At 50.1% G+C, this 121,896-nt stretch overlaps 2 protein-coding genes and 1 long non-coding RNA gene across 12 annotated transcripts; 2 read left to right on the top strand and 1 right to left on the bottom strand.

Annotated features, from left to right (window-relative positions):
- Positions 1-341: 341 nt before the first annotated feature.
- Positions 342-39,053, bottom strand: DNMT3B (DNA methyltransferase 3 beta). 10 transcript variants are annotated; one of them, XM_070588003.1, is made up of 22 exons: positions 38,776-39,053; positions 24,734-24,908; positions 23,723-23,784; positions 21,361-21,468; positions 20,347-20,472; positions 19,445-19,654; positions 18,395-18,553; positions 16,319-16,426; positions 15,328-15,472; positions 13,297-13,422; positions 13,103-13,147; positions 11,941-12,020; positions 11,504-11,616; positions 10,831-11,014; positions 10,164-10,248; positions 9,031-9,176; positions 8,594-8,684; positions 8,109-8,257; positions 7,176-7,261; positions 4,346-4,415; positions 3,463-3,581; positions 342-1,924 (listed from the first exon to the last, which is right to left on the bottom strand). In XM_070588003.1, exons 2-22 carry the CDS (start codon positions 24,900-24,902, stop codon positions 1,783-1,785), a joined length of 2,523 nt encoding a protein of 840 aa, XP_070444104.1. In that variant the 5' UTR covers positions 24,903-24,908; positions 38,776-39,053; the 3' UTR covers positions 342-1,782. The 10 variants fall into 10 exon arrangements, 7 of the variants coding, with proteins under 7 accessions (XP_070444104.1, XP_070444101.1, XP_070444102.1 ...); XR_011530763.1 differs by lacking the exon at positions 4,346-4,415 and having other exon boundaries at positions 38,776-38,907; XR_011530764.1 differs by lacking the exon at positions 4,346-4,415 and having other exon boundaries at positions 24,746-24,908; positions 38,776-38,907.
- On the top strand, positions 38,090-52,936 carry LOC139078048 (uncharacterized). The gene is made up of 3 exons (XR_011530766.1): positions 38,090-38,384; positions 40,609-40,806; positions 52,771-52,936. It is a non-coding gene; the product is annotated as an uncharacterized lncRNA (long non-coding RNA).
- Positions 52,937-56,335: 3,399 nt separating this feature from the next.
- Positions 56,336-77,417, top strand: COMMD7 (COMM domain containing 7). The gene is made up of 9 exons (XM_008525266.2): positions 56,336-56,710; positions 64,310-64,363; positions 64,462-64,564; positions 74,284-74,340; positions 74,420-74,457; positions 75,274-75,364; positions 75,680-75,729; positions 76,125-76,173; positions 76,667-77,417. The coding sequence occupies exons 1-9, from the start codon at positions 56,627-56,629 to the stop codon at positions 76,741-76,743; spliced, it is 603 nt and encodes a 200-aa protein (XP_008523488.2). The 5' UTR covers positions 56,336-56,626; the 3' UTR covers positions 76,744-77,417.
- Positions 77,418-121,896: the final 44,479 nt, after the last annotated feature.

The raw sequence follows: 121,896 nt of genomic DNA, 5'->3' as shown, positions 1-121,896 counted from the left end.
ACCAAGGTTTAGAAACCCATTCTCTAGGCCAGTGTGATCCCTGGAGCAGCAGCATGGAATTCACAAGCTCCACTCTAGACTTAATGAATCAGAAACTCTGGAGGCAGGGGCCAGAAATCTCTGCTTTCCCAAGCCTCCCAGAGGATGCTGATACACTGGAGTGTGGGGACCAGGGTGCTAGACCACAAGCTCCACATCTGCTTGGAGTCACCACGGGATTCCTGCACTGTGCTTGTTGTATGAATGACCTACTTAAACCACACATCGTTCCACCGTAACCAGGCCCTCCCATGACCCACCCATCTGACCTGCAAAAGAACAGAAGGGACGCCAGACTGTTATAGAGAAATACTGATTTTAATTCAACATAAGGTAAACTCTAGGCATTCATCATCTTTCAGCCTAAAAATTAGCAAAACTGTTGAAACAAGGCACAATTTTTCCCCATACTTGTTACGTGGCTCCAGTTACAAAAAAAAATTATGAAAATGTTAAAACATAAAAATAGAAGTCTGAGATTCTTTAAAAAAAAAAAAGTATATAAAAGAACTCCCACAAAATCTGTCAATGTCATTCCTTAGTCTACAAAATAGCACCAGTAAGAAGAGTAAAAGGTGTTAAAAACCATTACGACAGCATTTCTGAAATGCAGCTTGTCCGACCTCCCATTCCCCGTAAAAAATGACTTAGCATGGAATAAAAAAGGACTTAAAAACCTCTGGAGGGAGGGTCGAGCTTTTTTCATTGTAGTTTCCCCCTGCAATCTCTTAGATGAGGGGAAAGTGAGAGGAATGTGCTTCTGCCCCTGGCTGTCACTGCTTCTGAGTTTAGAAAAAGGATGAGGAATTAGGGTGTCGTGCTTCTCATCTGGGGACATGTGCCTGCCAAGTAGTCTGGAGGGTAAATTGGGGGGGTCGGGGAGGGGTCTTACCTAAACCTCCTCCTTCACTCCCCTCATATAGGGAATAGGAAGATAGTGAGAAGCTACACCTGTCTACATAATATGGCAGCTTATATAACCCAGCCCACCCCTTCCTGAGCTCCCCGGAGGGTTCCATTGCAGTCGCTGGGAGGGACTTAGCTAAGGGTGGCCCTGCCCCTGGGTTTGTGGGGAAAAAAGTAGCCCTGAATGTGATGATGATGTCATCCCTGCTGAAATCATCATCATTGTGGAAAATACTCTAAATGGGCCCCAACATCGCATCCCAGCCCTTTACACTGAGGCTGGGGGACGTGCCGGGGGAAATTCACGAAAGACATAAACATCATTTCCTCTTCTGCTAGCCCTAGAAAAAAACATCCTGGGCCCTTAAAATGTCCCGTAGCTACACGTCTACCACTGCATGCTCCTGGAAACAAGGAGCTGCAGACATTTAAAATATTAAAGTCTTGCAACAACTGGCTTGGGTGATTTTTCAGCATTGACCTGAGTATTGGAGAGCTGTCGGCACTGTGGTTTTGGTATCTTAGCCATCATTTCTCTGAGCCATGAACCCAGGAGGGAAAAAAAGCCATCTTACTACCTACTTCAAGTTTTAAAAGTTTTCAGAGAAGACAAAATGAGCACCGTTGTTCGGCCGCTCCCAGCGGCCAGGTCTGAATTGTGCATGAGGAGGTGGCACCTAGGGCTCCCCTGCCAGAAGGGGATCAGGCGGCTCTGCTCCCGCCGAGGTACGCAGTGTGACCCCACACAGCTGAGCTGAGGAGAGGCAGAGCTCGGGCTGCACCTCCTGGGTCCTGGCTCTGCCCCACAAGCCCCAGAGCCCCAGTGCGCCTGGGGAACTATTCACAAGCAAAGTAGTCCTTCAGGGGGGCGAAGAGGTGTCGGATGACAGGCACACTCCAGGACCTCCCCAGCAGCTTCTGGCGGGCACCACGGCCCATGTTGGACACATCCGTGTAGTGTACGGGAAAGCCGAAGATCCTGGGGAGGCACCAGAGTAAAAAGACAGGGAGTCAGAAATGCCCCCAGCAGCTTGCTTAGCACCTCCGGGAGATCCTCACCATGGCCAACAGGACGCCGCTCTCTCTGCCCTCTGTCCCATCCCTTCCATCAGGCCCACTGGGCCTTTACATGAGCCCTCTTGACCCCCAGAGGTCAGATCCACCTGTTCTTCATAACACAGATGATTGTCCTAAGGGCACGGTCCCTCAATGAGAGTGTCTGTTTAGTGCATCCCCAGCACTAGCACTGTGGTCCTAGCATATAGCTGGTGATCAGTGGACTTTCCTCAAATGAATGAATGAATGAACGAATGCTAAGACAGACAGCCAGCAGACAGATGTGTATCTGTCTTCAAACCACAAAATGAGAGAAGTTAGGCAATTTCCTTAATAAAGAATGAGGACACTTGCAAAAATGGACCTCATTTTCAATTATCAGGTGGTCAGGTAATTTACCGTGAACACACTCAAACATCCTGTGTTTTCCTTCCCTTTTCAAACCCAATTGCTGGATCAAGGGCCAAGCCTGACTTGATGGCAGATGGCAACCCAATACACCAAGCGTCTGCTCTATGGGATTCTACCAAGTCTGCTAAGAGGCTTCCCGACACACTGCATCTCCTTCTTCCCTGGGTTTACAACCTCATACTAAAAATCACACCAATGGGCCAATGGCCAAATGGGTGTTAAGAAACATGCCAACATTACAACACCTTTGGCCTGTCTTGCTTTGTCTACATAATGACAGCCATCTGCACCAACCCCTGTATCCCAGATCTAGCCCAGCAATGTTAGGCTTGAGTCTTAAAATACAGAATTAACCACAATGTGAATGGGCAAAGTTACCCACCAGTTTCTTTCTACTAACCATAACTTACTTTTATACCAAGAAAACTATTGTTAAGTCAGAGGAAATAAACCTGGTTGTAGAACTGAAACATCTGGAATGAAAATACTCTAACAAATCTTTCAGGACACAACAGTAAGAACAAAATAAACAAGAAAGAAAAAAAATTGAAACCAGAACAGGAAAATTAAAATCTGAGAGGTGGTTCTTTGAATCAAAATAAACTACCAACTTAGCCAAATAATGAAAGAGGGAGAAGACAGACTGTAGCTAAGGAGGAATCAGCTTTAGAATGAGCAACTTGGCAGAAGGAATCTTCTGAGAAAGAGCAATGGCATGCTGGTGGGGTTTGCTTTAGCTGGTTCTTCATACATCCCAGCGTCCCAACACGTTGGGGCAGGCAAACATCAGGGCAGTGCAGCCAGCACAGACAGATGGTGCTGATGACTTCATGTTTCAGATTGCTCACCTCCACCACCCTTTTGCCATTTCTGGAATGGCCAGGAAATAAGGACTGGCTCTGAAGAGGTGCCCCACTAACAGAGAAGTTCAGTGAGACCATGCAGAATGAGGACAAGCAGCTGCCCACTTGTGCGGCTGGCCTCCACCACATACTCTTCCCCTTTCTGTCTGTCTGCGGGGTTTCCCTCTCCACGTGCAGCCCTGCTCACCTTTCTAGCTCAGTGCACCACAAAACATCTTCTTTGCCATTCATGACAACAGGGAAAAGTTGGTTTTTCCCCTGTCTGATCGAGTTCGACTTGGTGGTTATTGTCTGTACTTTCTTTAACTGGAGAACAAAACGACATCATGGAGTGAGCACAGAAGGAAGGCTTCTGGGTCAGTAAAGGCTCAGAAGCATCTAGGGAAGGCGGAGGAGGGAGGGCAGGTGGGGGAGAGGGTGGCAGCCTGGGCTCACAGAGGGAATGAGAAAAAGAGTCCGAAGGACAAGAACATTATGTGCTTCCCACAAGCGCCAAGAAGTTAATGAACAGGAAGACCCAGCCTCAAAGAGAACAAGAGATAAACAAAACAGTGACCATGAATGAGATCACAGGGGGACGAAGAAAACACCAGAGTTCTTGAACAGCAAGATTAAGCAAAAGTAAAAATCACCCAGATTATAGAGGATGGTCAACCAGGGTTCAAATGAGTGGAGCTTAGTTTGATTGTGAACATTGAGAATTAAGTTTATAGAGTTCTTAATATTATTATCTATGACTTAATAGTAGAGAATTTTTTTTTTTTTGGCAAAAGTATAATTACTCACTTCTCACTAGGAGGACAAGCTGAAATTTTCTGTCTCTATGAAGGGGGCATTCACAATTAGAAAGTCTAGTTGCCTTTTCTCACTGATTATTTGTTTATCAAGAACCTCTCCTACTCTGTACTTGCAGATGGGACAGAACAATTATGTGGGGAAAGGCCCAGCACCAGGGAGCCACGTGGGGGGAGGGGCATGAACAAACTGTACATCAAGCCCCTGCTTGGAGGTCACCGAGTGCATTTCCCAGAAGGCCATGGCACAGACCGTCGTTTGTGAGCACATCTTACCTTTGCTGTCCTATTGAACTCCAAGCAGTCCTGCAGCTCGAGTTTATCATTCTTTGATGCTATCACAGGCCTGGGAACAGCCAAAACCCATTATTTTCTACCATCTGTAAAGGGGCCTCGGCTAGGCACCTCCCAAAGTGGGAGTGAGGGCCTAAGGCTGCAAAATGTGCTCTGGCAAAGAACTTAGCGACAAATATATGATGAAAATGATCCTGGCATGAGCACCAGCCTGTGCTGAGGCCAGGGACAGACTAGCCCCTTGAGGGGGCAGCCTGATGTCCAGGAATGAATGCTCCCCCTTCCCAAATTTTAATATTAGTCAAAGCCAGGCTCCCATTGAAGAGAGCAGGACAGGGGAAGCACACCAGAAGAGGAGTCTGGAGATGCCTACTGTCCGGGCCCCACCACTCACTGGTGGAGTGATAACCTTGAGTGGGTCATGGCCCCACTGCTCACTGGCTGAGTGATGACCTTGAGCAAGTCATGGCCCCACAGCTCACTAGCTTCATGTCTCAGGAGCTTGGATTAGATCTTTTGGGTCTACTTGCTAAACCTAGCACCCCAAAACCATGATTTGGTGGCTCACTGCTGGCGATGCTGCCTCAGGAGGCTTTAAGGACTCAATGAGTATAAATAGAGGGACAGGAAGTGGCTCCTTGAACACTAATTGCCCTTGTAACTTTCACCACTGAAACTTGCAAATGCAGAGAGGCAGACAGATGCCTGAGAAGGGGAAGAGATAGAACTTTAGAAACCAAAGTGCTTGAGCAGCTCCAGAGCAGAAACCAGCAAGAGCTCTGCATCAGAGCTGATAGACACCACAGCTACCCACTTCATGGCCCCCCGAAAAAAAAAAATCAGACATAAGAATGGAAATGATGTCCACAAGAGGGGCCATTGAATCACAAAATGTCTCCCTGGACTCTCTCAGATTTCCTTGACCTCACCTTCTAGGATTCAAATGACACCCTATCCCCATTCCCAATTCTTCGGTGAACCCAAGAGAGCTGAGGGACCTGGAGGAAAAGGACACAGCACAGCCCTAACTTGTGTTGATTCTAGGATTGAGATCTAAACACACACTCAGGTTTTTCGCCTAAAGGCTGGATTTGGCTCTATGAGCTCTGGTTCACTTGAGCCACCCATGCCAGATCCCGGCAGAGCCCAGTAATAGCACTACAGCTCAGTTCTTATCACAACTCAGGCAGAAAACTTTGTGGCATCTTTGCTGACTCTTATTTTCATCTCATACTCCACATTCAAGACGGTCTATCTGCACATTCTGCAAGTCCTATCCTCCCCTCACATTATCTAGAATCTTCTTCCTACTAAGTTCCACAGGACTCCCCAAGGTGCAAATGCCCTGGAGCCACCACTCACATTGTGTGTATGGATGGTATTTCCCAGGGCACAAAACAATAATTATAGTCTGCCCGCGTCCTCTGAACAACTGTCTCATTGCCCCTCATCCTGTTATAGTCTACTCTACCAGAAACTACCATGAATCTAAGATACACTCAATGGCTTCAACCTCCTGTGAACTCCCATGCCAATGCAAATTTAAGTGGCACCATGACCCACAGGCCCCACATAACTTGGCCCATACCTCTGAGTTCTCTGTCCTCCTCTCTTAGTCACTCCCCAAAAAGGAAAACAGTTCTCTGAACTGAGCTGTGAATGCCCTGTCACCCCTTACCCTCTTCCTTTGGCCTAGAGGGCTCTTCTCTCAAATAACTGCATGGCTCCTTTCCTTCATTTAGGGCTCTGCTAAAAGGAGAAGCTTTCCCATCAATGCTTCCAATGTCCTACTCCAGCCATGACCTTGAAATCATTGAATATCTTCTCTAATCACCCCCATTAGCATGTCAACTCCATGAGAGCCAAGACTGATGTCTGTTGTGTTCGCTACTACAATGGCACCACTTGTACCAGAGCCTGCCACAGTGTGAGAGTTCAAGTATTGAGTGAATGAGTCTATTCCATGCCAGACATGGACATTGCACCATTTGACTGGTTGATAAGCCAAATAAAAATGCAAGATACCCAAGAAAAATCCTCCAAGCTACTCTACTACCTTGTCACTTCTCTCTACATTTTGCTCAATGCTAGAGTTATTATGCTTCCAACAATTTCTTCCAAAGGAGAAATTTTTTAAGCTTAACTAATTTGCAAGTCTGGGATGTCACACTATCTCCAAATTTCTTAAATTAATTAGCAGGTTGTTCTCCCTGAAACATTAGATAATTAATCCTCAGCAATTTGCTTTCTGCCTTTCAATATGAAAGGACTGATGAAAATTCAGGAAAAGCTGTTGGTTAAGAAAATCCAAAGGAGAAAGGCCTTGGGCTACCAATTGTCATCTCAGCTTGTCCACCTGGTTGGTCACCACAGGCCCAGTCCAGGGGTCACTTCATCTCAGGGGCAGGGAGAAAGACATGTCTAACAATCTTATTCCGTTTGCCAAGATGACAGCAACTAGGAGAAGAGGTGGGGTATAGAGGCATCAGCATCCTGGGCTTGGAGAAGACTGTCAGTCTGGTGAAGCACATGGCCCTTTTGAGAAACAGGCCCAAGGGCCGAGCAGGAACAAGTCAGAGTAGACTGAGGAATCCTGGCCTGAGATTCCCAGGTTGTTGCTGTCATCCTAACACGTATCAACCCTTAACACCAGGGATTGATCTGAAGCCCAGGGTATGGCCATTTCTCAGCAGAACCAGCTTTTTCTAGAAGGCTCGAATATGACGGTCTCACAACAGTCGACAGCCAGGGATCACACCCTTAGCTGCCTTTAACTTGGCTGTTACCTGGCCTACTCAGAGCCCCCTGTTACCTGTTCATCCCAGGCAGGTTGCCCCAGAAGTATCGGGCCCTGTGAGCAGCAGACACTTTGATGGCATCGATCATCACTGGGTTACACTGTGGGGAGAGAGAAGGCAGCTGCTGGGAGCCTATGTCAGAGTTAAGGTGGGAGCCAGTGCAGGGCTTGACCTAGGGGGTGAAAGGACTGTGCCCCCCAGCTGTGGAGAAGACACAGCTCCTGCCAGCCAGGGGACAGACAAATTCCCATCAAGAATCTGACTGATGGACATAGCTAGTGTCCTTATATTAATGGTGGGGAAAGAGACCAGATATGACCTGCAGGTTCTGAGAGAGGGTATGCCCTGGGACACGCCAGATTACAGAATGTGCTCTGTAGAGGTGGCAAAAACAGCTCACAACTGAAATCTGGCAATCAAGGTCTTGGCTGTAGGAATGCAGTGTTGGCAATCCATGGCATGTGCCACCACCAGCCAGGTTGACACAGCATGAAGGAACTAGCCAGTCCTATAATCTCTTTAGCAGAACTGAAGCTGTAAAGTATTGGGGAAAATTAAAGGAGTTAAGCACATAAAAAGTATTTACTAAGATACTTGATGCCTATTAAGCATCATAAGGTAGATAATTAACTTGCCTGTGGCCCCTAAAACAGCAGTTCTCAGAACAAGGATGAGTAAAAATTTTAGTCAAATCTCATGGGGCCTCCAAAAGTAGATGGTTTCATCAGCTCTGACTTCAAAGGGTTCAGGGTAAGGTTAGAGATCACGTATTTTCCACGTACTCAAGAGAACCAACCCATCTGATTCCACTACCCTTGGATCTAGGCACAACTTCCTTCAAGAACCCAGAAATCATTCCCGACATTGGAAACACCCACCAAGCCCCAATGCCAGAAGGGCCTTCCACACCCATCTTGTCTTGAAAATCAGGACCCTAGGTCACCTACCTCCAGGAACCGAGAGATGTCCCTCTTGTCACCGACCTTCATGGCTACCACATTCTCAAACATCCAGAAGAATGGCCGGTCATCACCCTCCTTTGGTCGTGAGTAATTCAGCAGATGGTAGAACTCAAAGAAAAGTCGGCCTGTGCCCTCTGAGCCCACAAAAGAAGACAGCAGAGACAGAAAGTTCAGACTTTTCAGTCCACCCTTCCATACTCAGACCAATGGGCTCCCAACGCTCCCCAACTAAGGCTAATAATACACTACGGTTCTTCCACTTGCAGTCGTCTGGAATGACTAAGGACACAGCCATCAGCAGGGCAATATTTATTAGTATCTCTGGGGACTGAGGATACACAATGGGGCAGGGATAGAGGCAAGAGGTAAGGCTGGCCAAAAACAAACAGCTCCTTCTTAGGCCATTCCTCCGGGACCACACTCAGGTGACATAGGGTCCCTTGGGGCCACCAGAAAGAAGAGATGCTCACCATAGAGGCCTTTCCTGGCAGGGTTCACATTGGAGAGATCATTGCACGGGCTTCCACCAATCACCAAGTCAAAGGGGCCCCATTCTTCGATCTGTGAGAGAACAAGTCACTCTTAGGGGAGGGGTGGGCAGTGGAATGGAGGGCCGGACAGCCTAGGTTCCAGGTAACCTGTCAAGAACACCCATCTCTAGAATCCTGCTTAGTCACTTAAGTCTCTTAACTCCACTTCTGACCCAAGAAATCCTAATGCTCCAGATTCCCTAAGATCTGAATGATTTCCAAACTGTGGGTCTTGGTGTGACACAGCCTGGTGTGACCACAGGTTCTCTTCTCCCACAACTCTGGGCATACGAAAGGGGAGTGTGAGGATATCTGGGACTCAGGGGGTGAAGAGCAGGAGGTGCTGCAGAGCCCAGCAGGGCAGAGGCTGGCCTCACGTTTCTCTTCGTGATGTTCCTGACGTCATTCACATATTTGATATTGCCTTCATGCTTAACGGTTCCAACTGCGATAGACTCTTCACACACTTCTGAGGCGACATACTTCTCCACTTTAATGCCCAATTCTTTGAGGACCAAGTACCCTGTGTGGGGTTAGGGAGACAGAAAATGTACCCAGGGTCATCCTACCCACGGCCCCTCCCTCCAGTGATTCTAAGTCATCGCCAGAGCTCAGACCAGACCTAGCAAGGACATGGTAGTCCTCAAGTGAACGCTGGCAGATGTCACAGAAAATGCCTACTGGCCATACTAGGCTCTCTGGAGTGAGGAGTTTTGTGAAGAAAATATTTATCAGGTTCAGCACAGTGGCAGGATCTATTAAACCTGCCAGGTACATGACCAATTCCCAGCATGTACCACCCCAGCACAGTTAAACACAGACACACAGACAGGGACCTTCACCAAAACCATGTTTACAAAAGAAATTCATGGTCTGGGAGCAACGGCCAAGGCTCCATCCTAGTATGGGTTACCTGTGTCAACACAAATAGGTCTTTAGGACCGAACAAAGTGGTGAAAACAAGCAGCTGGCAATGACCTGGAGGGCCATTAAAAGCTGTCAATGTTTTTGGCAGGTGGACACCATGTACACACATAAGTACAAATGATGCTAAGTGCAGAACAGCTCATTTCCATTGCTTCCTGCTCTGGTAAAACAAACGTATTCCTAATAGCTGAGGGCAAGTTTGAGGATTCGCCGAGTTGCATCAGGCAAAGCCCCGGGGGCACCACACATGTTGGCTATGCTTATTCTACACCTGGGTGAATGGAAGGGATGATTGGAGATATTAGTAGGAAGAGTTGCCTAATCAATCTCCAATATATCTATGCTTATGGAATGAAAAATAATTTTCCAACAGACCTACACAGATAATAAAAAATGCAACAGCTAAGACATACATGGCTTTAAAAAGGACCAAACGACGGCCAAGTGGGTGAAATAGTGGAGAGGTTTAAGGAGAGAAACAAGGAGCCAGTGGTGTTCTCAGAACAGGTCCCACTGATGTTTCGTGGCACTGAAGACAGACCCCGGGACCAGGTGAGTCTCCCAAGGTGAACTCCAAACTCACCTGTGGCGATTCCATCAAACAGGGACAAGACTCGAATGGGTCGCCTTCGGGCTGCAGGAATCGCAGGGTATAACTTGGGGGCTTCCTGCCAGGTTAAAGAAGGAGGTCATGGAGGTCAAGGTGCAGGTGGAAGGCTCAACCTCTGGGGAGGTGAGGGCTGACCTTCCTCTGAAGGATTCAAACCCTGCGCTTCCCTATTTCTTAGCTGAGACCCCTTCAGGAGCTTTGGCACAGAATGGCCGTTCCACCCTTAGACATGAAACACAGGTGAGACTCTGATACAGATGCACAGACAAGAAGACACGTACAGGAGTGACCTGGGGCCTCCCTCACAGATCTGTAGAATGGAGCCCAGAAAAATCCACTCCCACTAAAACAGCAGTAAGTCACAGGCTGCCCTCCACTCTTCAGTTCTGCTAACTCAGAAGCCTTGGTTAGATCTACAACCATTTTTCATCAGGCCCCTGAAAGTTCACAACGAGAGGCCAAGAAGGAAGGGAGAAAGAGACACAGGACAAGCCTGAGAATTGTACAGAAGATGTGTCAACTAGCCGGGTCCCTTGAGTCTGAGGCTCGCAGATGCTCATTTATACAATGGATCTTTCCATGGACTCTGTCCAACCAGCTTCTGGGGTGTTGCAGACCCCTGAAGCCCTGGGATGCTTACGTATTCCAGCCCGGTGTCGCTGGTAAAGAAGGCCTGTAGGCGCACGTTCCAGTCCTTGCGGCGCCGCAGGACACCGTGGCAGCGCTGCGGGAGGCACATGTAGCAGCTCCAAGGCTCCTGCAGCTTGGCATGTGCCGCCGTGCCTGAGCCCACCAGCACCTCCAGACACTCCACGCAGAAGCACCTACGCCAGGTGGGGGCAGGGAAGGGACGCCTTCGTCATTGCGCAGCTCTCCTGCATATCCCCCTTCCCCAGGGAGAGGGCACCCACTGCCTAATGCCTCCTCGAAGCAGCAGCTGCTCTGCCCCATGGGCTGGAGAGCCCTACAGTGTAGTTTGGGGCACACGAACCTCTTCCTCAGATACCTGTGCATCCCCAGCTCAGTGGCTCTGCACAGAAGAGCTCCCCAAACCCCCAGAATTGCCAGTCTCCAGGGAGACTTCCCACCTCGTTCTCCACTCAGACATGCCTGTCTGAAGCCCATCCCTACACTCCTGTTCCACTTCGGACATGAGCATCGCAGCCCCTGCAGAATACCAACTCTGGGCCCTGTTAAGTCAATTTGGCTCCCTGTCCCTGTGTCAGAGACTCCTACGGGCTGCAGGAACCCCGAGGTCTGGCTTGGGAGCCCGGGGGCCCAGCTGCCATCTCACCCGGGGGCTCTAAGCTCACCGGCAGCAGCTCGTGTTGCTGCAGAGCAGCAGCTCTCGGCCCTCGCAGCACACGGTGCAGTAGGACTGATAGCCATCGTCGTCGTACATGTAGAACAGCTCGAGGAACCGGTCCTGGCAGCCAGAGAGAAACGCCCGTGAAATCGGAGAACAGGGACCGCCAGGCCCCTCTTGCTCGCTGGCTGAGGCCCTAGGATGCAGCCACAGAACAAGTCACTGGTGGCTTGCTGCCCTGTGCAGGGACAACTGAGCGGGGTCTGGGTGGCACTGCAGACAGCCTCCTCTGCTGCAGCACCACTGCCCCCTGTGAAGGGGGCAGCCCCAGGAGGGCCTCACTAGAGCCCTCCCTGATGCTCACACACCCGGGCTTTCTCCTGGGTAAGGACAGGGAAGCCGTGGAGGAAAGGAGCAGGGCATCTGGGGTGGGGCGGGACTTACCCGGCACGTCTGGCAGAGCCCACCCTCAAAGAGAGGGTGGAAGGACACGGGGTTTTTCCTACCACAGGACAAACAGCTATCTGTAAGAAAGGCAGAGAGGCAGCTTGTGGCCATCACGGCCCCAACACCAGCTGCTGAAGCCTTGGGTCTAACTATTCTTGAACATTTACTCCACGCTAATGCCAAGGATTCTTCATACTTTGTTCCTTTCAATAGGGCTTCAAAGTTGCACTGTCTCCATTCCAGAGGTCAGGAAAGGCCAGTACAACAGCCCTGAGCAGAAGGTACCACAAGACAGGCAAAAGCACGGCCCAGGTGGAAGACATGGGGCAGAACTCTGAGCAAGGGCTGCTCCAGCAGAGGGACATGCTTATCTTTAATTTGGGGACTCTGGGGAATTTGTGGGGAGGCCAATTTGCCAGTAATCTCATGATAGGACTTATCCATGACCAAATCTACCCACAGCCGTGGCTGTAATTTCAGAACCCAGGTCCTTTCCTATTAGGCTCTCCTGCCTTCCCATCACCTCAGCAGCAGGTCAGGACTAATGCACATCACGGATGGGCGGGCGGGGCCTTTATAATGCTGTGACGGAGCATGCCAGGGCAGGAGGCAGCCGGATGGGTGAAGCTGTCTTAGGGGCTGGGAGGGTTTTGAGTAAAGGCTCTCAGGACTGTCAGGGATGGCTCTAAACCAAAGCTTTCCCAAGGGTTCTCTGGTCATGAGCTGTGTTGTTTTCCTATCCAGCATTGAGTAATCACTCAGTAAATATTTGCTGACCGAGGACATCAGGCTGGGGAAGGAAGGGAGGGTCAAGCCTTGCTCGCACATTCTGAATTCTGTTAGATACATTCTGGGCAGTTTCCATTCCAGTGGCAATTCCCAGCCTGGGAGAAAGGACCAGAGTCAGCTTGACAGTGACAATAGGTGACATGTGTCTGCCTCAAAGACAGTTCCAGCTCGTTTGGGAAGGGTCAGGAGACCACAGAGATGGTCAGGCAACTCATTCTACAAAATGTAGCCAGTAAGATGTCTACATCTTGACCTGAGGTCCAGGCACAGAGCCCCGGAGTAAATGTCAGCAGGGCAGACAAGCCAGGATGCGGCAGGACTGAGTACTACCCAGGATGAGAAGGGAGGACTACACGGGAGAGAACAGTACCTTCCAGACTACTCTTGTTGTTGGTAACATCCAAGGCCATTTGCTCTGTGAGAAAAGAGAAGGTGTGAGATGGGGTCAAGGAGACCCTTGCTGATCAGCAGAGCCACACTCCCTCGCTGAGCAGTCCTTAAGACCTGCCCAGTCCTAACAATGGGTAATAAGAGTCTACTAGCTTCTTCGCCCACTGCCCTCACCTCTACTCTGGTCCTCTTCTCCGCGCTCTTTTCCGTTGTTATAACAATTGGTCTTGAGGCGCTTGGGTGGAGGGCAGTAGTCGGAGGCGGCCGAGTCATCAGCTGTGCGTCTTCGGGTCTTATTCTCTGTGAAAGGGAAGGAGATGGCAGCCGTGGCTGGGGAGGAGGAAGATGCAGGGGAAATGTGGGTCTGGGACAGGACTATGCTATGCCTGGTGTCAGCTGCATTAGGGCCATTACAGGGGTCCACACTTGGTGTTGTAGCGCCCTACTATGGGACATAATTCAAAACCCTCATGTATCTAACACATGTTCATAGGGTTTTAAACAGCTATAGATGCAAAAGAATGCATCCTTATAGATCCAGCAAAAAAGGACACTAGATGAAACCTAATCTGCAGCTGATCTCTGAAACCCGTCTACAGTCAGCACGCTAGCGAGCCACACTGAGCTACTGACCACTTGAAAGAAATGTGACTTGTGTGACTTGTGAACTGAACTTTACATTCAACTTCCATGTAAATTTAAAAACTGCCAATTGATTCCATTAGCTACTTCATTTGGAACATCTTGGACATTTATGAAAATACAGATCAAGTATCCCCAATGAAAACTTTGCATCCAAATTGAGATACATTGTAAGGTGTGCAAAACACATGAGATTTCAAAGTACTAAAAGGAAATATAATATCTGAATTTTTTTTTGTTCGGAGGAAGATTAGCCCTGAGCTAACATCTGCCACCAATCCTCCTCTTTTTACTGAGGAAGACTGGCCCTGAGCTAACATCCATGCCCATCTTCCTCTACTTTATACATGGGACGGCTACTACAGCATGGCTTGCCAAGCGGTGCCATGTCCACACCTGGGATCTGACCAGCAAACCCTGGGCCCCCGAAGCGGAACGTGTGTATTTAACCACTACGCCACCAGGCCGGGCCCAATATCTGAATTTTTTATTCTGATTGTTGGAAATGCTAAAATACTGGATATGGGTACAATTAAATGTATTAATATTAATTTTACCTGTTCCTTTTTACTCTTTTCAATGTGGCCACTAGAAAAACTTTACATTATGTGACTTCTGTTTATTGTTTCTATAAAAGCCAGTTATATTTTTATTCAATCTATAGTTTAATCTGTAAGGGACATGATTCAATTTGACTTTGTTCCTAGGAAAGGAAATTATGCAGCCATTAAATATCATAAAGACCCTTTAGTGACATAGTGACATTTGACAGTGCTTAAACCATTAATATTGAGAAATAAAAGGAAAGCAGGAATCCAACTAGTGTACAGAAAAAGCTGGAAGGATGTGCACACCCAACATGGTTAACCTGGAGGGCAGCTGTGAGGGTTGGGAGTGAAGGGTGGGTGAAGAGTTCAGGTTGACTTTTCCAGTGACCACTGTATGTGCAAAGAAATCAGAAAAAAAAGTGCAGAGGAAATAGTGTATAGTCAAAAGATGGGAAGGGAATACCGTATTTTCTTGATTCTAACTTCCCACTGCCTGCACGACGCACCTTCGACTTATTAACCACTTTTTTGGGAGAAGGGGGAACAAAACAAAACAGAAAAAACTACGTTAAATGGATTGTAAGACAAATCCTGGATTCAGACATCCTGGATTTCAGGAGAGTGACAATGTGAAAACCACACATATCTTATAACGGAGGAAATATGGTATTGGTCAAAATGTTAGGAGGTGGTTTATGGTTTGCGGGGTTTTATCACTTTCCAAGTTTTCTCAATAAGCATAGCTTAATTATTTTTGACCTCCTGATGACTAAGTTTTCAGAACAGACTCAATTCCAAATTATACGCACTTGACCCTTACCAGGAAAGTGACTAAGGAAGTGGGATGAGGCTGGGCTATTTTCCACTGCCTTGGAGGTTCACTGGGTGAAAAGGGGGAGGGGGATCCCAGGGCTGACTGGCTGCTGGAAAGTGGGGGTCAGGGGAGGGGCTTTCAGGGTGGCTGTATCTCCCAACAACAGTGGCAGTGGGGGCTGCCACAGGTACCCGTTCCCACCTGGTTGCTTGTTGTTGGGTTTGAGGCCCTCGACCCCAGTAGGCTTGAAGCCCCCGTGGGCCCACTCCAACATGGGCTTCAGCTGGTCCTCCAGTGAGTCTCCGGGGCTGCTGGGGAAAGTCTTGCCAGCTCGCACCCTGGCTTTCTGCCAAGATAAAGGCGAGTTTGTGATGACCCGGAAGGGTGGGTGCACGCCAGGCCACACCCAGGGATTCCCTAGCGGGGACCTGCATTCCACTCACACTGGGCCCTTTCACAGCCAGGCAGCTGTCCTGGGCTGTGGTATGTGACAGGCAGAAGGGGCCTGAGTTAAGAGACAGGAAGGAGGCCACGGGGGAGAGTGAAGTCTTTCCATTCAGGCACCAAACATGATGTCCTGCCTGGAGGGCATCTGAGTGGTTAGCTCCCTCTCAAAGGGCACAGGCCCGGAAGGAGCTCTGCCACTTTTAGCTCCAGGAAGCACCTGCCAGCCCTGTCTCATCACCTCTGAGAAAGCATTGAATCTGTGTCCTTCATGAAAATGGGGAGGTGTCAAGTCCTATCTCAGAAGCACCATGAGTATTCACGTGTCTATACAGCACAGAGGCTGGCTCATAACGGCTGGATAAAGCCCAGGGATCTTTTTAGCCCCAAGTCCAGGGGGAGGGAGGGGCACAGCCTGATGGATCTCACAGACAAGGGGTGGAGGCAGCTGGCCTCAGCTGCTGCCCAGTCTTGGCCTTGAACCACACCACTCCAAGGAAGGAGGCGTTACAGATTTGGAAAAGCTTATTCACTGGTATGAATACCATCTCCTACTTTCCAGTAGTCCTCCTTTCTCATTCAGTCGCATTACTGACAGGCAAGAGGTAGAAGCTGGGGGAGCATTGGGAAGGGTGGCCCTGTCCCCCTAAGCCATTCTGACCACACTGTGGGCTAAGCTGGCTTTCTACAGATCCCCTGCTTTAACCCTGCTCTCAGGGCCAGGCCCTCACCACCCACACTGTGTTACCTCCAGAGCATGGTACATGGCCTTCCTGTAAGAGACCAGCTTATTATAGGTTGCCAGGTTAAAGTGCTGACTGAACAGCCCCAAGGCCACCAGTTTATCTGCAGAGACCTAGAAGAGAAAGACATCATCAATATCTGCCTGTGTTTCTCCTAGGGTCATTCCTAGGGATCAAATTCACTGACCCAAAAGAAGGGGGGAAAAAAGCAGAAAATAGAAATAGTGCATAGACTCCTGATGTATGCTTAAGGTAGATGCATGGTGGACCTGACACTCCATGCGAGGAAGCACAACACTCTGAATGGATACAATTAGTGCACCTGTATTTGTGTATATTTAAGAGTAAATGACCCACATCTACCTAGTGTGGGCCCCTTGTGCTCACTCTTGACATTTGCCGTGGATGCTCCAACCTTGGGGGGTTTTGTACCTGTCCTTCCCTCCTTTGTGAGCACGACAAATGGGTGCTTACTATTTAGCATTTTATTAACTGAGCTAATCTAATGTACGTGTTTAGAGAACAGTGATTGGCACAGAGTAAGCACTTTTCAGTTATTGTGGTTTGTTGGTATCTGCCTTTAATAGGGGCTAAAGATTCATGTTCTACAAACCTCATGCCCCAAGTCCCCAGGCCATACAAGAACTAACCCGGCTGTCAGTGGAAAGATGAAACTGGGCATTCAGGGATGCTGATCAGAATGGAAAGACATGTGTGATGTTTCATTGTGCATAGTGTGCTTACACTCATGCTAACCTCCATTTTACACCTATACACCTGACCTCCCATGAGGGGATGGCATCACCATTGGTGAGAAGAAACTGGGCTCAATGTCGTTGTGCACTGAAATGCAGGTGTTCTTCCCCAAACTACTCCAATGCAACATGCGGCCTAAGCACCAGGCCACCTTGTACTCCCATACCATAATGCTAACAGCCCCATACTTCATCGTATGAGCATCAGACCCAGAATTGCAAAGTGCATTTTATGTTTCAGTGGGCCAAAGCAATTACAAACAGTCCATGTTTTTTCATTTCACAGAAGTCATTGCCCGCATGCCTGCAATTAGATGCCTCAGCCAGAGCTCAGGACCAGGACATTTATCCTTCTACTCCCTCTGCTGGCTAATGAGGGCATCTGCATGCAGACTCTCCACAGAACAGGGAGACTCTAGGTCATCTTACTCTTGCCCTTTGGGAACTTCAATATGTTTATGGGAAATGGCCCAGAGGAAACCCAAATCATGGAAAATTAGAATCCTGACTTGAGGCCAAATCCCACAAATGTACCAGATGGTCCTTGATTCACACATCTGCCTCCATCCCAGGCCAGCTTGCTCTGCTGTTTCTCACTCAACCTCTGGACATGCTGAGGATTGAACTAACATTTCAAAAAGAGACCATCGCAGAAAATGTCTTGTTTACATCATTCTAATCAAAACCTGGAGATCTCAGAATGTGCCTTCAACAGGGTATAAAAATCAAAACAGCCTACTTCATGCCCCACACAGCTCTTACACTGCATAAACTTAAAATGGCTAATATCGATGATCAATGATCAAGAGACCCTGAAATCATTACCCTGCTAAGAACTTTTTCATAAATGTCATGAGGTGACCCTTGACCCATCTCTTGGCTGGGTCAGACACTTTCCTCCACCCCACCCCACCCCAGGGCTAAATGAGGCTCAGAGGCAAGGCCCACCCTTCCTGTCTCTTCCAGACTTCTTCTCCATTCAACACTTTAGGGGGTATCTGCCCAGGTGGCTGCTCTTGAACCCTCAAGACCCCATCCTGGTGACTCTGCCCCAGAGACATAAAAACCAAAAGAGCAGAAGTGGCCATGGCTCCACAGGACCTTCCAGCTCTTTGTCTCTTATAAAGCAGACTCAGCCTCTGGGCCCACAAGACCCCATGCACAAGCCAGTTAGTTAGTTAACAAGGGAAGTTTCGTCCTTCCTCCTAGACACCCAGAGTCAACACAGCCTCATCCATCTGGAAAGAGCAGTCCCAGGCTGTTATCTTAAAAGACATCACACTGTGGTCGGCTTGCCCGTGAGACTGCCTTGTGCCCCGGACTCACCTCGGAGAACTTGCCGTCCCCGAACCACTGGACCCACCGCATTCCGGACATGGCCTGGCGCTTGGAGGTGGCCTTCCAGGACACCACCATGGCAGGCCACCAGGAGAAGCCCTTGATCTTTCCCCACACGAGGTCTCCTATTCCAAATTCCTTCCCATCCTGGAAGAAAAACCACATGAAGGAATCCCACTGAGACAGAGCATCTGGGCCAAGGAAAACTCCTGCCCACCCCACTGACCTGATGGCAAGCACCTGGCAGAGCTCCTCAGGAAATGACTATCACCACCTCCAATGTGTCATGGTAAAAACAATGAGTGAGAATGGCTTGAAAATAAGGGATAGTGGATGGGCAGGCATGGGTGTTTGACAGGAACATGGGGTTTATTACATTAGACTTAACCCAGTGTCTGGGAAGGAGAGATGTCAACTGAAAACTCACAGGAAATAAGATCAGAGTTAAAAATGGCCCCCGAAGCCATTAAAATGCAAAGAAAATCTTTGGCAATTTGCATATAAAAAGCTTGCCATAAAATGAGAGATGCCCATGAAAACAAGCAAGTTATTAAAATATATCTATAGCATGATCTACCTTTAACATACATAGAAAAAAGGATTTCTACACAATTCAGGTATGTACGTATGCAACAATGCTTGAGTGAAATAAACAGGCTCAATCGGCTCAATTATGAACAAAAGAGTAGATGGATTATACAATACAATGGATCTAGTTCTTATTAAGTGAAAAAAGCCAGTCTATGATTGTATGTACAATATGATGAACAGAATCATGTATTACATATATTAAGTGTATATATTTCTAGATACAAATATGCCACGTTCGAAAAATCAGTAATCAGTTGGTAAACTAATTCTGGTGCTTGAGTTACATCTGGGAGATAAGTAGGGAAAGGAAGGACTCTGTTGCATAGGGAAGATGTACTGGGAGAATGAATTCAAATATTAAAATAATGACAAAAATCATAGTAATAATAGTTACCTCCAGGTAGCTGTTTTCTATTCCCTATAGTATTCAGCCCTTCCTGGTAGTACCTGATACTCGCTGCTGTCTGCTTCTCTACCCTCTGCGTCCACCTGTGGGGACTCCAAGCTCTCCTGCTGGCTGTCCTGGGACAGGCGGGCATAGGGAGTACTGCTGCTCTGGGGGACCACGTCGTCATCTGTGAGGTCAATGGTGAGGTAGGGGCTGGCAGGGGATGGCCACGGCGTGCCTGCTGATGAAGTTGTCCGCCGCCTTAGGGACTGTGGACAGAAGGACACATAGGTTGGACTACAGCAAACCAGGTGGGTGACCAGAGACCCATGGTACTCCAATTGCCCCCAAAGTAAAAGAGTACAGATGTAAGTTAAGGAGAACACAGACCACCAAGGAAGGTTTTCCAGGAACAAGTATCCCTTAGGGGTTAAGAGAAAGCAACTTCCATCAGAACAGAGACAGAATCAAGGACAATGGCGTGATAATGAGTGATGCTGACAGGCTCCAAGAGCCAAGCTCAGAGAGAGCCACTGGTTTCCTCAAGTGCTTACTGTGTCCCCAACCCTACTGTGTGCCAAACCCTGCAACAGGAGTGGAGGGTTGCTGTAAACCCTGGGGTTGCCTCAAGACAGTCAGTGAAGGTACTAGAGAGACAAGACAACTCTGGAAGTCAGTGGCTTCAAGCTTATTTCTGAGGAGGGGTGAGAACCCAGTCAACAGGGAATTCTTGCATTCCCATCACAGTTCCATCCAGGATCAGGCAAGAAGAGAAGTCATCAGGCTTAAGAGAAGCTTACACAGCAGCCTGGAGAGAAAGGAAAGGCAAGACCCTGAAAAGGAGACACATGTGATGAACAGAAGCAGGTTGTACACTGCTCGCTGTCGGGGGGAGGGGTGAGAGAGGCAGAGCTTCTGAAAAGAGCCTGGGGGCAGGGGTCTGAGCAGCAGGGGAACCAACCCTGGTAGCTGAGAACTCCACGGGGGACTCGTCCACGTGACTGCGGCCCTGCCGGCCTCGGGTGGCACGTGGGGAGGGCCTGTGCCTCTCCCGGCTGGAAGCAATGCTGTTATTGCGGGTTCGGACCTAGAAGCAAGAAAGGATAAGCACAAGGCCTTTGGTGACCCAAGGCACAGGTCTCAGGCCGGGGGCCAAGAGGACTGGCCTTGTGAGGTAGCCTCAGGTCAACGGAAGTGAACAAGGTGGTTAGGTAGGTGGGGGCTCTAGCCTGGTAACTTCCCATCCAGAAAGCCCCCAGTTAATGGGATAAGGGGCAAGGGTGCCCGACAATCCACAGTAGATCCCACTCTGCCTGTCACAGTTGAAACTGCCACCTGCAAGTTGAATTGAAAAATAAAATCCAAGTTTACTCTAAACCAATCATTTTCTTTCCAGAAAGCATTAGAAAAACTGTTGCATTCTCAGGAAGGCACTGGATCATCAAGACGGATGAGAAGCCCTTAGGCTTCCTCAATGTGGCATGAACTTGAGTGTTGTAGACCTGTATTCAAATCCTGCACACAAGAGTTAATGTTTAGGCTTGGGTAAGTTATCAGAATCTTCTGTCACCTGTAAAAAGGGGATAAGACACATCATGTGCTGTGTGAGATGCACTGGTTACCAGTATCCACCTGGTCTCTGTAACGGGCTGGGTGACCATGAGCAATAGCTGCCTTCCCATTTCCAGTCAAACTTAAAGTCACATAATCCACCTAGAGGTGGCTCCCAAAGGGAATTGGCAACTGAGCCATCCACCTGCAACCCCAGCACCTTTGGTCACTTCCAAGAGTGTCCAGAACTGTCATGTGAAAGAAAACCTTCACAATGATCCTTCATGAGCCTTGCTGCTACTTTCCAATTTCATAACATCTTGTTCATCTCTTTCTTCGGAGCTCCCCCAGGGAGATCCAAGACATGTTTTTTTACGCAGGTCTGAGTGGTTGGAGGGGCCCTGGCTGGGTGGCGGGGACTCACAGCTGGGCTTTCAGACCGAGTCCTGGTTTCACGGAAGAGTTTCGGCATCACTGGTGTGTCGGAACCATCTCCGTCTTCCCCCTCGCCATCTCCATCACCCGTCAGATCCTTTATAAATGAAACATTATGAACTTTAGGATGTTAACTAAGAGTCCCATAACCAAAATAATTTAAAAGTGAAGAGTCAATCATATTGAAATCAATCATAATATAGGTCCAAGTGACCTAAAAAAATTTTTTTACATTTTTTTTGAGGAAGATTAGCCCTTAGCTAACTACTGCAATCCTCCTCTTTTTGCTGAGGAAGACTGGCCCTAAGCTAACATCCTTGCCCATCTTCCTCTATTTTCTACGTGGGATGCCTACCACAGCATGGCTTTTGCCAAGCAGTGCCATGCCCCACCCGGGATCCCAACCGGCGAACCCCGGGCCTCTGAGAAGCAGAACATGCGAACTTAATTGCTGTATCACCGGGCTGGCCCCTACCCTCTTTTCTTTTTTGAGGAAGATGTGCCCTGAGCCAACATCTGTGCCAGTCCTCCTGTATTTTATATATGGGATGCTGCCACAGCACGGCTGCTGACAAGTGATGTAGGCCTATGCCTGGGAAGCAAACCCACAAACCCAGGCCGCCGAAGCAGAGCGCACTGAACTTAACCACTATGCCACAGGGCCAGCCTCCAAAAATATTTTCAACAACCTCATTTCGTTCCAAAAAGATTTTACAACGGCTCATCTTGGGATCATGAATTCAAGACATGATTGAAAGATAAAACTCCAGTGGAATCAGAAAACCAAAGAAAGGGTGTAAATGCCATATGCATTGTGAAGGCTTCTGTGTCTATGCCTTAGTTAGACTGATTTGTTACGCCTAGCCAGGAGACCTGGTCATTTTCACAATCAGTAACGCCTGGGAGAAATCATAGGCCTGCTGCTCCAGGGAGATGCTTCTTGATACAACGCTTCTTAATGACGAGGAATAACTGCCAACAACTCTGCGTCAAATCATGACGACCTCCAAGTTCATGCCCATGCCACACACCACAACCCAACAAAAATAGCGCAAAAACTAGAGCAGAGGTGAGCGGCCCAAGGTCTAGCAGGAGTGTTAAGAACTTGACTTTTCACTTGCCAACTAACTGCGTGGCCTTGAGTGAGTCCACTCCTCTGCAAAATTGGAACATCAGTACTTCCCTCATAGCACAGCAGGGTTGTGGTGAGAATCAAATAATGCACACTTAGCCCAAGGCCGGGCACAGAAGAAGCAAACAGCTGTCGTGAGCCTCTGACCCAGCCCTGACTCTCCACGCAGCTCTCCTTTCCCATCACCTGGTTGCCCACTGGTTGCTCTCCACCAGAGAAGCTGTATGACACTGGGTTTTCATTTGTCCAAGACTTAATGTGCATGACTTTGCCTCCATCAGCTGACACTTGTTCTTTTGAAAAGAGTAGCCAAATGGACAAAACTCTAGTATGATTAATAACAAGATATAAGGTATAAATAAGCTCAGGAATAAAAAAAATTATAGAAAAACTGTAACTTGAAAGAATATTCATCATGTAGGAACCTTGATATTGCACCAAGTGTTAAAGTGATTATTAAAAATTCCATAAAATAAGTCGGGCAAGTTCTTTCCAATGTGCAAAACAAAATTCCTTGAGGCCACATAACCCTGATATCAAAACCAGACACAGATTACAAAAAATAAAATCATACATCCATTTTATTCATGAAAAGATGCTAACGTCAGTCAAATTCAAAACATACCATGGCCTAGTCGGACTCATTCTAGGAATAAGAGGACAGTTTGCTACAATAGAAATATATCAATGTAACTGATCATCCAGATTGAGAAAAAAATAATTTCAAAAAATGTGCAAGAGGGGCCAGCCCCGTGGCCAAGTGGTTAAGTTCGTGTGCTCTGCTTCGGCGGTCCAGGGTTTCGCCAGTTCGGATCCTAGGTGTGGACATGGCACCACTTGTCAAGCCATGCTGAGGCGGCATCCCACATGGCACAACTGGAGGGACCCACAACTAAAAGTACACAACTATGTACCGGGGGACTTTGGGGAGAAAAAAGAAAAATAAAATCTTTAAAAAAAAATGTGCAAGAAGCATCTAGTAAAAAACACCATAATTTAGTAAAATAAATGTTTATGATTAAAAATGCTTCACACATGATGACAGCAGATGCCATCCTAAGTGAGGTCGTCTGATGCCCCCTGTGTGCCCCGCAGTGTTCAAATTTGTCATCCAACAAGTATTTATTGGGTATCAGCCTAGTGTGCCTCAGGTTTGCCATTTAATGAAAGCTAAAGGGAATTCCCATGAACACTGAAAAAGGGAGAGTAGAGCCTGTACCTGAGTGTAACTTAGCAGGCTGGAGACCTCCCTCCTGGACAGTCGCGAGCTTGATCTTCGGCCTGTGGATGAAGAATCGGAGTCTGTTTTGAGGAAGGGGCAGCGCCAGGCTGGGCAGCAGCCATGTCTTCCCTGACTGATAGGGTGTCCTATGTGGCGTCACCCCAGAGCTGTGGCCTCGGGTCTCCCTATACCCACTGGCATACTCAGGGGTTAATTCCTAGCCCCTCAGGTCCTGTAGTCCCCTCAATATATCCATAAGGCAACAGGGCACAGGGCCAGACACATCATAGGACCCAAAACGGTACTGAAGGTACTCAGGAGGGAAGGCATCGAATTCCTTCCAGAACTATGCATCCCAACTCAGTGGCCACTGACTACACTTAAATGGACAGTCCAGTACCTGTCATCAGCCCCATTTCAAGCACTCATATGTGGCTGATGGCGGTAGTCGTGATTGATGCAGAAAGAGAACAGCTTCACTCACAGAAAGTTCTATTGGACGGCACAGCTCTAGGCGTTCTCAACAACGGGATAGGACAATATGAGTGGTTCCAAACCAGCTAGGTCAGAAAAATCTCAGTGGGGAGGAATTTCAGCTGCTCTGAACTGGGAACAGCCCAGGGAGGGAACAAGCCTCAGACCCTCCCCACCTGTCCCAACTGTGAGGGGAAAGGGGTGCGACTGCAGAAGGGCCATCAAAGACCCAAGCCTATGCTGTGACCACCCCCATCATGACTAGAAAAGGACAAGGATCATCACCTTGGGGTCACCTCCGCAAGAGCCCCAGCTGAGGTGAGAGAGTAGGGAGGCCAGGGGCTGTGGGCAGGGATGCGAGATGGGCTTGGCTCTGCCTACATCCTCTTCCCTTCCCCGGTGGATGTGGTGGAGGTTGTCAGACAGACCCTCTCCCCACAACCTGACTTGAGTCTGCTGGCCTGCTGGGAGGCACACGTCCCAGCTGTGGTCTGCTGTGCCTGCCCCACCCCTCCTCCCCAAAGGCCCGGCCACCTCTGAGGCCACCTCTGATCTCCGGGGTGCTGATAGCCTCCAGGATGGGGGGCGAGGGTGCGTCCTTGGAATCAGAAGACTGGTCGCTGCAGCCCCCATTGGTGATGATGGAGTCTTCCCTCCCGCTGGCGTCCTCCTCTCTGTTGAGCTGTCTGGTGTCTCCCTTCATTGTTTCCTGTGGGAGGGCCAGAATGGACAGGGCAGCAGGGAGACAAGGGCACGAGGGGGCAGCACATCCCCAAACCTCCCGCCAATGCCTCTATGCCTTCAGGCCAAAAGAGGCCCCATGACATATTCTCAAGGTGATCCTCCTGCCCAAGGACCCCACCCAGGCTGCCCCCCATAGCCTGCCCCCCTCACCAAACTCGGAGGCTCAGGACTTGGTTCCATGTGGCCAGGCGGCCCGAAGGCTCAGCCGCCAGCACCCAGGACAGAGGAGGGGGCTGGGCCAGGGTCTGAGGCTCAGGCTGCTCTGTGCAATTAGCCGGCCACTTCAAACAATGCCATTTAGGACCCGTCTGCCCCGGCCTGCCTGCCTCCAGCCTTGGTCCCCTCTGCCCCTGGCCCTCTCTCCCTGCCCAGCCTCCGCAGGGCCTCAGGAAGCCAGTGCATTATTTTCCCTCCTGACCCCTTTGTTTGCTCTCTCCCTTCCCCTCAATCTCCAGGTCCTCTTCCCACCCGCCCCCTCCTCCCCCACAGAACAGCTTCTCTCCTCTCCATGGCAGCACAAGCCCCGCCTCACCCCAACCTCCAGGGCCCATTGGTCTGCTGGCCTGTCATTCACTCCCCTCCTCCCTCACCAGCTGGGGCTCACAGTCCCAAGTTCCCAAGAAGGGAAGGGATGAAGGCGGCCTGGGGAAGGACTGGGGCAGTTAACAAGAGGCATGCTCCCATCTGCTCCAGCCTCACCCCACCTCTGGGCCTTTGTCTCCCCCCTGCTGCCCCTCCTGGTCACTGCATCATCCCTAGGCCACTGGGCTAAAAGCAGCTCAGGTCAGGGATGGGTTGAAGGGCTGCGGGACCTTGACCTGGCCCACTGCCTGCAACATTTGTTGGCTCTAAGAAGAACCTGCACCTTTTTCTCATTGTTTCGTAATGGGATGGTGGGCCCATTTTATAGAAAAGGAAAACTGACACAGACTGGGTTAGTCTCCAAAGTCAAAAATCACATCAAAGAGGTGGGGTCAAGGCCAAAATAGAGCCTAGCTACAAGGGAAGGCCCCCAGACTCCCATTCCTCAGTTTCCCCCAAACAGCTCCAGAGGTATTTGGAGTCACACCCTTGTCCTGGAACCCTGCTTGGAAAAAGCTTCCCCAGCAGACGGCTGTCTGAGGGCACTGAGCACTCCCTGCCCTGGTGCCCCAACTCACGGACCCACCACATGGTGCCTGAAGACCCACGCCAGCTTCCCAGAGTACCTTCTAGAAGCTGCACCTAAGCTAGCGGGCTGGGTGCTGCAGCGCAGACGGTGGCACCACACCCACCAGGGGGCGCTAAGGGGCTCAGTCTGAAGAGGACTGCAGCGCCCCCGGGCGGATTTGCAATGTCACGTGGGATCCCAAATCCATCCTCTGTACCTGTCCACATCCCACTCCTGAGAATGGGGCTGGGCAACTAGACTTCTGCTATTCCCCCTTTGGCCCAGGGACCAGCACCCTTGGAATCACCCGGAACTGGTCAGAACTGCAGAGAATCTCAGTCACCATCCTAGACCTATGAAATCAGGATGGACATTCTCACAAGATCCCTGGGTGATTAACAGGCACCTTAAAGAACCTCTGTTCTGGTTATAAATGTGTGCTCTCATCCATAGTACAGCGTGGCATCTAACTACTCCATGCAGACCAGGGTCTGCAGGTTCCCAGTTTCTGGTCTGTTTTGTCTCAACACATGTGAAAGAATCTCACCAGCCCCAGGGAGAGCGGGGAGTGCCTGACTCAGCCTGATCTGCTTCTCAGCCCCTTTCACCACCAAACCCTGACCCAAAAGAACAAGCTGGCTGCTGACCTATGGCCAGTTCCTGTGAGGCCAAGCAGCCAGAATCCCAGAAAAACTAGAGAGCGGTTCAAAGTAATCATTAATTTCCAGGTTTTTGCCTCAGGCCAAACCAGTGAACTAAGTAACCTGGGTGGCCTCGCATGGGGTGGGAGGCTGCGCCGCGGGGTTCAAGATACCAGGAGCCTCCATGGGGAGCTCTGCGGAAGAGGAGGGGGCAGACAAGTCTTCAGGCCAGGAGCTGGTAGCAGGTCAGCAACTCAAAAGGAAGAGGTGTGACTTCCCTCTGGTCCCGGGCTCAGAGTTCCCTCAGACAGCCCCTAAGTGGGTCACTTAGGAGCCTCCTTCCTAGACAGGCCCAGGTAGAGCCTGCAGCCCAGACAATCATTAACTTCCTTGGGCCTTCCCCCAGGGCGTCAGCAGTGCCAACTTGTCTGCCAGCCTGCCAGATGGACATGTCAGCAAAACACCTTCCCAAAGCCAGATCCCCATTCAGGAAAAACCTCCTGCCCCTAGAACGAGATCCAGCGGCCCTGGAGGAAGATTCCGGGAAGGAAACCTACCAGCTGTAAGCATCACCAGCTACCTGGGTGCGCCAGGGTGAGCCAGGCAGGCAAAATACTTCTCCTAGTTGCATCATTCAATGTGATTCCATAAAAAACTGCTCCTGTGGTTTTCATCACCCTGGGTCTGCGATGACCTTAACTCCCCTTGCCGCCTCACTGTGACAACACACTAGCAACCAGAACCTGCACTCGCAATTGAAAGATGCCCAGCTCAAGTCCCCCCTGCCATCCACATTCTACACACAGGCCAAACAAATCTAGCCTCAGGGCATGTGGTGCTGTTCCCGCCTCCTGGATGCACTCCCCATCTCCCTACCGCATGCCTCTTTATTACCCTGACTGCAAAAACCACAGCTGAAAAGCCAGGAAGGCTTTTCTGAGGCCTCTGCTCCAAAGAGTAATAATGCGGCCCTCCCCATGTAGATACACAAATCCTCTCACCTGAAAATAGTCATTTTTTCCAGTGTTTACTACTATATACCAGGACCTCTTCTGAGCTTTACCTGTATTAATTCATGTAATCCTTAAATATGGTATGGACTATTATCCCTGGGTTTTGTTTGGCTTTTTTTTTTTTTTTTTGAGGATGACTATCCCTGAGCTCACATCTGCCAATCCTCCTCTTTTTGCTGAGGAAGACTGGCCCCGAGCTAATATCCGTGCCCATCTTCCTCTATTTTATATGTGGGACGCCTACCACAGCATGGTGTGCCAAGCTGTGCCATGTCTGCACCCAGGATGCGAACCAGAGAACCCCGGGCCACCAAAGTGGAACGTGCAAACTTAACCGCTGCACCAAGGGCCAGCCTATTATCCCTGTTTTACAGACTAGCAAACCCAGGCAGAGACAGGTTAAGCACCATAATACATACTTGACCGATGTGACTTGAAGTGTTCACATCAAATCTGGAGGAAGTTAAATAAGAAACACAGATTTAACTAGATGCTCTCGGCACTGGGAAGAATTTCCCCCAGGGACCGGTGTGTTGTGGTAGATACAAGTCCCCCTCACCTCTTCCCACATATCTGTTTGGCTTCTCGTGATTCAAGATTGGCAGGTCCTGGATAACACAGCCTCCAACTCACGTCAACTGTTTTATCTAGTGTGATGGTTCCAGTGCTGGAGGATGAACTGGCTGCATTATCCCCGAAATAGGTGGCGCTTTCCTAAGGGATTGTTCCAGAGGGACTGACAGACTAGTTTTAGAATGGCGCCTTGCCATGCCGCTGCCCCTACTGTAAGCTCAAGACGGTGGGGACATCTCTTAACCCCCCCACCCCATCCCAAGGCAGGTCCTGTTGTCAACCTGCTCTCAACAGGCTCAGACGAATTGTCACCCAACCAAGTGGCAGAGTCAAGACTCATGCCCAGGCAGTTCAGGGCACGTGCTTGGAACTGCTGTGCCTGAGACAAGGCAGATGAGAATTATAAAGTTATAAACAATGCGTCATCCATCCCAGGGGCTATGGGAGCATTATGGCTGAGGGACATGATACTCCGGATAAGTATGTACCTTCACAGGAGATGGAGGTCCAACCTAGTGATGTGGGGCGAACTCTGACCCTTTCCCAGAGGCCGGGGTCCAACATGTGACTTGGGGGTGGGAAGCAGTGCGGGGTGGGCTCACCCGCAAGGTTCTCCCGGCAAGGCCCTGCCTCATTAGTGCAGGGTGCTTGTGTCCCGACTGAACCAGGTCAGACGTGTCCAAATGCAATGTGGCAGACAGAAGGGTGGGTGGCACCCCCAATTAGACTCAGGGAGTAGGCCCAGGGACACCCCCCCAATTCAGCTATAAAGCTGAGAAGTGATGTCATTTATTTCCTCCAGCCTGGCACCAGCAGAGCTATTTCACAGCACCTTGTAAATGTTAATTGCATTAATTAAACTCACAATGCAGGAAGGGGGGGACGTGGGCATGATGGGGAAGTGGGGGGGGGGGTCACTTGGGCATCCCTGCCTCACTGTCAGTCCCCCAGAGCTTAGAGATTTGTTGAAGTAAAAAGGGAGTGGTTGAAAGATATTCCTACCTCCCCTATTTAAAAAATTCCCTTCTGCACAGCCTGTGGAGGGGAAATCGAGACTCCTGAATCCTCCCCTTGAATTGCTCCAGTCTTTCTTAGCAGTTCCCATCGTCCAGCATTGCAAAAGAATAGCTGAAATGGAGCAAATATTATGTACTTCACAAAAAGAGGAACTCTTATGAACCCCCATTTTGCAGAGGAGTAAACAGAAGCTCAGAGGAAACAGATCAGCAGATCCCTTGCCCAGGCTCACACGGCAACTAAGTGATGGAGATTTAGGCCTAATCCAGGAGACAGATCTTAAAGACATCTGAAAAACGTGCTAAGTACAGCCACAGAGTTAAGTCTGAGGAGGGACACCTCACCCAGGTGAGTGGAGAGGAGGGGAGGCCCCCAGGCAGCAGAGTCGGCGGGGTCACAAAGGAAGGGGGCTGGGCTGGAACAGGCCACCACCTGGCTGGTGGCAGATCCCAAGGTCTGAGTTCCGTGCCTTTGCCTGAAAAGGAATCCTCACTACATTCCAGAGTAGATGAGATTCACAGGAAAGAGGAAAGAAAAAGCCCTCAAATGTTTTTCTCAAAAGCCCAGTTTTGTCATCTGTGAAATGAAGTGATCCCATCTAATTACCTGGCTGCTTTTAGTGCTAAGGAGCCCAAAGTAGATGACAAAACCCTGAGACCTGGACTCTCAGGTGCATGCTCGTGTGCCTTCTTGCTGGACTTCCCAGCTCTGTCTCACGTAGGGAAGCACCCCTCCATCCTTGATGATTCAGAAGGCGTTTAGAGAATTGCTCAATGCCTCCAGGTCATGGCTACATGCACCACTGTCATCGTATAGTAAAAGCTGAGGCTTGGTATATTTGCTAGAATTACCAAAAGCATTGATCTAACTAAGGGTCAAATGGGGTAAGAGCAAAAAGTTGGCTTCAGGGTGTTTCCGCAGCATTGCTCCTAATAGCAAAACACTAACACCTAGACGTTTATCAATGGACTGGAATAAAATTATAAACCACTACCTTTTGGATAAACCACAAAAAAAAAAACAACCTAGGAACATACAGAAAGATACAAAAAGCTATTGCAACTTAAACTGGAGCCTAGAGTGCAACTATTTACCCTATGTAAACAAAATGCAAGCACACACTCCCTTCCCCTACAATTTGAGAAACCCTTGGAAGCATGGGCAAATGTGGAGAGGGAAGCCAAGGGTAAGTCAAAGAATGATGGGTGGGGTACCATTAAGGATCAAGGGATTCTGGGAGCTGAGATGCCCACTCCTGTGGCCACGTGACCCTTGACAAAAATAGAGCCAAACAGCCCTCTGTTCTCTAGGGGGTATGGGAAGAAAAGAGACCAATATTCTCAAAAGCCATTGCTTCAGCTCTGCCCCTCACAGGAAGCTGCACCTGTTGCTACAGCCAATGCTTAAATCTCAACCCAGCCACATATACCGATGCAGTGAGGGTATCGCTCCAGCGTTTAAGTTGGCAATCTGACATGGTGATCTAACATGTCAAATGTCCCTATCCTGTTACAGGATTCTACTGCTATGAACAGACCCCACCCAAAGCTCTCACCAAGACCTGTGTGCAAGGATGGTCACTGCTGTCCTGCTCGTCACAGCAAAGCTGCAAATGACCATCAATAACAGACAGGCTAAATTACATGCAGCCATACTAGGGAATGCTACAGGAGAGGCAAAGAATGAGGTAACTATTGTTAGATGAAGCCATGGAAAATTGTAAAAGTCCGGGTAACAATACACCCCATTTGTTAATGTTAGCACATGCATGAAGCCATGTTCCTCCAGTTTTTTTTCTAACTGTAAAAATATTAGGCCTCATACTAAGGCAGCTTATGGGGGAAGTGACTATTATTTGCCCATGTTACTTTTTTTTATCAGAAAGCAGACCTTTAAAACACCACTGCCCAAGAAACATTTCTCCCTTTGAGAATAGCCATTCATGTTTAGTCATCTAAAGTTATCTGTACACAGCACGAGGCAGGGATCTCATTTTTCACTATAAGGAAAACCAGACACCTATCATAACAAGTATGTCCCACCCCACCTCTTTTATCAAGTTCTCCTGTATACGTGGGATGTTTCTGGGCTCACTTTTCTTTTTGGTATTTCTCTCTTGCCACCCCTTTTAACCATCATAGCTGTAGAGTAAGTGCTCACACCTGCCAGGGCCAGCCTGCCAATCTTATTAAAAAGTTTTGTCAGGGGCCGGCCTTGTGGCCGAGTGGTTAAGTTCGCGTGCTCTGCTTCGGTGGCCCAGGGTTTCACTGGTTTGGATCCTGGGCGTGGACATGGCACCGCTTGTCAGGCCATGCTGAGGCGGCGTCCCACATGCCACAACTAGAAGGATCCACAACTAAAATATGCAACTATGTACTTGGGGGATTTGGGAGAAAAAGGAAAAGATAAAGTCTTAAAAAAAAAAATTTGTCAATTTCTCTTCCAAAGTCTTGAACATCCCTTAGTTGCATTTTCTCATTTCTAGTTCTGTCTCCTGGCTGCTAGATTTCTTTTCTATGCATGCAAATAAATTTAGACAGTATTCCTAGTCGTTTCAACGTGGGAGGACCTCCAGATCATCTCCACCATAAGCAGAAAATAAGACCTTGTGTATCACTTATTTTAAAAAAACAAAATCTTTACAATATTAAGAAAAACTAGGTGGTAGGTGGTGGGGGAAGTGGCTAAAGGTGGTCAAAAGATACAAACTTCGAGTTATAAGATAAGTAAGTCCTGGGAATGTAATATACAGCCTGGTGACTATAGTTAACAATACTGTATTGTATATTTGAAAGTTGCTAAGAGAGTAGATCTTAAAAGTTCTTGTTACAAGAAAAAAATCTTTAACTACGTGAGGTTAAAACAAAAGGAACTGCACACTGAAATTGCCTTTAAAAAGCCCATGAGATCTCACGTAAACCACTTTCTAAGAAACCAGCCGGTTACCTGGTAGGGGTTGGGGTCTGCCTCTGAACACAGTGGTGAAACAGGCCCACAGAGGCCCGTAAGCCAACGCATCTGCACCTCCCGCCAGTTCTGTGGGGCCAAGTCAGGTAGAGGGAAAGGTCTCAGAGAGGTGTCACAGCATTTCAGTCCAGACTCCACTCCCTGAAAGCTGTGTGGAGTTAGCTAACGGGGACAATCACACTTAATATTGAGCATTTACTCTGCACTGTGCTCACAGCTCAACACAGAATATCCTAGGACAGATCAGGATACTGGCAAAGGCTACTCTTGTCCACTCAGACAGGAGTTCCTGCTATGCTTCAGGACATGCTCAACACTGAGAATCAAAGGCGGATAAAGGCAGAACAGCCCTGTCCTCATGGAGCTGCCAGCCGGAGAAAGGAGGGTGGCAGGGAAAGTTAGGGGACAGCTGAGTTAATAACAAGGCTGGGTCACCCTGAAACCTGCACTGCTCTTACACTACAGATAGCCTTTGAACAAGAGCTCAAGGGGACAAGACTGGCCCACACATCTATGCACGCTTGCTCAGAATTACCCAAATCCTATCATCTAGTTGCACACCGCCTCTTATGGAACCCAGACAACCCAGAAAATCTCTGCCAACAGCACCTGCCTGTTCAGGCATCTAGCCTAGTTACACCCCATTTCCCACGTGTCCCAGGGGAGCCAGCTTCCTGCTGCTCAACCTCAGCGTCTCCTCCAGGTTCTAGGGCTGCAGCTGCGTGACACTCGGGCAGAGCAATGCCCGCTTTTGCTGCCAGGAGGCTAGGGGGGCCCAGCACTGTGCTGGCTGCTGGGAACACGGACCAAGACAGCATCAGCCCTTCTCCAGGAGCTGGAGTCCAGTGAAGTCTGGGTTGCAGCCCCAGCTGTGGCCCAAGCATGTCCACTGGCAACAGGAAACAAATGTAACTGGAAAATAAATGCAGGTTAGGAAGAGGCCCAGTTAACCTCAGAAGGTGGGGCTGCAGGGAAAAGAAAGTTCGGGATCCCCCAGGACCCCTTCCTCAGCCCGTTCAAGAGGCAACCACTCCTCCTCCACCTCGGCTGCCACACGAGACACCTGAGGGAGGGCAGGGACTGATGGCAGCCTGAGAATGCCCTGTGCCCTGTGCCTACACCCTGTCCCTGTGCCAGGCCTGTGCCTCCCAGCAGGGCACTGGATGATTCCTTTGCTCTGAGGAGTAAGACACACCCAACAGCAGCGAGAGTCCTTCAGACTGGGGGAGACCCAAAAACAATTTCAAATCACCGTCCCACAAAGAAACCCTTCATTTTTCAAGTCCCACAGACAATTTTGGTCCCTCTCAAATATAGAGATAAAGCTCCAAACTTAAATATTAAAATGAAAACAGTAGGGGCCGGCCCCCTAGCCGAGTGGTTAACTTCGAGCGCTCTGCTTCGGCGGGCCGGGGTTTCACTGGTTCGGATCCTGGTCGCGGACATGGCACCGCTCATCAGGCCATCTGAGGCAGCATCCCACACGCCACAACTAGAAGGGCCCACAACTAAAAATACACAACTATGTACTGGTGGGCTTTGGGGAGAAAAAGGAAAAGATCTTAAACAAAAAAGGAGAATTACTGTTTAAATAAAAAAATGAAAACACTAAAAAAAAAACACCCTGAGAAACAAATATCAGAGGGAGCACTAAACATTAGAATTAATATTCTCAGAGATGTAAAAGACGTATGGAAAACCAAGCTGAGGACACCACTATAAATGGAATTTGTAGGACAAGAACTCTTCAAAATATGAAAGACAAACGTTCAAATGTAGGGGTTGGAAGCTGAGAACATTGCTGGGAAAGCAGAACATAAGGACAAGTGGTCAAAGACAACTCCAGCAGCCAGGAGACTCAACGTCCGATTTATTAATAAGAGCTGTAGAACGAAGGCAGAAAAAAACAAGGGAGGTGATGATCCAAGGAAATTTGTTCCCTCAACCTTAGGATAGGAGCCCCCAACCACGGTGGGCCCTCCTCCCCCTGCACCACCTCCACACACCTGGTCAGCATCAACCCGTCCCAAAAAGGAAATTTACTGGTTAAGAACCTTTCCCCACTGACAATGTTTCTCTCCCATCCATCAGCTCTCAGTCATTTTTGGAAATGCACTTCTAATTTCCTGCTCAGAACCTTTCAATAGCTACTGCTCTACCACAAATTTCAAAGACTATAAAAGACCATTTTCTGGAAAATAAGTTTGATCCTCAAGTCACAAAACTGAAAAAGCAGAGAGGAAGGTAGAGATGAGGCCAGGCAGAAGTTTGCACTGGGGCAGAGGCCACGGACCGCACTGTTGGAATGAATGGAAATCTCTGCCGGGGAAGAGATTTCGGCAGCTTGGTCAGGAGGGCTGGTGAGAGGACAAGAGCAGAAGACACAATGTCTGCAGATCCCAAAGACTCTCTTCCCACTGCTCCCCAAAACGGTCCTGCCCCTGCTTGGAAAGCCAGCCCGAGTGGGGACCGCAGTGCCCTCAGAAGACCTCGCCAATTGAGCTCTATCTGCCTTGGGTCCTCGTCCCTTCATTTAGGAAGGGCTCCTGACACTATCTACATTTTTCTCCAACTCTAGAGGAAACTGAGAGGCCCCAAAAAGAAAGTGAAACATTGATTACCTTGGCACTGTGAGATTACAGGTGATGACTAGTTTCTTCCTGGCATCGAAAGATGGTAAAGTTGATTTTCATTTGTACCAAACACAGTGAATGTCATTTCTTTGAAATTTTTCAATTCCCTACACAGAACAGGTCTTCCTCATTCTTGGCTTATTCCCTGGAAAACTCAGGAATGCTCACTGGGATTGCACTTCTCTCAGGAAGTAAATAACCACTTGCCAGTAGTTGAGTGTTTACTACGTAACACGCAATAGTATGGAATCCTCAGTATGAGTGTTTTCCAATCTAGCGACTCAACTGATTTAAACTTCAACATCCTTTAAAAGTGGCCATCAGAGCATCCCTGTTTTACAGAGGGAGCAACTGAGGCCCAGGCCACCAGCTTATAAATGGAGTGAACAGGAATACAAATCCAGATCTGATTCCAAGCCCCAGGCCCCTTTAGTCTATTACCTCAGACAAGTAACATGACCCAACAGAGAACAGGCTTTTTACAATATTTAAGGCCCCCACCTACCTTGTTTTCTGAATGAGCAACTAAGCCTTGCTAGGCTAAAAGGCCCCCGTGGATTCCATTCGGCCCTCCTAGCAACTCTCCTGGGTAGGTGTGCTATTTGTATCCACTTCACAGATGGGAACAAGAATCCCAAGAAAGGTAACCCACCACAGCTGCCCTATGCACAGCTCCCTCTGTGTTTAACAGGCCACTTCCTACGGCCACAGACACATACATCAGGAACACTTGCACTGGGCTTTCTCCCTTCTGGAGGGACAAACTGTGTCCTGGGACAGTGGCAGGTGGGAAAATGCTCTGAAAGCGCTAACCACTGAGGTGCACAAGTGATTGGATCTCCCAGAGCCTCAGTACCATCAGCTGTAAAAGGGGCCCAGGGAGAAACTCAGCCCCCCATAAGAAGAGACAAGTCTGCCCATCACTCTACAAAGAGGGTGGTCTGCAAAGGAAAGGAGGAATTCTGCACTCCAGCCCTCGTCCACCAAGAAACTGAAAATCACCTTGAATTCATGGTTTTTAAAAAGCTCACTCAACCAATGTCCTGTACCAATCAAGGCTGGGGAGTGGAGGCACATGCCATGGTGGAGGACCCAAGAGTTGTTTCAGATTTATCAAGGACCATCTCAGATGAACTTGGAAAAGGTGTCTGAGGGGCTAGCCCGGTGGCGCAGCGGTTAAGTTCGTATGTTCTGCTTCAGTGGCCCGGGGTTCGTTGGTTCGAATCCCGGGTGTGGACCTATGCACCGCTTGTTAAGCCATGCTGTGGCAGGTGTCCCACATGTAAAGTAGAGGAAGATGGGCATGGAGCTCAGAGCCAGTCTTCCTCAGCAAAAAGAGGAGGATTGGCGGCAGATGTTAGCCAATCAGATACCAACAAGGTGTCTGAGTCTGGAGGCGGGACAGCTGGCATGAGAGCTGGTCTGAGGACAAAGGAATCAATCCCCTGGTGAGTTTTCCAGGATGAAAAATTTGCCCAAACCCCCCAGCCCCATCGAAAACGGATCCCTGGGGCTGCAATAATGAGGTGCTACAGGCCCCTCTGAGTCACAGGCCCCACGTGGCTGGAGGACAGGAAGGAGAAGCGGCCTCCCCCACCCTATCTCCCTGGCTCCTCCCCTTAGCCCCCTGCAGCTCCCCATCCTCTCCTCCCCTCCTTCCAACCTTTGCAAGGGGTAGGGGTTATGCCTATGGCTTTAAGGGGCAGGATGCAGCCAGCCCAGCCCTGGCCCCTTTGTCCCAGGCCCCTCCACCCAAAGATGAAAGGTAAAGGATCTCACTTCGCTCTGCAATTACGCCTTCAAGGTAGACCCAAGCTTGGGTGGGGGGGGGGTGCAAAAATGGCCCCAACCCATAAAACAAAACCATGGCTCCTTTAAAAGAGGAACAAAGGCACTCCTTCCTGCCAACTCCCAAATCGAGGACAATGATTTGGAAAAGCTTTCATAGCCAGAGGAGCAGAGTACCTTGGTGGAGGAAGGCAGGAAAGGAGGGGCCAGCAGAGGTGCCTCCCTTCATCCCCAAGTCTCATCAATGGCCACCCTAAAAATGGGGCTATTGGTTCATTAATACAGATGTCAACAGTCACCACCCGCTATGCCAAGCACCATCGCACCGAGTCCTCACCGGAGCCCGATGTGGCAACGGCTATTACATCCAGGCATCCCAGAGCATCGAAGGTAAGAGGTTCAATCAAGAGTAAAACTGCCTTCATTCTTACACAACCTGGGGCTGTTAGTAGGATTGTTCCTATTTCACAGCTGTAATGAAGGCCCAGGACTTGCTGGGACAGACTTAAACACACCCCAAAGACCTATGTGTCCCCCTAAGGAGGGTAGCCTACTTAGTCCACATGCCAGATAATGATGCCAGGAGTGGCAGGATTTATTGAGGGACTACTGTATGCCACCCTGTAAATTAGGTACCATCATCTCAACTCTAGAACAATGAAGTCTGCACCTGGGAATTCCAATGGCTGGGGCGCAAGAAGCCACAGCAGGCCTGTGGAGGAGGGCAGAGTTAGGTAAGCGTCCTGGGCCCTCTAAATGAGGGCCCCAGCTGGGATCTGGTTCCCAAAAACAAATGCCACCAGTCCGCCAAAACGCCCAGCATCCAGAAATCAGGAGGCGGTTCAAAGTTCAGACTGTCCTTAATTCCCTTTAATTCATATACCTCTCAGCTTGGGGGGGATGGGGAAGCACAGGGCCCAGCCAGTGTCACAGCCCAGGGGATAAGGGAAGGAGGTGAGCTGGAAACAGACCTGGGGCTGGGCCCAGCACTCCTGCAGCCCCGCCCGCCACAGGTGAGCGACTGCAGCGGGAAAACCCAGGCCAAGAGCAGCGCCGTGTTACTAACTTGCTAAATCCGCCTGCTGTCCTTCCAGACTTCCAATTTCTCCCCTCAGAAGTGGGACTCAACACCCCCTCTCCCCAGACAAACAATCACACGGGCACGGAAGCCTTTCTAGGAGCTAGGAGGGGGTGCTGGAGGTTTTGAGGCCTCAGTTTGCGAGTTTGCGAAGTGGGACCAGCCACACCCGGAAGAGAGGAAAAATAGAAAGTGAGCCCCCAGGGCAGGCAGCGTGGCCGGGGTTAGGGAGGCGCCGCCCCGGGCCGGCTCCTCCTCTGCCAGGTGTGCACGGGGAGACCGCAGCCTCTCCCGAGGGTGTTCTGGCTGCCCCGCCACGCCTCGCCCTCGCTGGCTCATCTAGGGAGGACCCCGGGAGCCCGCCCCTCCGGCACACGCCCCCGACACGCGCGCACATCCTGGCCCACCTGCTTGCCCGCACCCACACCCACTACTTCTCTTCTATCCCTGGGAGAAAAGAAACGGTCCCTCGCCCGAATCCCCCAGGTCCAAGTCAGAAGGGACGGACGCCACCTCCATGCAGAACTCTCTCCTCTAGCCCTGCCCCTCCCAAAGGAGGCTCCCTCTCAAGCAGAGGCCAGGTAAGGACGCCCCCTCCCCACGACCTCCACTTCTCCCCAGCGGGACACCTCCTCCCATCTCCTCTAGATTCCAGGAAGCTGCCCCCTTCCCCCCCCGGGGACGCACTCCTCTCCTCCTCAGGGTCTTAGCGTACAGCAAGGGTATCCCTATAAGATACACGTCCCCCCCCCCCCCCGCATTTTATTCTTCCTGCCCAATTCCCCCAAGTAGGTTCGGGGGACCTCTCCTCCCTAGCATGTCTGATCTCCAGCCGGATTGGAGCCGCTTCCCCAGGAGGTCCCCGGGACGAGGTCCCCCCTTGCGGTCCCAGGACCCCTCCGCTGTCCCCTCCCCCACCAGCCCCCTCAGCCCCGGGACGGGCGAGCCTCCGCGGGGTCACGGGGCGCTCACCTGCCGAGAGCCCGGCTCCGGCGCGGCTCCGCGGTCGAGCCGCGGGTCCGGACAGGCTGGCGGGAGGCCGGCGGGCGGCCGCGCACGGCGCTCGGCTCGCGAATCTCCGGCGCCGATCGCCGCGCTACGTTTACTTGGGCCGCTTAACCCCCGCGCTGCCGGCCGGGCGCGGCCGCCCGCTCGCCCGCCTGCCAGCGGGCCGGTGGCGTCCGTCGGGGGGCGCTCGGAGCGTCCACGCGGGCTGCGGCCGCCGGGCCGGGGGGCGGCTGCTGCGAGGAAGCGGCGCAGGTCGCACCCGGCAGCCGGAGTGGGTGGGGAGGGGGCGGTGCCGAGTCCCCTTGTAACCCCGGCCCGGCTTTCGCCCCGCCCCCGCCCGGGGGCGCCCCCTCCGCAGCCACTCAGAGCCGGGCCCCGGGCGTGGAGGGGGGCGGGAGGAGGGGACGAGGGAAATTTGAAATCACTCCGGAGCCTCCCCTCCGCCCCTCCTCCTCAGGCACCGCCTCCTATGCCCCCCCACCCCCGGGGCCTGTTAAATTACCCACCTTGATAACAAGCCCTTTCGGGGAGCTTACAGACATCCCCCAAAACTCCAGACTCCTCCTGGGGGCCCTGGGGCCCCTTTTTCCCGTTCCCCACCCTGACCACGGACACGAACACACACGTCTGGATGCGGGGGCCCAGAGAGGGAAGCGACCCCATTGGAGTCACACAGCAACCTTGTCTCCCCTTCGCCCTCACCTCCAGCCGTAATGCCACCTGGGCGCTGCTTGCCCCTGCCAGCCAGTCACCCGCTCTAGACCCTCGGAGTAGTCCTTCCTCCCTTCCTCCCACAATGATCGGCCTTTGTCAGCCATCTTGAGGGGAGGGGAGGGGAGGGGAGAGCGGGGAGCGAAGGCAGTCAGGCCCCGGGTACCTGGGTTCTGGGGCCCTGCCCGCATTGACCAGTGCCCTGCTGGTGCCCACCAGCGGAAGGAGAAGCCCCACTGTGTTCGCAGGTCTCAGTTGCCTCTCCCCTTAAAGAGGTATGTCCTAAGATTTAGCGTGTCTGGTGTTTATACTCACATTATTTGTTTGCCTGCTTATGGTCTCCGTGCATTAACTGTGAGGGCAGGGTCTCAGTGCGTCTTGGCACACAGTAGACGCTCAATTAGTATGTGCTGAATGAATGAAACAGCATATGAATGATGCCTTCAAGGCCCTCCACAGCTGGCTCCTGCCTGCCTGTCTAGGCATCTTCCCCCCCTCCCCTCCCTCGCTTCACTCGAACCTTCTCTTTGCTGTTCCTCAGACAGCGAGCATGTTCCCACAATAGAGCCTTTGCTCTCACTGTTCCCTCCGCTTGGACGCTCTCTGCCCAGATCTCTGCATGGCCAGCTTCTCACCGTTGAGTTCTTTCCCAAAAGGTCACCTTCTGGAGAGGTTTTCCCTGACACCTCACCTGAGCAGTCTCCCTTTTCCGTCGCTCCTGTCCTGTTCTCATTCTCTTTGTAGTGCTTACAGCTATTTGAAAAGGTTTTGCATACTTCCTGGTTTACATCTTTCTTTTTCTTATTACACACACACACACAGACACACACACACAAATTATAAACTCTACTCGCAAGGGAAGAAACCATGTCTGTCTTTCTCTTATTCCAAGTTGTATTTCCAGTGCCTCCAGGAGGAATTCGATACAAATTTGTTGAATGAATGAATGAGCACAGGTTTCCTGCCTCCTGGGTAAAACCACAGCTTTCTCCCTTCATCTCTTACAAGGTATTTGCAAATAAGTAAATGGCAAATTCTCTAGAAGCTGCAAACGTTTCTAAAATTACTGGATCTTCTTCTACGTAGGCGCCTAGGGAGAGGCTAAGGAGATACAAGAGTGAAATGGGCTCAGCACCACACCTGGCAACCGGCAGGGCCTCATATGGATGAGCACCAGGAGTCCTTGGCCGTCTGGTACAAACATCCAAAACTGGGTTCCAGTCACTTGGTGCAGGAAGAAGAGAATCTCTCATGAGGGGCTGTGGCTTGTGCCCACCATCTAGGGTATGTCTTTACAGGAAAGAAAATGTCTATGAGCTGGTGGCCCATGGGGAGGGCTGCTGGGCCTCAGTTTTCTGATTCATAAGCCAGGACGTGCCACGTGGTAAAGGATGTCTGTGCACCACCAGGAATGCCTGGGAATCCTAATTAAGATGCCAGAGGGTTGGGTTTTCTGGGACACGGCAGACATTTCTGGGTACAGCAGACCACCAAAGTCCAGGAAGGAAAAATAGAGGATCTCGATGAGCACGTGGTCTCAGTCCTGGTTATTTGAATAGGGGGGTGAACGCCAGGAGAATGGGTGAAAGAAAAATGGCATGATGTCTCCTCAGGGCACACAACTTAATAGTTTCCAGAGTTCGTTGGTCATTTTCACCACCTCATTTGAGCCTCATAGCCACTCCACAAGGAGTCAGGGCAAGGAGAACTGGTGATCCCATTTCAGATGAGGGGACTGAGACCCAGAGAGGAGACGGACTTGGGCAGAGTGAGTCAGCCACGCAGCCTTACCTTGACTGAGCACCTGCTATGTGGCAGTCACCTGGCTAGGAATTCAGATGGGAAGGTCCAGAGCTTACATGCTGCTCTGGGAGTGCCAGATAATAAGCACAATAAACAAAGAAGACTGCCAGGTATGGATAAATGCTGGGAAGAAGATAAAATGGAGTGATGCAGCCAGGGGATGACCTAGGGCAGAATCCAACTGGGCATTCAGGAGGGATAGCCGGGAGGCCAGTGTGACCGTAGCAGAGGGAGTGAAAGGGGAGAAATAGCAGGGGGCCAGGTCTTGCAGGACCTAGTAAGCCATGGCGGGGACTTTGGATTTTGCCATTTGAGTCATGATCTGACTTAGACGTTTAAAACAGACCCAAATGGGGAGGTGGAAGGGGAAGACACTGGTGCCTGATCTAGAAGAGTGAGGATGGTGGCCTGGACCACAGCGGGAGCAGAGGAGGTGGAGAGAAGGGGTGTGTTATAGAGGTTGAGTCGAGTGGTTCTCATGGCTCTGGGGATAAAGGCAAGAGGGTCATCAAGGAGAACCCCTGGGATTTTAGCCTGAGCACCTGGGTGAAGGGTGGTGCTTGTACCTAAATGAGGAAGGCTTGCAGAAGTGGATTTGCAGGGGAGCTGAGGTCAGTGGGTCTGGCTTGGCCATGTGAATATGGAGTCATACCATGGGCTGGACTGGGCTAGCACCCAGGTCCCCCGACTCTCTGCCCAGTGCCTCTCTCACTGTCTGGTGGTAGAGATGCCACATTCATCTCCCACACCACACCCCCTTCCCCAGCAGGCATTCTCAGAGGGGCTGACCCCATGTCCTAGAGGAGAACTTATCAGATGCTGTGGTTTGAATCCCGCTTCCAAGATCCCATGAATCTGATAAATCACCTGGTCTCTCTGAGCTTCAGTTTCCTCAGCAATAGAGAGAAAGGACACTTCACAGGACTGCTACTGGGGCCACTGAATGAATTTAAATGAAAACATTGTTGCTGCATTGCCCAGTTGGGCAGACAAGGCTCTAGCCCTCAAGAAAATATTTTTATGAAAAGTTTTGCTTCTTTTTCCTCACACCCCTAAGATTTTGCTTTTTGATGTTTAAAAAAACATATAGGTGTTACTACACACACACACACACACACACACACACAGACATACAGAGGCAGTGAAGAACATGGAAGGTTAGAAAGAAAACATCTAGATGGATTTCAAATCTTCCTCTGGTTGCATACAGGTGCAACAGTGTTTACTGAAAAATTTGTTGTAACAGATCACAATAATTATCATCGTGATGCTAATCAATGTTTACTAAGGAAGCAAAAATTCTATGATTAAAGGTCATTTGTTTCATTATCGAAAAAAAGAACATAGATAAGAGAATGTCCTTGCTCTTAGGAAATACACTGCAGTATTTAGGGATAAAGAGACACAATATCACCAATTTGTCCTTAAATGTTCACAAACAAAAATATGCATATATACGGGAGAGGGAGAATGTAAAGCAAATTGGGCTAAATGTAAACAAATGGAGAATCTGGTTAAAAACACATTCAGGAGTTCCTTGTACTAGTCTTACAACTCTTCTCTATCTTAGAGATTAGATTGAATAAAAGGGTGCCCCCCCCCAAAATGGACGCTAAAAAGAAAAACCACACGTACATACATACACCCTTGATGCCCTTGTGCTAATAAATCAACATATTGATGGACCTAACACTTACGTTGTGGTTATATATTTGTGTTGAATTAAACCATCATCTTTTCTGCTCTTAAAGCAGCTATGGGTTTTTAATAACACACAAAAGTGCTTAGCCCAGTGCCAGGTGTGTAAGAGCTACTTCATATATGGCGGGTATTTTTGTGAGCAAGTGACTTCATCTCTCTGGGCCTCAGTTTCTTCATCTGTAAAATAGACATAATAATCGTACTTACTTCCTAGGTTGTGTGAGAATCTTATGAGTTAATACGTGTAAAGCACTTTGAACAGTGCCTGGCACGTGGAAAACACCATTGAAGTGCTTGTTAAAGTAAAACTATCTGCTGTTATTAATAATGAATACACACTGCACTGCTTTGCTGGCTGTCTCAGCTCGGGGCAGGCAAGGAGACGAGCAGGCTCCTGCCTCCTGAGCGTCATATAACTCGTCCCTTGGGCTCCCGGCGGCTAGGGAAAGCCTAGAGCACCTCTCGGTCGACAAGCAGTGAGAGCAAATGAGCCCTGTTTTACAGTCAAGGAAACTGGCTCTGTGAGGTGAGGCAACTTGACCCAGAGCCACAGCTGGTTGGTGGCAGAGCTGGGACTAGACTCCCAGCTCAACCCCCACTCTTTGTGACCCCCCACTCTGTGTGTGCTATGCTAAGGAGTCTGAGCCTCAGTCATCTTCCCTTTCTAATTGGAATAATAATAATAATCGTAATGCCTGCTTCCCGGAGTGACTGCGGGATTCGCAGAGCCGGTGTATGTGAAAAGACCCCATTGTAAAGTGCTCAGTCTTAATTGCAGCCTCGTTAGAGGCCGCGTTCATTTGCAAAGTGGGTTCCTCACCTTTCCTTTTCAACAGGAACACCCAGACTTCTTTCTGCCCCAGTTGACCCGTGGAAGGAATTCTTTCCTGCTTTTTTAAACCCAAAAATGGGCCATTGAAATATTTGCTTTAAATATATCTGCCTAGACAAGTACACAGAGTCTGGCCCGGGATTATTCATCAGATTTTATTAAATAATCTATTTAATAGTAGCTGTTGAGAGAATATCGTGTGCCAGGCATTAGGCTGAGCTTTGGGGGTTATGTGTTGACTCTTAGGACAATCTTATGAGGTAGGAAGGAGTGTTGTCTCTATTGTACTCATGGGGAAACTGAGGCCCACAGAGGCAGAGTAACTGTCCAAAGTCTTATTGCCAGGAAGTATGGTGAGGGCTGAAATTAAATACCAAGTGTTCTTAACCACTTTACTACCCCATAAAAGGTTCAGCATGGTGCCTGGTAAGTGCTCATTAAATATTAGCTATTGTTAGTATTGTTATCCCTGAGTCGGAGGCCCTGGTGGGCAGGAGGATGGATCCTAAGTCTCCCTAAGTTTTAGAGCCCTTGCTCACTGCACAGCCCTGTGGCTTGCTTTCCTTTGCCTGGGAGGTGAATCTGCCCCATTTTCTGAGCCAGGGAAACAATCTCCTGAGGCTTTGCTCCCTGCATCCCTCCTTGCCCTCCTCCCAGAGAGAGAAGTTACCCTGCGGTGGGGGTGGGGAATGGGATAGGCAGTGGTGTACCCTTCCTCCTTGTCCTCGCATCCCACTCTCTCCATCCCCTGCCAAACCAGCATTCTTTCCTTGCCTTCCTCACTGACGAGGATGCCTTGGTGGAGGAGGGGTGTGGATATTTAGTGAATTTATTGAACCTCATGCCAGGCACAGCGGTGAGGAGTGGGGATAAAGCAGAGAACAGAAACAGACTCAGTCCTGGTTCTGCCCTCCTGGAACTTACAATTGAGTGAGGGAAACAGACATTACTTAAATCTATCTCACGAACAACTGTGAGATGACAATTGCGTTAAATGCTAAGGAGAGAAGGATGGGGTATTAAGGAGGTCACAGGGCCTGAGAAAACTTCCCTGAGAAAGTGTTGGTCAAACAGAGATCTAAGGGGATACAGCAGTTAAGCAGGCTGAGGGACAGAGGGAAATGTGTTCTGGGCAGTGGGAACAGCACTTACTAAGATCCTGGGGCACAAGGAGCACAGTCCACACAAGGAATGGAGGGGAGGCCCATGTGGACCATGGGGAATCTGGTGAAGAAGGCAGGGGCCAGGTCATGCGCACTTTAAGAAATGGAATTAGGGGCCGGCCCCGTGGCCAAGTGGTTAAGTTTGCGCGCTCCGCTGCAGGTGGCCCAGTGTGTCCTTGGTTTGAATCCTGGGCGTGGACATGGCACTGCTCATCAGACCATGCTGAGGCAGCGTCCCCCATGCCACAACTAGAAGGACCCACAACAAAGAATATACAACTATGTACCGGGGGACTTTAGGGAGAAAAAGGAAAAAATAAAATCTTCAAAAAAAAAAAAAAAGAAATGGAATTATTGGAGGATTTTCAGTTGGAAGGTTAGTAACATGATCAGATATGAATAAAGCGTTTTGCACAGTATCTGACACAATGGTAGCTAATAGAAGACAAGAAAGCCCTCCCTTCATCTATATCTATAGATAACATCTTATCCCCATTTCTCCAGACACTAAATGAATGAATACTTAAGTTATTTAGTAGGAGTAGTAATAGCAGTATTCCTCCCAATTTGCCTCTCTTGAATTGTCCAAGAAGATCATTTTTAAAAGGTATAAGACATGATTAAGGAGACACAGGCTTACTGCCCATTGCCCTCAAACAGACCCTTAGACCAGCTCTTGTGAGAAGAGGCCCCACCGCAAATTGAAGTCTGTGATTTGCCTTCATGGCTTGGCACCCAGGCCCAAACCGCGACAGCATGCCTTACTCTTTAGAGAATGCCCCATGGCCCCTCCAAATTTAGGAATGATCATGAAATGAGATAACATTTACTTTAATTCATCCACACTTGAGAGGTTTCGACTCTTAGGAAACTCTTTGAAAAAGTCTTGTTTCCACCACTTGTTACCTGGGCTAACAACCGCACCTGTCTGAGCTTCACTCTCTCCGTGTGTAAAATGGGGTCTGGTGAGGGTTCGAAGGGAAGATGCCTCTCCTTGTGTGTGTCCTCAGGCACATCAGCGCAGTTCAGCCTAGAGAGTTCCCTGAAGAAACGTCAGCTGGGACGGCGGTGGTGATGGTGGCAGAGAAATACAGGTGTAACCAGACCATATTCACCTTTTACAAGTTCCAGGCCCCAGTGTCTATTTTGGTTCTATTCTTGGGGCTCCAGGAGGCCTCTGTCCCACCCCTAGTCCACCTTCCAAGTTTCAGCGTCCCCATCTGAAGTTCCTGTCTGCTGCCCCCAGGCAGATGCCTAAAGAATCTCTTGCATTATAAATTGTTAGTCCCCCTACCTCGCTACCCACAAGCCTCTGCTTGGAAGTCTTGCACAGGTTGCTCTCAGGCAAAACCCAAAGTCCTGGAGGGGGAGTTGAGGCCATGTTCCGTTCTACGTGTATAACATTTTGCCCTTTCCTTGGTCAACCTATGTGGACAAAATGTCCATGTCAGTGCAGATGCCTCTGTCATTCTTTAGTAACTACTTCACAGAATTCCACAGTATGAATGAATTGCAATTTATTTAACAATTTATCTTGTTAATGGACAGTTTGTTTACAACTTTTCTCTGTTACAATCCTGCCTGCAAAGAACATTCTTCTATGTGCCTCCTCATAGGTATATGCATTTCTAGTTTTAAAAGTTACTGTTAAATTGTCCAAGATGACTGCCTAACAATTTATTACTTTTATAATTTTCCAACATTTTATTTTGAAAATATTGAAAGAGTTAGCAAAGTTGAAAGAATTTATGAGGAACAATCTTATGCCCACCACCCATATTTTGCCTTGAACATTTCATCCATCCATCCATCCATCTTACTTTTTGAAGCATTTCAAAGTCAATTGCAGACATCAGTATACTTCTATCTAAACATTTCAACATACATATCACTAACTAGAGTTTAATATCTCTTTACAATTTTTTTGTCTTTAAGGTAAAATTTACATACAAAGATATGCAAAAATCTTAAGTGTACATTTGCTGAACATTCACACACATATACAAACACACACACACACCTTTGTAATCCAAAACCCTATCAAGATACAGAACATCACCATCACCGTAGAAAATTTCTTTGAGTCCCTCCCAGGCAGGCCCTGAGCCCACTCCTACAGAGACAATGGGTGTTCTAATTTTTTCCACCATAGATTGCCAGTTCTAGAAATTTATATATATATATATATATATATATTTTTTTTTTTTTTTTCTTTTAAAGATTGGCACCTGAGCTAACATCTGTTGCCAATCTTCTTTTTTTTTCTTCTTCTTTTCCCCAAAGCCCCCTGGCACATAGTTGGATATTCTAGTTGCAATTCCTTCTGGTTGTGCTATGTGAGACACTGCCTCAGCATGGCTTGATGGGCATTGCCACGTCCCTGTCCAGGATCCAAACTGGAGAAACCCTGGGCCACTGAAGCAGAGCGCACTAACAACCGCTCGGCCACTGGGCCAGCCCCAGAGCTTAACATATATTTATTTATTTATTTAATTTATTTATTTTATTATTTTTTTAAGGATTTTATTTTTCCTTTTTCTCCCCAAAGCCCCCTGGTACATAGTTGTGTATTTTTAGTTGTGGGTCCTTCTAGTTGTGGCATGTGGGATGCTGCCTCATCATGGCCACGTCCATACCCAGGACTCCAACAGGCAAAACCCTGGGCCGCCAAAGCAGAGTGTATGAACTTAACCACTCGGCCCCGGGGCCGGCCCCTTTATGTATTTTTAAACAGAGGGAGGGAAAAAGCACTCCCCACATACACACGCATTTTTTTTCCTTCTTTTATTTTAATGGGAGAAAAAAATATCCCAACCTCCCTCCAATGCCTAAAGGAATTTATTTCTTCCTGGCCAGATGAGTTCCATTCCTCCTATGAGCTCCATTAGGCAATTAACTTCTCATTCCCTGGGACCCATGTATTCAGGCTTTGAGCTCCCTAACAGCAGGGACCGCATCTACCCCACAGTAGGTGCTCAATAAATGTTTGTTCCCTTGAAACTGCGACTCATTCTTATCTTTCTCCCACCTTCAGATTGACCAGTAAGTACTTTCAGAAGCTCAGGCTTAGCTCCTAGGGGTGGTAAGATGGTAAAGGGAAGAAGGTCAGCAGCTTGCTGTACTGGTCTCATTCTCCCACTAACCCACAAAGTGACTTTGGGCAAGTGTCTCCCATCGCTGGGGACCTGCTTCCTCCACTGTCAAATGAGGTAGGTGGGATAGCACGGAATGGGGCCAAAAATCGTAGTGTCCTTCTCGACTTCTTTCTCATGCTTCCACACTGGATCCATTGCTACATCAGATCCAAAATCTGACACCACCCTTCCATCGCCACCCCCTAGTGCAAGCTGCCATCTTCCTGACTCTACCAAAGGACTGACCAGCCTCCTTACTGGGTGCCCAGCTTCCACTCTTGCCCCCTAAGGGCTCCTCTTCCAATGTAGCCAGAAGAGTCTTTGCAACACTTGAGTCAGACCATACCCCATCTGTTCAAAGCCTTCCCATGACTCCCCATCTTATTCAGGGCAAAAGCCAAAGTCCTTCCAATGGTCCACAAGGGGCCCCATGATCTTGACCCAACCCCACCTGCTACCATCCTCCCTGCTCTTCCTTGAACACACCAAGCACACTTTGACCTCAGGACATTTGCAGTCACTTCCCCCTCTGCCTGGAAGTCTTCCCCCAGATATTTGCATGGCTTATTTCTCCGTTTCCTTCAGGTCTTTGCTCAAATGTCACTTTATTAAAGATGCCTTTTCTCCCTCCCTACTAAAATAGCAAAGCTCCACCTTCCTCCTCCAATGCTCCCCATCTCCCTTCCATTTACCATCGTCCAATGTGCCATGTATTCTCTCACTTATTATTGTCTGTCTGCCTGACTAGAGTGTAAGCTCCATGAGGGACAGCTTATTTGTCTGTTTTCACCACTGCTGTGTTTTGTTCTCTGTGCTCCCAGAATAGGGCCTGGCTCACAGTCGGTGCTCAATAAATATTTACGGTGAGTCGGGACATGGGTTCAGGACTTACCTCTAGCACTTCTCTTCTTTAAGGCTTGGCTTCCTCCCTCAAGAAGGGGCTCCTAATGTTTTCCTCAGTGTGTTGTTATGAAAAGTTCGACGGTGCATGGAGATGCATGTTATAGAGCGCTTCCCAGATGTCATTGGTGAAGAGGTCCTATGGTTTAGGGCACTGGCTCCTGACAGCTGTGTGACCTTGGGCAGGTCACTCAAGTTTCCTGGCCCTGCTAGTACCTGCTTCAGAAGTTTATTGGGGGTTCAACAAGAAGCCAGTGGAAAGTGCTTAACACAGTGCCTGATATGTAGTATTAATAACAGCTGTCGTTGTTGTTGAGGGACTGGAAAGGAAGGATTCTACTTCCTGGATTTTGCTCTGGATCTGGACTCTGCCTCTTTTGTTTTGGGATAAACATAGAGGGATGGATCCCTCTTGTCTAGATCTGTCCTTAACTCCTCTGGGCAGGCCCTCTCCCTCTAAGCTCAAGGAAATCCATCTGCAAAGTATGGTGATAACCCTGCCTACAGGCTGGGCTTTGAAAAGAGATTACTGAGTTATGCTGACCTGGGGTGTAGTAGGAGATGGCAGGGTGACATGCCCAAGACCTCAAGGCTTCCCCCTTGATTGTGTTCACATGTCCAGGGCCTGATGACGGTCTGCTCACCTTCCATTCATCTTTCAGGTCTACTCACACCTGCCCCCCATCTCCCCTCGCAAGACAGGGTTTACCCCACAGAACCTGTTCAAAACCCCCCACTCTCCTTCCTAGCATGTATCCCTTTGTAATGTCTCTGAGTCACTCTGCAAATATGGCACATCTTCCCCATTGATTGTGAGCGGCATGGGGGTGGAGCAGCATCTCTCTTGTTCACTGCTGTCTCCCCAGCACCTAGCATGGAGCCTGGCACATGGTAGGTGCTCCATAAATATCTGCTTCCTGACTGAATGAAAGGACTCCTCCATCTTTCAGGTAATCAAATGGTCCAGAAGAAAAAGTTCTCCAGGAAACTCCAAGGTTACACCCCAGGTTGTGTTCCAAGCACCCAGCAGTGATTTGCATTGCAGCCCTAAATCAGGGGCCAGGCCAGGCATTCACTTTATAATGATCTCCAGGAGAAAAACAAAGCAGACAATAGGGATCCAGGCCTCATTTTCTCAGGCAAAGTGAGTCCTACCTTGAATTTGAAATAAGGGGTGAGATTCCCAAAAGGTGGAGAAATCATCACCCCCACCCTCAAAACTAGGAACCGCCCAAGGGTCCTTTAAAAAGCAAATTTCTAGAGGGGACAGTTTAAATGTCCATTTGAGTTTAGGCCAAAAAGATCTTAAAAAGGCCTCAACTTTACCCAAAGAGTTTCACTTCTCAAATTTGCCTCAAGGAAAAATCTTGAGATTTGGAGCAATAGTTTTGAACAGACAAGCAAGTTCATCACCACATCCTATACAAAAATCAGAGAATGGAGCTGTCCTAGAAGTCCAACAATAGAGGGTTGGTTACATTAATTTACATGCATAAGGATAAAAAACTAAAAGTGGAATTGACTCCTCCGGCTTCTACCAAGCTCAGAGCCGGTTTGGAAACCAATTAATAACCTCTCCACTGCCCCATATGTTGGTGAGTTTGTATCCTACCTGGTCCTGATTTACTATTTTTCTTTTTTTATCCTCCTATTTTAAGTGTCTCATTTACTCTGCCCTTATCAGCCTCCCAACAGGGGGGTTTTTGTCTGGTTCATTGCTCTGTCCCAGCACCCAGCACCATGCTGGGTTCAGAGTAGGTATTCAATAAAGACAAGGTGCATGAATGGACAACAGTATCCACAAGGCTGACTTCAAATATTCTTGGGCAATTTGGCAACTCGTACCCAAATGAAAGGTACTGACCCAACAATTCCATTCTAAGACTCAGTAACTCCATTCATAAGATATCTGTATGCACAGATATATGTATATGTAGGAATGTTATCACTAGCATTGTTTGTAATAGTGAAAACAGGGGAAAACTCTAAACATTGATAGCAGCCTGGTTAAATCAGATGGGATTCGTCCATACAATGCATCCATACTATGCTGCTGTGGAAAAAAACCCAGCAAGTCTGCAAGTGCTGATATGGGGAGAGCTCCAAGATATACTGCTAAGTGAAAAGGCAAGATGCTAAGTAGTATAAACAGTGTATATATGAGTTCACGGTTCAAAAAAATAACAACATGCAGAAAGAAGTCTAATAGGCCAATCCAGAGGGATCCTGAGAGCACATTTGAGAGGTTCCTGTCTCAGCTCTGCCCCTAACCAGCAAGTGACCTTGGGTAGCATCTTTCCTCTCCAGGCCCCATCCTCCCTCCCACAAAAAAACAAGGATAAGAGTTATGACCTCCTGGTGAGGTTACTGAGAGGATTAAGGGAGAAAATGTATGTAAATGCACAGCACCTCTTCTAGAGTGAGTACTCAGATATATTAGTTAAAATAGAAAGTCATTTCCCTTGTGACAGGGTGGGAACAAAGATCATTTAACCTTTTTTTACTCCTTTTAAAATTTATTCTGTAAATAAGTTCAAATTTACAAAAGAGTTGCAAGAATAATACAAAGAATACTTGTATCCTCGTGTATACCTTTGCAAAGGTGTATTACCTTTACCCCGAGTCACCAATTGCTAACTTTTGGCATATTTGTGCTATTCCCTCCTCATTTTTTCCTTGAACCATTTTGCCCCCCTTTACCTTAAATATTTTCAGTGTATGTTTCTTAAGAACAGAGACATTCTTACATAACCAAAATACAATTATTAAGTTGATGAAATTGAACATTGATACAATATTATCAAATCTACTGTCATGTTTCAAATTTCATCACTTGTCCCAATTTTTAATTATGGTTAAAAAAACTCACATAACACAAAATGTACCATCTTAACCATTTCTAAGTTTAGAGTTCACTAGTGTTAAGTATATTCACATTTTGTGCCAATAATATCTTTTTTTTTTTTTTTTGAGGAAGATTAGCCCTGAGCTAGCATCTGCTTGCCAATCCTCCTCTTTTTGCTGAGGAAGACTGGCCCTGAGCTAACATCCGTGCCCATCTTCCTCTACTTTACATGTAGGATGCCTGCCACAGCATGGTTTGCCAAGTAGTGCGTAGGTCTGCGCCCAGGATTCAAACCAGCGAACCCTGGGCCGCCGAAGCAGAACGTGCGAACCCAACCGCTGCACCCCCAGGCTGGCCCCCAATGATATCTTTTTTTATTTTTAAGATTTTATTTTTTTCCTTTTTCTCCCCAGAACCCCTCCGGTACATAGTTGCATATTTTTCGTTGTGGGTCCTTCTAGTTGTGGCATGTGGGACGCTGCCTCAACGTGGTTTGATGAGCAGTGCCATGTCCGCGCCCAGGATTCGAACCAACGAAACACTGGGCCACCTGCAGCGGAGCGCGTGAACTTAACCACTCGGCCACGGGGCCAGCCCCTCAATAATATCTTTTATAGCAATTCTTTACCTCCACCCAGGATCACACATTGAATTTAGTTATCTTGTATTTTTGGTTTCTTTTAATCTGGAAAAATTCCCCAGCCTTCCCTTGTTGATTACTGTCATGAAGTAGGTATTTTGAAGGTATAGACCAACTATAATTTTGCATTTTTATTATGTGATTTTATAATAAAGGAGCTAATATTGAAGGCATGATGAGGACAGCAATAAATGAAAACACGAAAATGTCCACAGTATTTTTTTTTCCAGTTTTTGGTCGGAGGAGGACCTGGAGACTGTCCCTTCTGTTAAAATGCCCTTGGGCGACATGCAGGACCCTTGTGGTGGTGGAAACGTTCTATAACTCTGTCAATATCCTGGTTGTGACATTGTATACAGCTTTGCAAGATGGGATCTGTGCATCGAGGGAAACTAGGTAAAGAGTATCAGGGAGCTCTCTGTATTATTTCTTACAACTGTATGTGGGTCTACAGTTATCTCAAAATAAAAAGTTTAATTTAAAAAAATGCCCTTTGGCATTTCAGAGCGTGAGGGATCAAGCTTTCTCCTAGGCAGAACCTGGCCTCTCAGTGAAATTCCCAGCGGGAATCCTCGTGCCTGAGAAAGGACTACTTAATGAACGCCTTTCACTTGCAGGGGTGGGGGTAGGGAGGCCTCCTTTGCCTTCCACAGGGACATTTTAAAGTGAATGAAGGGAGCAAGGTCCCTCATTAAGGCTGAAATGGGAGCTGCTGGGGGCGGGAGTTCTCTAGAAGGGAGGCCTGCCCCAGGTCTGCATTTCCTGCGACAAAGTTATCGCATTAACAGAAATCACCGCTCCTTCCTTCCAAGAGAGGATTGTGAAGGAGAACGTTGGAAAGATTTTTTTATATGGTTTTTTTTTTTTTTTGAGAAAGATTAGCCCTGAGCTAACATCTGCCGCCAATCCTCCTCTTTTTGCAGAGGAAGACTGGCCCTGAGCTAACATCAGTGCCCATCTTTCTTTCCTCTACTTTATATGTGGGATGCCTGCCACAGCATGGCTTGACAAGGGACTTGAAAGTCCACACCCGGGATCCGAACCGGCGAACCCAGGGACGCCAAAGCGGGACATACGAACCTAACCACTGCGCCACCAGGCCACCCCTAGATGATTTTTATCTATTGTCTTTGTTAGTTGCAAAGTTCTTAATAAAACTGAAAAATTGTAAAGACCTAACTAGGCCACCATGGGGATTAGTTATGAGCATTGTTATACTCTCCCTCAGTAGAATATTATGCAGCATTTTCTGACGATGTTTATGCGGCCTTTATAATTGAAGCGAAGAATGGCCTTGTCTGAGATTTAGATTTTGAGTTGCTTTTGGAGGACTTGGAATTCTTCTTGGGGTGAGGGGATGCGGGTTGGAAGGAGAGCCGGGTCCTCATGGAATTGAACCTGCCACTAGGTCTCTGTCCAGGCTTAAATGCTAATGTCCAGTTGCTCTCAGAGACGTCAGTCATGGTCTAGCGTCTCTCTCCCTTGGAAGTCCGTCCATCCTCCTGCTATTTAGAATCTACAAAGTCTGATCATAGTATCCCTCGACCCTTCTGGGAATTTCTCCTAAAGAAATAATCAGATATGGAAAAAGAATTGTGCACATGGTTGCTTGTTGCCTGGTTCTTTGTATAAGATTGAAAAATTGGAATAATAATAAGATAAGCTTTTATTGAGCACTTATGATGGGCCAGTGGCTGTGCCAAGTATTTCATGAGCATTGTCTCATTTCATCTTTTCAGGTAGGTTCTATTGTTGTCTCCATTTTTACAAATGAAAAAAGAAATGGAGACACAGAAAGGTTAGTAATTTGCCCATGACCACATAATTAGTAAGTGGGGGAGACGTGTGAACAACAGCACTAACACAAGGTGATAAACATTAAAACAGAAATAGCATGAGCAACAATAGGCAGACAAAGTATCATCATTAGATGTGCTGTGTACTCAGGCGCCTAAAATAAAGCCTGGCACGTCGTGGTAGGCACCTATAAACGGTGGTTGTTATTTGTACCTCAAACTTGAACGTGCCCAGGAATCACCCGGGGATCCTGAAAAGCAGATCGTGAACCAGCAGGGCTCGGGTAGGCCTGAGCATCTGCATTTCTAACAACCTCCCAAGTGATGTCCATGCTGGGGGCCCAGGGACCATGCTCTGAGTATCTCTGAGTATCAGAAATTAAATGGCTTGGAGAAGTGGGAGAGCCCTGAATATGTAAAAACCAATCCCAGAGGCCCCAAGTACCTGTGGTGTGGAAAAGGACTGGAAGACGAAACAACGCCTATCTTACTGCAGTGTTGGGCAGCCATTTTAAGTGAATTTCTTTCCTTTTCTCTATTTTCTGTCACATGGGCTAATTCAATTCCACAAATATTTATTGAGTGCCTCAGCACCCGCCACTGGTGGGAGGAGAAATGAAGGAAATTCAGTGGTTTCCTCAAGGATGTTTAAAAAAAAAAAAAGCTTAAAAATAATTTTAAAAAATACACTTAAAATGAGTGCACTTTATTGTGTATAAATTATACCCTAACCAAGTTGATTTAACTTAACAATATGAAGAAATATAATGCCCATGACAGGGATCTTTTTTAAAAGGTTAACAATATTTCTAAATAAAAATTCTTGGACAGTGAGTCAGGGGGTCTGAGTTCAGCCCCTGTCTAGTAGGGTGAACCCAAAGGTTCACTCTTTTCCAGGTATCTTGGACTTGGGCAAGTGCCCCTTATACATTCTCAGAGTACTTTGTACTTCTTGGCATCAGTTAATTTCACGCACATGTGAATTTCACAGGCATGAGTCCACTTCTGCCACTAAACTCCCAGGCTGACTTCTCCCAGGCTGGGCTCTGCGTCTGGTTTTGTCACTGTGTTGTCTCAGCACCTGTCAGGGCATCTACCCCACAGTAGGTACTCAGTATTTGTTGAATGAATCTATGAATGAAGCAATGAGTAAAGTGGAGGCTCTTGGCCTCTGGATAGGAAACATTTTGTTCATCTCTTTCTAGAAGGGATGTTTAGGGAAGGATAGACAAGAAAGCCTGGTGGGGAAAGCCAGCCAATCCTCCCCTCCCCCCCCCCCAAGACTGGGCTCCGGGGTAGGTGAAGAAGCTGTTGGGCTTGGCGGTCAGGTCCTGGGTTCCAGGGAGCATGCCTCCGTTTTCTCATCCGTCCAATGGGGATCAGGATAATACTCACCTGGGGCTGCCAGGGGTCCTTGGGAAGACAGCATGGGGGTTAAAGTGTTTCAGGGGCTGCAGTGATTGTCACTGTCCCAATAATGTCCCCTCCCCAACCTGACCACTGCCCTCCCCGGCATAATCACAGTCCTTGCGCTCCTTCGAGTCAGTTTCCTCCATCGCAGAGGTTCTCAAAGTGTGGTCCCTGGGATGTCCTTGGAACTGCGAATTCTCAGGCTCCACCCCAGGCCATTCTAGTCAGAGACGCTGGGGGTGGGGCCCAGCAAGTGGCGTTACAGCGGGCCCGCCAGCTGATGCTGAGGCAAGCCCAGGTTTGAGACGTTACTGCTCTGCTCTGACCTAAGCTCTCCCCCAGAGACCGGTCTGCGTCGTGTCGTTCACTGCTCCATCCCCAGCGCCTGGCATCTAGCAGGCGTGCAATAAATATCTACTGAATGCGTGGTACCGATGTTGATGATAGCAGCTAGCCATTGACTGAAGACCTCCTGGGTGCCAGCCTACGTTCTAAACATTTCAGGAGGGTTAGCTCACTTAAGGCGCCACCCCTGGGATCATTTTACGAATAGTGAAACTGCGGCTCCGAGAGGCCAAGCTCCGTGCCCAGGGATCACCCAGCGGGAGATCCGGCAGGGAGTCTCCCGTTTGCCCGCTCTGTGCCTCAGGGCCCTCCTCACGGCGCAGCGGTCCGCTCGCGTCCCTGAGGTGGCCCTCGCCCCCACCCGGGGGTCCGCGCGCGTCCGCGAGGGCGCCCCCACGCCGCCCGGGCCGCCGGAGGGAGGAGCGCTGCGGCGGCGGGCGGCCGTGGCGAAAGTGCGGCTGCGGAAGCGCGGCGAGGCGGGCGGCGCGGGAGGAAGCTGGGCGGCGGCGGGCGCTCGGGCCGGCGGGCGGGCGCCATGGGCCGCCTGCACTGCACGCAGGACCCGGTGCCGGAGGCCGTGGGCGGCGACATGCAGCAGCTGAACCAGCTGGGCGTGCAGGTGGGCCCGACGCGGGCGCGGGTTAGGCCGGGGGCCGCCCGGGGGCCTTGTGGCCTTAGGGGGCCTCGGGCGCAGGCTTAGGGGTCTTGGGGTCTCAGGCGCCTTTTGGGGGCCGAGGGATCTCGGGAGGCCCGAGGGCAAGCTGAGGGGTCCCCGAGGGCTGTGGGCACCCAGAGGTGGGGTTGGGGACTTCCGGGAGTCCTGGGAACGAGGAGAGTCCGCGAGGTCCTGGAAGAGGGACTGAGGGGAGTCTTGATGAGGCCGAAGGGAGTTCGGGGCGCTGGGAGGCTCAGGGAGCTTGGGGAGCCGTGGGCCTTGGTGGGCCAGGCGAGGGACCCAGACGCTCTGTAGGGAGACCGAGGGCCTTGGGGGCACTGAGGAGGGTCTTAGCATCCCGAGGGGAGCGTGGAGTGGGGGCGGGTAATCTGGAGGGCCGCTGTGGGTGTAGGTAATGGCCAGGCCAGAGTGGGGCTCTGTGGGCCTGCGGGCAGGGTCTAGGGTGAGGCTGGTGATGACATCCTCTCCTCGCCCCCGCCCCCACCCCCAATCGAGGGAAATACGGATAGTCCCCAAGGAAAAAAAACTATGTACACTCTACACAGTGGAGTGTGGTCCTTGATGGTAGTGGAGCTGGCAAAGCCTTTTTCTCCCTTTTCGCGCTGCAGGTGCCAGCCAGTTAAACTCCGAGGCTTCCTGGCCCTGTGCTGGTTGGGACGCCCCTTTCTTACCACCAAGGCAGCCAAAATAAATAGGTTCAAATGACACTTCTCACCACCACGGCAAAGGTGCATCTGTTTCCCCTACTGAGTTGTAACTTCTGAGGAGGTGGGGGGCCCCTCTCCTTTATCTTAGCATCCCCCACCACTTATTGTTTCTCATAAAGTAACACTAATTGTAATACCAGTCATGTTCTAAGGCTACTGGTGTCCAACAGAAGTGAATTGTAAGCCACGTGTCTAATTTTACATTTTCTAGTGATCACATTTAAAAATTAAAAAAAGAGGGGCTGGCCCTGTGGCCGAGTGGTTAAGTTCGCGCGCTCCGCTACAGGCGGCCCAGTGTTTCGTTGGTTCGAATCCTGGGCGCGGACATGGCACAGCTCATCAAGCCACGCTGAGGCAGCGTCCCACATACCACAACTAGAAGGACCCACAACGAAGAATATACAACTATGTACTGGGGGGCTTTGGGGAGAAAAAGGAAAAAAAATCTTAAAAAAAAAACCACACTCGAAAAAAAATAAATAAAAATTAAAAAGAAATTGGATATTAATTTTAATATGTTTTCTTTAATCCACCGTATCAAAGTATTGTTTCAACATATAATCCGTGTAAAAAATATCAATGAGATATTTTACCTTTTGGTACTAAGTTTTCTGATTCTGGTGTGTATTTTACATATACTGCACATCTCAAATTAGACTAGCCCTTTTCATGAGCTCAGTAGCCACATGTGGCTAGTGGCCACTGTACTGGACAGCACAGTTCTAAGTGCTTTTATGTATATTAAGTCACTGAGTCCTTGCAACCCCTCTAGAAGGTGGGTACCATTATTATTCCCATTTTACAGATGAAGAAACTGAATCACAGTGGTTAAATAAAAATAGCTGTCATTTATTGAGCATGTCCCACGTGGCAGGCACTGTTTTAAGTGCTTTATGTGTAAAGACCCTAAAAGGTAGGTGCTATTCTTATTCCCATTTTACAGATACAAAAAGTGGTTCAGGGAAATGAATTGACCTGTTTAAGGTCAGGCAGCCTGGAAGTGATGGGGCCGGGAATTCGGGACCGGATGCCTGACTTCAGATCCCGGGGTGTTAAACACACTAGATAGAACAGAGCTTTGTGGATGCTCTCCCCAGCCAGGTGGCTTAGCTTTTACTTGTTTATGTGTCAGGATTTTCTGGAAGACTTCCATTTGGAGAATAAAAAGATTCTGCTGCTAAAGAACTTTTTTTAAGCTACTGGGTCGTTAAGATCCGTAAGCTTACCTCCAACTTGGTATTCATGGAAAATGTAAACCGCTTCCTTAAAGATCAGAGCCTGGCTCCTTTTCTAACCTGGAAACACACTCTAAACCTTTACCTTTATGTTTAATATGGAAAGGTTTTTCCTGATGAGCAACTTACCAGAGTCCTTTGGGCCATTTCCCCCCGCTTTGTTGGGTAATCAAACTTCTCCAAGGACCCACTCTGTTAGCTGAATTTATTTGGAAGTCTGAGGCCCAGGCCTCAAGGAGAAAAAGAGTCCTTGTGTTAATATTGGCATCACCATTTATCACTCATTCAGTGGCTATTTATCTGAATGCCTGCTATTCACCAAATAGCCACTAAACCCAGTGAGGTTTATAAAGGCTTGATGGACGCAGCCTTTTTTTTTTTTTTTGATGAAGATTAGCCCTGAGCTAACTGCTGCCAATACTCTTTTTGCTGAGGAAGACTGGCCCTGAGCTAACATCCATGCCCATCTTCCTCTTCTTTATATGTGGGATGCCTACCACAGCATGGCTTTGCCCAGCGGTGCCATGTCCACACCTGGGATCTGAACTGGTGAACCCCAGGCCACCAAAGCAGAACGTGCGCACTTAACGGTGGATGCAGCCTCTTGTGCTGGGGAAATTTGGATCTGATGGGGTAGGTCAGAAAATGGAGACGCGATGCAGTATTCAGTGTATCTGCGTGTGTTCTCTGATGCCGGTGGTCAGTCCTAGGTAAGTGAGAATAGGTAGGGTTAAAAATAATCATTTTTATTTATTTTATTTTTTGAAGATTGGCACCTGAGCTAACAACTGTTGCCAGTCTTTTTTTTCCCTGCTTTTTCTCCCCAAATCCCCCCAGTACATAGTTGTATATTTTAAAGATTTTATTTTTCCTTCTTCTTCCCAAAGCCCCCCAGTGCATAGATGTATATTTTAGTTGTGGGTCCTTCTAGTTGTGGCGTGTGGGATGCCACCTCAGCATGGCTTGATGGATGGTGATAGGTCCGCACCCAGGATTCGAACCAGTGAAACCCTGGGCCGCCGAGGCAAAGCATGCGAACTTAACCACTCAGCCATGGGCCTGGCCCCGATAGTTGTGTATTTTAGTTATGGATCCTTCTAGTTGTGGCGTGTGGGACGCCATCTCAGCGTGGCCTGATGAGTGGTGCCATGTCCGCGCCCAGGATCCAAACCAGTAAAACCCTGGGCTGCCAGAGCATGGCGTGCAAACTTAACCATTTGGCCACGGGACTGGCCCCCAAAATAATCATTTTTAGAATGGTTATGAGAGAGGAAATTCAGAAAAATATAAAGAAGAAAATGAATGGACTACAGTCCTCTCACCTAGCTGTAAATGAAAGCAACACACATGATTAGAAAATTCAAACAGTATTTAAAGATACAAAATACCTGTTTCTCTTGTCCCCAGAAATCATCATTTTAATAGTTTCCTTTGTATTTTTATAGAAATAAAAGTCTACATCTGCTGTCATATATATGGATATCCTTTAAAAATAATTTTTTTTAAAAGATTTTATTTTTTTCCTTCTTCTCCCCAAAGCCCCCCTGTACATAGTTATATATTCTTAGTTGTGAATCCTTCTGGTTATGGCATGTGGGTTGCCACCTCCGCATGGCTTGACGAGCGATGCCATATCTCTGCCCAGGAGTTGTACCGGTAAAACCCTGGGCTGCCACAGTGGAGCACATGAACTTAACCACTCGGCCATGGGGCCGGCCCCTAAAAATTTTTTTACACAAAAGAGATTGTGTGATATTCCTTGAAATGGATCTACCATAATTTATTTAATCAGCAGCCTATTAATAGACACTTAAGTTGCTTTCAGGTTTTTCGTTTTTATGACAAACAGGGCTGTCAACAAACTGCTTTGTGTAAATCTGTCTGGGTTTACTTTTTGGAACCTATCTGAAGGGTATACTTGCAATGGAATTACTAGATCAAGAGGTATGATCGGTTAAAAATTAGATTCTGATTGCCAAATTGCCATCCAGAGAGGTCGCCCCAGTTTATCCTCTCAACAGCGTGTGGGCAGGTCTGTTTTCTTGTACTTTCACCATCACTGGTGTCATTAAACTTTTATTTTTGAAGATCTGATAAATGAAAATGATATCTCCTCGTTTTACTGATTTGCATTTCTTATCTGGAATAGTCTTGAGCATCTTTTCATATGTTTACTGACGAGAATAGTTAAGATTTTGATTTCGTGGATAGTCATGGGCAGGTGAGCATTCCAGGGAGAGACAGCTAGGCAGGTACAAGGGCAAAGAATGGGGAAGGTGTTTAGGGGATATTTATTCAACAAATGCTTACGGGGCACTTACATTAATTAAGGTGCTGTGACCATACAAGGAACCTTCTCTGCTAAGATGCGTTTGTGTTCCTTATCAAGACTGAAAATTCTGAGTGCCCCCAGGCAAGGTTCCAAGAGGGAGGCTTAGAAGTTAAGAATTTGGATAGGTCCCTTTCTTGTTGGGAGTGTCATGGTATCTTGGCAGGGCTCTGAAGGATAAGGAGGGTTTGGGAAAGTGGAGATAAGGATGGGGGTAGTAACAGCCTATCCAGATTAGCTTGAGGCCCCTCTTGAAAGGAGAGATGGGAGACCTCACAAGGAGGCTGAGCCTGACTGAGGCCTGGAAATGGAAAGGCAGCTGGAGAGCTGCTCCACCACCCTCTTTTTGAAAAGGCCCTGGGTAGCATGGGAAATACAGTTGGCCAAAGATCTGACAGTTCTACAGATTTGCAGCAAAAAATTTCAAAGAAAAAAGAGAAAACTAAAACACTTTTGAGGACATATTCCCAAGCCAGTCCTGACTGTTCTTGTTTTCACTGCATCGAATCAGCAGTTATGCAAGACTAATACCCAATGTCATAAATATTGCAGAAAGACAACCCCTGGATCAGCATTGGTTAAAATGTTTCCCAGGAGGGGCTGGCCCAGTGGCACAGTGGTTAAGTTCACACGTTCTGCTTTGGCGGCCCTGGGTCCGCCGGTTTGGATCCCGGGTGCGGACATGGCACTGCTCATCAAGCCATGCTGTGGCAGGCATCCCACATATAAAAAGTAGAGGAAGATGGGCACGGATGTTAGTTCAGGGCCAGCCTTCCTCAGCAAAAAGAGGAGGGATTGGCGGCAGATGGTCGCTCAGGGCTGATCTTCCTCAAAAACAAAACAAAAAAATCATGTATAAAAAAAAAAGTTTCCCACGAGTATGAATGATTTAAGCTTTGAGAGAGCAGACACTTCTATGCTATTGGCTAGTGGGAGTGTAAATCTGTGCAACTTCTTTGCAAGGCAATTTGGCAACATTTTCTCAGAATTCAAAATGCATATATCCTTTGACCTAGGATACATTTGAAGAATTTATATTATAGACATACGTGTCATGTGTGGGAGGATATTCATTGCAACATTGTTTATAATAACAGCAACAAAACACACACACAGTCTAATGTTCCTCTCTAGGGAGCTAAATTATGCTAAGTCTATACAATCGAACACCATGCAGTGGTTAAAAGAACTGGATAGGTTTATAATTGCTGACATGATTGATCTCTAAGATGTAATTGAGTGAAAAAAGGCAGGGTACAAGGACTGGGTTCAGTTTGACCCCTTTTGTATTTAAAAGAAATTAAATAAAATGATGGGAAGGCCACAGACGTGCTAAGTAACGACCTTTGGGTAGTGAGACTGAGGCGGGCAGGCAGGGAGAGAGACGTTTTATTTTGTATTTTATGTCAGTTGAGTCTTTTCAAAACTTTGCACATATATTACTTCTATATTTTCAAATACTAGTTTTATATTCTAAAATAGAATACATTTTAGAATAAAATAACACAGAGCTGTGCCGGGTGTGTGTGTGGATTTGAGTGTGTCGTGGTGAGAGAGGTGGGTACATTTGACAATCACATTACTTCTTTTTCCTTTCATTATTTATTTATTTACTTTTTATTGTCGTAACGTTGGTTTATAACATTATATAAATTTTAGGTGTGCATTGTTATATATTTCGATTTCTGTGTAGATTGCATCATGTTCACCGCCCGAGGACTAGTTACGATCCATCACCACACGCGTGCCTAGTCACCCCTTTCCCGTCTCCCTCACTCTGACAATCGTATTGCTTGTATAACTTTGGGGACTTTGAGCTGAAGTATCTGCCTGTAATTTATTTGTGTGTGTGTGTGTTCTATTGCTTCAGGAAGGTGGATCAAATGGTGTAGTGACTTCACTTATGGCTCTGATAATTGCTACCATTTGTTTAGCCTCTGGCCTGGCTCTGTGCAGGAGGCTTTGCTCGTGCCACCTGCGTACTGTTCTGGAAGTCATATGTTATTGCCTTTGTTTCCCCTGTGAGGACTGAGACGCAGAGAGGCTGCGTTGCCCGAGGTCACATGGATGGTCAGTATCAAAACACTGCTTCACATCTGGGTCTTTTAAACTCCTCTGTCTTGGTTTTCCCCTCTGCCGCACACACTGTGTCCATTAAAGGGAACATGGGACAGTAGTGACACGTGTCTCAGTCTGCTTGGGCTGCCATGACAAAATACCAAAGACAGGGTGGCTTGAACAACAGAAATTTATTTCGCACAGTTCTGGAGGCTAGTAAGTGCAAGATCACGAGGCGAGCAGATTCACTTCCTGTTGAGAGCTCTCTTCCTGGCCTGCCTTCTCTCTGTGTCATCGTGACATGTGCCTCACAGAGGGAGAGCTCTGGGCTGTCTTCCTCTTCTTACAGGGCACCAGCCCTATCAGATAAGGGCCCCACCCTTATGACCTCATTTAACCTTCATCACTTCCTCATAGGCCGTGTCTCCAAATACAGTAGTAGTGGGAGTTAGAGCTTCAATATATGAATTTTGGGGGACACAAATATTCAGTCCTTAACAATACAGTACCTAAGGAGAAGATTAACATGCACAGAAAAATAAGAGACTGTTCTAAGACAGTGTGTAATAAAGTGTTAAGCTTACTGTTTTGTCATATGCATAGTGAGATGCTTATTGTGGGGGGCGATGGGAAACCACAGAAAATATGGATGGACAAAACAGAAGAAAATAAAAATCACCCAGAAATTCGCCACACAGAAGTAACTAGTTTAAAAAGCAAGGTAGAGAAGAAGTTTTTATAGTATTTTACCATTTGGGGGGGGGTGAATTATATATTTGGATTAGTGTATTTTGAATAATAAATATGTGGAAGTATAAACAAAAAGAAAAAAACGGAAGTAACAGCTATTAGTGTTCCAGTGATTTTTCCCTTTTTGGCTTTGTGTGTTTGTGTGTGTGTGTGTGTGTGTGTATGTGTGTGTGTATGGATTTGGACCCTTGAGATGTATTTGTGCACGTGTGCACACACACTCACAATCTCTCAATATAGATCTCCCAAGTATCCCAGTAAAACGTGGGTTTTTCAGACAATATAGTGATACAGATAGATTGACACTGGTGGTGGGTATTGTGATTATTTGTAACTTTAAGAGGATCAACAGGTATCAGCGCCTGCGTGTTCTTCTCTCACAAGCGTCTGTGGTTGGATGGGATGGGGGAGCCCTGCCCCAGGAGTAGAATTTTACTGATGTTCTGTGTTACTCTCTTTACAGCAGTTCTCAGCCCTGACAGAAGTGCTTTTCCACTTCCTAACTGAGCCGAAAGAGGTAAAGTATCTTGGATAAGAAGAGCTCCCGAGCGTGGGTCCACCCTTCTGAGATGCTCAGAAAGTGAAGGCCTGGTTTGTGCTGTTCCCTTTTGGCAGGTGGAGAGGTTTCTGGCGCAGCTCTCGGAATTTGCCACCACCAATCAGATCAGTCTCAGCCCCCTCAGAAGCATCGTGAAAAGCCTCCTTCTGGTCCCTAATGGTGAGTAGCCTCTCTCAGCAGCTGAGGCCAGAGACGGTCCTTGAACATTCCTTCAGTCCAGAGTCAGCAAGTGTGCGCTGGGCACTGAGCCAGAGCATTCAGGAGTGAAGCAGACATGGGCGGGCCACACACTCTGGGACGGGAGGCTGGGTAAACAGATCGTCAGGCAGAGAATAATTGAGGTACAGCTGGAAGAGCGTCTGCATCCCGGCCATGGTCCCCAAACTTGTCTGGTCCTCTACACGATAAGTACAGAAACTTTTATTTGACAAAGTCTTTTGAATCTACTAATTTTTTTAATTCATTTTTTATTTATTTTACTTATTTATTTTTTTTGAGGAAGATTAGCCCTGAGCTAACATCTGCTGCCAATCTTCCTCTTTTTGCTGAGGAAGACTGGCCCTGAGCTAACATCCGTGCCCATCTTCCTCTACTTTATATGTGGGACGCCTGCCACAGCATGGCTTGACAAGCGGTGCCATGTCCACACCCGGGATCCGAACAGGCGAACCCCAGGCTGCTGAAGCGGAACATGCACACTTAACCACTGGGCCAGCCTCTACTAATTTTTTTAAATGGGGCTTGTATTTTTTTTTTTAACATAAATGTATGTGTAAAATATACATAACATAAAATTTACCGTTTTAACTATTTGGGGCTTATATTTTCTTTGTGTTTTTTCATTTCCTGTTTCTAGGAGTTAATTTTCATTGTATTTGACAAAAATATCTGTCCACGATGGATTGAAAGTAAAGATAGGTCTTTTGCGGCAGGGGGCTTGAGAAGCAGAGTTTGCCTGGAGTGGTCAGGAAAGGCATCTAGCTGGGAGGGCGGTGATCACAGAGGTTTAACTGTAGCCATCCTAGCACTGTCTACGAGAGAGAAAAATAAGCAACAATCAAATTGCCCAGCAGCTGGAGATTAGGGCGAGGAGCTGTGGTCCGTTTTTACAAGGGAACGTGAAAAATTCCCGGTTCTAAGTTAGGGGACCTGGGTGTGAATCCGAGTGTGTCACTTGCCAAATAGGTGACTTTGGCCAGGTACCTGATCTCTCCCCAACCCCTAGCAACAACCCTTCCTCAGCAGTTTTTCACTCTCATCTGCGCTTTTTTTTTTTTTTTGGTCGAGGAGGCTCGTTTTGAAGATTGATTGATATAATGTAAATGAAATGCTTAGCAAAGTGCCTCAAGAAAAGGTTGCTCTTATTTTTCAAATTATGCAGTAATTATAAAAGCTGCTCTCCAGGAAAATGTAATGACATGGAAAATCTTTCACAAGGTAGTGTTTAATAAAAATAGTAGTTTACAAAACTGTCTTCCACAGTCCTATTTAAAAAAAAAGTTCACTGTGGCTGTATCTGGGCATTAGGATAGGTTGCTTTAATCGTTTAATTTTTGGCTATGAATTGTCTAAAAAGTTGCTAGAATTAATTTGGTGACTTAATTAAAAGTTAATTTTATTTGAAGAGAGAGGCAACGTTAAAGCCCAGTCTTAAAGAAAGAATCAGTGTTGACCAGGCTGAGAGGAGGGGGAGCAGCACCCCTAGTTTGCACGTGTTAAAAATTGGTAATGAGCTGATCTTCCCAAGATCTCAGCCCAACAGTGCACTAAAAGAGGGCGCTCACTTTGTTGGTTCCTCTCCGGCGCCTTCCCCTGTCTCAGTGCCGATCTCCCCCTTCTCCCTGTCACGTGCTTCTGAGGTTCTGGAGGCTTGAACGAGAACATCTCCGAGGTTTCTAACTGTGAAATGTGATGGTTCTCTGTTTTGGTGATTTTTGCATCCTTTGTCCAAGGCATGTGACCCACAAGGCTGGATGGGGGCTTGCCGTCTTCTTAACGCAGGATAAGTGTTCATGGCAGACTTAGCCAGCACAGGGCTCTGGAGATTCAAAAGTGAGAGTTTGCCTTTTCTCTCATCCTGCTCTTTTCTGCAGACACGAGCACAGTGTAATTTTGGTATATATCCTTTTAGATTTTTACATACACTGACAGACATACGCTTATACGTTCATTTAGTTTTGTTTTGTTTTCCATAAATAGTCGTAAACCATAGAATTGCATTTTTTCATCCCTAGTACGTCACGGCGATCTCTCCACATTCACTTCATTCTTCTGACGGCTGTAGTGTCCCATGGGCTGAAGGTACCTTCTCTCAGTTAATCCACTTGCCAGTGCTGGACACTGTGGTTGTTCGACTTTTCACTCTTGGGAGCGATGCCGCAGTGCGTGTCCTTAGGACATCCGTGTGGTCACCTATGAGAACGTTCTGCAGGAAGGTGCCTAGACTGTAGAACCAGTCTTTAGTCTCCTCGTCGAGCCTACACCTGTGGGAATGGGTTTGCCTGTGGGTGGAGACACTGCTTTTCAGGAGACCTCTGTCTGGTGTCCCTGCCTCGGTTCTTTCTTGTCTTTCTCATCTCTGCCCCCACCCCATCCATCCTGTCAGACTACCCTCAGTCCTGCCCAGCCCTCGAGCTCCAGCCCTGGGCCGCCTCTTTCAGAAAGCCTTCCCAAACTGCTTCAGTGCGAGGTGGCCTCCCCTTCCTCTCAGCTCCCAAGAGATGGTCTGATCTGCAGCTCTCATTTTGGCCCATGACCATTTACAGTTTTCTGTTGTTCATGCTGTTTTATATGTGTCTGTCTCGTGCCTCTGTCACCTAGCTGGTTCCTTGAAGTCATCGCGGGCCTTGTACTTCTTTCCAAAGCTGTGGTTATAAGTAATGACGTAAGGCAGGTGCTTAGTGCATGCTGGGTGAGTTGAACTGGGTTTGGGAGATCCTGTGACCCTCCCAGGGGAGGCTAAGCGTCTATTTTCAAACACTCAAAATTAGTTTTTTGTGTTTTTGGGTTTTTTTTGAGAAAGATTAGCCCTGAGCTAACATCTGCCGTCAATCCTCCTCTTTTTGCTGAGGAAGACTGGCCCTGAGCTAACATCCACTGCCCATCTTTATATGTGGGATGCCTGCCACAGCATGGCTTGCCAAGCAGTGTGTAAGGTCTGCACCTGGGATCTGAACTGGCGAACCCCAGGCCACTGAAGTGGAACGTGTGAACTTAACCACTGCACCGCCAGTCTGGCCCCTTCCCCATTTCTTTTAGAGCATCTCCTAAGCATCTGAGACTGTAGCTTGTAAGTCTCTTGGCCTCTTCCTCATCCCTTGGCCTGTGTGTCTTTTCTTCTCCAGTCCCAGAGCAAGGTCTTGGCCTTTCATGCCTTGTTACAGCAGCAGCATCTCTACCTCCATTCTCCCAGCCCAGACTCCAGCTTGCCCTGGAGTACACTTCTGGGGCGTGACGTGGATCATGGATCATACGTCATACTGCTCCTCTCAACTGTTTACTTTGCATAATGAAGTCTGCAGTCCTTAATGTGGCTTTCAAAGCCTTTCCCAATCTGATCTAAACTGTGAGGGCCTCCAGGTCCTCATCCTCTTCCTCTTCCCTCACCCTAGTCCTGCCTGAGCAGTGAGACCTCATTGCAGAAGTACAGCTTGTTAGAGCTGAGGGGGCCTCAAGGACCCTCCAGATCAATCTTCCGCAAGTTGGTGTTTTCATCATTAGAAGGCTTCAGGGGTCAGACAGGGGCAGAAAATACTGTCCCCTCACCCCTAGCCTTGGAACCTTGGAGATTCACATACACATGAACATATCTCAGGCTCTGAAAAGTCCTGCGGTAAAGAAACCTGCTCAACCAGTATTTGTGAAACAGTTAACCGTGGAACCTTTGTTTTTGGCAGGGGGAGGGTCGAGTAAAAGCTTTGTGAAGTGCTGATCTAGTGTAATCTTTGTCTTAGAAAGAAATAAAGCCCTCGAGAGGGGAAGTGACTTGCTTAAGATCTTACAGTGGAAAAGCTGGGGCTGGAACCTCCCTTGATTGATTCAAAGCCCAGCGAGGTTTTGTTTTTTGTGTTTTTTTAAGGAAGATTAGCCTTGAACTAACATTTACTGCCAATCCTCCACTTGCTTTTTTGCTGAGGAAGACTGGCCCTGAGCTAACACCTGTGCCCATCTTCATCGACTTTATATGTGGGACGCCTGCCACAGTATGGCTTGACAAGTGGTGTGTAGGTCCACACCTGGGATCTGAACTAGCAAACCCCAGGCCACCAAAGCGGAATGTGTGAACTTAACTGCTGTGCCACCAGGCTGGCCCCTAGTGGGTTATTTTTTTTTTCATATTTTTCTTTTACTATTTAATATGTAATTCTCTCTCTTTTTTTTTTTCATAATTCTTAAGAACATCTGACTTCATGGGGCCAACCCGGTGGTGTAACAGTTAAGTGCGCACATCTCACTTCAGCGGCCCGGGGTTTGCCAGTTTGGATCCCGGGTATGCACATGGCACCTCTTGGCAAAAACCATGCTGTGGTAGGCGTCCCACATACAAAGTAGAGGAAGATGTGCACGGATGTTAGCTCATGGCCAGTCTTCCTCAGCAAAAAGAGGAGGATTGGCAGCAGATGTTAGCTCAGGGATGATCTTCCTCAATTAAAAAAAAAAAATCTGACTTCAATGGTTATCTGCCCATGACCAAATTGTTTGTCTGTACCCTGCCCACTTCTCCTCACTGCTCTGCACACTGGATTATTTTAAACCAAATCTCAGATAGCCTATCATTTCGTTCCTAGATACCTAGCTATGTATCTCTACAAGATAAAGAAATTTTCCCCTTATCAAACCACAATGCATTATCATATCTAAAATTAAAATATGCAGTCAACCTTCAGATCCGCCCATTGTCTCCTGCATCTTGTTTGTTTCTAGTTGGTATTCTCATCAGATCTAGATAGGGCCCCGACACTGCCTTTGGTTCCTAGATGACCCTTGTGTGCTTACTTGTCCCTAAGGTTACTTAACAGCTCCGAGACCTTGAGCCAAGTTACTTGACCTCTCAGAGAATCAGTTTCTTCAGAAAAGGGAGCTTATAATAGTAGCTCGTCCATTGTTCTACGAGTGGAGAAAGATGATCAATGTGAAGTACCTCAGTAAGTGGTAGCCGCACCACTGTTCATATTACAATCGTTATTATCATCATGAGCGTCTCCAAGCAGTAAGCCCACTGGTTAAGCCTGTTTTTATTTTAACACTTAGCAGGATGTCTGGCACTTGTGGGTGCTCAGTAACTGACGGTTTTTGTTTTTGTTTTTGTTTTTGTTTGTTTGTTTTTAAAGATTTTATTTTTTCCTTTTTCTCCCCAAAGCCCCCCTGGTACACAGTTGTGTGTTCTTCGTTGTGGGTTCTTCTAGTTGTGGCATGTGGGACGCTGCCTCAGCGTGGTCTGACAAGCAGTGCCATGTCCGCGCCCAGGATTCGAACTAACGAAACACTGGGCCGCCTGCAGCGGAGTGCGCGAACTTAACCACTCGGCCACGGGGCCAGCCCCAGTAACTGACGGTTTTTTAAGAGAAGGTGATAACTCCCTTCCCCACTCCCAAAGGAGTTCTTTCTGGCTGGGCAAAAAAAAAGGAATAGTCAGCATTGAACAGTAGTCACGGACGGTATCTAATCAGCCAGTGAACTGAGTTCCCGGGACTCCCAGCCTCACCCTGCTCTCTTCTCTGCGGCCTTTTCAGTGATGCTCCCTGTGGCTTACTCATTCCTTACCTTGTCCTTACAGTCTTTCTCTCCCCAATAGCACGTGAGCCTCCCAAGGGCCAAGATTGTTGTCTGTTTGCTTCATTGATGTTTCCCAGCGTCTAGCACAGTTCTGGCACATAGCAAGCACCCAGAAAATCCACATACAGTGGCTCTGACCTCTGTTTCCCCATGAGCCTCAAAGGGGTGGATTCACCTGGTCAGCCCTCAGGGTCAGTGATCACTGAATGAGCATGGCTCGCCATCCTGCCCCGTCTCCTTCCTCCTCCAGGAGATTTCGCTAAGCCGTAGTCGTCCTCCTTGTCTTCCCTTTTTACACTGAATGAGCTCACATAGACTGTTGGCTAGAAGGACAGCGTTTGCTAATTTTCCACCTGTTCCTGGAGAACTGAAACCCTCACCCTCACATACGCCTCCATCTTGTCCCCCGTACTGTTTGATGGCAAGGAGGGTTTGCCTCAGGCAACTGTTCCAGTGAAAGTTGCTGCTCGAGGACTTTCTAAACCGTCCCAGATGATTATCTGTGTTTAAAGAAGGACGTTCTCAGATTTCCCCCAGTGATGCTTTCTGATGACTCCAGCCCTGGAGTTCCCGCAGTTTTCTGTCTGCAGGTCAAGGCTGCAGGCCTGTCTTGTGCTCAGGACAAAGGAATCAACAAAGGGAAAGGCTGAAAAAGAAATTAAGGGCTTGAGGCTTAGCATGATGCAAAGACATCTTTTTAAAGTATGGCTCCTGCTTGCCTGAGGTACCGCAGGACACAGAGCCTGCCCTTTTACCCCTGCAGCTTGGTAGCCTTCATCGTCAGTCACTGTCACAGCTTGCCTGGTACCATTGCACCCGGACGGCATCTCAAATGACCTGGAGTAGACAGAGCTTGGTTTAGGACTCTCTGGCCTGTAAGCTACTTGTGTCTGCCTCTTGCCAGCTGTTGTGGTCCTGAGCAATTCATTTAACCATCTGTTGTTTCTTTTGGTAGCATTTTTTAATTATAGAAAAGTATAAAAAAGGAAACAAATGGCTCACAATTTTACCACCCTCACATTAAAAAAACCTACATGCTAGAAAATTTTATTTATTTATTTATTTATTTATTTATTTCATTTTTTTTTGAGGAAGATTGGCCCTGAGCTAACATCTGCTGCCAATCCTCCTCTTTTTGCTGAGGAAGACTGGCCCTGAGCTAACATCCGTGCACATCTTCTTCTACTTTATATGTGAGACACCTGCCACAGCATGGCTTGCCAAGTGGTGCCATAGCTGCACCTGGGATCGGAATCTGTGAACCTTGGGCCGCCAAAGCGAAATGTGCGTGCTTAACCACTATGCCACTGGGCCGGCCCCTATTTATTTATTTTTTTAAAGATTGGCACCTGAGCTAACAACTGTTGCCAATCTTTTTTTTTTTTCTGCTTTTTCTCCCCAAATCCCCCCAAGTATATAGTTGTATATTTTTTTGGTTGTGGGTCCTTCTAGTTGTGGGATGTGGGATGCCACCTCAGCATGGCCTGACGAGTGGTGCCATGTCCGTGCCCAGGATCCAAACCAGTGAAACCCTGGGCCGCCGAAGCGGAGCACGCAAGCTTAACCACTCGGCCGTGGGGCTGGCCCCTAGAAAATTTTAAAATGAGAGAAAGAAAGAAAAAAAGTCTTCCCCAGTGCCTTTCCCTAAGGACATCTACTCTTAAATTGGTTTTTTTTTTTTTTTTAAAGATTTTATTTTACTTTTTTCTCCCCAAAGCCCCCCGGTATATAATTGCATATTTTTAGTTGTGGGTCCTTCTAGTTGTGGCATGTGGGACGCCACCTCATCATGGCTTGGGATGAGCAGTGCCATGTCCACACCCAGGATTTGAACCGGCGAAACCCTGGGCCACCAAAGCAGAGCAGGTGAACTTAACCACTCGGCCACAGGGCTCGTCCCTACTCTTAAGTTTTTTGTGAATATGTTGAAAAAAAAAAGTGGCCTTACATCTATCTACTTAGATAAAGATATAATTAAAGCTATAAATAAGGATGTATAATATGCCCTTCTTTATTTACACGAAAGGAATCACACTGTACAGACTGTTTCTCCTTTTAATTATATTTCCCAAATTAGCACGAGAGCTACTTCATTCTTTTTAAAGGCTGCATAGTATTCCATCATATGGATTCTTTCATTCAGCATGTTTTTATTGAGTGCCAACCAATAAACAGTGCCAGGCACTTTTCTAGGAGCTTGGGACATAGCAGTGGGCAAAACAGACCAGGTCCTTGTTCTCATGGAACTGACATCCTAGTGGAAGAATTGACAATAAATATATAACATGAAGTTGGGTAGTGATAAACGCAGAGCAGAGAAGTTCAGCAGTGTAAGGGTACAAGTGAAGAGCAGTGCCACTTGCAGTAGAGTGGTCAGCATCCTTTTGGAGGAGGTGAGATTCAAGAAGAGGCCCAGATGAAGTGAGGAAATGGGCCATGTGCAGATTTGAGGAAGAGTGTTCCCAGCAGAGGGAACTGCAAGGGCAAATCCCTGGACATAGGAACCTGCCTGCGTATTATAGGAAAAGCTGAGTAAGCAAGGGAGAAGCTTAGGGGTCTAGAGGAGGCCAGATCGCACAGGGCATTGTAAGAGCTTTGGACTCTGCTGTGGGTGAACGGGAGCTGTTAGAGGGTTTTGAGCAGAGGAGAGACGTGGTCTGACTTAGGTTTTAACAAAATCACCTTGGCACCCAGCCTGCTCTTCCTGATTTTTTATCCCCACTACCCACATTGCTAGAGCTTCCCACTGTTTCTCAGTGCACTTTCGGGGGCGTATCTGTCGGGTGAATTCTTGGCAGTGCAGTTGTTGACTATGTGCATGATCGTCCCCAAAAGCTTTATCTTTCTGATCTGTAGTTTCCTGGTAAATTAAAGGTTGCAGTAATAATCCCCACTTCAGAGTACTTTGGGATCATCCCACGGAATATTGGATCTGAAGTGGGTATAACCCAAGGAGCTGTGCACGTGGCAGTTATGAGTCAACTGGACTGGCCTGGAAGTAGTCGCCTTCTCGGAGGGCCTTTATGGCCAGGGCTTCCTGGGGTCTTGCCTTTTTTATTTCCCTGTGGCTTCCTTGCTCAGTCTGATTTTGGAGATAAAAGATTTCCTCCCTTTGTTTACGTGGCTTATTTTGCAGGGGACAACCGCCTGTAGGATTGTTTTTCTGGAGTGAAGGGGGTGGGGACTGGGTTTAGGGTATCACTCTGGGGCCCTCCCTGGATGGTGGTAGATGCCTTCTTATTCTTTAATAAGTCATCTTCTGGAAGACAAAGATGTGGAAAATTTTAAAGCAGTTGACAGACTGTGACTCTAGGCTGTAGCCTGCAGGTTAACCGTTGAGAAGCCCAGATTGCTGGCAGCACTTTGTTTTCAGGAACTGGAGCTTGCAAGCAGAACAAAGCAGCCCCCCCAGGGGAGTGTGCCCAGGGCTTCCGAGGGAAAGGTTGAGGGCTCCTCTGGAGGTGACTCGTGAATTGTAGAGGCCAGACTGTTTAGTCCATGTTGGTATACTTCCTGAAAGCTGATTTTCTAGGGTGGCACTGTCCAATAGAACTTCCTGTGTAGATGGAAATGGTCTATAATCTGCCCTGTCCAGTACCATGGCTGCTGGGCCCATGTGGCTGTTGAGCACTTGAAATAGCTGGTGCAACTGAGAAACAGAATTTTAACCTTTATTTAATTTTAATTAACTAAAATTTACATAACCGCACGTGCTTGGTGGTTATGTATTGCACAGGGCAGTTCTAGGCCAGTGCCCTGTGCCAGCCTGACACTGAGCTCCCCGCACTTTGCTCCAGGAATCTGTGGCCTCGTTCTTGGCTCAGATCAGGTGCCCCCATCCCCAAGTCCATGAAGTCTTTTCTTTTGTCTCTGACTTCTTCCACACTCTCTGGAGGGGTAAACCCTCGTGTTGGTTTTTTCTGTCTTGTTCTCCGCTTGTCTCAGATGTGCTGTTTCTTCCAGCTGGACTGAGATCCTCTTGGAGCTAGCCATCTTTGCGTCTTCCTTTTGTTGTCTATGTCACAGAGGTTTCGCCTGTTAACTACTTACTGCCAACTGCTTAGTTGATTTGCCCCTTTTAACTGAGTTCCCCTGTTTCCTAGGTGCCTTGAAGAAGAGTCTCTCAGCTGAGCAGGTCCGGGCCGATCTCGTGACTCTGGGTAGGTCATCACCCAAGGCTGCTCAGTGACAGGACTTGCAGCTCTTTATTATGCCAACGTCTCCTCTGTTCTTTTATAGGTCTTAATGAGGAGAAAGCCACTTACTTTTCTGAAAAGGTATCATAATTCCTCTTAATCAAGGTTAATTAAGATTGCTTGCTTTTATTTCATGAAAAGAAGCAAGTGGGAAATGTTGATTAAGGAAAAACCATCAATCATTATGTGCCATTTCTCCAGCTTAATGTTTTTCATTTGATTCCATGCAAATGACATACATCCAGTTATTTTTTTATTCTTTTTGAGGAAGATTAGCCCTGAGCTAACATCTGCCAACAATCCTCCTCTTTTTTGCTGAGGAAGACTGGCCCTGAGCTGACATCTGTGCCCATCTTCCTCTATTTTTCTCTTTTTTAAAGATTTTATTTTTCCTTTTTCTCCCCAAAGCCCCCCGGTAGATAGTTGTGTATTTTTAGTTGTGGGTCCTTCTAGTTGTGGCATGTGGGACGCCGCCTCAGCATGGCTTGATGAGGGGTGCCATGTCGGCGCCCAGGATTTGAACTGGTGAAACCCTGGGCCACTGAAGCAGAGCATGCAAACCTAACCACTCAGCCATGGGGCCGGCCCCTACATCCAGCTTTTAGACAGCACTGTGTAGTGCATCTCTAATTTTTTTTCCTCTGATTTGACTGAATATAAATGTCATGCATTTTTTTGTTCCATGCTTCATTAAATCTTGGAATGAAAGAAAACCTTTATATTGTCCCCTGCCCCTCTTTACTCCTCCCATCCTCCAGATCTGTGCATATAGGCCCACCCCTTGGTTCTGCGTTCTTCCCGCTGTCTGTGTAAATACTAAACTGTGCTGTCTTGGGGCAGATGAAGAGGGGAGAGTTTTTCCATTGTTATGACTTAGGCTTTTTGCTCTTGTTCCAGTGGAAGCAGACTGCCCCCACCCTTGCTCGATGGGCCATAGGTCAGACTCTGATGATTAACCAGCTGATAGACATGGAGTGGAAATTTGGAGGTAACTGGTTAGAGGCAGTCCCCGGTCACCTGCGTGATGTCAGTTGCGGTTGCAGAGGGTTTGAGACAGCTTCCATGGGGAAAGGTGTCCCTGGTCCTCAAAGCCGGTTGGGGCCAGCAGCTGCTTCTCCGTCTTGCTGTCCACGTTCAGCTGCTGTTTCTATCCACGGCCCTCCATAAGTTGACTTCCTGAAAAGCGCATTTTGCTGTCCTCATACTCTCCCCACCCACGGCTTCTGCTGCACAGCCTGCAAGACTGGGGTCTTCAGAGTGGTCCTCAACCAGTCACTTATTGTTTTTCTCTTTTGTGTCACAGTGACATCTGGGAGCAGTGAACTGGAAAAAGTGGGAAGTATTTTTTTACAAGTAAGTCTTCTCGTGATCCTTGAAAATGGGTAGATTTTTGACTTGGTTAAAAATTAAGTCTACATTGAGTTTCTTTAAATATCCAATTAAGTGGATAGTTCCACTGAAGTGCCTTGTATATCTCAGAGCAATATGATTGGCCAAAGATGCAAAGACGTGGTCACTGACGTGTTTGCTTTCAGGTTCATAGGACCCGGATATTGTTCTTAACAGTTTGGTTCTTGCTGTAATCTAGGGAATTGTTGGAAGTTTTAGTGGTGGACGATCCAGACTGCTCTTGTGTAACTCTCAAGTTAGAAGCAGGGATGCTTTCATATTTGAGTGAAACTTCAGGGTTTCAGAATTACTTTGCCCAGTTGTCATCATTTTAATTTTTTTCTTTTTTTTTTAATCAGTTAAAGTTGGTGGTTAAGAAAGGAAATCAAACTGAAAATATATATATCGGTGAGTCCGAATTCTCATTTGAGCCTTTTACTTTCCCCACGTCTTCTTCAGTCACTGGCTCGCGAAGCCCATCACAGGGTCATTTCTTCCAGAAAAGAAGTCATAACCAGGCTGTGTTATGACCACTTCCTTTCCTCTCATAAAAGAAGGGCCTTTTTGAAGAAGGGAAAAGGGGGAAGTAGTGGCTCGGATTGAAGAGCAGGAAGCTCTTGCTGTAGGACCCCGTTGGATGTCCTGAATGACCCCTGCAGCTCTTTGTGCTGTGCAGTTAGGCCGTTTCAAACCCTCCCTACTTTCTTGTGGAGCTGAGAACCATTCTATGTTCAAGGCTCTCACTTCTTTATAATGGTCAGTTACCCATCGAGAGCTGCCTAGATGTGCGAAGCCAAAAAAAGAGGAAGAGAAAGAAAAAACTCTCTGGGTGGAAAGTAATTTTCTTGGATGATTCTGTGGAGTTGGAACATTTACCTGAAGCTGAATTCTCTCTCCCCAGAATTAACCTTGCCTCAGTTCTACAGCTTCCTGCACGAGATGGAGCGAGTCAGAGCCAGCATGGAGTGTTTCGGCTGATTTCTGTCCCCCTGCATCTCCGCTGTGCCCCCTTCTCTTCCGCAGTGACCACCCTGAGAGGCACCCACTCCCGGGCTTGCAGGGCCTGATCTGTCCCTGCTTCCTCCTCGGAGCCCAGGTGCAAAGGTTTCTGAAAAACAACAGGATTAAGTGCTCAAAGGGCCCTACACAATTACCTGTGAACTCTCTGTGAGGGAACCTCCACCGCCTCTCTCCCAGGACCCTTTTGATGTTCAGACGGCTTTTGCATCTCAGATTCAGGGGAGGAAATAAATTGAGTCCCTCCTTACCCCCATCAAAGTTCCAGAGTAAATAAATGGTTCCATCACTCAAGATACGCGCTGATCACCCTTCCCACAAAAAACCATGGGCTTGTTTATGGCTGAGGAAGAGGCTGTGAGTGACGCCTGTGGGGAGCCCCCAGCCACGTCTCTACCATGTGTTTGTGGTGCTGCGTTGCTCAGCGGTTGTTAGTGGGGCACCTGTGTATAAATACGTGCTCGGTCTCCTCTGACAAGAACGGAGGCTGACCTCTGTCCTCGTTTCTGGTTTGCCCTGTTGTGTTGTAATGAGGTGGGCCTTTTGAGGCTATTTTAGCTTGTCTAGCTGACCCTCTCTGTTGGTTAGATGATGAATAAAACAGGTTCTGGGGAAAAGGCCAGAATCCAGTTGTCTCTGTGCGTGGATTGAAGTCATCTGCCTTGCAGAGAGCTCGTGCTCTGATCTTCAGAAATTGTCTTCCTGGTCGGGGGTCTCTAGCGAAATTAGCTGTGGTCCCAAGATGGAATTTGTAAGAGCAGTTCAGGGGAATTTGGGTTCAAAACATCGTGAACAGCAGAGCATACGACTGCTGTGTGTTCAGATGACTTCAGCCCCCACCCTCGCACGTGACTTCTCCCCTCCCCCCCTTCCTCAGAATTTTTTAAAAGTTTTGAATAGATGATACATGCCATGATTCAGAAGCTGCAGTGTACAGAATTCCTCTTCCCCTCCGTTCCCTGCTGCCCCTCCCCAGAGGCAACCACTGTTACTAGTTTATCCTCTCTGCTTCTAGGAAGAGTTCATGCATTTGCACATAGTCACAGAGTTTGACTTTTCTTCCCGCATAGACAGTAGTGTCCTATACCTTATTCACACAGCATCCCGCACCTTGTACACACAGCATCCCATACCTTTTACACACAGCATCCCACCCCTTGTACACCCAGCATCCCACCCCTTGTACACACAGCGTCCCACCCCTTGTACACACAGCGTCCCACACCTTGTACGCACAGCATCCCACCCCTTGTACACCCAGCATCCCACCCCTTGTACACCCAGCGTCCCACCCCTTGTACACCCAGCGTCCCACCCCTTGTACACACAGCGTTCCACACCTTGTACACACAGCGTCCCACCCCTTGTACACACAGCATCCCATACCTTGTACACACAGCATCCCACCTCTTGTACACACAGCATCCCACACCTTGTACATACAGCGTCCCACCCCTTGTACACACAGCGTCCCACACCATGTGCACACAGCACCCTGTACCTTATACACACAGCATCCCATACCTTGTACACACAGCACCCTGTACCTTATACACACAGCATCCCATACCGTGTACACACAGCATCCCACACCTTGTACACACAGCGTCCTGTCCCTTGTACACACAGCATCCTGCCCCTTGTATACACAGTGTCCCGCACCTTGCTTTTTTCATTTAACTTGGGAATCATTCCATATCAGACCAGGGAGAGCAACCTCATTCTTCGTAACAGATACACCATGTTTCTTCGAAGGGGTGATTCATGTAACTGGTTTCCTGCTGATAGGTGTTTAGGGTGTTTCCGTTCTTTTTCTCTTATAAACAGTGCTGCAGCTGAATGTTTCGTATGTGGTCACTGCATGCGTGGAGGTATATTGATAAGGTAGATATGTGGATGTGGAATTGCTGGCTCAAAGAATATGTGCACTAATCAAAGAACGTAAAAAGGAATAAAGCAAAAACGTCCCTCTACCCTGTCTCCCATTTACTCACTTCCCCTACTGCCCTTGCCCAGCAGGTAACCCCAGCTATTAGTTTCTTGGTCTCCTTCTAGAGGGCTTTTTCCCCCACACGTAAGCAAAGGGAATTTTAATTTTTACTCTTTTTAGTTGTTTACACAGGTGATTATACACCATACACGCTATTCTTACATACTGGAGATCTTCCCATATCAGTGCATAAAGAGCCTCCATCCCTTTTTTTGCGGTGGCAGCACATTCTGATATGTGGATGGGTGATAACCAGCATTTGCAATTTTGATAAATAGTGTCGGTATTAGTCAGGGTTCTCCAGAGAGCGGAACCAACAGGACGTATGTGTGTGTATGTAGAGAGAGAAAGAGAGAGATTGATCTTAAAGGCTTGGCTCACATAGTTGTGGCAGGGGAACCCGTCTTTGTTCTATTAAGACCTTCAACTGATTGGATGTGACCCACTCACATTATGGAGAGGAATCTGCTTTACTCCGGTTCAAAAGTCCACCAATTTTAATGTTTATCTTGTCCCAAAAACACTTCCACAGAAACATCCAGAATGATATTTGACTAAATATCTGGATACAGTGGCCCAGCCAAGTTAATACACAGAATTAACCATCACGGTACCAAACTGGCTTCTACAGAGATTATTCCAATTTATGCAAGATTACTGTCCACACTTCCCAAAGAAGAGCATATCAGTGCCATTGGACAGAGTGTCCAAATGTGTCCACGAGGTTTCTGAGGGCTTCATGTGCTTGAGACCATGAGAATCTACTGTAAAAAGAATTCACAAAACATCAGGACAGGAAGGCACCTAAAATACAATCTAATTCCACCCACTTATGTTAAAGATGGGGAAACTGAGGCCTGGAGATGGAAACCTTGGCCACTGGCCAGTGTTCAGTGCTGCCCTGTGAGGCATGGAGTCCTGCTTGGTTCAGAAATGGGGTCCTGAGAGACCTGAAGGGCATTCAGACAGCAGACCCTCCAGTGACGGTCCCAGCCAGGGTGCTGCATAGGAGCTGCACCCAGCTAGCCGCTGGACAGATTCTGACCACGGAGCTCCTTGCCCTGCCCAGTTTGGGCCCTCCCTCCGGCCCCAGCTGGCTCACAAGAAGGGCTTCCTGATGGCCCCACCGCAGTCTCCAACCTCATAGCTTCTGCAGTCCGTCCTGTCTCATGGGTGAGCATTCTGTGGGCAGGTCTGTCAGCCGACAGACCCAAGTGCTCATGGCTCTGCACGGTACCCAGGGTAAAGTCCAGACTCCTTAGCACACCAAGCCCCACAGTCTGGCCCTGCCACATCTTCCACCGCTCCATCTCCACTGCCCCGGCAGGCATCCTATACTAGAGCGTCTGACGGCTGCCAAGCCACGAGCGCATCTATTTCTTCTGCCTCTGGGCCCACAGTGCTTCCCCACACTTCAGGCTGCAGCATCCAGGGCACTTCTGAGGGCCTCCCCCGACAGCCCCAGGCCATAGTAAACGCCCCTTGGGTCCCCTTCATTCCTCTGCTGCAGGGGCCAGGAGTGTGGGCTCTGCAGTCAGACCCCGGGTTCCAGTCCTGGCTCCTCTGCTTACCAACTGTGTGACTGCAGGCAAGCTCCTAACCTCTCAGGACCTTAGTCTCCCCGTTTTTAGAATGGGTATAGCTCTCACCTCACAGGATTCTTGGGTTTATCACGTAGCACAGTGCCTGCTCAACTAATGGGGAGCTCATTATCAAATTATCATAATTACTTGTTTCCAGGATTCGCTTCCCCACTAGCCTGTGGGCTTCTGGATAAGAGCCTTGCCTTTCACCTGAGTAACCCCAACACTTGGCACAAGTCAGCTCCCCTCCTCCCCACCCCTGCCGGGGAACAGGTGCTGCTGTTGGTGGAGGTGAAATGAGGCTGCCTGTAGGCTCCACGGCAGGACTGTTCACACGCCTGCCTGGCTTTAGGAGAAGGAGTCTGGGCAAGCTGGTCTGATGGTTGGTCAGTTTTAACATAGATCAGAGAGAAGTCTTTAGCGTAAGGCAGCCAGGCTGGGCACTGGTCTTCCAGAGGCCATCTTCCAAGAGCAGCTGAACGCCCTGCTCCCTGATTCCACAAACACTCTTGGAGCGCCTCCTACGGGCAAGGCTCCGCTGGGCCCGGGGGGAGGAGCACCCTGAGCTGTGCACACAGGTACCTGACAGTTTGTCTTTTCAGCCACCCTGTGCTCTGCAAGAGGAAATCGCATGCACACTCCCATTTGCGGTGGTTCAAATCTCGTTATGAACTCCAGGAACTAGTCCAGCCCCTTGGCTGTATTGGAATTGTCACAGATGTAGCCTGTGAATAAGGAGCATTGGTCGGCGTCTGTCGACCAGTCGGTGGGGGTGCTGCCGCAGCTCTGGGGGTTCGAGCGAGTTCCTTGTTACTCTCAGCACTTCATCTTTGCATCGATTCACTCTTTTCCTCTTCTGCTTAGAATGCTGCTGTTAACCTAGTCTTCAGCTGCAGGTATTCTTATTTTGTATTTTATTTACTTTTGGAGCATACTGTTCATTCCGATGGCAATGGCCAGGCCGAGAGAAGATAACTAGAAATGCCTATATTCTTTCCCTGGAGGAGGAAGGACTGTCCTGGTTGGGGTCAGGGAGACGTTCGCTGCTCCGTTCTGATGCTGTTGTTTCTTTTTATTCTGATGATGTTAAAAAAAAAACAAGAAGAAGGTAGTGATGACAAGGAAAATCCCCAAATAGTCCAAGTGGTCAGCTGCTCCCCAGGGGGACCAGCTGCCTCACACATGAGCATTTGCTAGAGTGTAGAAATGGCCTTTCTGAAAGGCAAATAATCCAACAACAAATATTTTCCTAAAGAATATTTGATCAGGGGCCGGCCCCGTGGCCGAGTGGTTAAGTTCGTGTGCTCTGCTGCAGGTGGCCCAGTGTTTCATTGGTTCGAATCCTAGGCGCGGACATGGCACTGCTCATCAAACCATGCTGAGGCAGCATCCCACATGCCATAGCTAGAAGGACCCACAACGAAGAATATACAACTATGTACTGGGGAGCTTTGGGGAGAAAAAGGGAAAAAAAATAAAATCTAAAAAAAAAAGAATATTTGTTCTTTTCTGGATTACATTTTTTTACATTTGTCATATCTCACAAAGGTATTTCAGAATTTCTATGAAAAGTGCTACAGATAATATCAGATGGATGATACCTTATGTTTAGACAGCACTATAGTTTTTTTTTGAGGAGAGTCAAGTTTATTAGGGCATAATTTACATACAGTATAATTCACCCTTTTTAAGTGCAAAATTCAGTGAGTTTTATGAATGTATCCAGCTGTGTAACCATCCCCACAGTCAAGATGTAGAACATTTCCATCTCCCTGAAAAGTCCCCTCGTGAGTCTCTGCAGTCAGTTCCCTCCCCTCCCCCCAGTCCTGGCAACCACGGCCCTGACTCCCACAGCAGAGGTCTGCCTCTTCCAGAATGCTGTGTAAATGGAGTCATTCAGTGTTTCGTGCCCAGCTTCTTCCGCTTAGCGTAATGTTTTTCAGATTCATCTGTGTCATTCGCATGTCAGTACTTCTTTCCTCTTTGTGCCTGGCTCCTATTCTATAGTACAGATACATCCCAGTTTTAGGATGCTTTTAATCCATTTACCGGTGACCAGTGGAAGGGGTTGTTTCCTGCCTTGGTGATTGTGAATAAAGAACAGCACTGTAGTTTCCAGCATGCATTCTTTCACATCCATCGTCTCGTCTGAAGCTCAGGACACCCTGAGCATTGGGTGTTGTTACACAAGTGTCTGAGAAAAAGCACACACCACAGGTACGCTTGCGTGAGGTAACATGGCAATAACTGGAATCTTGGTCCTCTAACTCTCAACTAGAAAGGGTTTTGTTTGGTTTTTATTAAGGTATAATCCACATTCCATAAAATTCCAATTAGAAAGGTTTTAATTGAACTTCCATAAATCAAGAAGTATTACGTAGTCAAACCCCAATGAAACATCTCCATGAATATGTCATTCTCACCCTGTTAAAGCAAAAGGAAGCTTAGGACAATCTAGTGCCAGGCAATAGGAGATTAGTTATGTGTGTTATGGTGTATGTATATAATGGAATAGCATGCAGCCATTGAAACTGATTTTGAAGAACACAGCATTGTGAAAAGGATTGTGGTCTTGATGTGTAGACCAAAAAATCAGGTTATGGGGCCGGCCCCGTGGCCAAGTGGTTAAGTTCGCGGGCTCCGCTTTGGCGACCCAGGGTTTCGCCAGTTAGGATCCTGGGCATGGACATGGCTCCACTCATCAGGCCATGCTGAGGTGGCGTCCCACATGCCACAACTAGAAGGACCCACAACTAAAAATATACAACTATGTACCGGGGGGCTTTGGGAGAAAAAGGAAAAAATAAAATCTTTAAAAAAAAACTCAGGTTACAAAACAGTAAGATCAAAGTGAGCCTACTCTTGTGAAAAATGTTTACATGGAAACATACTGAGTGGAGAAAGTGGATACACAGGAAAATGTTATCAGTGGTTGTTTCTGAGCCCTGGAATTACAGGTTTTTAATTTTTAATTTTGCTTATTGATGGTTTCTAAATTTTTCAATATAAGCACAAATTAGTATGCTCTCTATACAGAAACTGATATATAATAATTTACATCTGAAATTCACAGTGTTATAAGCCCAGGTGATCTCAATAGGATAATTAAATTTTAAAAATGAATAATGAAAAAACAAACAAATTACTGCACTCTATTTATAGGGATAATGGGTGAAACATGCAGTGTAAAAAATTCAAACAGAACTGAGAAAGATGAAAAATACAACAGCTTCCTTCCCTCCCCCCAGATTGCTAAGAATTGTTATTTTTGTAAAGCATTTTTTTCAACCAAAACAACTGAACTTCCTCCACACCGACTACCTGAATTGTTTCTAGGTGGCTTGTCCCTCACGAGGCCACGATGTCCCCCACAGCTGATCTGGCCATGACCTGGGTGTTGTCTTCACTTCCTCTGGCAGGTGGTCCCGCTGCTCTCTCATGAGCCCTCTGGAACCTCCTCCCCATGTCGTTTCGTTGCTGCTCCCCTGGGTCAGACCCTGAACATCGTGACAGTACGTTAGATTCAGAAAAGCTTTAGTCATATCACTCTTCATAAAATCAAGGAGGGAAAGAAAGAGAGAAGCTCTAGCCCTCCGCCTCCCAGAGCTCGCACGCCCTCCTTAATTCTTCCTGCTAACGTGGTAGAATGAGTCTGAGCTTTGGAGTCAGACTTGGGTTCAAATCTGCCTCTTACCATCTGTTTCCTGGATGCACTCATTCGGGGAGAATGTCGGCCACTCGCTGTGTGCCACCTCCGGCACTCAGCAGCGTGTGACCTGGAGGAGGTTCGCTTCACCTCCCCGCACCGCTGAGGTTCATGTATAAAGAGGAGATGGCGTCTGCCTCACAGGGTCATTGTGCGGGTGGAGTGAGGTGGTCTCTGGGGGGCCCCACGCCCGGTGCCTGCCTCCAGCGGTGCATCGTAACCACTACCACTGTCTTCCGTTGTGAGTACTAAGCCATGGTATTCAGAGAGAAAGGGAAGCCAAACAAATTCATTGTCAGTAGGTGGCTACCCCATACCCTGGAAATTCTCACCCAGGACTAAATGAACGGCTAGCCCAGTGGTTCTCATAGTGTAGTCCCAGAACCAACAGCGTCAGCATCACTGGGAACTTGCTAGAAATGCGCGTTGTTGGGCCCTGCACTAGACCTCCTGAGTCGGGAGCTCTAGGGTGGGACCCAGTGCTCTGTGCTCAACCAGCCCTTGGAGGTGATTATGATGCTCACATCAGAACCGTCCCCTGCCTTTGAGAGACCCTTAAATACGTCTTTAGTGAACATGGAATGTGGCCAGCGCAGTGGGGCCCCTCCAGGATTCTCGCTGCAACAGAGACACCTCTGGACTGCGGGTGTGGAGCCCTGAAATCACCCTGAAGTTAGGGACATGCCCTGAAACACCCTAGCTGCCCTCAGGAACACCTTATGACTCAGCTCCCTGAATTTAGTGAAGAGTTTCATCGGTCCTCTTGGATCAGGGGTCTTCGGCTGGTGCGAGGCTTCACTGGTGCCTCCGGCTGGGTGGCGGGGGGGTGGGGGGGGTGGGGTGACAGATGCTCCCCTTCACACTCTGGCACATTTGGTTCAATCAACGGTTCTTTGAGCTGCTCCTTATATTTACAGCAGCCCCAATTTCAAATATTCCGCCCCTTTGACCCTTACCCTTGTTAGATCTTTGGCTTGGAAGTAATGGTCCCTGTAACTGTGTACAAGGCATGGGGCTGGGGTGGTGAGGACGCAGTGAATTAGGAGACCTGGCCTCCCATCCTCAAGGAACTTGAAATCAAGTTCAAGAAACTCAAGCAACACACAGGAAACTGTAAATCCACGTGGACAGGCTGTGAGGGGTGGACGAGGAGGACACTCGTGACAGCACCTGGCAAGGAGAGACAGCGGGTGTCGGGGAGGCCTGGCTGCAGGTTGGGCGAGAGTCAAGGAGCAGTGGCTTTGCCCTGACAAGCCTGGAGGAGGGGTCTCAGGCCACACTTCCCCTTCACGCGCCCTCGTGTTGAGGGAGATGGAGAAGCTGCGTCTGGCCTCTTTGGAGAGACCCATTTACCTACTGTTGACTAAATAAAGGCTTAGGGAGGCTTATAGAATAAGACGGCTTTCACATCAAAGGGCTCTTACAAAACAGCTTGGTGATGACTTAAGTACAAATGAATCAGAAACAGATGGACTCAATTTCCTAGAAAATACCCCTGGGCTTCAACAAGAAGAGGGAACGTGCTCAACCAAAGGCATTGTGGGTTTTTGCTGATCCTAAAATATGCTCAATGATTTTGCCTGAAACAGAGCCGAGATGCTGGGACACCGTCGGGCTCCAAGTCATTAGAAAGTCCAGGTGGAACCCTGCCAGCGAGTCTAGCAGACTCCCAGCAGCCCCTCAGCAGCCCTCCTCAGGGTCTGGAAGGAGACCCGCCCACTTGGTCCTGCTCTGGGTGTGCGGGCTGGACAGGAGCACCAGAGTAGACCTTTTCCACGTCGGTTCCCTGACCGTAAAATGCAGGAGCTCATTTATTTATTTATTTTAATTTTTTTTTTGAGGAAGATTAGCCTGAGCTAACATCTGCTGCCAATCTTCCTCTTTTTGCTGAGGAAGACTGGCCCTGAGCTAATATCTGTGCCTATCTTCCTCTACTTTATATGTGGGACGCCTGCCACAGCATGGCTTGCCAAGAGGCGCCGTGTCCGCACCCAGGATCTGAACCCGCGAACTCCTGGCTGGCGAAGCGGAACATGCACACTTAACCACTGCACCACTGAGCCAGCCCCAGGAATTCATTTAGATGACCTCCAAAGGCCTTTTCAGGACGTATTCCGTGAGTAACCATAACAGCAACCATTGCCAGCAGTTGCTGAGTGATTCTTGTGCTGGGCGCTGCTTCGTTAAAGGCTGTCTGTTCCGTGGCTTGTTTTCCTGCTTTCAGCAGCCCTGAGTTAGAACCATAATTATCTCCATTGTACTGATGAGGAAACTGAGGCTCAGGGAAGTTAAAGGCCCAAGCTGGCACATGGTAGAGGCTGGATTTTAACCAAGTGATAAGGCATCTCTTGATAATTTCTAGCCTGTCAGTTCCTGGATTTCTTTTCTTTCTTTCTTTCTTTCTTTCTTTTTTCCTTTTTCTCCCCAAAGCCCCCCACTACATAGTTGTATATTCTTCGTTGTGGGTCCTTCTAGTTGTGGCATGTGGGATGCTGCCTCAGCGTGGTTTGATGAGCAGTGCCATGTCCGCGCCTAGGATTCGAACCAACGAAATACTGGGCTGCCTGCAGTGGAGGGTGCGAACTTAACCCCTCGGCCACGGGGCCAGCCCCCTGGATTTCTGTTCTTGTGGCCACCTTCTAGTACTTGGGCTGTCCTTAGTGGTCTCCCTTCTGACTGCCCTCCCCGAGACTCCCCCTTCCCAGAAGTCTTTGGAACCTGGCCAAAGTGACCTGAACACGCTGGCCCTTGCTCACCCTCTGCTCCCCCAGATGCAGGGGCCTGCGTTAGGTGTTGGGGGCACATGGCCTTGCTCTCCGGGAGGTGGACAGCGACCCCAGGGCTTTGCACACATGCACTGGAGGGAGCACGGACACGCCCTGGGAACCCCGATGGAGCGCGTCTGATGGACTGGGGCGAGGCGCCAGCGGGCAAGGGCGGTGATGCGCTGCTGGGGAACAGTGTTGTCCTTGCATGGAGGTGGAAAGGGGCGTGGCAGTTGTGGGCAGCTAGATGTAGTTTAAGGTGACGGGGGCCAGGGTGGACATGGGGGAACAGCAGGAGAGGAGGCTGGGAAGATAGTTAGGGGCCAGATCCTACCAGGCGAGCCTTAGAACTCAGTCCTAAAGGGAGTCATGGAGGGCTGTTAAGCAGGAGAGGGACAGGAACATCTGTGCCTGGCCTTCTGGCCTTGCCTTCCTCCTCGCTCTCTCCTGGCCCGCGTGGGAGTGAAGGTCTCAAGGGCAGGGATGTGTCCAGCACAGCCCATGGTAAGTGCTCAGTCAGTGTCCACCAACAGTGCTGATGAGCACAGTTGGGTGGCCTTGACCCTGAACGTCCACCTCCCGCAAGAAGAACCAGGTCCTCTGACTTGGGTCAGTCAGAACAGTCTAGAAAGGAAGCATCTGGGCAGTGGTTCTTAACCCTGGCCGTGCTGTAGAGTCACCTGGGGAGTGGTGAAAACTCCAGTGTCAGGCCCCCAGCCCTCGAATCAGGATCTCTCGGGGCAGAGGGGCTGGCGTCAGCGTTTTCAGAGGCCCCTCAGGCAGTCCCAGTGCACAGCCGGAGTTTGGCATCACTGACATCAGAATCTCGTGGCACTCGCCCTGCCCCAGCCCACACCTGTGGGATCAGTCATCGTGGGATGGAATAGGGAGGGATCAGGGCATTTAGCAGGCTCTCTGGGTGATTCTAATGTCCATATAATGTTGAGAATCTTCGCTCCTGTCATTTGGATGTATTTCCTTGGCCTCTAACCTAGCCTGAGTCCTGAGGGGTGCTGATCAGAGGTTGATGGAAGGTACCAGACGAAGCTTGACATCCTTCTCGTGAACCAGCGAGTGTTTGATGACTCTGCAGCTCTCGAGGGCACAGACGATAGAAACAACAGCAGTTTGCAGAGTGTCTTGCAGCGTGCTCTCACACACCCTGCACAGCCCTGCTGTCAGGGAGCTCACCTGCGTGGGTGGGTGGGGCAGTGCAGCCATGGACAGGGGCTCCAAACTCCTGGCTCCACCCCACCCGCTAGTGCTCTTCCAGGCTGCTCTCACAAACATCAGATGAGAACGATGAAGGAAGAGGATGTGTCCTGATCATTTAGCTGGTTGACTTGTGGGGCTAGTCAGAGGATACAGGAACTTGAGTGCCAGCCTGAGGGGTTCTGACTGTACACAATGAGAAGTCATGCAGTTATTCATATCACGATTATTTATCGAGGGTCTGCTTCACACCCAGCATGTGCTAGGCCTTGGGGACACTATGGTGAGCAAAACCAACCTCATGGGCTTACTGTACGTGAGGAGACAGTAGATAGGAAAAGAAGTACATAATTAACTTGTAATGGTTAGGATGGAACTATTTTCATGCAAGGATAGGGAATATTGTGGTGGGGGGAGCTTCTTATGTGATCAGGAAAGGTCTCTCTGAGGAGGTGACAAGGAACCTAGTCTTGTAGGATGATAAGGAGCCAAACATGTAATGAATGGAAAGCAGAAGGGGTGGCAGGTGCAAAGGCCCTGAGGCAGGCTTGGTGTGTTTGAGAAACAAGGAGGCCAGAGTAGCTGGAGAAGGAGAGTCAGGGGGAGTGTAATAGGGGCAGAGATGAGCAGGGCCCAGGCTCCCAGGGCTGTGATAAGGAATTCAGTTCTTCAGCGGGAGAGTAACCTGCGTTTTATCTCCAAACGAAGAGAGTGCATCAGGGTTTGAGTGATGGGAAATGAGAACAACTTCTTCTCTGTGGACTATCAGGCACATTTCAGGGACATGGGCTTCACATTTGAACTCACGTATGACCCGGGACAAGTCACTTCCCCTCTGCCAACCTCAGTTCTCCTTTGTGGGAGGATTGACCGGCAATGATCTGTGTCCAGGGAGGTGTCCTGGGAGCCTCGAGCTATCCGAACAGAAACTGAAGATAGAGAAGTGCCCACCACAGTGGCTGTGACAGTGAAAACCTTTTGGAAGCCGTGTCACTGACATTTGTTCATAATTGAGTGAAGTCGCTGCTCTTCTTGACTCTGCTGTTGTCCCCAGGGCAGGCGACCAGTAAATACTGATTTACCAAGGCTGAGCCTGCCTTATTTCACACTGGTCTCATTCGTCTTTCTCCCAGGAGAAAAGTGTGAAGTGGCTGGGGAGCGCTGGGCGAGAGGGGGCTGGAGGCTGGCTGGGGACAGTGGTTGGGGTGAGACCAGGAGCTGGGCGCTGGGAAGGTGTCATTTTTTATGAATGATTTCCTGACAGGTAGAGAGGCTGACTCAGCTGGCAGCCTCCCGTGGGCTGGTGTGTGGGGCCTGCTCTTCCGGAATACTAATCGGCCTGGGGCAGCTGGCTGGGGAAGGAAGGGCCTCCGGTGGGGAGGGCGACCGTGCATCTTTGGCGGTTTTTCTCCCCCAGAGCTTTTCTTAGCTTGTCCAGGGTGGGCTGGGGGAGGGAGCGGGACCCACCCCTCTCTCTCCTCCTCCTCCTCCTTCTCCTCCCCCTCCTCCTCCCTTTCCTTCTCCCCTCCTCCCTCCCCTGCTCCTCCTGAGAGGCCTGCTGTCAGCAGCTTTCAGCTCTGCTGCCACCTCACGCCTGCCCTGCGCTGCCTTCGCAGACGCGTGTCTGTGGGAGGGGTGAAGGCTGCTCCCCAGAACCCCTCCTCCGTGCACCAGCCCCTGGGAGCTCTCTCCCCAGAGAATCCCCTCACTGGCTCTGTCATCTCCCTCAAACCAGAGAAACCCTTCCAGAGAGAAGCCCTGTGCTGGTGGCCGGCGTGGGAGGAAATCCAAGCCTGTCTCAAAGCCTGGACAGGAGACGTGTGTCTCTGAGCTTGGGTGTCTTTGCCATCAGAGAGGAAGAGGGCAAGGGAATCTGTGGAATGTCTGACCACCTACTGGGCATCAGGAGGGCCTGCCAGGGGCCCGGTGGTGGAGCTTTCCATCTGGTAGACACCTTATTTCATTGAATTCTTACTGCAACATTAAGAAACAGTTATTATTTCCCCCATTTTACAGATGAGGAAACCAGCTCCGAGAGGGAAGTTCATTTGCCCCAAGTCACACAGCAATTAATCGAGGGAGTGAGGCTTCAAACCCAGTCTACTCAGCCCCAAAGCCCTGCCTTACACTTCACTCCCTGCCTCTTGGAGGGAAAGCCTGTGAAGAAGGGGAATTTGGAGGAAGACCCCCCCCCCACCTTATTGGCACCAGAAGCGAAGCAGGGGATGTGGGAGTCAGGGACTCGAGTGGAACTTGCTGTGTGACCTCAGGCGACTGTGCCCTTTCTGTGCCCCTCCGTTTCCCCGTCTGCACCAGGAAAGGTTAAACTGGATGCTCCTGAGAGCCCTGCTAATGCCAGCATTTTCCTTCTGAAATCGCCTCAGCGAGGCCCAGAGTTCTGACGAGGACGGGGCACTGGCTTGCCTGAGGGTCCTGACGGCCACGGCCACCGGAGCCCCTCCCTGCGGGCCTTCCCCTCGCGCTCTGAGGCTGCCCAGCTCAGGGAGGGAGAGGCACTGCTGGTGAACGGAAGCCGAGCCCAACCCCAGCTTTGCCTGGAAGGGTCACGTGACCTTGGGCAAGGCACTGGCCCACCCGGGCCTCAGAGAACGGCCCCTCGCCCGCGTCCCGTGCCCTGCCTCCGTCGTGAGGGCTCAGGAGATATTGGGAGGCCAAGGGCTCTGGGACGCCCACCTGGTGCCCTCCCTCTCAGGGTAGATTACATTGGGCCCTGGGCAGCAGCCGCAGGCCGTGGGAGTGGACGGAGGAGGCGGCCTCCGGAGGGCCAGGAGATCTGGTTGCTGAGGAGCATCTGGGTCAAGGTCTTCTCCCCACAGGCTTGTCTGCATGGTGAGTCAGGACTGCCCCCCTCGTCCTGGTCTCTGTGCCACACCCTGGGAAGGGGCGCCCCTGCTGGCCGAGATGGGGCAGAGTGGCAGGGTGGCTGGTGATGCTGGAGATAAGATGGAATAAGTTGGCGAGTTAAGCACACGGGGTTCCCAGAGGCCCCTGGCGGTAACACCTTAGGGAACATCTCTGGAACCATCCTGCAGGCTTCCTCCTTCCAGACCTGCCTTTACTGCCTGGGGACCATTGGGAAGATGCTCGCCTCTCCATACCTGTGCCTCGGTGTCCCCATCTCTGATATGGGAGCAATGCCTTCTCTGGGGCTGTTGGAGGAGCACATGAAGCCAAGTGTGTGTTGTTCTTTTTTTCGGGTGTACATCATTATATTTCAGTTTCTGTGTAGATTGCATCATGTTCACCACCCAAAGAATAATCAAGTGTGTGTTCCTGGCACCCACGGTGACAGCCATCGCCTCTGGGGTGGCTGTCACTAGCAGTGGCATTATGCCTCCCCCAGCGCACCTCTCGCATTATGCTGGACTCTGCTCCCTGGATGGGGGCCACTTTCTCCTTTGTCCCCTGACAGTACCCCGACGGGACTTCTCTCTGAGCACCTATACTGTCCTTGCTTCTTTGTGTGTCTGTCTCCCAGCTAGCCCTGGAATTCTAGGACTGTGACCCCACAGCCGACACCTATTGTTGCTGGCTGGGTGTATTGACCATCTTGGCAGGGGGCGAAGCGGGACAGGGCTCTGCCCCACTTCTAGACCCCAGGGTACTACTCTGCGCCTCCCCCTCTCCTCGGGTTGCTGGTGGGAGCGTGGGGGTGACGTGGTCATTCAGTCACCTGTCGCATCAGGAGAAGCAGAGTTTCGCCCAGACTGCCTGGGGAAGGAGCCCGGCTGCCAATCACCACTTCCCCTTCAGTCACACCTGCCGCATCCTGAGCTGGTGGTTTGTGTTCCTCTGTGAGAGCTGATAAACTCTCCCCAGAGCCCTGCCCCCTCACACCTCCCCCAGCTTAGCTTTCTAGAAGGCCCCAAACCTAGAAGGTGCTTGATCTGTCGTTGCCGGCTGGCTGCATGCTCGTGGGGCGGGGTTTTCCTCCCCAGGGACCAGCAGGGTAGAGAGGAGAGCAGTTTGAGTCAGATCCAAAAACTGCCAGAGACCTGAGCTGCAGCTCGACAGGCTCCACCGTCGAGGTCTGAGCCGGACGGTACTAGGAGGGACACAAATCGGAGGGGGCACCGATGTGAGGAGCTGGGTTCAGAGCTCTTGGGAGCACCTGACACTCTCAGCACAGCCAGGACCCGGCATTTCTGTGACAGCTCTAATCAGCGAGGGCCGGAAGAGACAGTGGGGATGAGACGAGACGCAGCTGCTGCCAGACTGGCGCTGCATTTGGGGTCACACTCGGAGCCGGGTGGCCTCAGACAGTGTCAGTGCAGCCTCTGTGCTCCCTGAGCCCCGACCCTTTTCCAGGCACTGGGCTACATCCGGGAGACAGCAAGATCCAGTTCCACAAATGCGTGTTGAGCACCCACCACACACCAGCCCCGGGGTCTCTGAAATGGACAGGATGCAGCCTCTGCCCTGGGAAACCCCAGGGTGGACACGTGACCCACACCAGGTGATTCAGAACCATTCGAACAGAGGGTTGGGCATCCTTGGGGGGCGGGCAGGTAGGAAGGGAGCATCTCACTAGCCACGGTGCCATGTGCGAGTCACCTGGTTCTGTGCCTCCGTTTCCCCATCTGTCAGGCAGTCCTGCATGATCCAGCCTCTGCTTCGCCTCTGGCCTCATGTCTTGCCAGCCTCTCCATCACTGCATCTGATGCTCTGGCCTCCGGGGTACTCCCAGGCCAACTCTTGTTAGCCAGGTCTCGGCTCAAGTGTCCTCTCCTCCAAGAGGTCCCCCTCCACTTGCCTCTCATCTCCCCTCCCCCACGTTCTCTATGACGCTTGCCTCGGGTGTGACAGTATGTTTATATGTTGTCCTTTTCACTGTCTTTCTCTTTCTAGCCTAGAGCTTGGCATTGAATAAATAATTGTTGAATGAGTGAGTGAATGAATGAATGAACAGGTGTGCCAAATCCCACAGGGCCTTGCTCACCACGCCAAGTGCAATCCTGGAGGTGGGAGGGCCGGAAGGATTTCAAATAAGGCCGCAACACCACGACCAGAACTGTGTTGTTAAAAGGGCTTCCTGTCACCCCGTGAGGGGGGAGGAGAGAGGGAGGCAGGAGACCAGAGGAGAGGCCATCGTGGTCTCCTTCCCCTCTCCCCCCTTCCCCTCCAGGCCTCACCCCTCCAAAATGGGGTTTTGTCAGCTCAGAGCCCGGTTCCTCATGAACTGTCACTGTAAACAGCCCGGAGGCCAGGAAGAAGATTCTTTTTTATTATTTTTTCCTCCTTGAAAGACTAGCTTAATGAAAAACTGCCGCACTGGGGGAGAGAAGAGAAAGGCCCTGCACGCCCGAGCTGAGGGGGGCGCTCGGCTCCTCTAGACAGAGCGGAGGCCCAGAGAGGGACTCCCGCTGGCCCGGAGCATCCCTGTGCACCTCAGGGCGGGTGCTGGACGCACATTGTGCTTGAAAGAGTGCACACCGGGAGTGTCCTCGTCTTGGAGCAGTCTGGCCCTGAAGGAAGGGAGGGCTCTGCAGGAAGCACACTGAGCCTTTGTGGGGCAGGAGGAAAACCCAGGGGCACCTAGAAACTCAGAAGGACTGTCTCGAGGGAGGTTGGGTCCTGTGAGGAGGCGTCCCCACTTCCTGTCGCTGGGTGGGGATGGACTGATCCCAGGGCAAGCGGGGGCCTCTGTTAACCAGCTGTGGGCAGAGCCCTGCTCTTTCTCTGAGCCTCAGGTCCTGGCCCTGCGGTGGGGTGGGTGCTTCGCAGAGGAGAGGGGTGGGAGAGACCTGTTGGTTGATGACTTTATCTGAGTGCCCCCCACGGAGGTGAGGAGGTGAGGGGTCCTTGTGTGGACTCCTGAGGTAGAGACGCTATGATGTGTGGGGAGGGGGCAGTGTGGGGGAACTGTGGCCCACCAGGAGGGCCCCCAACCTGAGGCAGCCAGGGGGTACAGAGCCAGGGGCCTGAGGGAACAGGATGAGGGCAGGCTCACAGGAGGCGGGCAGGAAGGAGTGCGCTTAGAGACACAGAATAGGCACAAACGCAGAGAGCAGAGGAGGCCGAGGAGAGCGTAGAGGGGGGAGATGCAGCGAAGCCTGAGGTCAGGGCTTCCTTCATGGACGTCATGTAGGTCCCTCTGCGCCCCAGGTCTGCATGGTTTGTTTATGGCCTTGGCTGTGCAGGGCCTGTTTCCTCACCTGATCATGGGAACAATAAGATTTCTAGCACCTACTTGTCGTGAAGCCCACGAAAGGCATTGTCCAAGTCAGCTTCCAAACTCTAATGAACTGCATTCTGACCGAGAAGCTTTGAGAGACGAAGACCTGGACGGCAGTCAGCTCGGCAGGACAGTGTAAGGAGATCAGAGTTAGAATTGCCCTTTTTTTGGTAAAGGGCCTTGTTGGTGAGGAAGGGCAGAGAGGATGCAAAACATGTGGACGTTATCTGTAAGGAAACCTTCCAGGGTGGGATGGGCTAAAGGAGCGGCCGTCCCTGGAGAGGGCCCGGCCTTGTCCTGTGAACCCGGGCTGCCCGGCCGGGCTCTGACCTGACGGCGCCCCCCAGCGGACAGTTCTAAAACTCCTGAATGTTTTCCCGCTTGCTTTTTCTCCCTTATTAGAACAATGTATTGTACTATTTTCCTGAGTACCAAACTGATAAATCCAAATACAACATATTTTCTGTAGGACGGATTCCTAGAAGCACCAGAGCTGGATTGCTGGACACAAGCATTTTTCACGCAGGCCGGTTACATCTAAGTGTCTTTCCCAAAATGCACACCAATGTGCAGTCCTTTTTTGTTTCATTTAAACATAAACACCCAGATGACACTGGGTGGATTGCTTCCTCTGCAGTGTCCTGTCCATAAAGTGAAAGAGATGGGTTGGAAAAAAAACACACGGAGAACCAATCTTCTCTGAGTAGCATGCCCGCCCTGGCTGGGCACTCACGGTGGTGGGGGTGGTGGTGGTGGGGGGTGCCTGGTTAGACCCCCCACGGAGCCGGCCACAGCTGGGGGACTTGCCAGGCAGTGACCTGCCCAAGGTCACACAACCCCTGGGTCTCAGCTGGCTTTGCTCCCCCAGCCTGGCTGATCTCCAAACCCTTTGTGCCCTGGCTCCCTCACCCGGCTCCCCAGTTTCTTCACTCGTTCCACCCGCGAACAGCTCTGCGTGGCTACCGTGGCCAGGCTCTCTGCTTCATGTTGGGGACACCACCATGAGCAAAAGCAGATGTGTCCCCGCACACTTGAAGAATCTCACAGATAAACGTGTGATTACAAATGGAGCCGAACGGCTGGGCGCGAAGCACAGACCAATGCAGGGTGAGGGGACCTGCAGTGGGCCAGGCACTGCCTCTGTCTTTGTCCTGACAGCAGGGTGGGGGTGACCGCTCATGGTCACAGGGGATGACTGAGTGAAAGATGGAGCGGAAGGATCAGTGTGTGCTTTTGAAGCTGTTGTCTGAGGCTCCCTGTCCCTCATGTGTCCCCTGGAGCCGCACCTGGGCCTCTGGGCCCGGGACCTGCGGTGGTTGGGGCTCCCTGATGTGGGGAGTGTGTGGCCGTTGAGCCCACCTCCGGCAGCTAGGTCTGAAGTGCCGGCCACTTCCGCCCTTTGCTCTCGATGTGGTTGGTGATGGGGCTGAGACATCTCGGGCCAGCATTGAGGGGAGCGGGAAGGGGCAACTGGACTGTCCCAGCTTGTCTGTGGTTCGGAGGGCCCAGCGCTGCCTCTTCCTGCCATTCGTCCCAGCCCTGGGTCTTATCAGGAGGGACTCTTTCCAGAGCTTCTCCTCGCCCCTTCTCCCCGCTTCCCTTCCTCACCCTCCCCCCAGGCTGTGTGGTGAGACAGAGAGGTGCCCTTCCTTTATGGACACTCCTTTTCAGCCCTGCGGGTCCTGCTGGTTTCCATTCTTCCCCTTCGCAAGTACTTTGGGGTCCCCCAGGCCTGACACCAGCATTGCCTCCCCGTGTCTCAGAGCCTGTTTCCCACCCAACAGTGTTTACCAGGGCCACATTTTCTTCACTAGTGCATCCACTGATGGACGTGTGGGTTGTTCCCACCTCTTGGCTGTTGTAAACAACGCTGCAGTGAAACACAGGAGGGCGAGTACATTTTCAAGAACCTGATTTCAGTTCTTTTGGAGAAATCCCCAGAAGTGGGATGGCTGGGTCATATAGTAGTTCATTTTTAATTTTTTTTGAGGAGCTTCCATACTGTTGTCTGTAACAGCCGCACCATTTTACATGCCCACCAACAGTGTGCAAGGGTTCTCTTTTTTCCACATCCTCCCACACCTGTTAACTCTTGTCTTTTTGATAACAGCCATTCTAACTTGTGTGACGTGATATCTCGTGGTTTTGATTTGTGTCTCCCTGCTGAGCACCTTTTCGTGTACCTGTTGGCCATTTGTATGTCTCTTTTAAAGAAAAGTTTCTTCGGGTCCTTGGCCCATTTTTCATTTGGGTTATTTGATATTTTTGCTATTGAGTTGTGGGAGTTTCTTGTACATTACCCCCTTATCAGATAGATGGTTTGCAAATATTTTCTCCCGTTCTGTAGGTTGCCTTTCTGTGTTGTGGATTGTTTCTTTTGCTGTGCAGCAGCTTTTTAGGTTGATATAGTTCCACTTTTCTATTTTTGCCTTTGTTGCCTGTGCTTTTTGTGTCAGATCCAAGAAATCGTTGCCAAGACCGATGTTGTGAAACTTTCCCCCTATGTTTTCTTCTAGGAATTTTATAGTTTCAGATCTTACATTTAAGCCTTCTATCCATTTTGGGTTGATTTTTGCGTATGGTGTAAGATAAGGGTCCAATTTCATCCTTTTGTATCCAGTCTACCCAGCACCATTGGTTGCTTGTTTTTTTGTTTTTTTGCTGGTTTTTTTTTTTTTTTTTTTTTTGCTGAGGAAGATTTGCCCTGAGCTAATATCTGTTGCCAGTCTTCCTCTTTTTTTTTTTCTTTTTTTTTGCATGTGAGCTGCCACCACAGCATGGCCACTGACAGATGAGTGGTGTAGGTCCGTGCCCAGGAACCGAACCCCGGCAACCAAAGCGGAGCACACCAAACTTAACCACTAAGCCACTGGGGCTGGCCCAGTTGCTTGGTTTTTAAGGGCCTTCCTGGCAGAATAACACATTTTCAGTTCTTTGCAGATTCCCCCTAAGTTTCTTTAGAAATATTACTGGTCTGTGAAATCCTGTGAACAAAACTCTCATAGCTTTATTATGGGGACAAATTATATTTTAAAGATCAGGGCATGTTGGCCAGTATACACATGGCTCTTACGAGAAGAGTGGATCAGTCAAGAATGTTCCAGAAAATCTGGGCCATAGGGCCCATGTCCTTGGAGGCCACATCCCAGTCTGACTGGTAGTTGATTTCTTCTCCCCAGTCAGACTGTGAGCACTTTGGAGTTCAGGATTCCACCGAGTAGGTGCTCACTTAACATTCATTCATGTCCACACAGCCAGGGGCGCTGAGATCAGAGAGGTGAAGCCCTTCACCCACATCACAGAGCAGCTCAGGCAGAGGCAGCCAGGCCCAGGTTCTCCCAGCTCTGGGGCCAGCACTGTTTTTGTTTTTTGGGTTTTTTTTGCTGAGGAAGATTGGCCCTGAGCTAACATCTATACCAATCTTCTTCTATTTTGTATGTGGGTCACCATCACAGCGTGGCTGCCAAGTGGCGTAGGTCCACACCTGGGACCAAACCTGGGCTACTGAAGTGGAGTGCACCAAACTCAACCACTAGGGCACGGGACTGGCTCAGCCCAGCACTGTTTTGACTGCCCTGTTATTAACACGTGGCTCTCTGCCTGCCCTGCTTAAAACCTTCCTCACCCTGTGGCCCAGAATGGCTGAGAAGGAGCTTTTTCCTTCTGAACTGGAAAGCTTGACTTTGTAGAGATGGGGCTTATACCATTTAGTGCCTCCCCAAGCTGCCGGCATGGCACCTGACACCCAGGGAGAGCAGGGTAAATGTCTGAACGAAGCGATGACCAGCAGTTTCAGCTGAGAGGCGGCTCAGAGCCAGAAAGTCGAATATTTAGATTCTGCTTCCTGCTCTGCCTCAGGTTTGCCGTGTGACACTGGACAGGTCCCTTCCTGTCCCTAGGCCTTGGTTATCTCATCTGTTAGTAATAACAGCAACAATAACAATAGATAACGTAATGAGCACCTCCTACGTGTCTGGCACTGCCCTGAGCACTTTTCTAAGTAGAAACCCATTTACTCCTCCCAGTCACTGCAGAGACAGAGATTATTAATGCCTCTGGTATACAGATGAGGAACAGAAGCCCAGAAGGGTTGAGTATCTTGTCCAAGGTCACACAGCTAGTTAGAAGGGCAGCAGGGTTTCAAACCCAGGTAGGCTGGCCCCAGAGACCACCTCATCACTGTGTGATACCCAGCATCCAGAAGATGGATCTTTCCTCGCTCAGAACCACAGCGATTCTATGAGATACAGAAAGTGGCAGCTGTTTCAGTTCTAGGCCTGTGGCAAATGTTTCTGGTTGAGTTCCTTTAGGGTTTGTTAAATAGAAATAAGCAGATCTCTTCTGGGAAGGAAGGTGACTGTTACGACAGGGTCACTGGAGAGGAATTTTGGCAGAGAGGGAGAGAAAAGAAATGGTAAGTCCTGTCTCCCTGTCTCTCCACGGCCTCGTCAGCGCTCCCTGCAGCTCCACGGCAGCTGCCCAAAACCAAGTCCGGGCCAACTTTGGCCCTCACCTGGGCATCAATCTGAGCAGCCAGCATCACCTGCTCTGAATCTTTCCAGGTGGTGGCCAAAGTCAGCCTGAAAGGACAGCAATGGATCACGTCCCGCCCCCCCCCCCCCCCCCCCACAGCCTTCCCATGGCTTCTCGAAGCTCTTGGAATAAAACCCAAGGCGACTCCCCTGCCCACCTCTCCGACCTCATCTCATTCCTCCGCCCTCCGCTCACCAGCCTGTAGCCCTGCCCTGTCCCGACCCGTGGCCACTAGCCAGATGGGGCTGCTGAGCACTTGGAATGTGGCCAGTCTGAACTGAGATGTGCTTGTCCGTATAAAATACACCCAGGGTCTCGAAGCCATGCTACAAAAAGAGAGGATATAAAAGATCTTGTTAATAATTTTTATATTGATTAGATGTTGAAATGATAATATTTTAGATACATTGGGTTAAATAAAATATGTTATTATAGTGAATTTCACTTGTTTCTTTTTCCTTTTTTATTGTGGCGACTAGAAAATTGTGAACGCCATCTGCGGCTCCCGTTCTGTTCCTGGTGGGCAGTGCTGCTCTAGCCACACTGGCGTGCGTCCACCATGGACCAGGCCCAGCTCTTCCCAGCCCCAGGCAGACGGGCCCTCGGATGCCTCCCCGCAGCTCTTCTCCCCACCCCTGTAGCTGCCACCATCACCGAGAACCCTTCTGTTTCTTATCTTTCTTCCCCGGTGGAGTGCAGGCTGCCAGCGATCTGCTCCTGGGCCGGCACCTGGCTCAAGGCTGGCCGGAAGGCCACGTGGTCCGGCAGAGGCCTGGGGGAGGGAAGGGTGGGAACGGGCCATTCCTCAGCCTGGAGCCGTGGGAGGGCGTCTTCAGCCGGAGGGCTCCACCTGCCGCTGGTCAGGGTTTCCCTGAGACGGGAGGAGGTGATCAGCAGCTCTGAGCAGAGCACACCGGCTGTAAGGGGCTTTGGGCTTTTCATGGGGTCCTGGGAACCTACTGTGACAGTAGGACCAGGGTGTGAAGCCCCTCGGGCTTCCTCATAAGAACTCATCTGGCAGCCTGGGTCAGTTGTCTGTGCACCAGGCCCTCTGGAAACGCCGGTGGAGCCGAGGCAGACTTGGGCTCAGCCGAGGACCCCAGGGTCCATCTCGGCCCTACTGCTCACCACACAGTGACCTCGGCAGGTCACTCAGCTCCGCTCCAAATGAAGATCAGCTCCCTGCCTGGGCCGATGAGGATAAGAGGGAGAGCTATATGTCCAGTGTCAATGGGGCACAGTGTGGGGACACATAGGTGCTCAGGCCATCACAACGTCCTCTTGACCAGCATCCCCTCCCCACTGTCAGCCACCTTGCAGGACACTCGCCACAATGGGGGTGGAAACAATGCATGGCCTCAGTTCCTGAGCCGGAGGGCCCTCTTGAGGGGAGGACGGCTGGTCATCGCCTGGTTCTGTGTTCGTCCTGAGGACCCCTCCTCTGCCAGGATCTGGAGGAGGAGGAGATACCACCATTTCAGTGCAAAGGGCCTGTGGGTTTAACTGACCACAAGCTCAGAGTGAGCCAGCAGGTGACCTGACTGCTAAAATAGCCCAGGAGGAGGCAGAAGCTTCCAGAACCGGAAGAGGGCAGCTGGGATCTCGGCTGGAAGGAAGCTAGGGCACTGTTCTTGGAACTCACCCAACTCCAGAGAGCAGGGAGCTCCTTCTCTGGAAGCCTCTGCCTCAGTGCAGACCCTGTGGGTGAGGCCGGGGTGGGGCAGGAGGAGGTGCGGGGGAGGAGAGGCAGGGCTGGATCTCCTGGAGCACAGGAGCTCGGAGGCGACGCTGCATTCTTACTCTCCGTCCTCATCCAAACACTGCTCTCGAGTGAACCCACATAGCTTTTCTAAGACGGGGTCAGCGCCCCTGGGCTTTCACCTCTCAGGTTAGAGGAAACCCTGGATTGGAAGGGCCCAGGGAGACCAGGCGGGCCAGGCCCTCCATTCCCACACGGGGAAGCCGAGAGTCTGCCCGAGGCCCACGGTGAGTGAGAGGGTGACAAAGGCCTGCTCTCCTGCAGCCCTCCTGCTGCCCTCAGCAGCTCCCACAGAAGTGCAGGGAACAAGCAAAAAGGCTGCCCTTGTACAGTAGGTAGTGAATGTCCCCATTCTCAGCCCTCGAGAGGATCATCTCCCAGTGTCCCCAGCCAGGAAATTTACAGCCTACAACTGAGCCTTCCGGAAGGCCCTGGGCAGGCCTGGGCTCCAAGTGGGCGGTGTCGGCTGGTGAATTCCACGAGCTCTGAGCTGGCTGCCCTGGGCCTCCAGGTCCCTCAGCTCCCGCCGGGGCTGGGCCAGCCATTGAGGACGGAGCCCAGAGGCCACTCAGCTCGGTGTGGAAGGTCGGTGGGGTGGTGGAGGGGATGAACTTGGGGAGGGGAAGCCCTCTATTCTCCTTTTCTGATTTATGTCTAATTATAAAAGCAATTCATATGCATTGTAAAATTTAGAAGCTGCAAAAAGGTGGAAAGGAGAAAACGAAAATCACCTGTCATCCATTGCCCAGCAAGCAATAACTGCCGTTGTTATTTTGTTATATTTCTCTCTAGTTCTGTTTTTCTGTAAGGATCACACATACGTGTACAAGTGTGTATTTTAATTGTAATCATACTGAATAGCTGGCTTTTCCCCTCCACATTGCATTATATTGTGAACACTTTCTCACAGCGTTAAAATTTTTTTGTTATTTAATGGCTGTGTAATATTCTATTAATAATTTATTTAGCCATTCTCCTGGTTTTATTTTTTTTCATTCTCCTATTTTGACTCTTTTTTTACCAAAAGAATTTGACAGTTTTAAAATTCCACTTAAAAATATAAATCCGGCTTTATGGCTGCCGAGATGGAGTAGTTCTGGGGTGTCCTGTCTGCCATTCACACTGAAGGGGGCCCCTCGATTTAATATCTGGAGTAACGGCAAAGGTTGAGCGTTTGGAAAAAGTGAAAAGCAAAAAATTAAACCCGCCACACCTGGGGGCCTTAGGAAGGGAGCCCCCCACCATCCAGCAGCACTGTGCTATCTGGCTGTGCCCATCCTGGGCAGCATCCCGGGGCAGGGCTGGTGGAAAGGTCGAGCAGCCCCAGTTCACATTTTGCCTGGGCCACAAGTGGACAGTGTGGTCTGGGTGAGTCCTTGTACTGCCCCGATTCCTAGGCCGTCAAGTGGACCTTATGCTGAGCGGCTGGACTCAGTGCCCCAGTGCTGCCTCTGCGCCGAGATTGCTGTCAGTGGGGAGCAAAGGAACGAAGGGGTGATGGGGCCAGGTGGCCATGGGCAAGTGGCCCCCGCTCTGTAAGAGGCCTGGAGCCCCTCCCGGCTGGGCCATCTGGAATGGCGGCCCTTGTTGGCCTTCCGGCTGTCCAGACTGTATCAGTCCACACCCCTTTGAACAGCTCTGGCCTCCCTGGGGCCCTGATTTAGTCCCTGGGGAAGGCACCAGTCGGGGTCCCCCACCCTTCCTGGAACCAGGCCCGAGTATGACTCATGGAGAACCCCAAGGTCTGCTGCATCCCCCAACCCTTCCAGAGAAATTCCCCGTTGTATTCAGGGCCCAGAGGTCGAGCAGGCAGGGCTGCGGGAGGCTCGAGGCTGCACACCACTGGGATACAGGCTTCGGGAGGTCTGGGGCCTCGTGCTTCTCATTCACTTGGTGCCGTCAGTCCCCAGCACTGCGCCTGGCCCACAGTAGGCCCTCAGTAAATACTAGCAGATCAAGGCAAGTGCTGGCCTCTGTCTGCCTTGGTTTCCCTTTCCATTCTGCCCTGCTAGGCTGTGAGCTCTGTGAGAGCAGAGATGAGCCCGGTTTACCTGAGTCTTCAGTGCCCAGCAAAGACACTGGCATGTGGAAGGGCCCACGAATGCGTAAAGCAACAGAGAATGGATGGATTAACGAAGGTCACGTCCCAAGAGTCTGAACTCCCAATGAACGTGCTCCCTTCTCCCCACCTCCCCTCCACAGGGGCTCCCTTCCCTCCCTCTGCAGGGTTCTGGATGGTCCCTTCCTCTGTCCCTCCTTGGTTAACACTGACCACCAGGAACCTCTGAGGCTTCCTGGGTGTACAACTTTGGACGTGTCACTTGACCTCTCTGAGCCTCCATTGCCACTTCTGTAAAATGGAGCTCATATGACTCATTGAAGAGTTTGGGGAGACTTAGTACCCTATTGCACAGTTGGTGCCTGGCAGGTGGTGGCCCCCCCAGAAGAAGCAGCCCTCTTGCTGGCAGTGGCCTGGTCCTCTGTCCACAGCACGGGTGATCTTGGGCTGGGGCTACCCAAGGAGGCAGTGGAGGTTTACAGATCCCCTGAGACCCTGGCAGCTGTCCCTGGCACTGTGCCCTTGGCTCTGTCACTCGGTGTCCTTTCTCCTGCTGGGAAGGCACATGCTGTCGCTGGGGGGCTCGGCCGGGAGGTGGGCCCAGCTGCCCTGGAGAGCTGCTCTCCTGTGTCCCCTGCAGCGGGAGAAGGGGCTGTCTGTACTGCCTCAGAGAGCTTCCACCCAGGAAGCCCCAGCACAGGGTGGGACGGCAGCTGTGTAATGGGAGCCCCCCGTGCCCTCTCAGACTGTCACTCAACTCTCTGGGCCTCCAGACTTTAAGATGGGGGGAAATATAGTCAGCCTGAAGATTTGCAGGCCTCATGAGATGGTGTACAGGACAGCACTTTGGCCATTGTCACGCACGCTCCCGAGGTTATAAGACAATAACTCTGTTAATAGTACTAGGGGCTGCCCACAAGGGTGGGGAACGTGCCCACAGCCCCTCACGGCTGGGAGAGGCCGCCTGGCCCCACCACATAGTTGCTGTGGGATATGGACAAGTGACCTCCCTCTCTCAGCCTCAGTGTCCTCATCTGCAAGACGAGGGCAGCCACCCTCTCGGGTTCCTGGGAGGAGTCTCTGAGGCCGTGCACACCAGGGGTCCCGCCAAGTCCGGCCTCAGAGATAATGGCTGCTCCAGGCACCCCCACTTTCAAGCACCTGGGCCCAGTCATCTGGGATCCCCGGACCTCGGTTTGCCCATCTGTCCTATGAAGATGATGATCCCACCTGTGGCCTCAGGTCATCAGGAGAGCTCAATAAAATGAACCACGTCATCCACCTGGCATGAGGACCTGGCAGGTAGAAAGTGGTCATTTTGTTACTATTATGGGTTTTCTTGCTGATAGTGGCCAAGCCAGCCAGGTGACTGTCCCCAACACCCCCACACTCCCTGCCCAGGGCTTCTGCTCGCCCACGACAGGAGACTGGTACAGATGGGAGCAGAGTGACCCCCATCAGGCTCACCAGGCCAGAACTGCATGCCCACTGTCTTTGGAGCATGGGGCGTGTGGGCTGGCTGTGCAGCAGCTGCCACCAGCTGCCCAAAAGGGCCTGAGTCTCCAGGAAGCTGCTGGAGGGCTGGGCCTTGGGGTCTTGGCTAGGCCCTGGGGCGCCGAGCAGGCAATGAACCTTGATCTTCTCCTGAATGTGCCCCTGCCCCACCTCCCAGCTGCCCAGTCTGCCTTTCTGCTCACACGAAGTCAGAGCGCCAAGGGAATCCCTGAAGCACAGCAAATAGCCTTGTTGTTTTTTCTGGCTGTAAAAGTCATTCTTGTTCATTGCAGACAGAAATTAGAAAATTCAGAGAAATATAAATTAAGAGCACCCCAAATCCCAAACTTCCACCTGTTTTTGCGCATATACCCATATAGATTGCTTTCACAAGAAAGGAATCCTATGATATTTGCTTTTAAAAAATTGGGATGAACAGACTTTATTTTTTAAATCTTTTTTATTATAAAATATGACACATACAGAAAGACCATATAAAATAATCGTTCCACTTGATGAATTGTTATGAGGCACACACTCTGGGAACCACCACCCAGGTAAAGACTCTGCCAGCCAACGCAAGCCCTCAGCCTGCCCCGTCTCGGTCACACCACCTGCCTCTCCCAAGAGTTACCGTTATCCTGACTTTTAAGATCATCACTTTTTTGCTTGTTATCACCGCAGTGTGCATCCACAGATGCTATAATTTTGTCTTTAAAAAAAATCTGGGGGCTGGCCCACTGGCGTAGTGGTTAGGTTTGCTCGCTCCGCTTCAGCAGCCCAGGGTTTGCAGGTTCAGATCCCAGGCATGGACGTGGCACCGCTCATCAAGCCATGCTGTAGCAGACGTCTCACATATAAAATAGACGAAGATGGGCAAAGATGTTAGCTCAGGGCCAATCTTCCTCACCAAAAAACCCCAAAAAACAAAAACCTGTCTTTTAAGTCCCTTTGATCAACAGGTTTATTTTTTTAACTTGCTTTTTTTTCTGTTTGGCAGTATATCTTGGATCTCATCCATGTTAGTAAATGTGACTCTCCTTCTTAATCTTTTTTAATGACTCTGTTGTTCCATCCCAGGGATGAAGATAGCTGACCTGTCCCCCTACTGATGGGCGTTAGGTTACTCTCACACTTTTACTGTTACAAATGATACTGTGATGGAAATCTTTACACATATGTCCTTGTGCACTCGAGCAATTCCTAGAAGAAATTTCGAGAAGTGTGGTCATGAGTCCAAAGGACAGGCTCTTTTTTAAAAAAATAAATAAATAACAGCTTTGTTGAGATCTGATTCACATGCCACAGTTCATCCGTTTAAAGCGCACGATTCAATGGTTGTTAGTATACGCAACAGTCACCACAATCAATTTTAGAACATTTCATCACCCCATAAGGAACCCCATACCCATTTCTCCCCAATCCCCTCTCCCAGCCCTAGGCAACCACTGCTCTAAAAAACAATCTACTTCCTGTCTCTATAGACTTTGCCGTTCTGGACGTTTCATATAAATGAAATCATATGATACGTCACGTTTGGTGACTGACTTCTTGAGTGTAACGTTTTCAAGATTTATCCATGTCATGGCATGCGTCAGTGCTTCATTCCTTTTTGTTGCCGAATAATATCCCATTGAGGGATATACCACATTTTATTTATTCATTCATCAGTGGATGGACATTTGGGTTGTTTCTACCTCTTGGCTCTTATGAATAATGCTTCTGTGAACATTTGCGTAAGTTTTTGTGTGAATGTATGTTTTCATTTCTCTTGGATGCACACCTCCTAGGTATGGAATTGCTGGGTCACATGGTAATTCTGTTTAACCTTTTAAGGAACAGCCAGACTGTTTTCCAAAGCGGCTGCACCATTCTACATTCCTACTGCAGTGTGTGAGCATTCTGATTTCTCCACATCCTTGCCAACACTTGTTATTATTGTCTTTTTGATTATAGCAAACCTAGTGGGTGTGGAAACGCCGAGGTTTTGATTTGCATGTCCCCAATGGCTAATGACGTTCAGCATCTTTTCAGGAGCTTATGGCCCACTTGTATATCTTCTTTGGATCAATGTCTATTCAAATCACCTGTCCTTTTGTGTGTGTGTGTGTGTGTGTCTGTGTGAGGAAGAGTGGCCCTGTGCTAACACCTGTTGCCAATCTTCCTCTTTTTGCTTGAGGTAGATTGTTGCTGAGCTAACATCTGTGCCAGTCTTCCTCTATTTTGTGTGGGACGCTGCCACAGCATGGCTTGATGAGCAGTGCTAGGTCTGCACCTGGGATCTGAACCTGCGAACCCTGGGCTTCCAAAGCAGAGGACATGACCTTAACCACTATGCAACCAGGCCAGCCCTTGCCCATTTTTAAATTGTTATTGAGTTATAAGAGTTCTTTATATATTTTAGTTACAATTCCTCATCAGATACATGATTTGCAAATATTTTCTCCCATTCTGTAGGTTCTCTTTTCATTTTCTTTTTCTTAAGATTTTTAAAAAATTTTTCCTTTTCTCTCCAAAGCCCCCTGGTACATAATTGTATACTTTTAGTTGTGGGACCTTCTAGTTGTGGCATGTGGGACACCACCTCATTGTGGCCTGATGAGCAGTGCCATGTCTGCGCCCAGGATCCAAACGGGCGAAACCCTGGGCTGCCGAAGCAGAGCGCGCGAACTTAACCACTCGGCCACTGGGCTGGCCCCCTCTTTTCATTTTCTTGATGAGGGCCTTTGCAGCACAAAGGTTTTCGGTTTTGATGATGTCCAGTTTGTCTATTGTTTCTTCTTTTTGCTGTGCTTTTGGTGTCATGTTTAAGGAACCATTACACAGTCCTAGATTATGAAGTTTATGCCTATGTTTTCTTCTAAGACTTTTATAGTTTTAACTCTTACTTTTGGGACTGAGACCCATTTTTTTTTTCTCCTTTTTCTCCCAAAGCTCCCCCAGTACGTAGTTGTATATTCTTCGTTGTGGGTCCTTCTAGTTGTTGCATGTGGGATGCTGCCTCAGCGTGGTTTGATGAGCAGTGCCATGTCCGCGCCCAGGATTCGAACCAACGAAACAGTGGGCCGCCTGCAGCGGAGCGCATGAACTTAACCACTCGGCCACGGGGCCAGCCCCATGAGACCCATTTTGAGTTAACTTTTGTGTAGGGTGTGAGGAAGGTGTCCAGCTTCCTTCTTTCGCACGTGGATGACCAGCTGTCCCAGCACCGTTTGGTGACAAGACTGTCCTTTTCCCCATGGAATTGTCTTGGCACCCTTGTTGAAAATCAGTTAACTGTAAATGAGAGAATTTATTTTTGGACTCTTAATTCTGTTTCATCAACTATATGTCTATCTTTATGCCAGTACCACACTGTTCTGATGATTGTATCTTTGCAGAAAGTTTTGAAATCGGAAGGGTGGGTCCTCCAACGTTGTTCTTCTTTTTTCAACATTATTTTGGCTATTTGAGGTCACTTGAATTTCCATATGAATTTTAAGATCAGCTTGTCAATTTCTACGAAGAAGCAAGTTGGAATTTTTATGGGGATGTCGTTGAATCTGAAGATCAATTTGGGGAGTCCTGCTGTCTTAATATTAGGTCTCCAGAGCCATGAACATGGATGTTTTTCCACTCATTTAGTTCTTTAATTTCTTTCAACAATACTTTGTAGTTTCTAGAGTATAAGTTTTATGCTTTTGTTAAATTTATTCCTCAGCATTTTATTCTCTTTGATGTGAGTGTAAATGGAATTATTTTCTAAATCACATTTTTGAAGTGTTTATTTGCAAGTGCAAAGAGATGCAATTGACTTTTGTATGTTCGTCTTGTGTTGTGAAACTTGCTGAACTCATTTATTAATTTTAATATTTTGTGAGTGTGAATTCCTTAGGATTTTTTATATACAAGATCATGTCATCCACAGAGATAGTTTGACTTCTTCCTGTGCAATCTGGAAATCTCAGCCTTTCTTTCCTTGCTGAGCGCCCTGATTGGAGCTTCCAGTACAATGTTGCATAGAAGCGGTGAGAGTGGACGTCCTGGTCTTGTTCCTGATCTCTGGGGGAAGCACCCAGTCTTTGACCATCCAGTATGATACTCGCTGTAGGAAGGCTCACTTTAGGATTCCTGAAAGGTGACTGGTTACAGCCTCACTACCAGCAGCGTATGCGAGGGACCCCAGTGCCCTCGCCCCTTGCCAGCACGGTAGCCCCAGGTTTTAGAGGTGAGGAACCCAAGGCCAGGGAGGGGAAGTGCTGCATGGGCCATCACACGGGCTTCTCAGCTGCATGCTGTCCAGCTGTCCACAGTCTCTGGGGAGTGAGCCTCCTGGACACTCAGCCTTCCCTCTCCCGGTGCGGATGCCTGAGACCCACCAAGGGCAGCCACTGGTGCAGAGGGAGGTCTGGGTTCTGTTCTGGGCTTGGCCACTGACTTAGTGTATGGCCTGGGGTGTCATTTCCCTCCACCGGGCCTTAGTTTTCCCCTCTGTGCTGTGGGAGGAGCGATCCACTCTGAAGTTCCCCAGCTCTGACCACCAAGCCTTAATCCCCCAGCTGCTTCTGCCACTGCCCAGAGTGGCCACCAGAGGGCGCCCCAGACCAGCATTCGGCCCAGCTCCGGTGCAGGGGGCCCGGGAGGCTGAGGCTGGGTGTGTTTTCCAGGAGCCGCTAGCTTTGCTGGCAGTGGCTTCCTTGTGGCTAGACCTGCCCATGCCCTCTGCCCGATTCCTCTGGCTGAGCCCTGATCTCTGAGGGGGCAGGATGGAGACATCACCACCAAGGCCAGTGACCTTGCACTCATCCCTGCCGGCTTTGGGTCGGCTGCCTAAGGCCCCGGCATCCTAGCGTCAGGGCCAACAGCCTTGAGTTTCTCAGCCTGCAAAGGCTGGCACTGACTCTGGGCCTCTCTGGGGCGCTGCGTCCTCCGCTGCTGCACTGCCAGGCAGCAGGAAGCCCCGTCCTGGTGAGCGCCTGGGCCGCCAGGAGGGGCACATCACAGTCCATTTTGGACGCGGATGGATTCTCCCTGGGAGCTCTGGACGGTGCAGTCTATGAAACTACAGCACCCGGGACCCCCAGATACCCGGAGTGACGGACCCCAGAACCACAGAAGCAGGCACCGTAGGCGTCAGGGGCTCCAGCAGCCCCCCTGCGCCTCCCCCAGTGCTGACCTCACCCTCCCAATGGAGACAGAACTCCGCTTTGAAGATGGAGGAAGCAGCGTCATCGGCCCCTTGCGTGGGGGTGTCGGAGCCCCTGCAGGATGCCTTCCCCTTTGCCTTGCATTCTTGTTATTGCGTGTGTTTTCTCTGCCCTTCCAGACCAGGTCCCCTCGAAGGCAGAGTGAGTCCCACATTCTCCTCAGTCTCCTTCATGATGGCTGGTTCAGGAACTGGCATCCAACAGATGTCACCATGGGAACCCCCATTCCATCCTCTCCTCCCACCCAAGGGTCCCAGGACTGCCTCTGCCCTCACTTAGCTGTGTGGCTTTGGGCAGGTCACTTAGCCTCTCTGAGCATCCACTTTGTTTTCTTCTTTGCTGTTCTACTTCTCTCCAAAGGTTGCCAGGGTCACAGAGGGTGTGAGAGCCCTGTGTGAAGGGTGACGTGCCCTCCCTGTGTTGGGTGTGGCTGTCCTCAGAGCACCGGGCTGCAGCGGCAGTGTCCATGCGGAGGTCACCAGGAGGAGAGGCGGGTGCCGGGCCACTCCCATCCGAGGGCCTGAGTTTTCTCATGACAGTGGCCGACGTTTCCTGGGCCTGTTCTGCGGACCAGACCCTGCGCTGAGTACCTCACCTGGATTATCTTTCTTGATTCCCTTGGCAACCCTCCGAGTAGGCAGCCTTCCCATCCCCAGCCTTGTAGATGGAGAAACCGAGGCACGGAGCAATTAGGTACCTTGCCCAGGTCCCACAGTTGGCAAATGGTGGGGCTGAGACTTGGAGCCAGGTGTCCGGCCTCTGGAGCCTGCGCTCGTAGCCGCCGAGCGGCCCACTGCCTTGAGCCGCTGCAGGGCAGGGAGGGGCAGCCTTGGGGTCCTCTTGTCCACTGTACAGGAATCTCCAGGGGCCGGAGAGCGTTCATCCCAATCTTCCCTCTTCCAGCCTGGACAGCGGAGGCCAGGAAGCAGCGCCTCCCTCCCGGTCTCTGTCTCTCACAGCAGAGCGTCTGGGGCAAAGCAGCCCCGCTGACCTCAGGTGTCCTGACAGCAGGGAAGCTGGCCCACGCCTGAAGCCCCCCTGAGTCTCAGAACCTACGCTTCTAACTGTCGTCTGGGGGTCTCCTTCGGACTGCCAGCCTCTGTCTTGGTTGGACTCATTTGCCCAACTTTGGGGTCTGGGGAGCAGGAGTGGGGGTGGGGGTGGTGCCTCAAAGGCTCAGAGTGATGCCCACCCCCCAGCCCAGACCCGGGGACCAACAGGCTGCTCCTCCCCTACGGCCCCCAGGCCCAGCCCTTATCAGGAAAGCATTTTGGGTTGAGAGGGAGGGGGCTGTCTGAGGCCCCAGGCTCCCGCAAGGTGGGTAGGAGAGATAGGGAAGTGGGGAGGGGGCCGCGGGGCCCTGCTGGGAGGGTGGAGGATGGGAGAGATGCCCAGAGCCAGCAGGGTGGGGGGCTTCCGCCAAGCGCCGTCCTTGCTGGCCTGGCCTCTCAACGTGGTGCCAGGGCCGCTCCCGCCTTCCCTCCTTGCCAGGCGCGATGCCCGCACCTTTAATTAGCGAGCAGCAGCCTCTCCCCGATTCATCACAGTCACTGTTTAATTAGCCGCACACAAGGCACCCCTACCCCCCAGCTCTGGGTTGAGCAGCCTGCCTCTCTCACAGAGGCTGCCACCACCTCCTGGTGTCCCCTCTCACCCCCCCCCATACTTATTCTGCTCCCCAGAATGGGGGATGGGGCGGCACGCCTGACTGAAGCCTCAAGGAGATTCTGGGCACTGACGCCTGCGCTCAAGGCAGCCAGCAGACATCATTAGGGCCTCCAGTCTGCGCCAGCCTGGCGCTGGGCAGCGCCCAGGCTGGACCTGGGCGGCCGGCCTCGCTCCTGTCCGTCTGCTCCTGCACGGCTTCTCCCTTCGGGAGGTGCTGGGACATCTCTCCAGCTAGTCCCAGGTGTTGGGAAAAGACTGGAATCATCTTCCATGTTGCTCCCGCCCCTCATCAAGAGAGGGGCGACCATTTCTTCCTCCTCCTTCCTGTCCCAGAGCCCAGCAAGCTCCCCTGAGAAGGCTGCATCCTCTGGGATGGAGAGGCCCCATCCTCCCACCCGCCTCCCCCGGAGGCCGGATCCTGGAGGCCCAGGCCCAGGCTATGGGCAAAGGGGGAAGTGGGGGAGCGTCTCAGTCTGGCCTGAGGGAGCCGGGGGCCCAGGATGAGCCCACAGTCTGCAGCGGAACCAGCCGCCTGTTTCCCTGAAGCGGGGTGGGGCCCATGGCCCTGGGAGCCTCGCCCCACGCCCTTTGGGACGGAGCCAGAGCAGCCGCCGCCTCGGGGCAGCCAGCTGGAGGCAGGAGGCTCAGGTTCCAGCCCAGCCCTGTGCTCCCTTCCATGCTGCGGCTTCAGGCAAATCAGCTGCACTGGGGCCTCCGGCGTCCAGGTGGTAGAAGGGCGCTGACCCCCTGCTCTGACGTGGACTGAGGACGTGGAAGGACCAGCACTTGTAGCAACTGAGGAAAGTGCTGGAGCCCGTCCACTCTGGTACTGACCAGCTGCGTGGCCTCAGCCACCCACCCAACGGTGCTGTGCCTCAGTTTCCCCACAATTAGTAGCTACCTCATGGGCTGTCTCAAGGCTTACGTGATTCACAGTGTTCACTACACTCAGAACAGCGCCTGGCAGAGGGAGTCCTCGTTAATCGTTGGCTGTTTTTTGCCATTATTTCCCTTCTTCTTACCAATCAGTATTTATTGCCAGGTGTGGGGGGGTTGGTGAGGCAGCCTCCTTGCTTTTCAGTTTTCCTCCCAGTGAGGGGGCAGCTGAAAACAAGTAAACAAATAAAGGAAAAGTACCATTTCACCTGAATAAAGCCTGCAGGGTAGCTCATGGTAACGCACCAGGGTTAATTTCCTGGGTTTGACAAATGTACTGCGGGTAGGTCACTGGCTGAGATTAGGAAAACTGGGTGACGGGTGTACCGGAACCTTCTGTACTAGCTTTGCAACTTTTCTGTGAATCTAAAATTATTTCCTAAAAAAGCATATTTAAAAAATACAGTTTCACTTGGCCAGCCCCGTGGCCGAGTGGTTAAGTTCATGCGCTCCTCTTCGGCGGCCCAGGGTTTCATCGGTTGGGATCCTGGGCGCGGACATGGCACCGCTCATCAGGCCATGGTGAGGTGGCATCCCACATGCCACAACTAAAAGGACCCACAACTTAAATATACAACTATGTACCGGGGGGCTTTGGGGAGAAAAAGGAAAAATAAAATCTTTTTGTTTTTTTTTTTGAGGAAGATTAGCCCTGAGCTAACATCCCTGCCCATCTTCCTCTACTTTATATGTGGGATATGTACCACAGCATGGCTTGACAAGCAGTGCCATGTCTGCACCCGGGATCCAAACCAGCGAACCCTGGGCCACAGAAACAGAACGTGCTCACTTAACCGCTGTGCCACTGGGCCGGCCCCTAAAATCTTTAAAAAAAAAAAAAATTGAGGGTAATGGTAAATACCACGAACAAAATAAAAAGGGGCAAGAGATAGAGAGAAGAGGGGGTGGGGGCCGTTCTAGAGAGCATGGTCTGGGAGGGCCTCTCTGAGGAGGTGACACTTGAGAGGAACTGAGCAATGGGAAGGAGCCATCCTCCAGGAGGTCAGGGAAGGGCTGCCAGGAGGAGGGCGCTGCAAGGACAAAGGCCTGGAGGCAGGAACTGGCTTGGGGCCCCCCCCCCCAGGCCCACCTGTAGGGTGGGAGGGGTCTCGGTGGGTGGAGATGGGCTCTGAGAAGTCGGGAAGTCAGCAGAAGTTTCTTCTTCAACATCATTTTGCCCTTTCCAAGGACCGGAAGAAGGAGGGTGACTCTGTGCCGGGAACTAAATCTAGCACTTTCTACAAATTAGTATCTCATTGCAGTCCTTACAGTACCTGTGGTGGCGGAGTACCATTATCTCCCAGGTGAGGCAGGGGAGGGGCGGGGACAGGCCTGTGCTTGGAAGGTGGGCCTCCTGGCCCTGAGGCTGCACTGGGGTCTTGCTGGGAGAGTGGGCTGAAAGGCAGGGCCTGGATGAGGCCCACGTGTGGCCACGGAGGGTGGGCCAGTCCTGGAATAGGGGCACCAAGGGACGGGGTCTCTGGGCAGCATGAGACGTGTGTCAGGGCAAGAGCATCTTTGTAAATAGCTATATAATCCACTTGGGTAATAGTGATACAACACGTATGTCATACGAAGTTCTGAAGGTAGAAAACAACGAATAGGGACAAGTTAGGGTCCCCCACCACCCACATCCCTCCCCAGAGATGCCTTCTGGGACCCCTTTCCTGTGCATCCTTCCGGAGCCAGTTTGGACGGCAGCACCTTGACCACAGCACCAGCAAACAATCAGCTGGCCCCGTGAGCCTGCGGGGCACCACCTGCCAGAAAGCCCTACATGCATGGTTTTCTTTTAATCTTCATACCGACCCTTGCCGTCTGTATATCAAGCTCTCTATTTTAAGTCGGAGTAGACTGGGGCACAGACAGGTTAAGCCACTCACCCAATGCCACACAGCCAACACAGGGTTTGGATTTGGGGGGTCTCTGACAGCATTGCATAGATGAGGAAACTGAAGCACAGAGAGGTTGAGCAACCAGCCCCAGGTGACCCAGTGAGGATGTTGAGGAGCCAGGACTTTTGAGTCCAGCAGCCTCGCCCCAGAACCCACAGCCCTGACCACTGCACATCCTGGGAGAAAGGACTCCGTCTCTGGAGTCAGCCAGACCTGGGAGGGATGCCCATCGCTGCCCAGCTGCATGGTCTCGGGCAAGGCACTGTCTTCCCTGTGACCTGGCTCCCCACCCTGGACAGAGGAAAGGAAGCCTGCCCCTCAGGGCGTGAGGACAGTGAGGGCGATGGGAGAGGCCTCAGCTGCGGACGGGGCCTGGGATGTTACCACTTCCCTTGGTGGGCAGGAGGAAGGGTGCTCCCAGGTGGGTGTTTCATGGGGCCAGGAGCTCAAGGCGAGGGCTTCCTCCCCTGCAGCTGCGCGATAGAGCATGTGGGGCCTCCCCAGGAGAGGAATGGTGGAGCCCTCTCCCCGGCCTCTGCCCTCTCCCCAGCCTGCAGCCACGCTGCTCACCCAGGAGTTCCGGGGAGTCAGGAGAGGGAAAAGGGGTTTCCAGAGGTTTGTGAGGTGGGCCCAGGCCCCGCCCCACCCCTCAGGCTGAGTACCAGGGCTCTGCAGGGCTGCTGGGGGGGTGGGGCAGGACGCAGGAAAGGAGGCCGCAGCCAGGAGCAGGCAGATGTCACCAGGAGATCCGGGGGATCCCAGCTCAGGCCGGTTCCCGGGGAGGTCTTCCCGTTGGCAGGGTCACCCCAGGCTGGTGGACTGGGGGCTTAGCGGGCTCAGAAAACTGATGTATCTACCTGCTCCCCACCCCGGGTGATCCAATTATTGGAGGCTCAAGCAGCCAGATTCTCCAGGACATCGACTGAAAAGCCCAAATGCCAGTTTCTTCGTCTACAGTGTGGGCCAGCCCATTAGGGGCCAGACGACATTCGTCTCCCATCCAATTCCCCTCTGCATCCCTCAGGCCCTGAGAACCAGGGTTAGTAATGAGAAGGGGGCCTTGGGATGCAGGCGTGGAACGGGGTCTGGGAGCATCTGTCCACGATCTCAGCCGGGCTGCGGCAGGATGGCACTGTGGAGCGGGCAGCGCTGGGACTGGGGAGGCAAAACCAGGCTTGGGGTTGGATCCCAGCCCCATGCATCCCTGGGCCTGTTAACTCACAGTCGTGAGCCTCAGTTTCCCCATCTGTAAAACGGGGTTATGCTCAGAATTGAGATCTCATCATAAAGATGGAGCTTCTTACACAACGCGTAGTATGCAGTAGGTGCTCAATAAATGTCACTCTCCTCCACCGATTAGCTGATTAACCCCTTTTCCCAAGCCCCTCAGGGCCTGGAGACGAACTTGGGCACTCTTCCTGTGTCCCCACACTCCCCGGGGAGAAGTACTTCTATTGTCAAGTGTTAGAAGTGCTGAAACGTTTACAGGGCGGTGGGAGAGACTGTTTGCAAGTGGTGCTGTCCCTACTGATGGGCCCGCTGGTCACAGAGCCTCCTCTGCAGGTGCCGGGAGACTCGGGATCCTGCCACGCACCCCATGCTCGAGGCGGGGCTGGGCCAACCCACCAAGACTTCTTTTTGGCCACTCCTTTTTCTGGAAGGCTCCTGGAAGACGCTGCCTTCCCTCCTGACATTCTGGGTGTTCCATCTGGTCTGTGGGAGCTGGAGGTGGCTGCCAGGGTGGAGGGGAGCTGGGCCAGTCCTCGGGGGTGGCCCTGGGGGGCCTTCCCCGCCCTGCTCCTCTCTGACCGGGGAGCAGGGTGGAGAGCACGCGGCGGGGTGCGGGGCTGTCCTGTGGGCCCGCGGGAGAACGCTTGAAAAGCGGGCCTGGGCTTCTCCAACGTGGGGGGTGATGATTTTTAGAAAACCCTCTGCCTTTTCTGTGAGGCTTGGTGTGGCAGCAGCTCACATGCAAAAATGGAGGAAGATTGGCAGTGGATGTTAGCTCAGGGCGAATCTTCCTCAGCAAAAAAAAAAAAGAGAGAGAGAGAAATTACACAAATGTTAATAGCAGCATTGTTCATAATAGCCAAAAAAAAAATGGAAATAACCTGAATGTCTTTTAACTGATGAATTGATAAATGTAATATGGATTATTATTCATCCATAAAAAGGGATGACATGCTGACACATGCAACAACATGGATGAACCCTGAAGACATTATGCTGAGTGAAAGGAGCCAGTCACAAAGGCCATGTATTGTGTGAATCCGTTTATATGAAATGTCCAGAATAGGCAAATCTATGGAGACAGAAAGTGGTTGCTTAGGGCTGGGAGGGGGTTTTGGGGCAGTGGGGAGTGACTGCTAATGGGTAGGGGGTTTTCTGGGGGATGATGATAATGTTAGAAAATTGTGGTGATGGTGCACAATTCTGTGAATATACTAAAGACCATTGAATTGGACACTAAATGGGTGAATTGTAGGATATGTGAATTATACCTCCATAAAGCTGCTAGAAAAAATTAGGAAATACAGATAAACAGAAGAAAAAAGAAAAAGAATTGTAAGGTCCATAATCCTATCAGCTAGAGACAACCGTGGTTAACCCTTTAAGGAGACTTCCCAAATTAGCCTCTATGGCCCTGGGTGCTCCCATTCAATAATATGTTGTCAACATCTTTCCATGCCAAGAAATATACCTGTACGTGGAACCAAATCCTGCTGCCGCCGCTCACCGGCCGTGGGCCTCGGGGCAGCAACCTTGCCTCCCAGCGCCTCAGTCTCCCCCTTTGTGAGGTGGGGTAACCGAAGGACCCACCTGCAGAGGAGGTTGTGAGGACGGAAGGAGGAAATGGCACCTCCAGCGCCTGGTACAGACCCGGCTGCGGAAGACACTGTGAAAGCAGAGGCCCTGTCAGGATGTGGTGTGGAGCCATCTGACCAGGGGTCAGCTCGTTTCTATGCTGTTCTGTATGTTTCAAATACATCATGATTTACAACATCCATGGTTGAAAAGTAGGGAGGGAGGTCAGGGACGGACCCTGGGGGAGCCCCGAGGTTGTTGGACCCTCGATGGAGAGATACCACCCTCCCCAGGCACCTCCATGTGTCTGCCCCTGGCTCATGTTGCTTCCTCACAATGACTGGTATCAACCCCATGTGACAGACGGGGAAACTGAGGCTGGGGTGGTGCAGTCACTTGCCCTTTCCAAACAGCTGAGGGTGGAGCTGGGGTTCCCTTCCAGGTTTGCCTGGTTGAAAGGCAGTGTTCTTGCCCCTTCTCCACCCTCCGAGGAAGGACAGCTTCGAAAAGGCTTGAGATCTGTTCAAATGAGGGATTGTGTTATAATTCCCCAAACCTGGAGGGAGCATCCAAGGGGGGAAGTCACCGCTCCAAGATTTTAAGTCGCAAGGATGTGTTTGTGTGTACCTACTGTGTGCTGAGCCCTCCGCTGCTGTGGAGAGGCAGCAAGGGCTGGAATTTGCTGTCTATGTCATGGGCCGTGCAGGCTCAAGGCGGGGGGGAGCCGGGGGAGTCGGGGCCCCACGTCCTGGGTAGGGGTTAGGGGCGCAGGCCACGGAGCCAGACGGTCGGGGTTGGAATCCCCCTGCTGGTGACTTGGGCAGTTACCTGACGGTGTGAACTCGACTTCCCTGTCTGTCACAGGTGGGGAAGAATTAAACGAGTTGGAGCCCCTGCGTCACTCAGCACAGCTCCCGACCTGGAATAAGCTGCGGTATCCCCAGGGCGAGTCAGGTGGGTGGATGTGGGGAGCCGGGAGGAGCCCCCTGGAGAGGGGCTGCTGCCCACCCCAGCTTCTGCGTTCTCCTCTCCAGGCCCAGAGGACGGCCGGCCGGCCTGTGTGAAGGGCTGGAGGCGGTCACCCACAGTGCCTGTACCCATTTATCAGGAGAGAAGGTGGGGGGACACATCCACCACGAAGTCTGCTAGGCCGAGTCCTCCATACCCCCGTCCCGAGAAGCCGCCCTGCCCCTCTTGAACGGAGAGCCCAACCCTCCTGGCCCTGGGTCTCTGTGCTCGTCCCCTGCCTCCTGCCCTCCTCCCTTTGGGTCACCCTCAGCACCAACTCCAGGCCGTCACCTAGTGGGGCCCCGGCTGCCTTGGAGTCCTGTGGACCCTGGTCTGAATCCCAGCCCCACCTCTGACCAGCTCCGTGACCTCAGGCAAGCGACTTTGCCTCTCTGAGCCCTCGTTCTTTCTCTGCAGCAGCATCTGCAAAATGGGGAGAACAGTGGCCTCTCAGCACTCTGAGAATCCACTGAGCACATGCACATCCGTGCTCAGAGCACCAGGGACACAGCATGTGTTCACTAGGTTTTGGCCACAATCACCATGGTCCTGGCCTTTCAGGGCTGTTGCAATACACGGGGTCCTGCCCCAGAGACCCCATCCCGAAATCCCAGATGCTTGGCCTCCCACACAACCAGGCCTAATGGCTCTGTGGGTCCTTATCCTGGCCTCTGCCCCTCCCACCATCAGGCTGGGCACTCTGCTGTGTACACCCCCACCTCCGCATTGACACAGTGGGTGCTGATGTCTGTTGAACAAATGAAACAAAAGAACAAATGTGTGAGATGGCCACAGGCTACACCTTTTGCAGTAAAATGCAAGGTTCACTCATTCATTCATTCATTCATTCTGCTAATATCTGCTGAGCAACTACATTCTAGGCACTGGGAATACAGTTGTGAACAACGCAGACAGAACCCCTGCTCTGGAGAGCTGATGCTCATGGGAGAGACAGACCCCAGAGGAAATGAACAGGGACTGTGGAGGATGTCACTTAGTGACAGATGCGAGGGGCACACGGACAACAGGGACGGGGGGGGGTCCTGGACAGCCTGTTATATGAGACAGCTCAGCCAGGGAAGGCCCCACGGAGGTGACACTTGAGCAAAGATGCAAAGGAGGTGAGGTGGTTGTTCGTTCCTTCATTCACTCCCCTGGGCAGTCAGCCAGCGTCAGCAAACATTTCCTTGGGCCCGTTCCGTGGCCTTGGCAGGACGCGGGGCGGGGGACTCACCCTGGGTGGCTCACAGGTGGTGTCTCCCAGCGGTGGGGTGAGAACACGTCCCACCCCCGTGGAAGAGCCGGCAGAATCTAGGGCGCCCCATCCCTGCGGTTTGCGGCGCGGAGGGATTCTCGGGATCCAGGACCTTCACTGCCAACCGGAAAGTCCTGGGCAAACTGGGATGAGAGGTCACCCTCAGAGGCGCTGCCCCCGGTGCCAAGGCGCTGAAGAAAGGTCAGCGAAGCCTTCTGCTTCTCTGAGGACGTGGGAGGGGGAGGCCATGCGCCAGGTGAGCGAGAAGGGCAGAGGCTCCGGGGCCCAGAGCCACAGCATGCGTGGGTGCCGGCCCATGTGGGGACAAGGCTGTCTTCTGGGGGTCAGTGGGCGACAAGGCAGGAAGGGGTGACGAGGCCTTGGCCTCTGCGAAGGGGCTGCGTTGACCGGGGGCAGCCAGCCTCCAAGCAAGTGGGTGACTTGACGACTTCTGCATCTTAGAAAAGCGACGCTTTCGGCGGGTCCTTGGCTGGTGCGGAAGACGGAGAAGGGAGCAATACTGCGTCCTGGTTCCTTCTTTCCTGCATTCCGGTGGGCATGGAGCAGCTTCCAAACCCCAGCCCTGGGAGATGTCTGCACTGGGTCAGCGGGACAGGGCGCGGAAGAGAGGAAGCACACGGGGGAGAATTTCAGCGACACGTACACGGGTGTTCGTTGTACTATATTTTGAAGGTTTAGACATTTTTAAAATAAAATGGGGAGGAAGGGAATAAGTAAAAATAAGTTCTGGGCCCCATACGAAGCCTCTGGGGATGGTGGAGATGGGCAGGCTCCTTTCCTTCCCCCAGCAGCTCAGGGCCCAGTGAGGGGTTTCGGTGTGTATGCCTGTCCTTCACGCGTGTGGGCGCTCGGTGGGCATTATGTCCTCAGAGGAAGGACCCTGGGGAGGCCCGCGAGGCTGGGGGAGTTTGACCAGAAAGAGAGAGAAAGGGAAGGGCGTTCAGACAGAGGAACAGCAGAGGCAAAAGCATGGAGGCCGCAGAGACACGGGATGTGGGGGCACAGGTGGTTCTCGTGGCTCAGTGGAGGGTTCTCCGTGGGCCTGCAGGTCCGGCTGGGAGGAGGAAAGGGAGGTCGGCCTCATGGAGCTGGTCACCTAGAATCGGTCTCTGAAAATAAAAGTGAGACTGGCCCACTGTTGCAAAATCAGAGAACACAGGAAATTATTTTCAAAAAGGAAATTCAACCCCTAGGTTAGCCCATCGCCAGAGGAAAGCCCTGTGAAGCACTCGATTCAGGTCTTGCGAGTGTCTTCCCACGTGGACACACATATCCCAACTTAGGGTGATCAAAGAGTTTGCGTCTTTCTGGGTTTTGCTTTAAATTACATCACACACATTTTCCGGTGCCATTAAATTGTCTCTGACAACGTGACTTCTGAGCCCCTCGGACGACTCCAGCTGGTGGTGGGCTCGGCCAGAGCGCCCTTTCTCCCGGCTGGGCCCTGCGGCTGCTCTCACGGGTTTGCTACAGCAAAGAACACCGTGACGAGGATCGTCCGCACACAGGTAATTCCACATCCACACTGCTGATCATTTTGGCTTTTTCTGATCGGTTCCTAGACATGAGATTCTTGGAAACCCTGCAGAGATGGCTGGGTAGCCAGGAGAGGAAGCAGGTTTCCTGGGGCCACCTGTGCCCACCTGAGGACAGCCTGGGGCCCAGCTGTGAAGAACAACTTGCACAATCTGAAGGCCTCATGCGCTCTCCTACCCCAGGCCGTTTGTCCGAGGTGTTACAGCCCCACCCCAACCCTCTCCCCCTCCTCTCTGTCTTGCTAACTTGCCTCATCTTTCCAGACTCTGGCATAACCTTCTCCAGGGGCCTTTCCCAGAGCCCGGGCTGGGAGCCCCAACTCCCACCCGCTGCGGCTGTGCCTGGGCCACCTCCATCAGAGCTGCTCTCTCTCTGGGTTCCCAGGGCTGTTTCTTTGTCTGGGTCCCTTTGTCCCCTGAGGATAAGGCCCAGGCTGGATTCATATGTGAATTTCCAGCACCAGGGCTTGAGCTGGCTCATTTCAGTTTCAGTAAATGTTTGTTGAGCAAAGGAATGAAGAGCTGGACAAATGGATGAACAAATGAAACACAGTCCGGGGGGGAAGGCTGAAGCTCAGACTTTGGGCTCCAGATGAGCATCCAGTCCAGGGGGGCTGGAGGGACGAGAGCAGGGCTCCTGAGCCAGGAGTGGGGAGCAGGGAGGCAAGACTCCTGTGAAATGAGAGTGGGAGCAGGGCCCAGACAACGAGCGCAGTGAAGGAGGGGCCAACTGGGGGACTGATCTGAGGAGTCAGAGGCAGAGGGCACCAATGGGTAATGTGGACAAGAACCTTCCAGAAGAAGGAAAAGTGTCGTGGGCTCTGGAGCCCCTGTCAGGGTTCAAATCCTGACCCTGCTGTTTATGAACTGTGTGACTCTGAGCCAGTGACTTAGCTTCTCTGTGCCTCAGTTTTTCCATCTATTAAATGTTAGTGCTTCATTCACTTTTTTTTTTTTTTTTCACTTAACAAACACATGTTGAGTGTCTGTTCTGGGCCCAGGACCAGAGAGGGAGCTGGCCACCACGTCACACACACAGCTGAGACGGAGCCCAGGCCTGTGGGTCTCAGGTTCTCTCCCAACGCCCTGCAATCCACCTCCTGGGGCTGCTGTGAGAGCAGAGGAGGCGCAGGCGCACAGGAGATGCTGACTGAGCGGCAGCTGCTGTCGCTGCCCTCTTACGGTACCATCATCATCAGGTGGACGTTGGTGGCAGTCTCAGGCCTGCGCTGACCAACTGCAAGGCCGGAGAGATTGTCCCTACCTCTCTGAGCCCGAGGTTCCTTTTGGGGGACTAGCCATCATGGTTTGTCCGAGAACGAGGGTTTTCCTGGGATGCTAGCCTCTCAGCACTGAAACCGGGACCATCTCAGGCAAACAGGATGGTTGGTTACCCTAGTTTCTTCCTCTGTGACTTGGGGACCACCTGCCTCTCAGGGTTGCTGTGCAGAATGGCAGTAAGCATATACGGGAAAGGCAGAAAACCATGGGACCAGAATTCCAGATCT

This window comes from Equus przewalskii, chromosome 21 (assembly GCF_037783145.1).
Source record: "Equus przewalskii isolate Varuska chromosome 21, EquPr2, whole genome shotgun sequence".
Classification (NCBI taxonomy): domain Eukaryota; kingdom Metazoa; phylum Chordata; class Mammalia; order Perissodactyla; family Equidae; genus Equus; species Equus przewalskii.
Note: the sequence above shows the minus strand (reverse complement) of the source record. Positions and strands in the feature narration are given on the sequence as shown.

Bases quoted from the DNA above. Each gene is read 5' to 3' on its own strand.
- DNMT3B (XM_070588003.1), bottom strand. From the start codon at position 24,902: ATGAAGGGAGACACCAGACAGCTCAACAGAGAGGAGGACGCCAGCGGG. The intron at 11,617-11,940 runs GTAAGTCCCGCC...TCTGGCTGCCAG, and splicing joins GGCTCTGCCAGACGTGCCGG to GACCGGTTCCTCGAGCTGTT. The intron at 3,582-4,345 runs GTAAGATGTGCT...TTTGTTCTCCAG, and splicing joins AGTTCAATAGGACAGCAAAG to TTAAAGAAAGTACAGACAAT.
- COMMD7 (XM_008525266.2), top strand. From the start codon at position 56,627: ATGGGCCGCCTGCACTGCACGCAGGACCCGGTGCCGGAGGCCGTGGGC. The intron at 64,364-64,461 runs GTAAAGTATCTT...CCCTTTTGGCAG, and splicing joins TCCTAACTGAGCCGAAAGAG to GTGGAGAGGTTTCTGGCGCA. The intron at 74,341-74,419 runs GTAGGTCATCAC...GTTCTTTTATAG, and splicing joins GGCCGATCTCGTGACTCTGG to GTCTTAATGAGGAGAAAGCC.